Source organism: Mesoplodon densirostris, chromosome 1 (assembly GCF_025265405.1).
Source record: "Mesoplodon densirostris isolate mMesDen1 chromosome 1, mMesDen1 primary haplotype, whole genome shotgun sequence".
In the NCBI taxonomy this organism is placed as follows: domain Eukaryota; kingdom Metazoa; phylum Chordata; class Mammalia; order Artiodactyla; family Ziphiidae; genus Mesoplodon; species Mesoplodon densirostris.
In genome coordinates, this window is record NC_082661.1 from 78,924,752 (window position 1) to 79,068,930 (window position 144,179).

At 38.7% G+C, this 144,179-nt stretch overlaps 2 protein-coding genes across 2 annotated transcripts; one reads left to right on the plus strand and one right to left on the minus strand.

Annotated features, from left to right (window-relative positions):
• Nucleotides 1–72,296: 72,296 nt before the first annotated feature.
• On the minus strand, nt 72,297–72,747 carry LOC132483329 (small integral membrane protein 7-like). Its single transcript, XM_060088621.1, has one exon. It carries the CDS (start codon nt 72,745–72,747, stop codon nt 72,499–72,501), a length of 249 nt encoding a protein of 82 aa, XP_059944604.1. The 3' UTR covers nt 72,297–72,498.
• A 10,013-nt stretch (nt 72,748–82,760) lies between these two features.
• FAM241A (family with sequence similarity 241 member A) lies at nt 82,761–119,631 on the plus strand. The gene is made up of 2 exons (XM_060088631.1): nt 82,761–83,098; nt 118,510–119,631. Exons 1-2 carry the CDS (start codon nt 82,934–82,936, stop codon nt 118,753–118,755), a joined length of 411 nt encoding a protein of 136 aa, XP_059944614.1. The 5' UTR covers nt 82,761–82,933; the 3' UTR covers nt 118,756–119,631.
• The last annotated feature ends 24,548 nt before the right edge of the window (nt 119,632–144,179 follow it).

The window sequence follows — 144,179 nt, forward strand, 5'->3', positions numbered from 1 at the left end:
AGAATTAAAGAACAAACAAACGGAGTTGCACAATACAATAACTGAAATGAAAACTACACTAGAAGGAATCAATAGAAGAATAACTGAGGCAGAAGAACGGATAAGTGACCTGGAAGACAGAATGGTGGAATTCACTGCTGCAGAACAGAATAGAGAGAAAAGAATGAAAAGAAATGAAGATAGCATAAGAGACCTCTGGGACAACATTAAATGCAACGACATTCACATTATAGAGGTCCCAGAAGAAGAAGAGAGAGAGAAAGGACTGACAAAATATTTGAAGAGATTATAGTCGAAAACTTCCCTAAGATGGGAAAGGAAATAGCTACCCAAGTGCAGGAAGTGCAGAGTCCCATAAAGAATAAACCCAAGGAGAAACACGTCAAGACACACAGTAATCAAACTGGCAAAAATTAAAGACAAAGAAAAATTATTGAAAGAAGCAAGGGAAAAATGACAAATAACATACAAGGGAACTCCCATAAAGTTAACAGCTGATTTCTCAGCAGAAGCTCTACAAGCCAGAAGGGAGTGGCATGATATACTTAAAATGATGAAAGGGATGAACCTACAACCAAGATTACTCTACCCTGCAAGGATCTCATTCAGATTTGATGGAGAAATCAAAAGCTTTACAGACAAGCAAAAGCTAAGAGAATTCAGCACCACCAAACCAGCTCTACAACAAATGCTAAAGAAACTTCTCTAAGTGGGAAACACAAGAGAAGAAAAGGACCTACAAAAACAAACTCAAACCAATTAAGAAAATGGTCATAGGAACATACATATCAATAATTACCTTAAACATGAATGGATTAAATGCTCCAACCAAAAGACACAGGCTTGGGCTTCCCTGGTGGCGCGGTGGTTGGGAGTCCGCCTGCTGATGCGGGGGATGCAGGTTCGTGCCCCAGTCCGGGAGGATCCCACGTGCCACGGAGTGGCTGGACCCGTGGGCCATGGCCGCTGGGCCTGCGTGTCCAGGGCCTGTGCTCCTCAACGGGAGAGGCCGCAACGGGAGGGGCCACAGCAGTGAGAGGCCCGCGTACCGCAAAAAAAAAAAAGACACAGGCTTGCTGAATGGATGCAAAAACAAGACCCATCTATGTGCTGTCTACAAGAGACCCACTTCAGACCTAGGAACACATACAGACTGAAAGTGAGGGGATGGAAAAAGATATTACATGCAAGTGGAAATCGAAAGAAAGCTGGAGTAGCAATACTCATATCAGCTAAAATGGACTTTAAGATAAAGAATCTTACAAGAGACAAGGAAGAACACTACATAATGATGAGGGGATCAATCCAAGAAGAAGATATAACAATTATAAATATAATGCACCCAACATAGGAGCACCTCAATACATAAGGCAGCTGCTAACAGCTATAAATGAGGAAATCAAAAGTAATACAGTAATAGTGGGGGACTTTAACACCTCACTTACACCAATGGACAGATCATCCAAAATGAAAATAAATAAGGAAACTGAAGCTTTAAATGACACAATAGACCAGGTAGATTGAATTGATATTTATAGGATGTTCCATCCAAAAACAAAAGATTACACTTTCTTCTCAAGTGTGCACGGAACAGTCTCCAGGATAGATCACATCCTGGGTCACATATCAAGCCTCAGTAAATTTAAGAAAATTGAAATCATATCAAGCATCTTTTCTGACCACAACACTATGAGATTAGAAATGAATTACAGGGAAAACAAAAGTAAAAAACACAAACACATGGAGACTAAACAATACATTACTAAATAACCAAGAGATCACTGAAGAAATCAAAGAGGAAATCAAAAAATACCTAGAGACAAGTGACAATGAAAACACAATGATCCATTACCTATGGGACACAGCAAAAGCAGTTCTAAGAGGGAAGTTTATACCTATACAATCCTATCTCAAGAAATAAGAAAAATCTCAAATAAAAAATCTAACCTTACACCTAAAGGAACTAGAGAAAGAAGAACAAACAAAACCCAAAGTTATCAGAAGGAAAGAAATCATAGAGAACAGAGCAGAAATAAATGAAATAGAAACAAAGAAAACAATAGCAAAGATCAATAAAACTAAAAGCTGGTTCTTTGAGAAGATAAACAAAATTGATAAACCATTAGCCAGACTTATCAAGAAAAAGAGGGAGAGGACTCAAATCAATAAAATTTGAAATGAAAAAGCAGAAGTTACAACAGACACCGCAGAAATACAAAGCTTCCTAAGAGAATACTACAAGCAACTCTATGCCAATAAAATGGACAACCTGGAAGAAATGGACAAATTCTTAGAAAGGATTAACCCTCCAAGACTGAACCAGGAAGAAATAGAAAATATGAGCACACCAATCACAAGTAATGAAACTGAAACTGTGATTAAAAATATTTCAACAAACAAAAGTCCAGGACCAGATGGCTTCACAGGTGAATTCTATCAAACATTTAGAGAAGAGTTAACACCCATCTTTCTCAAACTCTTCCAAACAACTGCAGAGGAAGGAACACTCCCAAACCCATTCTATGAGGCCACCATCACCCTGATACCAAAATCAGACAAAGATATTACAAAAAAAGAAAATTACACACCAATATCACTGATGAATATAGATGCAAAAATCCTCAAGAAAATACTAGCAAACAGAATCCAACAACACATTAAAAGGATCATACACCATGATCAAGTGGGATTTATCCCAGGGATGCAAGGATTCTTCAATATATGTAAACCAATCAATGTGATAAACCATATTAACAAATTGAAAAATAAAAACCATATGATCATCTCAATAGATGCAGAAAAAGCTTTTGACAAAATTCAACACTCATTTATGATAAAAACTCTCCAGAAAGTGGGCATAGAGGGAAACTACCTCAACATAATAAAGGCCATATATGACAAACCCACAGCAAACATCATTCTCAATGGTGAAAAACTGAAAGCATTTCCTCTAAGATCAGGAACAAGACAAGGATGTCCACTCTCACCCCTATTATTCAACATAGTTTTGGAAGTCCTAGCCACAGCAGAGAAGAAAAAGAAATTAAAGGAATACAAATTGGAAAAGAAGAAGTAAAACTGTCACTGCTTGCAGATGATATGATACTATATATAGAGAATCCTAAAGATGCCACCAGAAAACTACTAGAGCTAATCAATGAATTTGGTAAAGTTGCAGGATACAAAATTAATGCACAGAAATCTCTTGCATTCCTATACACTAATGATGAAAAATATGAAAGAGAAATTAAGGAAACACTTCCATTTACCATTGCAACAAAAATAAATAAATACCTAGGAAAAAACCTACCTAGGGAGACAAAAGACCTGTATGCAGAAAACTATAAGACACTGATGAAAGAAGTTAAAGATGATACCAACAGATGGAGAGATCATGTTCTTGGATTGGAAGAATCAATATTGTGAAAATGACGCTACTACACAAAGCAATCTAAAGATTCAATGTAGTCCCTATCAAATTATCAATGGCATTTTTTATGGAACTAGAAAAGAAAATCTTAAAATTTGTATGAAGACACAAAAGACCCCGAATATCCAAAGCAATCTTGATGGAAAAAACGGAGCTGGAGGAATCAGACTCCCTGACTTCAGTCTATACTACAAAGCTACAGTAATCAAGATGATATGGTGCTGGCACAAAAACAGAAACATAGATCAATGGAACAAGATAGAAAGCCCAGATATAAACCCACACACCTATGGTCAACAAATCTATGACAAAGGAGGCAAAGATATACAATGGAGAAAAGATAGTCTCTTCAGTAAGTGGTGCTGGGAAAACTGGACAGCTACATGTAAAAGAATGAAATTAGAACACTCCCTAACACCATACACAAAAATAAACTCAAAATGGATTCGAGACCTAAATGTAAGACCAGACTCTATAAAACTCTTAGAGGAAAATATAGGAAGAACACTCTTTGACATAAATCACAGCAAGATCTTTTTTGATCCACCTCTTAGGGTAATGGAAATAAAAACAAAAATAAACAAATGGCACCTAATGAAACTTCAAAGCTTTTGCACAGCAAAGGAAACCATAAACAAGACGAAAAGACAACTCTCAGAATGGGAGAAACTATTTGCAAATGAATCACCTGACAAAGGATTAATCTCCAAAGTATATAAACCACTCATGCTGCTCAATATTAAAAAACAAACAATCCAATCCAAAAATGCACAGAAGTCCTAAATAGACATTTCTGCAAAGAAGACATACAGATGGCCAAGAAGCACATGAAAAGCTGCTTAACATCACTAATTATTAGAGAAATGCAAATCAAAACTACAATGAGGTATCACCTCACACCAGTTAGAATGGGCATCATCAAAACATCTACAAACAACAAATGCTGGAGAGGGTGTGGAGAAAAGGGATCCCTCTTGCACTGTTGGTGGGAATGTAAATTGATACAGCCACTATGGAGAACAGTATGGAGGTTCCTTAAAAAACTAAAAATAGGGCTTCCCTGGTGGCGCAGTGGTTGAGAATCTGCTTGCCAATGCAGGGGACACGTGTTCGAGCCCTGGTCTGGGAAAATCCCACATGCCGTGGAGGAACTAAGCCCGTGCACTACAACTACTGAGCCTGCAGGTCTGGAGCCTGTGCTCAGCAACAAGAGAAGGCCGCGACAGTGAGAGGTCCGTGCACCATGATGAAGAGTGGCCCCCGCCCACCGCAACTAGAGAAAGCCCTTGCACAGAAACGAAGACCCAACACAGCCAAAAATAAATAAATAAATTCATTTTTAAAAAATAAATAAAAATAGAATTACCATATGATCCATAAATCCCACTACTGGGCATATTCCCAGAGAAAATCATAATGCAAAAAGACACATGCACCCCAATGTTCGTTGCAGCACTCTTTACAATAGCCAGGTCATGGGAGCAACCTAATTGCCCATCGACAGACGAATGCATAAAGAAGATGTGGTACATACATACAATGGAATATTACTCCGCCATAAAAAGGAACGAAATTGGGTCATTTGTTGAGACGTGGATGGATCTAGAGACTGTCATACAGCGTGAAGTAAGTCAGAAAGAGAAAAACAAATATCGTATATTAATACATGTATGTAGAACCTAGAAAAATGGTACAGATGAACCGGTTTGCAGGGCAGAAGTTGAGACAGATGTAGAGAACAAATGTATGGACACCAAGGGGGGAAAGCTGTGGGGGGTGGGGGTGGGTTGTGATGAATTGGGCAAGTGGGATTGATGTGTATACACTGATGTGTATAAAATTGATGACTAATAAGAACCTGCTGTATCAAAAAATAAATAAAATTAAATTAAAAAAAAATTTTTTTAAAGTAAAGGCAACCCAAATACCCCTCAAAGGATGAATGGGTAAACAAAATGTGATGCATCTATACAACGGAATATTGTTCAGCCATAAAAAGGAATGAAGTGCTGATCCATGCTACAACATCGATGAACCTCAAAAACATTACGCTAAGTGAAAGAAGCCAGACTATAAGGGCCAAGTATTATATGATTCCACTCATATGAATTATCCAGAATAGGCAAATCCCTAGAGACCAAAAGCTAATTGGTGGTTGCCAGAAGCTGAGGGGGAGCAGGGGGAAGAAAGAATGACTGCTTAATGGGTACAGGGTTTCCTTTTGGGATAATAAAAATGTTTTGGAACTAGAGATGGGTGGTGGTTGCACAACATGTGAATGTACTAAATTCTACTTAATTGTAAAAAAGAATTAAAAAAATAAAAATAAATAAAAATAAAAGGGAGAAAGCATGTGTAGAGAGAAAAAAAGGATTGGCTTGGGAATTGGGAAACCAATTCTCTGCCTCTGTCTCCCTATTCACTGTGAGAAATAAATGTGAATTTCTTGAAGTTTATTTCTTCCACTGAAATCATCTAATTTTCAAATTATTGTCCACTAAAGCAATTAATGGGCTATTCCTAGAAGGAAACTTTGAAAAAAGTTTTATATATCTACACATATTTTGAAGTTCCTTTCACTTATCAAGCACCTATGAAACAAATGTTAATTTGACCTATTGACTTGTTGACTTGTTTTAAAATAAGATACTATGTAATAGATCATACATCCATGGCGATCTTCATTCCTGAATATAACTACTTTAATATGCTACAGAAAAAGTTTTCTTTAGCAGCCCAACTTCAAGTACACATTGAAACTAGGGACTTCAATACCATTTAATTCCTCTGATGAAAAGATGATGAATGTGGTGTAAAAATATGATAATAGAGTGTCCATTTCTAGTTGGAAATTTTAACAATCTATTAATAATTAATTTTCCATGGATTTTTCTTTTTCCTAGAAGATATGGTTTCATTTTTTTTCCCCAAGTAAGTTTCAAAATGTGTCTTTTTCAATACTTTTATATTCTTATAATGCATCTTCCAACAAACTGTGTCTGCCTTGGATTTGTCTAAAATAAAGGATAAAAAATTAAAAACTAACACTTAAAAAAATTTTATTATGAGTTTACCAAAATGAAACTCCCATCAAAGAAAACTGTATCCCTCTCCCTCTCTTATTATGTTTTTCTTTTGTGAATATTAAGTAATAGACTGGCTGGTACTCCAATAGTTCTACCACAGAATAAATTTAAGTTAAATTTCTGAGGTAGGTTTCATCTGGTACTCCTATTTCTAGAGACACCACCATGTGAAAACATGTTCTAAACTAATAATGTAAGCCTGAAGGAAAACACTTGGCTGAACATATATAGCTGGTCTTTAGACAAAGAGTTCAATTGTGCTTTATGAAAGTAATGCCACTAAGCAAAAAAGACAGAGCCCTTTTTAAAGTCCTCATAAGTAACTGTGTTAAGTCTCATATCCAGAGGACTGATATTTACTGAGATTTCCAAATGACATTTAGCAACAATGCTGACTATAAGAAAAGAGACATACCTCAGCAAAATATTTAGGTTGTAAACGTTTAGGGAATTAAAGAGCTTATAAGTGGTCATTAACACAAAGGGATGCATAACTAAAGAAATAGAAAATGAAGCAGGAACTGTTAATGTTTTTCATAGTCAGCATATAAACCAAAGAATGTGGTTTGTAATTATCATGTATGCATAGATTTGTCTTTAAAGACACTGTGGTAAAGCCAAAGTCAAAGTAAGCTCAGCATGCTGGAACAAACACTTCTGTACACCACTAACCTACTAACAAAGGTATCAACTTCAATTTGCCTTGAAACTCTTAGCCTGTGCCAAACGAGAGTCATCTTTGAAGATTAAAACTAGGCAGCATTCACCAGTCCAGCTGATGCTCAAAACTAATATTGAGCATGGTGGTTCCTCAAAATATTAAACATAGAATTATCATATGGTTCAGTAATTCTACTTCTGGAATTGGGTTTATACCCAAAAGAACTGAAAACAAGGACTCAAACAGATATCTGTACACCAAAGTTCATGGCAGCATAATTCACAGCAACCAAAAGGTAGAAAGAACCCAAATGTCCATTAAATGGATAAACAGAAAAACGTGGTATACACATACAATGGAATATCATTCAGCCTTAAAGGGGAAGGAAATTCTGACACATGCTACAACATGGATGAAACTTGAAGACATTATGCTAAGTGAAATAAATAAGAAGCCAGTCACAAAAGGACAGATACTGCATGATTTCATTTTTATGAGGTACCTAGAGCAGGCAAATTCATAGAAACAGAAAGTGGAATGGTAGATGCTAGGGACTGGGAGAAAGGAATGGGAGTTGTTGTTTAATGGGTACAGAGCTTCAGTTTGGGAAGATGAAAAAGTTCTGAAGATGGACAGTGGTGATGGATGCCAACGATATGAGTGTACTGAATGTGACTGAATAGTACACTTAAAATTTATTAAAACGGTAAATTTTATGTTATGGATATTTTACTATTGTTTTAATCTTATATAAGAAATAGCCATATGAAATTTAGAAAAATACTGATAAGCAAAAAGTTCTCATAATTTTACAAGCCTCATGTAACTACTGTTAACTGTTATTGTAGGAGGAAAAAACCCTAAAACCAATGATTATGCTAAACTGACACACCTATTCACATCCCTCAAGGAAAAACAAAAAGTGGAATAGTTTAAGCAAAACCAAGTTTAAAGGGATCTTAAAACTCATCTTTTACTATGGAAAAAAAGAAATAAAAAAAGAGTTCCAGAGGGGTTAAGGAACCTCCTCCAACTTCATAAAACTCAAAATATATCTTGACTCTTATCTAGTACTCATTAACAAAATATCTATTTTATAAATATTTTATCCTACCTGGGAAAAAGCCAACTGAGTCCTAAACAAATTAAGTCTATCCACGTAGCCAATGTGTTTCACATTTAAAGCCTTGCTGAATAGATATAAATAGTCCAAGGCTGTAGCACTTTAATAATTAGCAGATAGAAAGGAGGTGGAAAGGACCATTTAGATGACAGCAGATCTTCTATTAGGTATACAAGTACCAGAAATGATGTAAATTTGAGTCAAACATTATTGTTACTGCTTTGTGTTTTCATCTCTTTTTTTCCCATATATATAGATTACTCATTGTCATACGGTTTCTTGAAAGCCTGAAAGTTAATCTTTAATGTGGAAAGGAAAATTGGTTAACACACTGAGAGCTTGTGCTGTGGCTCTTAATACTTCACGTGCTCTCACTGTAATAAGAGGGAAAGAATCCACTTGATCTGGAATATGGCCCCTGGAAATTCAACTTGACTTGAGTTTTAAACAAATATACATATACACATTTTTCTTTTTTTTTTTTTTGCAGTACGCGGGCCTCTCACTGTTGTGGCCTCTCCCGTTGCAGAGCACAGGCTCCGGATGCGCAGGCTCAGCGGCCATGGCTCACGGGCCCAGCCACTCCGCAGCATGTGGGATCCTCCCGGACCGGGGCACGAACCCGTGTCCACTGCATCGGTAGGCTGACTCTCAACCACTGCGCCACCAGGGAAGCCCCCTACATATACACACTTTATGTGCACTGTTCAAAACTGAGGTTTATCAAGAGTTATGTCTATTAACCACATGCTAAAAAGAAGAATTGGTAGGTCTTTAAAGTACACATATCTGCATTTATCACACAAACTTGATCCAACTTATTTTTGTCTGTGTGGATTCTTTCATTCACACTTCATATCCCAGAGAAAGGCTAAGTAATTTGTTACTTAAAAGCAAAACAAAACAAAACAAAACAAAAAATCTTGATGACACTTCTTGGTTAGGTCCCAACATTATTAAGGTATGAGACGACAACGTAGTAACTGATTCAGGAAGGGAATGTGTTCTCTTCTCAGTGACCCTTGGCCTCATTTGTGAGCATATTTCCTTCTCCCCTGAATGCTTATCATTCCCATGACCCGAGAGGAGAAATGATTCATCTCCTCAAAGATGAACTTTCCAGGGTGTTTATTATTTGGGATTTGGCTGACTCACACATACAGCAGAATTTTTTATTACTTTTCCTTTGATTTCTATTTTATGTGAAGGTTCCCGAGCATGGCCTTTTTCACCTCCCATGACTTGTACATGCATTTCCTTAGGAAGAAATGCCCTTCCTCAAACACTACTCTCCTGGTGAGCACCTTCAAGTCCAGCTTAGTAAGGAACCTCCTCTGGGAAGCTTTTCAGGCACCTCCCTCCTATCTCTCATTGGATCGATCACACACAGCCCTGTGTTATAGGGGTGTCCTGACACAGACGTCTATTGTTCCATTTATTCCACTACATTGCAATGTTCTTACACTCATAAAAGAAGAAATATGGGCTAATTTTTGTCTCTGTATTATCTGCACCTAAAACAGTGTGAAGTACTCAGAGATTCCAATTAATTTTTGTTAAATGTTGATTATTTGAACTCTAAAAAGTGGTCTATTACTTTACCAGAGAAGCTGAGATTTAAATCTAGGTGTGTGTCCAAAGCCAGTATTTCCTCTCCAGCATGCTATCTGTGTATCTGTTCACTAAACCCCATTTCTTCTGCCTTCTGACCACACAGCTAGATTTCATTTCCCAGCCTTATATAAGTAGAAGTGACATATGCCCCTTCAGGGTCTGGCCCCTCAAAATAAGTTCCTGCCAATCTTCTACCACTATTTCACCTCTTGTTTGCTGGCTAGATTCAGTAGATCCAACAGAGGAATCTAAGACCCTAGAAAATGGCAGAGCCACCCGATAGAGAAAGCCTAGCATCCCAAGTCACCATGTGAAGACCAGGAATACCCAAGTAGAACTATTATGTGAGCAACAAATAATTTCATATGGCTGTAAGCTCCTAAAATTTTTGAGGCTTTTTTCAGCAGTTTGACTATCCTGATTAATACACTTCCAGAATTGTAATTTTCATACCTTTTTTGTTTTCATTTTTAAAAGCTATATGTACACTGTGGAAATTTAAAGATATAAAAAGAATAAAGAAGAAAAATAGTTCTCATCACTCAGAGATAAACCCTGTTTTATTTTTCTTATATATCTTCCCAATCTTCTTTCGGGGAGTGGGGGAGTGGGGCAGCGGGAAGTATAGATATAATAAAGAGAACAAAAGATGTTATTTAAAAGATGGAAGCAGAGGTTTTCTTGAAGAGAACTTTTCATTTTGTTCCTTAATGGATTCTTTTATTGTGAAGTGATGGGCCCCAGGGCATAGTATGGAAAGCAGAAAAATGATTAAATTAGATCGCTTTGCATAATAAGTAAAAGGATTTTGAGATTCCCTGGGCCATGCAGGAGCTTAAGAGAAGAGTGAAGGAGCCAAGAGGAGGAGAAAGGAAAGGAGGCTGGTGAGGAAGAGAAAGGTTCCATCAGGACAGGAGAAGGCTAGGACCTGGACCTGGGAGAGCAATACCAATGAGAACTTCCCAGAGCTGGGAATTTCTGAAACACATTTAAGAATAAGAGTGTCTATTATTTGGTCCTAACATTGTTGCCATGGTGTGTCCTGCTGGCCCATGATGCAAACCCCTTGCCATTTATACCCCTGAGTGTTTAATAAAGTCTCATCTCTATGAATGTTTATATGAGTTGTGTTTTAAGAAAAAAAATCAAGGGAAATGGCAAGAAGTGAGATGTAATAGAAATTACAATCTCAGAGGGGGCAGGATGTCAGAGAAAAAGATGACGTGGAAAAACTTGGCACTGGGGATTTCCCTGGTGGTGCAGTGGTTAAGAATCCACCTGCCAATGCAGGGGACATGGGTTTGAGCCCTGGTCCGGGAAGATCCCACATGCCAGAACAACTAAGCCCGTGCACCACAACTACTGAGCCTGTGGTCTAGAGCCTGCAAACCACAACTACTGAGCCCTCGTGCCACAACTACTGAAGCCCTCAGGCCTAAAGCCCATGCTCTGCAACGAGAGAAGCCACCTCAATGAGAAGCCCATGCACCACAACAAAGACTAGCCCCAGCTCGCCACAACTAGAGAAAGCCTGCGCACAGCAACAAAGACCCAAAGCAGCCAAAAATAATTAATTAATTAATTAGGTAGCTAAAAAAAAAACTTGAGACTGCTTGATCAAATAACATGTCATGTACATTTGCCCAATCTTTAACGTCTCTGAAAATATGCTTTTTCATGGCCACCTGCCATTCCAGTGTATGAACGCACCATCACTTACTTAAACTTTCCCTATTTGGTGCATTTAGATCATTTCCAGTTTTCCACTGTTAAACATACTTCCTCACGAAACACACACATGTATAAAATCTGGGTCCAGATTTTCTGGTTTAGCCAAGGTTTTGTTTGTTGTAATGAACAAAAAATCACTCAGATCTACTTAAGTAGAGAAGTGCAACTTAATATAAGGATCCAGCATTACTGCACAAAACCCACAAGCTCATGTATTCAGTCTCATGAGGAACCAGTATAGGAGGTGCTGTAAAATCACCAGAAATTGCCATCTCATTGCTTCTTTCAGAGGATACCCATTTTCTCTACCTCTACACATGTGTATGAGAGGATCTACAATTGATGTTCATATTAAATAATGTATAAAAGATACACAGTAGGTTCTAATAGCAATCTCCAATTCCTTCTAAGAAACTTCTAGATGTCATATAACTAATGTGACTAGGCAACTTTCCTTACCTGTCCTGTATCCTATACTTATGTCTCTTTTTCTTATGTGTATTCTTATTCCATGTGTTTGCAATGGGAGTCCTGTTTCTCACTTCAGGCCCAAGAGGCCCTGAAGTCTTATTCATTCACTGTTTATCAGCTCCAGAAATGGCTACCTAATACTTCCAACCCATCTGTCTCTCTCACTTGAGGGCTCTGTCCCTGTGGAATGACTGCTACATTCTCTCTGCAGAAGGAGCCCCCTTCAGTATGAGTGGTGGGGCAGTGACAGTAGTCTGTGTCTCCTCCATAACCTCAGTCAACTTCTGCTGTCTTTGTGTCCACATTGGCATCTAATGTCTGGCAGGCTCTTGACTTCATCCCTGTTCACTACTATGGTTTTCCATTTGTGGTCCATGGGGGTGTTTACCTTGTTTTTGAGTTGGCAAGGTCCTCACAGATATCTCCTTATAAAGATTATCTATCATTGCTCTTTGAAGCAGAGAGGATGTGTTCTTAGCCTGGAAGTCCTCTTTGCTTAATTCTTCTCATCCTTGTATGTATTGACTTTCTCTCCTCAAGCATTATGACATGGGGTCTTCCCCCAGTGTCCAGAGAAAGAAGGCATGGGCTGGGAAGATACCACAAAAGATGTCTATACACATCCTTAGGATAAATTCTTAGAAGTGGGATTTTTGTTTGAAAGGTATGACACTTATAGCTTTTGATATGTATTGTAAAATCACCCTTTAGAATGGTTAAATCAAGTTATGTTTCTACTAGCAGTATGAGAGAGCAGCCAGCCCTAGGCATTCTCAGGAACTGTAATTGAAATTGACATTTATTCAACATTACTTCTGATGAGGTCAAAATCATGCATTACCTTTCCCTTTCATCAGGGTCATACTTCAGGGAAAGCCACACTGAGATAATAGTTTGGCACTTCCTGGATGGGGATCACAGGGTTCTCTTCCTGTCACTTTGCATCTTTGGACTACCTTCACATTCTTGCATAAACGCAACTGGGCATATGGGATGTATAATATTGTGATTCATAATAAGAAATATGTATTTGATCTTTGTTTCTGTTTCTGGCACAGAACTCCTAAAACTCTTGGAATTTCCTAAATGATAAAAGTCATAAAAGTGTTTTGATATTCACAACAAACCCCTTTTAACCACACCTGAATTTATGTTAATGAGGTGACTTTTGGAAAGCACCTAAGGATGGGGCCCCGTTGTCAGGAGAACCAACCATGTGATCAGAGGGTTGGAACTTTCAGCCCCACCCCCTGACCTTCAAGGGGAGAAGGGCTGGAGGTTAAATCAACTGCCAACACCAATGACTTCATCAATCGTGCCTGTGTAATGAAGACTCCAGAAAAACACAGTAGGACTGGGTTCAGAGAGATTCTGGGTTGGTATGCATGTAGAGATTTGGGGAGAATGGCAAATCCAGAGAGCATGGAAGTTCCACGCCCCTTCCCACATACCTTGCCCTATACATCTCTTCTATCTGGCTATCCCTGAGTTATGTCCTATGATAATAAACTTGTAATATAGTAGTAAAAGGTTTCTCTGAGTTCTGTGAGCCACTCTAGCCTATTAATAGAACTCAAGGAGTGTGTCATGGGAACTTCAGATCTATAGCCAGTCAATCAGAAGCACAGGTGAAAACTTGAACTTGCGATTGGCATCTGAAGTGGAAGCAGTGGGCAGTCTTGTGAGACTGAGCCCTTAACCTGTGGGATTGGTTGCTATCTCCAGGTAGATGGTGTCAGAGTTGAATTAATTACTTGGTGGTGTTGGAAAAAACATATACCAAAGAATGCATAGTTATTATTACATAGAATCTGTGGACTAAGCATTAGTAGTTTAGTACAAATTTTACCAGAATATATGATGCTAGATCCAGGTCACATAACATTCTAAAGGCATATAGGCATATGCTTATAAATTTTTATTATTCATAATTTCTAGACTAAGCTTTCTAAAGGCTATGTTTACAACTATCCAAAGCAATTATGCTGGAATTTTAGGAGATTTTATTGAGTATAAGACACTGCCTCTGGCATTTCCTCCAACCTGGCTGGGTCTCTTCCTGGAGGGCATGGCCAAACAACCCCACATTTGACCCTAAGGAACTGGGAAGTTAGGCTCACTAAGCATACCCAGCTGATAACTCCTGTTTTGTTTGGTTTTGGTTTTGGTTTGTTGTTTTGTTTTGTTTTTCTGAGCATGTGTTCTTTGCATTTTTCTCAATAAATCATAATTTTATACGACTTAGGGTCAAAGGGCTCACTTCCACCGAGCCCCCATGGGACCACCATAGTGCTTTTACACACATTGTCTCACCAAATCCTCATAATAACACTTGAATAGATATTATTATTCTTCCCATTTCACAAATGAGAAAACTCAGGGTGCTTATCTTATAAAAACAACCAACATAAATTATGTAGTGGAAGTTTGTTGTTTCTGCCTTCAGGCTCAGTTTCCCCGTTTATGGTATTAGCATCCGGATTTTGTTTTGCAGCAAGTTCTTGTCAGTCCGTGGAATGCAAGTGGTGTAGACTCCACATTACCTTTGGGGGTGTCCACGTGACTCAGACAGGCCACTCCACTATCTTCTGGATGCAGAGAAGGGTTCAGGAATGGACACCATTAGGAAGGAGTAACTTCTTCCTCACTCTTGATAGTTCCCTTGTGTCTTAAGGACATTTAAATATTGTAACCAGACCTCTTTTCCCCCTTTCCTCACTCCACCCAAGGAGAGGTGAAGAGACTTACCTGATTGTTCCAGTTGGGAAGAGAACACTGGATATGTTTATCTCCACAACTCCAGGTATTGTCTTAAGAGCCAGGTCTGTGAAAACAAGGGGTCTGCTTTGCCTCCCAAGGGACAGGCTGAGCCCTTACAGGGGGAAAAAAGGCTGCAAGAAAGGCTTGGGCCAATTTACTATTGTCATGGCCTGGTGGTTAATCTGCAATAGTCTCAGGTTCAGTTGTTAAACCCATTTTGCTCTCACACTAAGATAAACTTCTATTGCTGAAATGATTTTTTCACCAGCAGTAAGGGTGGTGTTTTGTTTCTCTGTCTTATTGAACCAAACAGGTTCAATCAGAGCTAGTCCCCAAGCTTTTCTAGGGATGATGGGGAGGAGAGGAGGGAGGCATGCTCTTTTCCCCTGGACTTGGATGGGGGGGGGGGGATGTGAGCCTATATGGCTACCAGAGGAACGCAGAGTTAAGTCAAGTGTAGAAGCCAGGTCCTGCTGACATTGGGTGACTTCTTGAAACCAGTTATTTCCGAAGACAACTCTATAATTTAGACTTCTAGATTAATGACTCAATAAATTCCCTTTTTTTGCTTAAGTTGATATGAGTTGGATTTTCAGTCACTTCCAACAGAAAGAGTCCATATACAGGAATTAGCAAAAATATGTTAAGTAAGAAGACATAGATAAATGCTACTGGAGTTTGGAGAAGGAAGTTCAGGCTGAGATGAACTTCCTAGAGAAGCTCTTAGTTCGGATCACAAAGACACAGTCATTGATCACTACCATATGTTAAGATAGAAAATGAATAAAGTCTCTATCCTCGAGTTATTTACTGTTATTTAGTGGGGGAAGATGATCATTTCCATGTGAGGTGGCAGGTGTGACAGCAGAGACCTACTCACACTGTGCTATGAGACATAAAAAGAGAGCATCTTCCAGGGGGCTGGAGTGGGGACTTGTCAGAGGCTGACATCTGAACTGTTTCCTGAAAGGTGAATAAGGCTTACCCGTGAGAAGATGGCAGGATAGGGCTTTCCAGACAAAGGGAAATAAAGTTGCTTAGACAGAGAAGTATAAAATAACATGATGTTAGAGGAGGGAAGTGTGCTGACCTAGGCTTCTTGAACATTGAAGGATGCAGAGGAAGAGGGAAGCATGTGGTCACATATCTGGAGTGCGTATGATTCATACAGGGAAGAGTGGAGACACACTGGAAAGGTAGGTTTTCAGCAGACTTTAAGAAGGGCAATGGAACTTGACCCTATAATAAGTGATGCAATAAAACTGAAGTAGGGCTTTTAGCAGGGAATCACACGATAAAAGCAATGTTTTAGAAAAATAATGTGGCAACATTCTACAGCACGGACTGGATGCTGAAATACCAGTTAGAAGATGTTTGTCCAGTTGAGAGATGAGTGCCATTGAGAAGAACTGAACCATAGTGGTAGAAATGAAATGGAAGTGCACGGAAGAAGGAAGCTAACTATCAGTATTTGCTCCAATCTTATAAAATTGGCTTAAAAGTCAGTATTATGAAGAAATTTTTCATCTCTGTTTGTATGAGGATTATGTATGAGTATATTTTTCTCTATATAGTTTGTAGATTCTCAAAGGAAGTGACTAGGGTTCTTTGTGATTCTGTTGACACATAGTAGGCATTTAACCAATATCATAGACTAAGTGAATTGTCAAATTGAGTTTTGCTGGTTTTATTATTTTTTTATCTTCTTCAAATATATGCCTGTGTTTAATTGACAAGTTTATATTATTTGCATTGTTATTGGAAAATGAGTTCAATTGGGCACTGGTCCAGGAGAGAGAATACACAGTGATTCCTCTATTGTTTACTAAAGAACCATGCGAAGATATTTAATCCCATTTACCTGCTAAAGTCTCCCAAGGTGAAAAATGAGAATGTTGTTTTACAAAACATCTGGACTTTAGGTTAAAAAGGCTAGGGAGGGATAAAAAAAAAAAAGAAAAAGAAAAAACAGTCCTTGCCCTCAAGAAATGCACAAGAGGGAAATAAAGACAGGAATAACTATTATCAGACATATCTTAAGCCCATGGAATTTTAAGGTTTTTGGAAAAGACCTATAGTTTAATAAATCAATAAGGTGCTGAGGGCTTCGCTGGTGGTGCAGTGGTTAAGAAACCACCTGCCAATGCAGGGGACATAGGTTTGATCTCTGGCCTGGGAGGATCCTACATGCTGCGGAGCAGCTGGGCCGGTGCCGCAGCTGCTGAGCCTGTGCTCTAGAGCCCATGCTCTGACACAAGAGAAGCCACGACAATGAGAAGCCCACGCACCACAATGAAGAGTAGCCCCCGCTTGGCTTGCCTCAGCTAGAGAAAGTCCATGCACAACAACAAAGACCCAACACAGCCAAAAATAAAAACAAATAAATTAATTAATTTAAAATAAAATATGCTGCTCACAAGCATATCTTCTTTTATCTCACTTTTTTTTTTTATCAGGAGGCCTGATTAAAAGCAAATCAATATGGGGGGATAAAAAGGGAAGCACCTGTACCACCACCATTAACTGCAACACTGATCACTGAAGCCAAACCCTTGGCCTTGCTGCCAATAAAGCTCTGAGTGCTCCTGACCTCCTGGCATATGTCTTGTCAATTAATGCAGTTCATGGAAGGATTGCCACTTCAGCTGATGTCTTGAGTTTCTGCAGCTGAAAGAGCAGTGGTTCTCAAACTTTAATGGATAGAAGATACTCAGCTGTACTATTTGTTTTACTGGTTGCAGACTGTACCCCCAGAGATTCTGAGTCAATAAATCTGGGGTAGGAATCTTTCATTGATCACACACCCTAGATGATTCTGAGGCAGGAGGAGCTCCATGTACCTTGTTTTAAAAATAACTTGCTAGGGCTTCCCTGGTGGTGCAGTGGTTGAGAATCTGCCTGCCAGTGCAGGGGACATGGGTTCAAACCCTGATCTGGGAAGATCCCACATGCCGTGGAGCAACTAGGCCCATGAGCCACAACTACTGAGCCTGTGCATCTGGAGCCTGTACTCCGCAACAAGAGAGGCCGTGATAGTGAGAGGCCCGCGCACCGCGATAAGGAGTGGCCCCCGCTCACCGCAACTAGAGAAAGCCCTCACACAGAAACGAAGACCCAACACAGCCAAAAATAAATAAATAAATTTATTTTAAAAATAAAAATAACTTGCTATCTTACTATGTTGTAAATATCTGGATTCAGGCTGTGAATCTGACAATGTGATATGGGCTCTAACTGGGGAATAGTGGCACAGATGAGAGACTAATTTTGCTCAGTGAAAAGGAAAGGCAAGAGGAGAGTAAGGGAGACTCCCAAATATTTGACCTGGTATTTAAAAGATGAGAAGAAATTTTACAGCTAGGAAGGGGCAAGAAGAGAAGGAATGAGGAGGAGGAAAGTGCATACAGAATGACAAGTAGATATAGCAAAATACGAGACTATCCTGTGGGCTTGTGGTTCCCAAATACAACAGCTGCACCAGAAATCTCCTAAGATATTTACCAAAATGCAGATTCCCAGAGCCTCCAACAGACTGACTCAATCGAATCTCTTAGGCAAAGACCTGGGTATCTGGACTTGTAACAAAGGTCCCCAGACATTCCGATAAGCAGACAGTATGGGAACTATTGGTAGACCAAGAACTGGTCCAACCTGAGACTCTAGGTCCTTAAGAGGATATAGCATCTGAGAGTTAATGTCAGGAAATATCCAGCCAGGGGATAAAAATATAGCCAAGAAGAAATTCCAAAGCCAGTAATAAGTCAGTCAGAAATTTTCCACAGAGAAAGGGATAGATTACAAAGATGGGAGTTAGGTAAATGAGCTGAACTTCAAAAAACAGAAGATGTAGACAAAGAAGGCAGTTTCTAGAAATAAAGACAAAGTGAGACTGAAAATCACCCTATGAGAGATCAGGCAGAGGCAGACTTCCTGAACTCTACAAGGTACTGTGCAAGGAGATGGCTTAAAAGCATCCTTAATGTAACTGAGCACTTTCACCTGGAGTTGAAAAGACATCCAGTTCAATTAGCAGCTGAAAAGACAAATCTAAGGAAAAATCAAGATTTTCAGAGATTAGAGATTACGGAGTTCAGAGATTATGGTTCAGTAGAAACCTGACTTTTAAGAGACAGAGTGAAGAGACACTGAATCATCAAGGAGATAAAAGGGTAGTGTGAGCTGTCTCTCTTCATTTTATAAATTACCAGAGCCACACAGGATTCAACTCATAGTTCCCCTTAATCTATGCATATAGAACTGTTCTTTAAACTACCAGTAGGTGGCACTGTGGTCTTGGTTTAAAAAAAGCATATTGCCAATGATAGTAAATTTAGTACCCTGTTTTAAAAAAAAGAACAAGAAAAACTTGTGTTAAGGAAAGACTAAAACCAAATTAAAATACCAGATCAATATCTGAAGGCTTATGTATTGTCCTTACTCAGGATTCTACACACTACGCTAGTTTTAATTTATGACCAATAAATTGCATAATTTAGCCAGAAATGGAACAGATCATCAAATCGACAAACATAAAAATCTGAAGAATGTCAAATATGGTTGTACGTTAAGAGATGTTTATTTGCAGTAAAGCAGCTAGCAAATTTCCGTGTGTATTCTGATTTTTGTGAGCTTTAGGTTCTATTGCCTTCATGGGCTCTTTCCTCCAGAAAACATATATAAATTATAAAATATTTTATGATTGCTTTGATATAAAGACACATATACTCCAGGCTAGGTTAATCATTAAATGTTTTCTTTTTTTTTTTACTGAACTTAAAACAGAGTTAAAATATTTTGGGGGGCCCCTAACCATGCCATGGGCCCTATACACTGTGTCTACTATGTCCAATGGGTAAGTCCACCCTGGCTCCTTTAAGTTATCCTAAGAAATGAAACCTAGAGAATAAAACTAGGAGAGAATGAGGTTGAGCATGAACATAGCCTAAGTTGTCCACAGCAAAAGTGAAATTTCTTTGAGGCTTTGTGCATTAGCTTAAAGTTATATTCAAATATTGCAAGAAGTATGTTTAAAGTTACTTCCCATCAGGGAAAACTAAGGAAAACAAAACTTCTTACCTGAGTCACTGGTCAGTGGATAAGATGCAACTGCAATGAGTTGATTCTTCTCTGAGAGTTGTTACTCAGGAATTCCCTGCTGAGGGAAGCAGAATTAAGTGTACACACAAGACATTGATCAAGGGCAGTTGCAACAGGAAAGTAGAACCAATTTATGAGAAAGAATATTTTCATTTTGAGAGTTCTAGGTTTCTATTTTGCCAAGGGGGGAAGAATGAAAGCAGAAGAGAGCTTTTGTTATTTTTCTCAGGATCTAATTCTGAAAAAGAAAGTATATGAATTTGAGAGTCTACAGTTTTAAGTAAGGGCCTACACAGTATAATAATAGCAACTTTAAATAGAATCCAGGGAATTCCCTGGTGGTCCAGTGGTTAGGACTCGGCGCTCTCACTGCCGAGGGCCCAGGTTCAATCCCTGGTCGGAGAACTAAGATCCCACAAGCCGCACGCAGTGCAGAATGAATAAATAAATAAAATTCAAAATCCAAGAGTCAGAGACCCCGAGAATAGGAGGGGCTGATAACAGAGATTCTTGGGGAAGCAAAGAGAGCCATTCTAGGGCATTCTGAGAGACAATAAAATAAGGTGAAGCAGTGTTGGGTGTCTGGAGCCAGGGGTCCCAATCAGGGATCAAGGGTCAGGAGTGTGGAGCAACTCTTCTAGGGGAGTGATACCTTTGAACACCATCCTTGAGGTGGAGATTACTTCAATTGAACCTATCTCTCAGGATATTTTGCTAGACTTTGGGTACAAGTATTTGATGGATAATGTTTTAGTTTTTCATTTGTGCTTAATATTTTACATGTTAAAATAATAATTCATCAAAAACTTTCTGTATTGTCAAACAAAAAAGTCCTTCATTCAGTTTGGAATGATATGATTTGCTTCATCTGAACTGTAATTTTCTTTCAATGTTCACACTTCACAAAGATTATGGGGGACACACTTATATAATTAATCCTCACCATGACCATTTTCAAATATTTAGAGCTACCAAAAAAGAAAAATCTTAAGAATGGAAATAGTGGATTTCTGGATTTCCTGTTGTAATAAGAAGTTAGAGTCAAATTGGGATGTACTCAAATTCCAAAACAAATACTCAATTATTTATACTCAACTTAAAGACTGTGGCACTGAAGCACTTATGTAGGCAAAGACTTCCCAGAACCTGCGGCATTAATGATTCAGAGAAGAAAAAAAAAAAAAAAAACCTTAAAGAAGTATGGTCTTTTATTCAGGAGTAATTCTCAGGGGATTTGAGTCCAATGCAAGGTCTCAAAGAGAAGATGGTGAAAGAGTAGCCCGCTGTACTCTCTATTTTTCTCAAAGAGCATGAAGCATTCCCCCCCTCCCAAGCTTTATCCCATGAGAGGTGGAGAAGGAGGGAAATAATAGTCAGTCTACCAGTTCCTGCTCTTTCAGACGCGTGAGGAACAAGGAGACCTAATGACTTTAGCAGCAGTCCTCCAGTTCCAATACACAAGTCTGATGATTGGATTTGGGGAGATTGGAGTGGCTGCAGGGTTCTTAGGGAGTACTTTGCACATGAAGAACAAGCAATATAGATTGTTTATGCCAAGCATTCCTGACCTGCGGCAGTTCTACTCTCACCTCCATAAGTCTAATGTAGGTCACATAGCATTAAACATTCATCTACAATTCTATCCATTAAGCTTGCACTACATCCATCAGAGAGTGAATTCTCTGATGACCAGCCATTAAGCGAGGCAGTACAGGGTTTAGGATCAAACCACCTGGGTTCAGATCTTGTCTCTGTTACTTATTAGTTGTACAGCCTTAGGTAAGTGGCTTAGCTTCCTTAAGGCTCCAGTTTATATCTATAAAATGGAGATGACAATAATAATACCTACATCAGAAATATCTAATAAGAATTAAATGTAATAATCCATATCAAAGTTCTTAGCTCATAGCACCTGGCAAGAATAAGAGCTCAAAGTTGGATATTAGCCATACTGCTTGTTATTCCAGGAAACAGCACTTCAGGACACGTCTGTTATAGATGGCTGAGGCCATCTGTATATTACACAGAAAGAGCAGGGACAAAGGAGAGTTCCCCCATGCCTCTGCCAAAAGCAACTTGAAAGTTCAACATTCAGTGGCAGTGAACAAGATGTAAAGGTCAACAGCCATTTCCTCTGGAACCTGGCTAGTAATCTGACATCTGGGAATTGGCTCAATTTGTGGGTAGAAATAAACAAATTTTCTTCCCTGTGACCTTACAAACCAAACTTCATTCTAACCCTCATTTCTTCCTAATCCCACTTCCCCAAAATTTATAAAATAATTTCCTCACATAAGCCCATGTGGTACTTTTTGGGTATATCCTAAATTGCAAGGTTATGAATCATTGTGTGAATGCTAAGTATTTCTATTCCATTATAGGATTTAATAACAATGATAAAGAAATTCTCTATATTAAAAAGAAAATTAACCTCTTGATTTCAAATTCTGGCCTTTTATTCCTTTCACAGACCACTTCTTATTCCACAGCATGTTACTATACTATTATTTATAAAGCATTCTTAGTCAATATTTATTTGATTCAAAATCATTTTAAAGGCTAGAGCTGTTCCCCCCTAACTTCAGTTCTACATGTTTTCCACCATACACGATTTGTTTCAAACAAAATAGAAAGATCCCTATCCCCACAATCCCTTTGCTTTTTCTTTTTTACGACAGGTCATTTCATAAGTGTCCTTTAAGGCCTTTCAGAGATGTAGAATCAAGGAGCATAAGAAATGAAGTCTGTTTCACAGGTAGTATCCAGCTCTATTCATTGAGGCTACTTGAAGAATTTTTTTAAATCCCTTGCCTCAAGCCTGTGCTTCTATCCTTTAATTTATGCTGCACACCACCTAAATTGAAGTTGCCCAAATATCCATTTTCTAAATTATTCCTTCTCTCTCACTATTAGTAGCCTGGTCACAGAAATACTGTGAAAGTTTTAGCATAATCAAGCAAGCACTTTGATCTATTCCTATTTCAAAAAAAAATATTCATTGAATACTTTCTGTTTCAAGCGTTCTGCTAGGTGTTGCTTATATAGTGATGAATAAAACAATTATAGTCTCACCTTCATGAGGCTTATCATTTAGTTGTGAAATCAGACATGAGTCAAATAAACACAAAAATAAATACATAATTACAAATCATAGTGAGCCAGAAAGAAAGAAAGAAAGAAAAGACAGAGGGAACATATGTGATTATAACAATGGGGCACCCAATTTACACTGAGGGAGTCAGAGAAGATCTCTCTAAAAACAGAATATGTTATTTGAAAGCTAAAGGATTCACAGAGGTTAGCTAGGAGAAGATTTGGGGTGGGGGGTGCTGTCTTCTAAGCAGAACACATGCAAAGGCCCTAGGACAACAAAGAACTTGCCACGTTAAGAAACTGAGGAAGTCTAACATGGTGGAGCTTAGTGAGCAATGGGAAAAATCCTATAATATGGACTTGACCTCATATACCTCTTCTGAAATCAATTTTTTTTCTTTAATCCGGAATGTCTATTCAAAAAACCATATTGCTAGATAACTTACAGTGTGGTTTCAAATTTCAAATTCTCATCAAAATTATATTACAAATAAACCTGTACTCAAACCTGCCAACTTCCACACTCCCATTCACCACTCCCCTAAGGTCTGTCCCTGCTAAATGATGCTTACATTTTTAAAATTATTTATCGAATGATCTAAAATTAGTGGAGTAGAAACATGAAACAATTTTTGTTTTACTCCTTTTCACCATGCACTATAAAATCTCTCTTTCCTATATTTTAACATCTTAAGCAGATTTCATAGGTTGGTGGTCACATCCAGCTGTTAATGTCTAACCTTACCTAATCCAAAATTTAAAGCGTCAATCTCAGTCCAATTCTGTGTTGGTTCCTTTCCCTCCTGGCACCTGCCATATTTGGCCTGAGTGATTAGGGAAGGAGAAGGATAGTTCTGATCACTCATTCATCCTATCCCACGCCTGGGTTCTTTCTTCTTCCAGTGTATTGGTGAGAGCTAGGGCTTCAAAGATTGCCACGGGCTAGATCCTGAAGAATCTTCTATGTCAAACTAAAGAACTTGACCTTTATTTTTAAGGAGATACAGAAAACATTAAAGGGGAATTATACAAATAGATTTTCACTTTAGAATGACCCCTTCACCACACTGTAAAGAGTAGATTAGAGGAGACAAGCAAGGATTTGGATTACAAAGAGAACACGGGCCTCTTGAAATCTCTCCCAAAGCTCCCTTCATATGTTTCTTCTCACAAACTTGTCTCAAAATGCCATGTGACCTCCACTGACTTTGAAATACTCCTGAAAAATCCTTCCTCTAAACTTGGGCAAGTCTGACCAATCATTTTTAGGACCTATTAAACACCACTATGAGGAAAAGGGCATTCTGCTTTATTAATCTTGGCTGAAGGGTAGCAAGATATTCAAATAGGACTCTTTTGTCTTGGAGTTTCACCAGTGGCCCTGAAGCCTAAGCACAACGTCCAAATTAAGGAGCAAGACCTACGAAGCAATACATCCTAAGAACTGTGAAACTGAGTCTACCAACATTGCTTAATCTCCCACCTCCATTTCTGTAAATATTGAAACTGAAAAAGTCTATAAAGGAAGGGCCTTTGGAAATTGTTCTGGGTGCTATGGAGGGGAGGAGATAGGGAAGCGGAGGAAAATGTACTTTCCTTCACCTTAATCCAGGTGACAGGAGCTTCTCTGAACCTCTCAGAAAACTTGGCCTACAGCCTCCGAAGATTGGGAGACCAGAAACTGGACTCTGCCTCTGCTGCAGGAAGTCCAAAGATGCAAGGCTGTAACTATTATGAGTCTGTAAATAGCAGAGAGAGCTGCTTTAGCAATATTTACAGTTCCAATGACAGTAGGCAAAGGAGTTTGTCTCCTGGGACCCAGATATGGATCCAGAGTCAGAAGGGCAGCCTGTTGTGTGAGAGGTGAGCTTGGAGAAGCCAAAGACCCCCAGTAGGGAGACATATTGCTGGAAGCTTATGGCTAAAGGGGCATTCAAAAAGAGCCAGATATGAGAACATTACTTGTTTAAAGGGAACTGCAATCACAGGTCCTTTAGCAGGAGGATCCCAGGAAAAAAGCACCCCAAGAGAATAAGAGCCAACAACTGTCTAGCTGTCATCTTTGACACACGTCTTATCGATGCCCCCTGCCCCTAACCCTGGGTATCTTTGTGACTCTCTTTTAACCAGCTGAATGTGGCAGAAATGACATTGCAGGACTTTTGAGCCTAGGTTAGAGAAGGCAATGCAGCTCCCACTTTATTGCCAGATACAACTATATCAGTCAAGTAAAACTTTTCTTACCTCTTATCTTTCTTCTCCAGAGAAGTGGGAAACCATACCTAGGAGTGGAAGATGAAGTAGAATTATGAAGTTATAAAGAGGTAGTGCATGCTTCCCCTGTTCCTGGTCAGGCCTAAGCTGGGGGACAGGAGAACCCTAAATTAGATAAGAATCCTAAATTTTGATACTATACTTGACAACAATTTTTATTTGCTAAAATGAGAGTTTCTTGTGATTGAAGGAACTAGAAAGCTCTTCTACCTGCCAAATATTTCATCCAGGGTAGGAAAGAGTAAGTCCAAAAGCACATTTGAATAAAAATAATTCACACACTACTGAGTCCAGTTTATTTGATAAAATGTGTACATGATTTATATGTTTTAAAGCAGATGTAAAACAAGAGCTATGGAGTCAACAGAGAGCTGGAATTACATAGAAAGCAAAGGCCATAGGGTGACTATATCAAGGCCAGCTAAAATCCCTGGCCTGCTCAGGGTTAGGACTTTTTATGACATAAATAAATTAGCTAGTGTAATTGTTTGGACAAGTTATAAAAACAGAAGAAAGCAAAACTGGGTTATACTTGCTCTTCTTTATTTTATACTTTTCTGTTAAAACTTTTTGGTGTTTTTTTTTGGAGGGGGGGTAGGTAATTCCTGGAAGCCCAGTGGATGTTGAGTAATATGGGATTAATTTTAAAAGCATAAATTATTCTATGTTGTGGGAAGACACACATGACCAGTAGATGAAGTGGCATTTCTGCATGCAATCTGTTTTCTATTTCTTTCCAAAAGCAAGACAAAAAACTTGTTTTTCCCTTATGCGGTCTTTTATAATATGTCCTATAATTTAAATTTCCTTTAAAGAGATATGTGTTCTTTTTTTCTTTTAATGATCAGAAATTTTCATGTCAAGAAAGATATAGTGCCTATATCCCCTCCTCAAAATCTGAGTGGGCGTGTGACCCATTTTTAACCAATAGAATGTGGCAGAAGTGACATTGCATGACTCCCAAGACTAGGTCAGAAAAGGCAATACAGCTCCCACTTTGTTTGCTGAGATAATGACTTTGGGACCCCTGATGCTACAGAAAGGGGATTACCCTGAGACTGCCATTTTGAGGAAGCCAAGGCAACAAGGAGAGTTCAAGTGGAGGTGGTCCACTTGACACCCCTGTTGATGTCACAATTGACAAATAATATCAACGACCAGGGAACTGAGAGAAGACACTCAAGTGACTCCAGCCCCCACCCCTTGAGCCATCTCTAGCCACCAGGTCTTCTCAACCGAGGCCCCAAAGTATGAGTAGAGACAAGCCATTGAACTATGCCTCATCCAGATTTCTGAACCTCAGGATCTGTAAGCATAATAAAATGTTTATTTTAAGCTGTTAATTTGGGAGTAATATGTTACACAGCAGTAGTAAGTACAACAATAGAAATTTTGCAAAATATTGACTGACATGGTCAATTTCTAGAATTCACAAGCTCCACCAGTTGCTTTATCCTATAGTTCCAACTTACCCTTATACATCTGTCATGCATTGAGTTCTGTCCCCCAAAATTTCATATGAAGTCCCAGCCCCAGTACATCAGAATGTGACCTTATTTGGAGAGAAGGTACAGAGGTAATAAAGTTAAAATGAGATTATTAGAGTGGCCCTAAACCAATATGACTGATGTCTTTATTAAAAAAAAAAAAAAAGTGGCGACAGACACACATACAGGGAGAAAGACATGGGAACATAAACATAGCCATCTACAAGCCAAGGAGATAATACTGGAGCAGATCCTTCAAGAGCTTTGAAGACCCACAGATGCTGTAGAGCAATTACTAAATCAGAGAACATATTAGACTCACTGTCCTCAAGGATATCTTCTGATTTTATGATTTAATAACATATTAGACACCTGAGATTCTGCTTATATTCTCTCGTGAACTGAGTAATAAATGAAGTACAAAAGGGGCACACAAAAATTCTGATGATAGTAAATTTTAGTAAGGCTTCACAAAAGAGGAAAACTGCAGAAATAGAAATGAGAACATTCTGAACAATAAGCAAGCTAGTTATTATCATAGCATCTCATTTACCTTCCCTTTGGATAAGCTAGGTTTTTAATCCTACCACCAATGCTCATGAGAACACTTTTACAAAAGCAGGTTTATGGAATTAGATCTAATTGCTTGATTCTTTTTATTGATGTTGAAATCAGAAAGCTCAGGGGAAGATTTCTTTCACATGGTTAGCCCCGTGGCATTTTCATACAAACCTATCTATAGATCAATCTCTAAAATATGGTTCCTTTTAGTAAAACATATTTGAATAAAGCTTTTACCTTTGAACAAAAAATGAAAAGGCTGAAAGGAAGTTATTGTGTGCCTAACCCAATGCACAACTAGGTTGTGAATGGTTCTAAGCTGTCCAGATTCCTGCATTTCTTAATAATGCTGCTGAGCAAGAGAACTTGTCTACAGATAGAGAATTCCTAAGATGCTGTGTGCCTACGTTCAAACTCCTATTCTGCTCATAAAGCTAAATGAGCTTCAACTGTGACATTTGCTATAAAATAGCAAATACAGAATATCATACCCTCAGGATATCATTATTTCTGTCATGATGCCATCTTTGCTCTGGAGATAGGGGCATTTTCCAATTCACAAGCTCTTCACTCCTTGAAAATACTCCAGAAAAGAGCAGGGTAGGGCTCAGGGGAAAGAGTTGCCTAAGGAGAGTGAAGGGGCCTTGTACTTTTGTATGATTTCTCAAAAAAGTGTCTTCATTCCTTAGCCCAAAATAAATTTAAATTTAACGTCAAAGATTTAAACAAAACAAAACAGAAACCACAAAATATCCAGGAAAAAAAAATGAGGGATTCTTTTTTAATCTTGAAATATGACCTTTATAAACATGACCCCAAACACAAAACCCATAAAAGTAAACTAAGTTTAACATCATAAATTTCTAAACTCTCTGAATGACAATAAATAATCAAACAAAACAAAACCACTGGCAACAGTTTCTATATGAATAGAAACTATATAAGCAAACCAAAAAATGCTTAATTTCATTCATAATTTTTAAAATGGAACTCAAAGTGAGGAAATTGCATATTTTACCTATCAGATTAGTATTCATTTTAAAAGTAAAAGCCAGTGTTGTCATGAGTGGAAGCAAATAGGCCTTTTCATACACTGTTAATGAAGCAGTAAATTGTTGCAAAAATTTAAAGGGCAATTTGGCAATATCTATCTCTGATGCTTTTCATCAGTTTTGGAAAATATTGGCCATTATCTATTTGAATATTGCTTCTGTCCTATTATCAATCTTCTTTTAATACTCCTATTATGTATATGCTACCCAAAATAATCTTGAAGAACAGAGCTGAACAACTTACACAACCACAGATAAAAAACTATTATAAAACTATGGTAATTAAGACGGTGATAATAATGCAAGTATAGACAAACCAACTATGGTAGGCAGAATTCTAAAGATACCAACTTCAAGATCACTATTCACTGTTATTTAATCAAACCTAATCAAAATACTGCTGTGAAGGAACTTTGCAATATTATTATGGTTACTAACCACCTGACTTTAAAATGGAGAGATTATCCTGGATTCTCTAGGTGGGCCCAATGTAATCACATGAACCCACAAAAGCAAAAAAGGAAGGCAGAAGAGCCAGTCAGAGATGCAGCAGAAGGGGTAGTAGGAGAGATTCTAAGTGTGAGAGGAACTTGACTTGCTGTTTCTGGAGGGCCACACAGAAAGCATGAGAAGTAATGCACAGCCTTGAGAAGCAAAAACTAAACCCCAGCTGACAGCCAACAAGGAATTGGGGAACTCAGTCCTTCAACCACAAGGAATTTAATTCCACCAACAACCTGAATGAACTAAGAAGCAAATTCACCTCCAGAGCTTCCAGATAAGAGGCCAGCCCTGCCAACACCTTGATTTCAGCCTTGTTAGACTCTAAACAGAGGAGCCAGAAGAGCCGCACTGTACCTAGGCTTCTGACTCACAAAGCTGTGAAACTTAAAATAGGTGCTGTTTTGAGCCACTAAATTCATGGTAATTTTCAATGACAGTGTAATGTATTCTCAACATGGAATACTATATAAAAAATGAGAATGAATGATCTACTACTATATCTAATGATACAGATGAATCTCAAGAGCAATGAGTGAAAGAAGCCAAATACAAAAACAGCGTATAATGTATAATTCTCTTAAGAAAAATATAAAAGCTGATAAAACTAATGTATGATGTTTAGAAGGACAATAGTCACCTGTGGGAGGATGGTGAGGGTTTGGTTAGTGACTTTGGAACACAAGGAGAGCTTCTGCAATACCAGTAATATTCTGTGTCTTGATCTGGGTTTCATGACATGGAAGTGTTCAGTTTGTGAAAATTCATCGAGTTTTACAATTACAATATGATCACTTTTCTGTATGTTTATCATACATCCATAAAATATTTAAACAATAATGCAAGCCAATGTTTGCAGTCCAATTGGACATTCTCAGTAACTTTACGTCATAAAAATATTTTTATATATGCAAAAAAGTGTTAGAGTCATGAGTAATTTATATTTTTTAAATTAAAATTGTTTAAAATTAAAATATACAAAAATAGGCACTGTACTTTTTCTTAATAGTCTTTTTACATAATGCATCACGTTTGTTTTTGTACTCTTATCTCATTTCTTTTATAAACTGTAGTGTACTAACTAAAACATTAGTCACACCTTTAGAGCACTCAAGCTAGGTTCATCATCATGGTTTTATAAAGATATGAGAAAACTGGGGATGATTTAAGTAATGAATCATAATTTTTTCTTGAAAACCTGCCAAATGTTTTAGATCTTGGTTCCTATCTTCCCTTTCAGGTTGTAGTCCCTAATATCTACAAATAATCTATAATTGCTTTTTATTTGCTTTAGTTCTAGCTTTTTATATTCCTTTCCCACACTCCATCTGATTGACTATACTTGTTACATCTTCAATCTCCCTGATACAATTCACACCACTGGGCTGGACTGCTTTCTGCATCAATGCCTCTGGATGTCTTCTATCTGATTGCAGGCCAGACTTTCCCACAACATACCCTGAAGGATCGTCATTCACTCAATATTTTCCTCATCCCCATATGCAAGTCCTGACCCTTCTCTATCTTCTAGGTTCTGCCCTTTCATGAGATAAGATTCATCTGAAAGAAGACTTTTGATAAATGAGCGCACTATAAAATGAGAGCCCAGATCAAGATACAGAATATTACCAGCATGTCTGATAGGACAGTTCACTAAAAGTTTGGATGAGAATCTATTAAAATCATTTATTCATTTAATCAGTATTTATAGTACATTTACAGTTCCAGACAGGCTTCCAGGTGCTGGTACTACCCTAGAAAATCATGAGGCTCAATTTTTGGTCCTAGCTCTGCCACTTTCTAGCTATTTGATCTTAAATGCATTATTTAATGTTTCTGAGCCTTAATTTCTTTACATCTAAAAATGTGTTAAAACATTTCTAATATTTCATAACTATCTAAGGAAAATCAGATAAGCCTTGCTTAGAAAATACCATTTGGTTTGGGGGTGGGGAGAGTCATGGGGCAGACTTCCAGTTAAGCAGAGTTAATTGACCATGTTTTTTAAAAAAATTTATTCTCTTTTCATAAACCCCACAAAAAAAAAAAGAAGAAGAATTAAAAGGAGAAAAACTATGAGAAAAAAAAAAAAGAATGGACAACAGCAGACAAAATATTTTAACAAATTTAGTGGAAAAGAAGATGGAGAAGGGATAAGTAACTTAGCATTGTGACCTAAGTGTCTGCAGAGAGGTATACCAGTAAACCAGTCAGTTTGTAGGCTAGAGGCTCAGGGCTAAGACAGCCGAATTCGCATAGAAAAGGGTGGGGGTGGGGTATTGGGAGTGGGGGGAGAGGGGTGTCAAGCTGAAGCCAGAGCCCAGCTGAAGGTCTGTATGTTTGTACATTAAACAGTTGGCAGTCTAGATCTCCTTCCCACCTCACCCATCAAGGACTAGAAATGGACTCAGAGAAGCACTGGACTCTCATGAAACCAGAGAACAGTGGAAGGCTGAAAACAGAGGAGAGGATTAAGAGAAAATCTGAATACCAGAAGCAGAGACTTTTTTCTATCTTACTCTCTACACTACTTTTTTCCACCCTATTTTCAACAGCAGCTGGACATGCAAGCCAACTCCCTCACATTTACCCCTCCTCCCCAGTTCATGCTGCATTTAAATATATTCAAAACGTTGTTGCCGAGCATGTGACAGAGATGTAATATTTGGAAAAATTAGCAAGGAAATCTGGCAAATGAAAAGATGAGAGAATTATTAACTGCGGGGAAAAGTATTATATGAGAAAGAGGAGTGATGTCATATACAATGTGGCTTACATTTGCACAGTCATAATAATGTAAACACTGAGTTGATTTAATCCAAATTTATTGTGTTACTACATCGAGGAATGTAGTAGAAGGGAAGGAGAGTGGTGGGACTTGGGAGTGTGCTAGGTATGATCATTTGATCTTCAACATACATTCTCACCCTTTCAATGTACCCCCTTAATCACAGAGGTTAGGAAGATAAAAATGACCACATTTCCCAATTGGTCTTGACGCTACAGTTCTGCATATAATTTAAGCTCTGTCATAAGATGCACTTGCTTAAGATTTGGAAGGCAGAAGTAAGGCAAAGGCCATTTCCTTGTAGCTGTGGTTACTGGTAAACAAGGTTGGACAGATAAGAATGTTTGCAGTGGGCAGACTTCACATTCCAATGTCTATTCAGGACTTAATGGGTGTGCCATGCACTCTGCAAGGTACACCATTGAACCCAACAGTCCTGTGAGGGCTTTGCCTCCACTCACTCAGTTGTAGCCTGCCCACCCGCCTAACAATCTGGTAATCACCTAATTTCCTGCTCTGAATCCCTAGCCCAAACCAAACACTGAGAAAACTGAAGTCCTAAATGACAAATTGAGAAATAGCAGTATGAGCACATTATTGAGAAATCTAGAATTTCTTTTTTTTTCTTTTTTTAAATTTATTTACTTATTTGTTTTTGGCTGCGTTGGGTCTTCATTGCTGTGCGTGGGCTTTCTCTAGTTGCAGCGAACGGGAGCTACTCTTCATTGGGGTGTGTGGGCTTCTCATTGCGGTGACTTCTCTTGTTGCGGAGCACAGTCTCTAGGCACCCGGGCTTCAGTAGCTGTGGCTCATGGGCTCTAGAGCGCAGGCTCAGTAGTTGTGGCACATGGGCTTAGTTGTTCCGAGGCATGTGGGATCTTCCTGTACCAGGGCTTGAGCCCATGTCCCCTGAGTTGGCAGGCAGATTCTTAACCACTGCACCACCACGGAAGTCCTGAGAAATCTAGAATTTCTTACCAGGGAAATCAGTTAGCTGAGTGAGAGTGAGTAGAGTAGCATTGGAGAGCAGACCTGGGGATACACAGAAGTGAATATAATTTATAAATTATACTGCAGGTATCCTAAAAGCATAAACTATGTCTGGCTTCATTCACCTAATATTGTTGCAAGGTTAAAGGTAATACTGAAACAGGAGGCAAGGAGGCAGGGCACAACCTTTGAAAGAATGACATAGCCGGAGGACATGACATAAACTGATTAGAGCCAAATGGATCCAAGATGGCAGACAAGTCAACTTCCACTAGACCCTGAGCCTCAGTATACACTCACTGTAACACATCATCAACTAAATGACACACCCACAGTGCCATGACAGTTCCAAGGCCAACCATAAGGATCAAAAAGTGGGCAGTAGGGCTTCCCTGGTGGCGCAGTGGTTGAGAGTCCGCCTGCCGATGCAGGGGACACAGGTTCATGCCCCGGTCCGGGAAGATCCCACATGCCATGAAGCGGCTGGGCCTGTGAGCCATAGCTGCTGAGCCTGCACGTCCGGAGCCTGTGCTTCGCAACGGGAGAGGCCACAACAGTGAGAGACCCGCATACCGCAAAATAAATAAATAAATAAATATTTAAAAAGTGGGCAGTAGCCCAATTCCTTGAAATCCCCACCCCTTCCTGAAATAGCTGGAATACTCCTCCCACTCATTAGCCTATGAAATTACCCACCCCTATAAAAACTGACAACCCCATAACCTGGTGCCTTTCTCACCTTCTGAGATGGCCCACACTCTGTCAGTGCAGTGTGTTTCTCTCTAAATAAATCCACTTCTTACCTACCACTTTATCTCTCACTGAATTATTTCTGAAATGTGACATCAAGAACCTGAGCTTCATTAAATCCTGAAACCAGGCGTGTGATCTCAGTTGGAAGACTGTGGGTTTTGGCCGGGTTCCAGTCCCAGCACATGGGTTCAAGTCCCAATCTGAGGTGCATGGTTTCAATATTACTATAGGGCAGTTTTAAACACCTACACAGATGTCAATTCTCTTCTCTAAAAATTTTTCTTGTGTCAGGTTTATAGTATTCATACAGACAAAGGAGGAGGTACATCCAAGTATTTCACAATATATATGTCTCACCATACATCTCTTCATTGTCCTCTGAGCACAAAAGAAATAGTATGTGTTAATACAAACAAAATGTTTTGATGCTTTCTTTTTAACCCATTAACAAGGAGCTTTACTCTCTCCCAAATCTCTAAAGAATTTTCAGGAAGCTTAAGGTCCTATGATCATTTCTGGTTCTGCATCTACTGAATTACCACTTTGCATTTGCTAACTCTTCAGCCCAAATGGGTTCACACAAGGAACTCAGTTTCTGTTTTTGCTTTCTCTGTCTCATCCCTTCAACCACCCAAAACAAACATTTATGTACACACTTTCACACATGCTTTTGAGAAGAGCTGATTTTGTCAAGTTCTGGGGAATATAGAGGAAATTTACTCTGGAGAAATATAAACATCTGAAAAATAAAGTTTTAAATTCTTGTTCCTAAAAAGCCCTGTGATCATTTCTACAACTGCCTCCTGCTTTTAGCTCTTCTCTTCCTGGTACCAACCCACATAGGAAAAAAACAAGTCATATTTTCTTATGTGGAAAAACTGAAGTCACTCCAACTCTCTATTTCAAACTCATCTCAGGGCCTCCCATTACACAGCCCAGGAGTCAGTAGAAACTTAGAAATTGCCGCTGTCCATTCAGCCACAGCACATTTTCAGAACAGAGCCAAAGCTTTTCCCTATTTTTGTCCCAAGGTAAGGTGTAGAAGGTTTTTAATTCAAATGGCGCAAAGGATGACTTTCTGATTATCAGAACAATAAAATAACAAGAGGAATGCCAAAAGGAAATCATAATGTGCCATACTTGAAAATACTATAAAAAAGATAAATAGTAATCTCTCCTTGATGGTTTATGTCAGGTTTTGACAGTCTTTTTGCCATTGGGTAGTAAATCTTCATTCACTGCCTCCTTCAGGAGCCCACAGAATAAGATTAGGTAATGAAAGCCCAAGTTATCCTTGAAAATAAATCCCTTCCTCTGTGTCTGTGTGTGAGTGTTTTTATTTAATAATGTCTTCATATCGTTAACATTTTTTCTGCTTTGGCAAACATGTCATAGGCACTATCTCTCAGTTTTCTTATTTTGATTTCTGCATAAGTAGTCATTGGATTATAATGTAACTCAAAAATATTTTCGTTCAGGAAGCCAGTTTCTGAAACTGCAAAGTGGTAAATATTTTATTCTTTAGACAAGTACACTTATTGAATGTTTCTAGACCCACTTTCCTCATTAAAGATGGAAAGAATCTGAAGACTGAAAGGTTAAATACCTTGAATACTTATTTATTACTTTCATTTATTAATGAGAAATATATAAGTGAACTTGTGATTTTCAGGCTTTTTAAAATACCCTGAGTCATAATTAACATATTCTAAAATTTGCTCATTGTAAGTATACAATGATTATTAGTAAATTTATAGACCTGTACAACCACCATCAAAATCTAATTTAAAAACATTTCCATCACCCCCCAAAATTCCCTGGTGCCTATTTGCAGTCACTCCCATTCCTACTCTCAGGCCCAGGCAATAACTGATTTATTTTTTGTCTCTGTAGATTTATCATTTCTTAAGATTTCTTATAAATAAAAGGATGCAATATGTAGTCTTCTGTGTTTGGCTTCTTTCACTTAACATAGTGTTTTAAGGTTCACCCGTATTGTGGCATGTATCAGTAACTATTCCCATTTATTACTGATTGTACAGGTAGATATACCACGTTTTGCTTATCCATTCATCACTTGATGGACTTCTGGGTTGTTTCCACTTTTTTGGCTAATATAAATAACGCTGCCATGAACAGTCATGTGCAAATTTTTGTGTGAACACATTTCCAGTTCTCTAACAGCTGGGTCATATGGTAATTCTATGTTTAACTTTTTGAAGAACCACCAAACTGTTTCCAAAGTAGCTGCACTATTTTTGCATTCCTACCAGCAATACATAAGAACTCCAATTTTTACACATCCTCACAAAAACTTGATATTGTTAATCTTTTTTATTATAGCTATTTTAGTGGGTAAGTAGTAATATCTCATTGTGGTCTTATGTTGCATCTTCCTAATGACTAATAATGTTGAGCATCTCTTCATGAGCTTATTAGACATTTATATATCTTCTTTGTGAAATGTCTAGTCATATCTTTCCCCCATTTTTAAATTGGGTGATTTGTCTTCTGGTTACTGAGTAGTTATGTGTTCTTTCTATAGTCCAGGTGCAAATACTTTACCAGATATATTATTTGCAAATATGTTCCCCCAATCTGTGGCTTGTCTTTTTAAGACTTTCAGGTTTTGAAATGGGGGAAAAAATGTAATGGACTCAATATTATGTAAGAAAGATACTTAATCTCCTAATAATTTTATTCTTTTAAATCCTCAAATGCAAATTTTAGAGCTTCTGGGTAATAATGCAGAACAAATTTGCTAACTGGAATTAAAGTTTACCCTCTAGAGGATGAACTGTAACATAAGAAAAACCTTTTATAATATGTTTTGATATAAGACTAGTAGTATACTAGCTGCAACTGGCTAACTGTCTTGTGGAGGGTAGGGGCAGGGGGGATTGGGGGGCGATGGGGGGGAGGGGGGCTGGGTGGGCAGAGGGAGATCCTAAGTTGTATCATTGCCAATATCCATGGTGTAAATACTTCCCCTTGGACCTTTCAAGGTACTAATGGTTTAACAACCAGCTCACAAATTCCTGAATATTCAGCTATTGACTCTAGAGAGCCAGAAAGAGCTAGCTCTAGCACACTACTGAAAATCCATGATTAGACTGACAATAAGAAGTCCTGAAGAGAAACCCCTTTAAAATTTAAAACAAACAAACAAACAAAACTGCTGCTTTGAAGGAATTTACATATTACCAATAAAGAAGTCACTGATCCTTTACATAAGAATGAAAGGAAGATGAGTTTTTAAAAATCCAGGTCTACAGATTATAAAAAAATATTTTAAAAAGTTCTACAAAGGATGAGAATGAATATAGAAATATCCCCTAAAGCAGAAAATGGAGAACATTTTATAACAATGGTATCACTCCATTAATCAGGCAAACTGACTGGAGCAAACTATGGTAGCTATGGGGAATTCATTCCATACGGTTTGGGTAGTGCTGACCTTTCCCATCTTTCTACAACTGCAAACACACAACCCTGGCCCTCCAATCAGAATAGTTCACCCCCTTATCCTCTGAGATTGGTTCAGAAAAGGCAAATGAACCAATCCAGAGACCTACCTAGAACTTCCACTGGAAGGAGGTGTACAAGTATGCCCTGCTTTTGGAAGGTTTGCTTTATGCCACTTCACTTTTACTAAAGACCTACATTAGCACCTGTTTTTACTAACGAAAAGAAATCCAAAGAGGACTTCTGCTTTTACGAAAAAGGGCAAAAAGTGAAAATAGCATTCAGGGTTTGTTTTGCAGCAAGCTGTTACAAAGGCAGTTGTGCACTCTGAGCAGTGACAGTGGCACTGCCAAGCTCCTTCCCTAGGAACTACATTCAGTATCTCATCTAGCCGCCAAAGCTTTGAACTGTGTATGTGAGCATCTGTGCCTTATGGAGATTTATTTTGTGCATTCACTAGCAAGAGGTGTCCTAAAATAATTGCTTCTTTGCTTTACACCACTTCAGCTCACGAAATGTTTCATAGGAATGCTCTACTGTTGGATAGCAAGGGAAACCTGTATTCTTTTAGCTGAGGTCACTAGGCAGGAGGACAATGAAGCCTGGAGTTGTAGTTTCTCAAATGGTGAACCATTCTTCTCCCACTATTTAGTCATCGGATTTGAAAGGGAATTTTTAAAAAATCAATTATCCCATCCCTCTTTCTACAGTGCAAAGCATTCCCCCTAGCTACTGGTCTAGAAGTGATCCAGTCAAGGCAAAGGTCAGAACTTTCAGTCAGTGGTTAAGGAAGTTAAATGCTCTCTTTTCCAGAAAGTGACCCAGTGGCCTCTAGCAGTCATGAGAAAAGTCAAGCTGAGGATAAACCAAACACAGGGAGGATGGCAAAGCCTAGAGAATTTCAGAGAAAGATCCAGAATCCTGATGAAGCCTTTCTTGAAGAAGTTGTGTGGACAAATCTTTTTTGTTTTAGTTTTAGTTTTTCAGCCAGTTTATATTCAATTTTCTATTACTTGCAACAAAAGTAACTTATCTGGTTGAACATCTTTCTGTCCTGGTTTGTTTTGTTTTGTTTTGTTTTTTAACTTTTCTGTATTATTTGACTCTGCCAGTCACTTTTTGGAATTTTGTCCTCCTGGGGCTTCAATCCTTCACTCATCTTCTGCTCTTTAAAGGCAATCAGCATATCCCTGGAAAGAAGCATGGAAAGACATGTACAGCACAGCACATTGCTATTGATCCAGGGTCATCTCTCTTTTTTCACCAGCAACCTCATTTCACACAGATATATGTGACCCAGTTTTGGACTGTATCCTCACTCTAACATTTACTGACCTAAAACAAATAAAGTGCCAGTTATTTCTCCAGCAAAAATGAGTTTATTCAGGGTCAACAAAGAATTGCATGAGCAATCACGGTGAGCTACATTTGAGTACCCTACCCCCACCCCTCAGCAAAAAGGAAAGGAAAACTATTTTAGAGGGGGGGAAGGGAAGTTGGGAGGTCTATAGTACACAAAGAGTCTATTGGAGGAATTGAGAGTTCAAAGTATAGTGGCTTTTTATTAGCTAAGTCGTGACAATCTCTCATTGGTTGAGCTCTCGCCAGGCAAGAAGAGGAAGTCTTTCTTCTTCCTGTTGGTCTCCACTATCACCCTAGGGTTTGAGCGCTCCCCCTTCTGGACTCCCAACACTATTTTAACTGAAGTTTCAGTTTATTAATTTTTACTTGCCCCCCTTTTGATCAAGATCTCTCTCTCTCTCTCTCTCTCTCTCTCTCTCTCTCTCTGAAAGCATTGCTCATTGAGAGTTAGGTTTTCCAGTTTTTAGCAGTTTTTTGTCCCTTGATGCCAGGAAGGACCTTTTCTGGGTGTAGTGTCCCATGTCAGAGGAAAAGTGCATAGACTGGAAACCTCTTGAGGTTACATGTGAGTAACAATGAGGGATAGGAGGGAGAATTCTCAGGTACTTTTTTTCTAAAGTTTATATGGGATCAAGATCATAGACATTGGAGATCATCTGAAACATTATGTCATCATCAATGGTTTGGCAGACAAACTTCCAACAGGCCTGGTCTGGACAGCTTGGAAAAGCTGTATCATCAGATGCCATCTGCTTTAATTCCAGAAAATCTTTACTTTCAGGTCACCAGATGATGTGCAAGTCCAGTCAGCATTCAGCGTTTTCTTTAGGCGTGTCACATGAATCCAAGAATCTGTTTCCTGGAGTTTGACAACACAAGGATTGGTTTATCAGTATCTGATAGGGGTCTTTCCAGTGAGACTGAAGAGTCCTTCTGAAGGTATCTTTTCCAATAGACAAAATCTCCAGGTTGCAAAGTGTGATGCTTAAGGTCTTCCTCTCCTGAGAGCACACCATGATAAGATTGCTCTACCAAAACATGGTTATTTTTAATAGAAGCACTTAGGCCTTTGCATTATTAAAGTATCTCTCTTTTTACCTGTTGGGGGGTTAAAAGAGGCAGGAGCCAAGAGACCGTGGGGCATCCTGTGACTGTCTCAAAGGGTAAGAATTTATAAGTTCCAAAAGGGGTGAGTCTAAGATTTAAAAGGACCAATGGCCATGCTTTTGGCTGTGGTGTTTAGAGGGCATCTACAAATTTTGCCACTTGAGTTTTAATAATGCTGTTAGTGTATTCAACTAAACCAGAGGATTGAGGGTGGCAAGCACAGTGAAAGTGTTGTAAAACCAGCCAAACAGTACAGATTTGACAAAGTACCTGACCAGTAAAATGGGTTCCTAGATCATTAAATTCAAGAGGAGTTCCCCAGGTAGGGATAATCTTTTCCAAAAGGATTTTAGCCACAGAAGAGGTAGTAGCCTGTCTGCAAAGGAAGGCTTCAGTCCAGTGTGAAAACATACAGACATGACTAAAATATATTTATATCCATGAGATAGATACAGTTGTATGAAATCCATCTGCCAGATCTTGAATGTTCCATTAGACAGTTTGAAATTACGGGAGCAGTACAAACATGCTTCCCTGAGTTGTACTTCAGACAAATGGGATAATTGAGGTAGGCAGTTTTTGCAGCCTTGTTAATGGTTCCCAACCAATATTGATTTATGAATGCTATCATTCTGTCAGTAGACCAATGGTTTAATGCATGTACAATGGTTAGGAGTGGGAATGACAGAGTCTCTGATAGGACTGGGTTGTTATTTTGTCCAAACCAGAGCTTTCTCTCTCTCTTTTGTTTTAACTTCATATCCCCTTTTAATTGCCACCCATTTTTTCTGCTTGCTTTTTTTTTTAAAGAGGCATTCAAAAATTTTTTTAATTGAGATATAGTTGATGTACAATATTGTATAAATTTCAAGTGTACAACATAGTGATTCACAATTTTAAAAGGTTATGTTCCATTTATAGTTATTATAAAATATTGGCTATATTCCCTGTGTTGTACAATATAGCCTTGTAGCTTATTTATTTTATACACAGTAGTATGTACCTCCTAATCTCCCATCCCTGTCTTGCCATTCCCCCTTTCCTTCTCCCCACTGGTAATGACTAGTTTATTCTCTCTGTGAGTCTGTTTCTTTTTTGTTATATTCAACAGTTAGTTTTATTTTTTAGATTCCACATATAAGTGATATCATACAGTATTTGTCTTTCTCTGACTTATTTCACTTAGCACAATACCCTCCAAGTCCATCCATGTTGTTGCAAATGGCAAAATTTCATTCTTTTTTATGTCTGTGTAGTATTCCATTTTGTGTGTGTGTGTGTGTGTGTACAGAGAGAGAGAGAGAGAGATGTGTGTGTGTGTGTGTGTGTGTGTGTGTATACCACACCTTTATCCATGCATCTGTTGATGGACACTTAACGTTGCTTCTATATCTTGACAATTGTAAATAATGCTGCTGAACATCAGGGTGCATGCATCTTTTCAAATTAGTGTTTTCTTTGTGTGTGTGTGTGTGTGTGTGTGTGTGTGTGTGAGAGAGAGAGAGAGAGAGAGAGAGAGAGAGAGAGAGAGAGTATGTGATAAATACCCAGGAGTGGAATTGCTGGGTCATGTGGTAGTTCTACTTCTAGTTTTTTAAGAAACCTCCATACTGTTTTCCATAGTGGCTATACCAATTTACATTCCCACCAACAGTGTACAAGGGTTCCCTTTTCTCCACATCCTCACCAATATTTGTTATTTGTGCTCTTTTTGATGATAGTCATTCTGACATCTGTGAGGTGATACCTTATTGTGGTTTTAATTTGCATTTCTCTGATGATTAACAATGTTGAGCATCTTTTCATGTAGCTGTTGGCCATCTGTATGTCTTCTTTGGAACTATGTTGACAAACTTCAATATTCATTTATGATAAAAACTCTCCAGAAAGTGGGCATAGAGGGAACATACCTCAACATAATAAATGCCATATAATAAACACACAACTAACATCATAATCAACAGTGAAAAGCTGAAAGCATTTCCTCTAGGATTAGGAAAAAGACAAGGATGCCCACTCTCATCACTTTTTTTCAACACAGTATTGGAGGTCCTAGCTATCAGACAAGAAAAAGAAATAAAAGGAATCCAAATTGGAAAGGAAGAAGCAAAACTGTCAACTGTTTGCAGATGACATGATATTATACATAGATAATCCTAAAGATGCCACCAAAAAACTATTAGAGCTAATCAATGAATTTGGTAAAGTTACAGGATAAAAAATTAACATACAGAAATCTGTCACATTTCTATACACTAACAATGAACTATCAGAGTGAAAATTAAGGAAATAATCTCATTTACAATTATATCAAAAAGAATAAAATACCTAGGAATAAACCTAACTAAGGAGGTAAAAGACCTGTACTCAGAAAACTATAAGACACTGATGAAAGAAATTGAAGATGATATAAGCAGATGGGAAGATGTACTGTGTTCAGGGATTGGAAGAATTAATGTTGTTAAAATGACCATACTACCCAAGATGATCTACAGATTCAATGCAATCCCTATCAAAACACCAATGGCATTTTTCACAGAACTGGAACAAATAATTTTTAAATTTGTATGGAAACACAAAAGACCCCAAATAGCCAAAACAATCTTGATAAAGAAGAACAGAGCTGGAGCAATCACACTCCTTGACTTCATACTATACTACAAAGCTACACATCAAAATAGTATGGTACTGGCACAAAAAGAGACAAAGATCAATGGAACAGAATAGAGAGGCCAGAAATAAACCCACACACTTATGGTAAATTAATCTATGACAAAGGGTGGCAAAAATACTCAGTGGCGAAAAGACAGTGAGACTTATCTCTTCAATAAGTGGTGCTGGGAAAATTGAACAGCTGCATGTAAAAGAATGAAATTAGAACATTCTCTGATGCCATATACAAAAATAAAATCAAAATGGATCAAAGACCTAAATGCAAGACTGGAAACCATAAAATTCCTAGAGGAAAACATAGGCAGAACACTCTTTGCCATAAATCATGGCAATATTTTTGGATCTGTCTCCTAAAGCTAAGGAAATAAAAGCAAAAATAAACAAATGGGACCTAATTAACCTTAAAGGCTTTGGCACAGCAAAGAAAATCATCAACAAAATGAAAAGAAAACCTACTGAATGGGAGAAAATATTTGCAAATGATATGATCAATGAGGGGTTAATATCCAAAATATATAAACAGTTCATACAACTCAACATCAAAGAAACCCCAAACAACCCAGTTTTAAAATGGGCAGAAGACCAGAGCTTTATCGCTTTTATCAAACAATTGTTGAATTTCCAATCTTATTTTTCCCTTTCTGAGGCCAATTGTTGGGTTTCTCTAGCCAGTTTTTCTAAGTTATTTTTTGGGGAAATACGCCTTTGGACCACAGCAGAAGTTTGGCTACTGTTGGTTCCTTTATAGGCAGCATAACTTGTGGAAATGTCAGCAAGGTGATTTCCCTTAGCTTCCAGAGAGTCAAGTTTAGAATGCCTCAGAATATTAATAACAGTTAAAGTATTGCATCCAATAATTCCTGAACATAGGGGCCATTTAAAATTTTATTTCCACTGGAAGTAAGGAAGCCACATTGCTTCCACAACATTCCAAAACCATAAAATATTCCAGAAGCATACCTATTATCAGTATAAATATTGGTAATTTTGCCCTTGGCTAAAGTACAAGCCTGTGTAAGAGTGTATAATTTAGCCTGTTAAGCCACAGTAACCACAGGTAAAGATGCTGTCTCTACAATATTGAAAGAAGTTGCAATAGCATACCCAGCACAATATTTAAATGAGAACCATCAGTGAACCATGAGAAATCAGCATTACCCAGAAGAATTTCTTACAGAGCATCACAAGGAGTCAAGAGGTCATCAGTCAGTGTTAAGCAGTCATGAGGGACTTCATCACACAGAGAAGAGTATCAGGGTTAGGGTGACGACAATGTAAAGAGTTATGTGAAGAGCAGTTAACAAAAGGACTTCATAGGAGTCAGCTGGCTAAGAACTGTTGAATGTGATGAGAATTCAGGAGGGCTTCTACTGCATGAGGTACAAAAACAAAGGGATCCCATAATGATTTTCCCCATGGCCTTAACCAAAAGGGCAGTGGCAGTAATAGCTCTAAGGCAAGGGGGTTATCCCCGTGCCACAGGGTCAGTTGCTGGCCATAATATCCTATAGGTCAATGGTAGTCCCTGTGTTTTTGAGTGAGTACCCCAAGGGTGTTCCCTTCATTATCATTACAAAGAGGAAAAAGGGAATCTGATCATTGGGATGCCAAAGGATAGGTGGGTTCATCAAACTTTGCTTTAAGGTCGTAAAGGCCATGTCATCCAGTTCTTCCCATAAAATTGGGTTGCTGTTCTTAGTAAAACAGAGGTTTGGCCATAAGAGATTAAGATTTGGCCAATAGATTGGCCAATCTTACGGCCATAAGATTTGGCCTATTTCAGCAATAACTAAGTAGCCCAAGAAAACCTTGCAGTTGGCACTTAATTTGGGGTTTTGGGAAACTTAGGACACCGTGAAGTTTATCTCAGTTTAGGTGTAGCCCTTGTTCTGATATCAGATGTCCTAAATGTCAATCAAACCCAGGTTTGGGCAAATGGCAATTTTTCCTTGGTGAACTTATGTCCCTTTAAGACTAAAAGCTTTAGCAAATGGATGTTGTCTTCTTGTGAGGAGGCTTGAGAAGAAGAGCAAAGAAGAAAATCAGCCATAGGGCTTCCCTGGTGGCGCAGTGGTTGAGAGTCCGCCTGCCGATGCAGGGGACACGGGTTTGTGCCCCAGTCCAGGAAACTCCCACATGCCGCGGAGTGGCTGGGCCTGTGAGCCATGGCCGCTGAGCCTGCGCGTCCGGAGCCTGTGCCCCGCAACGGGAGAGGCCACAACAGCGAGAGGCCCGCGTACCGCAAAAAAAAAAAAAAAAAAAAAAAAAAAATCAGCCACATATTTCAACAAAGTAGAAACTCTAGGGAACTTTATATCATCCAGGTAAGCCTTCAGGATTACTGAGAAATAAAGACTCAGTAAAACCCTGAGGCATTACTGTCCAGGTGAATTTTTTTTTTCCCAAGTGAGCACAAAGAGGTATTGGTTAACTTTATCAACTGGAATAGTAAAGAATGCACTGCATAAGTCAGTTACAGTTAAGAATTTGCTGGGACTTCCCTGGTGGCACAGTGGTTAAGAATTCGCCTGCTAATGCAGGGGACAGGGGTTCTATCCCTGGTGGGGGAAAATCCCACATGCTGTGGAGCAACTAAGCCCGTGCGCCACAACTACTGAGCCCATGTGCCACAACTACTGAAGTCTGTGCGCCTAGAGCCCGTGCTCCACAACAAGAGAAGCCACCACAATGAGAAGCCCGCGCACCGCACTGAAGAGTAGCCCCCGCTCACCGCAACTGGAGAAAGCCTGCACACAGCAACAAAGACCCAATGCAGCCAAAATAAACAAATAAAATTTTAAAAGCCAATGCTGTCCCAAGAATTTGCTTTTGGTGGAAGTGGGTGTTAGTAAGAGTGTGAGGGTTAGAAACAGCAGGGTGTGAAGGCAAACCTCCACCCTTTGCCCTTAGGTTTTCTGAGCAGTAAAACAGAAGTATTACAGGGACTAGTACAAGGGATAATGAGGCCTTGAGCTTTGCAATTTTCTATTATGGGCTTTATATCTCCAAAGGCTTCTTTACTTATAGGATATTGATTATTTCTGGGGAGAGGTTCTGAGGGATCTATTTGAATCTTGATGGGAGGTGCGCTGTGAATTTTGCCAGGATCATTTGGAGATTTTGCCCATGAGGAGGGTGATAGGTGATTCAATAGGGGCAAATTGATCAGTGTTTCCAAAATCAGCTATAGTACTGTAAGAGATGGAATGGATAAAAGATATCAAAGTGTCATTTAATTCCCTTGGTTGGTTGATTTGACGACTATTGTCAAATCCTAGAATTATTTCCTCCTTTTGGGAGAAAGAAATTCTGCATGATACTTTTCTAAGAAGTCTTGGCATCATAAATGAATGGGGTGGTAGAACTAAGGAGAAAGGGGTGTGTATTTCTCAAAGGGCCTTAATAAAAGGGAATAGGCTCAGAGACAGGAATCTTTTGAGGTTCATTAGAGATCTCCCACTATTTGAACTGTTTTAGTACTCTGAGGCAGGGACTCTTTATAGTAGTGGGATGGAGCACCAAGAGTGTGGCTACAGTGTCAGTTAGGACTGGAAGAGATTCATCCCCAGTCCGGAGACATGTTCTTGCAAGCCAGTTAAGAGGGAGGACTGGGAAGGGCCCCGACAGGTCTTCAAGGCTCTGTCATTGAGAATTGGTAGGGTGTTGAAAAGACTGGTTCAAGGGCTGAAGGCGCTTGAAGTACTTACATTTATAGCAATCTCTTTTCCAATGTCCTGGCTCTTTGTAACTAGGAGAAACTAGGAGGACTTTGTTTTTGTTTAGGGGCCTTCATTTGCTGGAGTTGAAGAATTTTAGCGGTCTTCTTTTAGGGGACTCATCTAGGTTGTGAGAGAGCTTGTTAGCCAGATTAACTAAATCTGGAGTGGACATAGTTTTCCATTGCACTCTGGTCCTTTTTTACTAGGAGGGAAAGGCCCTGGTTGAGCCCATTAATGAACAGAGATAAAAGCTATCCAGGTGGAATGAAGGAAGGAAGACCAGAATTCTCTTTAAAAATAATTTGAAGTCTATTGTAATAATTATGAACAGTTTCATCAGATTTTTGTGTGCAAGCCTGAATTTTGCTCCAGTCGACAGGCTTTGGAGAAGTCTAGGAATTGCCCAGTGAAGTTGCCTACTGATTGCATAAGCCTGATCACATAGTAAGTTAACAGGCTGGTCTTCTGGTTATAATTCTAGAGGCCTTCCAAAGTTTTTCCAATTAGCAGTTTTCATGCAATGCTGGGCCTGGCCTTCATTAACAATATATGAACTAGCTGATATAAGTCAGAGAAACCAGGTTGAAGAGTTTGAATGACTATATTAAATTCCTCAGCAAATCTGTGAGGATCTTCAATTACTTCGAGAAAATCTTTGACTGTGGCTTGCAGTTCAGCTTTAGCCCAGGGCATATAAGAAATTAAGGGTTTAACACCTCTAGATCCTCAGAAGGCTTAATTTTAAAGGATAGGTTCTGATAGGTTGAAAGGAAAAAAGGTGACGGGGAGAGTTTCAGAGAAAAGGGGAGGTTTGACAAGGGAATTAGTATGGGAGAACTGAGGGTAGAGAGGAGATGTATGTGGCATAGAATAGAAGGAGGAAGATGGCACCAGAGTTAGGGCCTGAGCACGAAGTACCAAGGGAGAGGAAGAAGATGGCGCTGGAGGCAGAGCCTGAGAAAAGCAGCAAGGGAAGAGGAGCATGAGGCTGCAGAAGCCATCTTACCTTTCTTTAACCGTTTGTTTGCCTCAGTTAATCTTAAAATCTTATTTTGCAGAGAAGTAATTTTAGGCTCCTGATAACACTTGGAAGCCTCAAAAACCAATCAAAATAAGCATTCTATTCAGTTTTGGAAGTTTTAGAGCTATAGTGTCAAATTTGGTTTTAAGAAAAGTAAGTTTGGGGGTTTCAAAAGTTCCCCATGATAGCCAACCATGTTCTAAATTGCTTTTGGTTAAGTAAGTCCTAACCATTTAGTTAGAAATGCACATGAGGGAGGGTCGTGGTTTTTAAACATAAAATTGGCCAGGGTCCATGTAGGGGAGGGCACCCTCAAAATATTTAGATAATTGGGATCTCGTTATTCAGAAGTTTTTCTCTAAAGAATAATTTTCAAACAGTCTAAACAGATCAAACAGTTTAAATAGTCTGCAGGCCTAATACAAGCCAGTCCTAAGGAACAGTCTGGTCCCAAAAAAGCCAGGCTAAAGGCTGCACAGCACAGTTCATATGAAATAGCCTAATTCCAAGGGAGTCAGGCCAAAAGCTTAACAAGCACAGTTCCAATAAAACAGCCCCTACTGCAAAGAGAATTGGGCTGAAGGCTGAAATGGCACAGTTCCAGTGAAATAGCCCATGTTCCAAAAAGAATAGGCCAAAGGCTAGCCAGTTCCAGGAGGAACAGCTCCTGTTTCAAAAGGAATCAGGCTGAAGGCTAACAAAGTTTTGAAACAGGAGGGAAGGGGGCAGGGCACAACCTTTGAAAGAATGACATAGCCCAAGGACATGACATAAACTGATTAGAACCAAATGGATCCAAGATGGCAGACAAGTCGACTTCCACTAGACCTTGAGCCCAGTATACATTCACTGTAACACATCATCAACTAAATGACACACCCACAGGCTCCATGACAGTTCCAAGGCCAATCATAAGGATCAAAAAGTGGGCAGTGGCCCAATTCCTGGAAATCCCCACCTCTTCCTGAAATGGCTGGAATATTCTTCCCACTCATTAGCCTATGAAATTACCCACCCCTATAAAAACTGACAACCCCATATCCTGGTGCCTTTCTCACCTTCTGAGATGGCCCACACTCTGTATGTAGAGTGTGTTTCTCCCAAGGCTGCTCTCGCCTTCTGAGATGGCCCACACTCTGTCAGTGCAGTGTGTTTCTCTCTAAATAAACCCACTTCTTACCTATCACTTTATCTCTCACTGAATTATTTCTACAATGAGACACCAAGAACCTGAGCTTCATTAAATTCTGAAACCAGGTGTGTGATCTCAGTTGGAAGACCATAGGTTTTGGCTGGGTTCGAGTCGCAGCCACATGGATTCAAGTCTGTCAGGGTTTAGCCTGGGTTAGAGTCCCAGCACGTGGGTTCAAGCTCTAGTCTGAGGTGCACAGTTTCAGCTTCAGTTGGAACCACCTGTTGCCAAAGTGCCAAATGAGTACCTGTATACAGAATAAGGCATTAATCAGAAAGGGTGAAGCCTTAAAATAGATTCCAAATAAAACCTGGAGAGTTTCAAAACACAAAAAAGCAGAGGCTGGAAACCAGTCTTACTCTCAAACCCCAGGGTCTTCAAGAAAAGCAGCAACAGAAATGTACTCAATGTAAGTACCATACCTGTTTGCTTACCAGCCTTGAAGTTATGAAGGGTCTTCTCTGGATCCCCATATGGGCCACCAAAGTGTTGACCTAAAACAAATAGACTACCAGGTATTTCTCCAGCAAAAATGGGTTTAATTGGGATCAACAAGGAATTGAAATTTGGGGTCTATAACCATGGTGAGCCACATGCAAGTCTCCCCCACTGCAACAAAGAGAGGAGAACTCTTTTAAAGAGGAGAAAAAGAAGTTGGGGGGTCTATAGTAAAAAAAGACTCCATTGAGGAATTGAGAGTTCAAAGTATAGGGGCTTTTCAGTGGCTGAGCTGTGAGAGTTTCTCATTGGCTGAGCTCTTGCCAGGCAAGAATAGGAAGTCATTTTCCTTCCTGCTGAACTCCGCTATCGAGTGTGAGAGCTTCCCCTTCTGGTCTCCTGACTCTATTTTAACTGAAGTTTCTGTTTATTAATTTTTACACCTTGCACACCATTGGAACATGTCCTAATTACCCACTGACTCCCTACAGAGATCTCTTGTCCCTCGTGTAAGAAACATCCTGCCTTGGAGCCCAGCCCAGGTTCCTGCGACTTGTCCAAGCTGAGCTCATAGGATACACCTGTCAAGAGAGGGAATCAGATATGTGTCAGCTCTTTCTACTGGTTCGCTTCCTGCTTTTTTGACAACTCCAATTCTTTTCAATAGCTCTACTAGCCATGCCTACTCCCTAAGCATCAGCATTTCCTCAGGTTCAAGTGCCACATAGTATTCCCAATACATATTGTTAAATAAAACTAAATCGGGCCTCCCTGGTGGCGCAGTGGTTGAGAGTCCGCCTGCCGATGCAGGGGACACGGGTTCGTGCCCCGATCCCGGAGGATCCCACATGCCGCGGAGCGGCTGGGCCCGCGAGCCATGGCCGCGGAGCCTGTGTGTCCGGAGCCTGTGCTCCGCAACGGGAGAGGCCACAGCAGTGAGAGGCCCGCGTACAGCAAAAAAAAAAAAAAAAAAAAAAAAAAAAAAAAAAACTAAATCCACAGAAACTACGTAATCTGTCCATATCCATTATGACAAAATTGGGCTTGGTATTCAACTTTCTAAAGCCCAAGAGAGTGGTTTACTTTCTACAGCATATAGGGCAGTCTCGTAATTGCCTTCATGGGACAAACTCCATGAAGCACTTTATATTTGATTCTGGAGGTGACATTTTAAGCAGCATATTGATATATAAGTCATTCTAAGAGGGAAGGATCCAAAAGGCATTATCAAGTACAGAAAGTAAAGGGACTAAGAACGTTTTCTCTTGGGAAAATAATTCTTAGGAGAGAGTAGACAGTGGTCTCAAATATCTAAACATCTGGGCTGTATAAAGTAAACCAGATTTATTTCATGCTCCTCAGGAGGAAGATAAGGAACAATGAGCAAAAGATACAATTAGGGCTTCCCTGGTGGCGCAGTGGTTGAGAATCTGCCTGCTAATGCAGGGGACCCGGGTTCGAGCCCTGGTCTGGGAGGATCCCACGTGCTGCAGAGCAACTAGGCCCGTGAGCCACAACTACTGAGCCTGCACGTCTGGAGCCTGTGCTCTGCAACAAGAGAGGCCATGATAGTGAGAGGCCCGCGCACCGCAATGAAGAGTGGCCCCCGCTTGCCACAACTAGAGAAAGCCCTCACACAGAAACGAAGACCCAACACAGCAAAAATAAATAAATAAAAATTAATATTAAAAAAAGAGATACAATTAATTCAATCTGGGTTAAATGCATAATATGAGAAATTTCCAATAATTAGAACTGTCCCAAAATGTTGTTACCTTGTGTGGTAGTAAGCACCCATCAGTAAAAAATTTCAAGCCGAAGTTAGATGACACTTTATTAGGGATGTTGGAGACACAAGCCTGATTTGAATTGATCAAATGGCTCTTAAGATTCCAGATCCTTTTTAAATTCTAGAATGTGTCTCAAGTGAAATGTAATCAGTAAAATTTTAATTGGTGCTTCTCAAACTTCAGTATGTAAAAGAATCACCTAGAGAGCTGGTTAAAACATATATTTGGGGCCCAATCCCCCAGAGATTCTGATTCAAGGTGGGGCCCAAGAATTTGTTTTTCTAATAAGCTCCCAAATGATGCCAATTCTGTAGGTGCAGAGACCATGCTTTGAATAGCTCAGCAAATCATAATTATTTATTAGATATTTGTGAAGAGATGAAGGAAAATTAAAAGGCTTTGGCAAGCAAAAAGGGAAATGAAAAGTAATGTATACTTGACATTCATATAGGAAATAAAACAGTGTGATGACTACTTCAAAGGAAAGGATCCTTCCAAAACATAGGCCACATCTACCCAACAGTATAAAAATATTTGGAGAGGGAATTAATTGGTACATGTGGCTGTGGATGTTCATTTCTAAACATTCTAAACACTCCACCAAAGTCTTTTAAACATTTGGTTACATAATTCTAATGAGATGATACCATTTAAAAACCTCCTGGTAGGGCGGGTGTGGGGGGGGAGAAGGGGGGTACCCACTCAGGCCCAGGTATCTCTTCTGCACATCTCTAACACCTTCATTAGCAATTCCACCCAGACCAGCAATAAAACCTGGGGAACTTGTCAGTTAGGAGTAAAGGGCAGCTGTTTGAGACAAACAGTACAATTCAGTTTGTAGATGTTTTTAACCCTTGAAATGGAGATATGAGATGACCACCTTAAAAATACAAGCTCCCTAATGGCAAATTCAAAGGAAATCCTTATCCATCCTTCAAAATTCATCTCAAATTGCACTCCCTCATTAAATCTTTCCTGATCCCATCAACAGACTGTGAGCTACAAATCCTTATTTCACATTCAGATCTCTTAAGATACTACATACTTTATTCTGACTTGCAAACAGTATTTGTTGTATTAGTGTAGGCCAGATCACACAGTGGGTTAAACAGAGAATGCATATATAAAGAATGATCAAATTCTGATAAACGAGTGCATAGGAACAAGTGTAAGGAAACTTCGTGGTACTCTAGGGCTGAGGGACAGTAGCCAGGGAAGAACAAAGTTGGAAGGGGTTCTCCTCCCCAGGGTTCAGACCTCATTAAAGAAGGTACAGTTCAGGCCACTAGATATCAGAAAAGTTCACTGGTTTGTTTTAGCCAGAGCTGATTGGGGTCACTGGGAGAGCAGGAGGCATCCCTCCACAGTGCGGGCTGAGGATAGTTAACCAGCAAAGAGAAGTGGGTGTGCACACGGGATGGGAGCCCTGGGAGCAGGAAGGCCACAGGGCCTGGAAGAGGAAGTAATGGCTCTGTGAAACCTTCCAGGCTCCCAGCAATCCACACGTGGTACTGCACAGGGACTGAGGGCCCTGATGTGGGCAGGAAACCTGTGAAAAACCAAAGATGGGAGTGCTGTGGGAAGCTTATTGCCAGGCTAGGCTGAGGCTACAAGGTCACCTAGTGACCACACATTAAATTCAAAACCTTTGTACTTCAAAGGACATCATCAAAGAAGTAAAAGACAGCCCACAAAATGGGAGAAAATATTTACAAATCATATATCCGATGAAGCACTTGTATCCAGAATATATAAAGAACTTTTACAAATCAACAATTAAAAAATAATGACCCAATATTAAAAATAGGCAAAAAAGGAACCGACATTTTTCCAAAGAACATATGCAAATGGCCAATAAGCACACAAAAAGAAGCTCAATGTCATTAGTCATTATGAAATGTGTATCAAAACCACAGTGATCTATTTACCTCACACCTACTAGGAAGGCTATAATCAAAAAGAGACTAATAAATGTTGGGGAAGATATGGAGAAATTAGAACTCTCATGCATTGCTGGTGGGGATGCAAAATGGTGCTGTCACTTTGGAAGATCTGATAATTTCTCAAAATGTAAAACATAGAGTTACCATATGATCATCAATTTCACTCCTAGGCATATACAACAAGAAAATTGAAGACATATATCCATAACAAAAACCTACACATAAATATTTTTGCATTCACAATAACCAAAAAATGGAAACAACTCAAATATCTATTAAATGATGAATGGCTAAACAAAATATACTATATCCCTGCAATGGAATACTAACACTACCATTAAAAGAGAAGAAGTATTGATACATGCTACCACATGAATAAACCTTGAAAACTATTCTTAGTGAATAAACCACACACAAAAGGGTACGTATGATTCCATTTACATCAAATGTTCAGAATAGGAAAATGCCTAGAGATAAAGAGTAGGTTAGTGATTGTCAGGGGCTGTGGGAGGGGGAAGAGAATGGGAAATAACTGCTAATGGATACAGGGCTCTGTCAGGAAGTGATGAAAGCATTCTGGAATTAGATAATAGTGATGTAAGCACAATATAGGGCACAGACTAAAAACCATTGGATTGTACACTTCAGGGTGAACTTTGTGGTACGTAAATTATATCTCATTATAGCTGTTATTTATTTTGAGAACTAAGATTTTGATATTTGTCTCCATTTTCTTCTTTCCTTTCCAAGTACAGAGTTACATCCAAGGAACATGTACTAAACAATTAAAATGTCTTTCTTTTCTTGGAACAACTAAGATATATAGAGAATTGGAATGTAATAATCAGTGACTTCAATTTTCATATATTCTTATAAAATGTTTATTGTTACTGGTTGCCATGAATCCTGAAAGCTCATGAAAATAAGTGAGATAGTGGAGAGGCTATGGGGCTGAATACCCAATGGAAGAGAAGACGAGCAAGCCACCTAGTCTCTCCCTGGGCCTCCAATTTCTCAACTGTGAAATAAGAAATTTGGGCGAGATAACCTCCAGTATCTGCATGCTGTTAACATTTGCCCTAGAAAATTAGCTTTAGAATCACATTTTCAAAGATGTTTAATATTTATGAATTAAATAAATAGTAATAAGGATTATTTCCTGACACCCCCAAAAATACTTATTATATATGGGTAGAAGTATCTATTATGCTTTTCTTTTTCTCCTGATGGAAACTGTGTCTCTTTGTTACTAAGCTAAAATATATAATTCTAACCCTCTATGTGTGTGTGTGTGTTTGTGCGTATTATTATGCTTGAATGTTTAAGTATGCTTTGAAGGAATCTTTACCCACTTAACAACTTAGGCCTTCTAATTCTATACATACGTGTGCATACTTTGCACAGATTCTATTTTCTTCTGTGTAAAATTAAAATTCAGACAGCTAAAAAAATCATGAGCCATTTCTGCCAGCCCTCTCCTGGGACTCTGTTCCCAAGTTAGGCAGTTATTTAAAATTGAGCAATTGTACTGCTTTTTTTCTAATAGCTATCATTTCAAAAACTGAAAGCACTTTTTAAAAAAACAGAGAATAAAGCAAACCTTCTTCAACTGGTCAGTGTGTTCCCTTGAACACAGCAGATACTCTTCTATCCATCTATATTTGGATTTAAGTATATATTTAGACTCTTTATCCTAGGGAGCTGAGTGCTTGCACTCTAAAAGCATGTTCTCTTCTGTTCTTGGTCATCTTAAAAAATATCATTATTTTTTCCTTTCCCATTTCAAGAAAAATTACGGGGGCTAATAAAAAAGAAAAAATTTGGGCTTCCCTGGTGGCGCAGTGTTTCAGAGTCCACCTGCCGATGCAGGGGACACGGGTTCATGCCCCGGTCCGGGAAGATCCCACACGCCTCAGAGCGGCTGGGCCTGTGAGCCATGCCTGCTGAGCCTGTGCGTCCGGAGCCTGTTCTCCACAACGGGAGAGGCCACAACAGTGAGAGGTCCACGTACCGCAAAAAAAAAAAAAAAAAAAAAAAATTGATTAAGAACAGGAAAAGAGGATAAGCAGCAAGAAAAAAAATCACAGCTAATCAAGTTCCTTGAATCTGTTATGTCCACCATCTGCTCTCCACAAGAGATCATTGCCTGCTCGTGAAGCCCTTCATGATCACTAAAGTCACAATTAACCCTGCCTTTCCTCTGTGGACCCTCAGCATGTTCCTTGAGACTCCATTTGATGCTTATTTGATTCTGCTGTATATTATGTGAGTTAGTTAAATGTTTGTCTTCTCCATCAAAATTATTTTTCCTTGAGTGTTGTGTCAGAATAGTCCTGAGTCACACTGAATAAAAAACTAGCCATTTCCCAATTTAAAGCTCTCTAAATTCTCCTAAAATGGGGAGGGATGTCTAAATGATACTTATATTCCTTGAACAGCTCTTTGTACAATGATTTCATAAAGTGTGTTCTCAATACAGTTCATTGAATTAAATTCACTTGTGAGATCATTCTGTTAAGCCTTATCAAATGGCCATTTCCTCAGGTTAAAAACTGGCAAGAATTCCATTTCCTGGCCCAAATGAATTTCATTTCATTTCAACAGTGGGCCCAAACCCACTGTTTGATGTTATCTTCCTCCTTCCCTGTAAACGAGCTCCCCCATCAGGTACCTCACCTTCAAGTGATTTTTGTCAACATTTCATATGGCTCGATTTAATAATTTTCACTAAAGAGTTTTAAAGTTATAGAAGTATTTTAGTTATAAAAGCACTATTTGAAATTAATTTCCTCTTGTCTCTCACAAATTTGGTATTTAAAAAGTGAAGTAGGGTAACAACAGCCAGTAAGAATGGAACATAAGGTGGAGCAATGTTTGTTAGTCTTTTGAGCTGTTGTAGAGACTTTGAGACTCTGACAGAAAATATGGACACACTTCCCAGAAAAATGTACACACACACACACACACACACACACCATTTTGCATATAATTCCAGCTATTAATAGATCTTTCCATCCCTGTCAAGCTATCATTTAATAACTTCTCTTCTAGAGGACTACACTCAGAAGATGAAGAAAGTATTGAGTAATTGTCTAGTAATTTCAACCATTTCCCAATTTTAGATCAAGAAAAAAATAGTTTATTCTGGGATCTACCCAGTCCACAAATTACCAGATGGTTACTACTTTTTGCCTGCATAAACACAACTAAACTGGAAGAGCATATGATATATTATCCAAACTGAGACACTTTTGAGGGTGAAAGGGGCACTAATAATTACACCAAGACAATAGAACCTTGGTCTATAAAAAGAAAATGTCATCATTAAATATTTGTAGAGTTTATTTTAAAAATGTATCAGACCTCTATTATCCAGGTGACCATCCTATTTCTCCTCTTTCCAAGAGGGGCTAATGTCTACCACCATAAAAGACAACGTTCAGGGCCTCCCTGGTGGCGCAGTGGTTGGGAGTCCGCCTGCCGATGCAGGGGACGCGGGTTCGTGCCCCGATCCCGGAGGATCCCACGTGCCGCGGAGCGGCTGGGCCCGCGAGCCATGGCCGCGGGGCCTGTGTGTCCGGAGCCTGTGCTCCGCAACGGGAGAGGCCACAGCAGTGAGAGGCCCGCGTACAGCAAAAAAAAAAAAAAAAAAAAAAAAAAAAAGACAACGTTCAAATTTATGGTTTTTTCTTCCTTTTATATTTTAACTAGAGTAAGTCAGTTAAATTCTATAGGACTCAGCCTCCTCACTAGTAAATTAATAGGCAGAAGAGATGATCTCTTAAGTATGGCTCTACCATCCTATAAATCCAATTTTAAAATAAGGCTTTTATCTGAAATGTTTCTAAATAAGAAGATTTTTAAGCCTTCTTCTTAGAAAAAAAAAGCATTTACAATCACAGTATATTTGTTAAAGGCAAATAAACTTGACTGAAAGTAGCTAATACCTTACAAACTTACAATCTACCATATAAATAATCATCTGTAATTTTTAAGTGTAAATTGTTAAAATGTCTTGTTATTGATTACCATATTAACTAACATTTACAGAGTATTTACTATGTGCTAAGCACTATGCTAAGTACATCATATATTTTCCCACATAATTATCACAATGAGGTAGGTACCACTCTAGAGACAAGGAAAATAGAAACTTGACTGAGGTTACATTGCTAGTGAATGACAGAATCAAAATTAAAACTCAGTCTGTCTACAGAGCCTCAGCTCTTCACTGATGCACTAAAGCTAATGAATTCACCAAGTAATGTCCAGCGTTGAACTTAGCTGTCATTCTACTTGTAGCCCTGACACATATAAAAATGCCATATTTCCTAACTTCATAACTGATATCTCTTGCACAATTACTTAATTGCTTATTATTACAATAAGTCATAATAGTCATGCTTTTGGTTTAGATGGGGGGAAGTATATTCAATATTTGTTAGTACATTTTAAAAATATCAGGTCTATTGAGACCAATTATCTAAGGAATAGTTCATAATGGACTATGTCCTTGAATACAAAATAGCTACAGTTGTGAGGTATATTATTCCACCTGAAAGAATTTTTTAAATGACAACCCAAAAACTATACTCTGTATTTTTACATGTGGTATTTAAAACCGACTTCTACAGTCGGAGTCAAGATGGCGGAGTGGGAGGATGTGGAGTTCGTGTCTCCCCACAACTAGGGCACCTACCAGATGCTGGTGGGGGAACTCGACACCCCAGGGGACAGGAGGAACCCCCGAGCAACTGGGCAGGATGTGGCGAGGAGTGAGGGGAATGAGGGGGGAGGAGGGGGGAAGAGGGGGGAGGAGAAGTGGAGGCCGGATGGGACCAGCACCCCTGAGGGGTGGCTGGGGGATGGGAGAAGTTCCCACACATGGAGGGGCCCTCGGGGGTTCAGAGGATGCGGGGGGGAACGCAGCTAATGTTTCCCCTGCCCAATCCGGCCCCGGGAAGCCTGCTGGGCTGCCGGGCCAGGTCCTCCCCGCTCCAAGGTCCCCTCTGGCTGCATTGGTCCTAGGGGCATAGGAGGGAGGGAGGAGGGGGGAAGAGGAGGAAAGGTAGATGGGGGTGGGGAACCCTCTGGGACGGGAGGATCAGAGGAAGCGCAGCTATTTTCCCCTGCCCACTTGGGCCCTGGGGAGCCTGATGGGCTTCCAGGCCTGGTCCCCTGCCTTCCAGGGCCCCCTCTGGCTACATGGGTCCTAGGGGTATAGGAGGGGGGGAGAAGAAAAGGAGAGGAGAGTGGGGAGGGATCCTCTGGAATCAGAGGATGAGGGAGGGGGGGAATGTGCCTGGCATTTCCGCCACCCACTGGGGCCCAGGGAGGCTGCTGGGGTCCTGGGCCTGGTCCTCCACTCTCCGAGGCCATGCTGAACCTAAGCCCCACACCCCCAGGGCCTTTTCTGGCTGCATGGGTCCTAAGCCTAGACTCCTCCTGCCACCTATACCCTGCCCCTGCCTAAGCCCCATCCCCCACAGCCAAGGCCTTTTCTGGCTTTTCTTTTTTTTTCCTCTTTTTTGCTATTGTGGTTCTGTTTTACCTTCCAGTTGTTGTTTCATCTATATTTTTATTTTTTCTAACATATCTGTTAGTTTTCTAATCTTATTTTATTTCTTACTCTTTGTTATTGTTCTGCTCCCTTTATTTTATTTTATTTTATTTTTTTGGCGGTATGTAGGCCTCTCACTGTTGTGGCCTCTCCCGTTGCGGAGCACAGGCTCCGGATGCGCAGGCTCAGTGGCCATGGCTCACGGGCATAGCCACTCTGCGGCATGTGGGATCTTCCCGGACCGGGGCACGAACCAGTGTCCCGTGCATTGGCAGGCGGACTCTCAACCACTGCGCCACCAGGGAAGCCCTCTGCTCCCTTTTTTACTTTTTTTTTTTTTTTTTTTTGCAGCCAAGCTTGGCTTGCAATATCTTGGTTCATGAGCTGGAGGTCAGGCCTGAGCTCCTGTGGTGGGAGCTCCAGGTCCAAACCACTGGACTAACAGAGAATCTCAGACCCTAGGGAATGTTCATCAGAGTGAGGACTCCCGGAGGTCCTCATCTCAGCACCAAGACGTGGCTCTACCCAACAGCCTACAAACTCCAGTGCTGGAAGCCTCAGGCCAAACAACCAGTAATACAGGAACACAATCCCACCCATCAAAAAAAAAAAAAAATGATGGGGCTTCCCTGGTGGCGCAGTGGTTGAGAGTCTGCCTGCCGATGCAGGGGACATGGGTTTGTGCCCCGGTCTGGGAAGATCCCACATGCCGCAGAGCGGCTAGGCCCGTGAGCCTTGGCCACTGAGCCTGCACATCTGGAGTCTGTGCTCCGCAACGGAAGAGGCCACAACAGTGAGAGGCCCACGTACCACAAAAAAAAAAAAAAAAAAAAAAAAAAAAAAAAAAAAATGAGATGACAAAACAATATGTTACAGATAAAGGACAAAGGTAAAAACCTATGAGACCAAATAAATAAAGAGGAAATAGGCAACCTACCTGAAAAAGAATTCAGAGTAATGATAATCAAGATGATCCAGAATCTCAGAAATAGAATGGAGGCACAGATTGAGAAAATACAAGAAATGTTTAAAAAAGACCTAGCAAAACTAAAGAACAAACAAACAGAGATGTACAATACAATAATTGACATGAAAAATACACTACAAGGAATCAATAACAGAATACCAGAGGCAGAAGCGCCAGTAAGTGAGCTGGAAGACAGAAAAGTGGAAATAACTGCCGAGGAGCAGAATAAAGAAAAAAGAATGAAAAGAATTTAAGACAATCTCAGAGACTTCTCAGACAACAATAAATGCACCAACATTCGAATTACAGGGGTCCCAGAAAAAGAAGAGAAAAAGAAGGGCCTGAGAAAATATTTGAAGGATTATAGTTGAAAATTCCCCTAACATGGGAAAGGAAAGAGCCACCCAAGTCCAGGAAGCACAGAGAGTCCCATACAGGATGAACCTTAGGAGAAACACACCAAGACACATATTAATCAAACTAAAAAAAAAATTAAAGACAAAGAAAAAATATTAAAAGCAGCAAGGGAAAAGCAAAAAATAACATATAAAGGAATCCCCATAAGCTTATCAGCAGATTTTTCAGCAGAAACTTTGCAGGCCAGAAGAGAGTGACAGGATATACTTAAAGTGATGAAAGACAAAAAACCTACAACCAAGATTAATCTACCCAGCCAGGATCTCATTCATATTCAACAGAGAAATCAAAAGCTTTACAGACAAGCAAAAGCTAAGAGAATTCAGCACCACCAAACCAGTTTTACAGCAAATGCTAAAGGAATTTCTCTACATGGGAAACACAAGAGGAGGAAAAGACTCACAAAAAAACCCAATTAAGAAAATGGTGGGCCTCCCTGGTGGCGCAGTGGTTGAGAGTCTGCCTGCCAATGCAGGGGACGTGGGTTCGTGCCCTGGTCTGGGAGGATCCCACGTGCCGCGGAGCGGCTGGGCCCGTGGGCCATGGCCGCTGGGCTTGTGCGTCCGGAGCCTGTGCTCCGCAACGGGAGAGGCCACAGCAGTGTGAGGCCCGCGTACAGCGCAAAAAAAAAAAAAAAAGAAAAAAGAAAATGGTAAGAGGAACATACATATCAATAATTGCCTTAAATGTAAATGAATTAAATGCCCCAAACAAAAGACACAAACTGGCTGAATGGATACAAAAACAAGACCCATATATATGCTGTCTACAAGAGACCCACTTCAGACCTAGGGACACATACAGACTGAAAGTGAGGGGATGGAAAAAAGATATTCCATGCAAATGAAAATCAAAAGAAACCTGGAGTAGCAATATTCATATCAGATAAAATAGTCTTTAAAATAAAGATTGTTACAAGAGACAAGAAAGGACACTACATAATGATGAAGGGATCAAAGACCCAACACAGCCAAAAATAAATAAATAAAATTTTTTTAAATGGTTAAAAACATTCTGGATTTGGTGTCGGGGTGAGGGTAATGCTGGCTTCATAGACTGAGCTGAAGAATTCTTTCCTCTACTTTTCTGGAATAATTTGGATGAAACTGGTATCATTTCATCCTTAAACATCTGGTCGAATTCCCCAGTGAAGACTTCTGGATCTGGAGTCTTGCTTTTTCTGGTTTTTGTTTGTTTATTTGTTTTTTGTTGTGTGTGTGTGGGGGGAGAGTGTTTAACTATAAGTTCAATTTCTTTACTAGAGTTAGGGCTATGCTATTCCATTATCGTTATTCTTGAGTAAGCCTTCGTGGTTTGACTTTTTAAAAGTTTGTCCATTTCATTTAAGTTTTCATATAGTTGACATACAGTTGTTCACAATATTTCCTTATTATCCTTTTAATATCAATAAAAAAACTGTAGTGATGTCAAAAAAAAATGATGAAGGGATCAATACAAGAAGAAGATATAACAATTATAAATATGTATGCACCCAACATAGGAGTACCTCAATACATAAGGCAAATGCTAACAACCATAAAAGGGGAAATTGACAGTAACACAATAATAGTAGGGGACTTTAACACCCCACTTACACCAATGGACATATCATCCAAAGTGAAAATAAATAAGGAAACAGAAGCTTTAAATGACACAATAGACCAGGTAGACTGAATTGATATTTATAGAACATTCCACCTGAAAGTGGCAGAATACACTTTCTTCTCAAGTGCACACAGATAATTCTCCAGGGTAGATCACATCTTGGGTCACAAATCAGGCCTCAGAAAATTTAAGAAAAATGAAATTGCATCAGGTATCTTTTCCACCCACAACGTTATAAGATTAGAAATCAATTACAGGAAAAAAAACTGTAAAAAACACAAATTCACTGAGGTTAAACAGTGTGCTACTAAATAACCAAGATATCACTGAAGAAATTAAAGAAGAAATTAAAAAATACTTAGAAACAAATGACAATGAAAACATGATGACCCAAAACCTATGGGATGTAGCAAAAGCAGCTCTAAGAGGGAAGTTTATAGTGATTCAATCTCACCTCAAGAAACAAGAAAAATCTCAAATAAACAATCTAACCTTGCACCTAAAGCAACTAGAGAAAGAAGAACAAAGAAAATCCAAAGTCAGTAGAAGGAAAGAAATCATAAAAATCAGAGCAGAAATAAATGAAATAGAAACAAACAATCAAAAAACAATAGCAAAGATCAATAAAACTAAAAGTTGGTTCTTTGAGAAGATAAACAAAATTGATAAATCTTTAGCCAGACTCATCACGATAAAAAGGGAGAGGAATGAAAACGGAGATAGCACAACTGACACCACAGAAATACAAAGGATTGTAAGAGACTACTACAAAAAACTATATGCCAATAAAATGGACAACCTCGAAGAAATGGGCAAATTTTTGGAAAGGTACAATTTTCCAAGACTGAACCAGGAAGAATTCGAAAATATAAACAGACCAAGCACAAGTACTGAAATTGAAACTGTGATTTAAAAACTTCCAACAGGGGCTTCCCTGGTGGCGCAATAATTAAGAATCCACCTACCAATGCAGGGGACATGGGTTCGAGCCCTGGTCCAGGAAGATCCCACATGCCACAGAGCAACTAAGCCTGTGCGCCACAACTACCGAGCCCACGTGCCACAACTGCTGAAGCCCATGTGCCTAGAGCCCGTGCTCTGCAACAAGAGAAGCCACCACAATGAGAAGCCTGCACACCGGAACGAAGAGTAGCCTCCACTCGCCACAACTAGAGAAAGCCCGCGCACAGCAACGAAGACCCAATGCAGCCAAAAATAAATAAACAAAATAAATAAATGTATTAAAAAAATAAAAACTTCCAACAAACTGAAGTACAGGACCAGATGGCTTCACAGGCGAATTCTATCAAACATCTGGACAAGAGCTAACACCTATCCTTCTCAAACTCTTTGAAAAATTGCAGAGGGAGGAACACCCGCAAATCTGTTCTATGAGGCCACCACCACCCTGATACCAAAACCATACCAAAACCAAAACAATTATGGTTTCTAACCATAATTGTCCTCCTCTCCTTACATGAGTCAGCCAGTGTAGGTCTAGAACAAGGCAGAACGAAGATGTTTTTTCAGAATAGGAATCTTTGAAGACCCTAGAGATATTCCATTAAATTGTTTTGACATCTTCTCAACTCCAAAACACTTATTCTTAGTTGTGTAAATGTTTTATAGTCCCTATTAGATTTTAAGCACCTGACAACACGGAGGATCTCTTAAGTATGTGTTGCTAGCTAGCAAAACAACAAGAAAAATAATATCAGAAGATGTTAGGTTGGCCTATATTCTTGGTGACCCGAAAGCTATAAACTTCAGGGGGTATTTTACAAAAAACTTAAGAGTTTCATGCCTTTCATGCAGAATGTAACTTAAGTCCATGTAAATCATAACACAAACAAAAATTATAACCAGTTCATTCCCTCCCCCACAACTAGGGTGAGAGTAGTATAAATTTTCATTGGGAGATCATTAGATTTGCACCCAATTACATAATTAAAACTAAAAATAATAAACATGTGCATTAAATGTATCTAATGGAACACCAAAGCTGGAGATAAACAGTCTTGTAAAATACACGAAAATATAGGTCCAGAACCAAGGGCAATCTTTAACACAGGCCTGAAATCTTACTAAATCAAAGGCAAAACTTGAAGGCTATTTTAGCACTACTGCCCAGAAACTTAAAACCAGCTGGGCACAGAGAAAGCAGAGTGAGGTTTCTTCAAAACCACCTACACAGTGGCTGTCTTCCTGTGGAGACAAGCTTCCAGCTCAAGCACGAGGAGCACATGCATATGGAAAACTGTGAAGTCAGCCAAATTCCCACCCACACCAGTTCCTCTCCTCAGCAGCACCCTGACAACTCACAGAAACCAAATGGCTCAATGTGATGGCGAGATGAAAGCAGGACCCACTTCTCTTGTAAACAGAAATGTTTAGGTACATTGCAGACACTTAACCAGCCCACAGAGCAGATGAATGAAGTATCAAGAGTTTTAAAAAGCAAAAGCTATAAAAAGATACATTTCATTAGAAGTGGAGACTTTAAACATGAAGGAACGGTATTTACCTAATTATAAATGGAAAAAGTAGAAAAATATTAAGTGATCACATAAAGAAAACTAATATGAGAAATAAAATCCATTTCAAAGAAGTTAGAAAAGGAAAAAAAAAACTTTGAGTAATGTTACCAAAATTAAAACCTTGTCTCTCCAGAATCACTAGTGAATGAATTATGGTGAGCAGAGATTTCTCGAGAGCTGGACGTTTATCCTTCATCTAACACATTTGGGAGAAGTTTAACTATCCTGAATGCAAATCTTTCTCAATCTATTATTATATCATCTATTACTTTGACTTCTTAAATTGTTTATTCTTAAAGGCTCATGATAAGAAACATTGTGCAATGATTAACAAACTCCAGCCTGAGATCAGGTTCCAGGTTGACTCATAAGAATCACCTGAGAAAACCTCATAAAAATATGGAGAAGATATTCTGATTTACTAGGGCAGGAGTGAAGCCCAGAAATCTGTGCTTTTAAAAATCTTCCCAGGTGATTCTGGTTCACAGCCAGTTTCACAAGCCGAGAGTATAAGAGGAAGAACACTTGCCTGATGGTTAATATTCAGGTAGCTTTATTTCCAAGAACTCTGCATGCATTCAACCACAATGATTGGACAACTGATATGTCCTAAAATTGAGCACCTAATATGATTTTCGGTATACAAAGATGGATAAAACAAGGTCTGTCAAAGAGTTCACATTCAAACAGGGTAGCCAAATACGTAATTATAGTATAAGTCAGTCCAATAATAGGATATAATGAAAATCCATCACTGGACAGGGAAGACCTCCTCTACCTTAACCTGGGCTTCCTGGAGGGGATGGCATATGAAGTGACTCCTAAAGGTTGAGATATTAGCCAAGTGAATTTGGAGAGAGAGTGAGGAGGGAGAGGGGGACAATGTGCCAAACCCACCCCCCATTATACATATAGTATAAGGAGTGGTAGAAAGCAGGGAAGGTCTGGATAGGAGTTCGAAGTTCATCTTGCAGGCAATGGGAAGCTGTTGCAATAAAGTCAGTGAATGTTACCATCAGATTTGCATTTCAGCCAGATGTCTCTGGCTGGATAAGTGGTATATAGATTTAAGAAGGATCAGAAATGGAAGGAGAAAGATGAGTTAGGAATCCATGGAAGAATTCCAGGCAAGAGATATTAAAGGTCTGATATAAGGCAGTGAAAACTGAAATGGAAAAGGGAATATAAATTTGAGGAAAATGGAGGCAAAAAGACAAGGTGATTGCCTAGGTGGAGATGCAGGTGGGAAGACTGGTAAAGGTGAGGGAAAGAGTAAAAAGGAGTCAAGTATGAGCCCCTCACCCCCACTAGACTGAGGCAAGTAACTTACCCTTTCTAAATGTCATTAATAAAATGTGGAGCCTAGACAAGCTTTAAGAGAACTTCTAATTCTAAAAGTCTATGAATCATTTTACAGCACTGATTATTGCATTATTCAGTGATGTCCTCAAAGCCTCTAAAAGTTGACCTTAACACTAAGTGGCTCCTGGACATTTTAAGTTCACATACCTGCTTTCTAGAATATTGCTAATTTACTTCTTGATGCTAACTTATCAGCTGTAATGGTAGTGGCTGACAGCATGCCTGCATATAGCAGTTCTTCCCTCTTCTAAATTTGCTATTTCAGATGTATACTGTTAAGGAAGTTAGGTAACTAAGTAATCTCCCTCTCTTCTGAACTACAAAGCACTTAGTTTGTAATTCCTTATGACACTTTCCTCATTCTACACTGCTTTATTCTTAGTTGTGTAAATGCTTTATAGGGCTTATTAAGGTTTAACCACCTGAGAATAAGAAGTCTCAATATTCTTTGTGCCCCTTCACATAAATCATTCCATACACAACCACCTTGCATACAGAATTTAAACAACATATAGGTGTCTTTTTGCACCAAGATTGTTAGAATGTGAATAGACTGTGAATAAACAGACTCTGAGTAAGGACCCAAGCAGCACTTTTTTCTGAGTAGAGGAACTATAATGCTCAGGAGTCTTTCAGAAGGTCTTTTGTTTGGTTCTTTATTCTCAACTGTGTTCTCAACAGATAAGGTTATTAAGAGGCAGAAATAGAAAACAACAAGACATGATTAAAGCAAGAAAAACTGAAGACATTCAAGTACAACTTGAGAAAAGAGGTAACTATCAAAGAAAATAAATACAGGCAGCCCGTACTTTTGCATATAATAGATTTCTGAAGAGCTATATGAGACTAAACTGTGTACATTCTCAGAAAACAAATACCGTATGCTAACACATATATATGGAATCTAAAAAAAAAAAAATGGTTCTGAAGAACCTAGGGGCAGGACAAGAATAAAGACGCAGATGTAGAGAACGGACTTCAGGACACAGGGAGGGGGAAGGGTAAGCTGGGAAGAAGTGAGAGAGTAGCATGGATTTACATATACTACCAAATATAAAATAGATAGCCAGTGGGAAGCAGCCGTATAGCACCGGGAGATCAGCTCCATGCTTTGTGACCACCTAGAGGGGTGGAATAAGGAGGCTGGGAGGGAGACGCAAGAGGGAGAGGATATGGGGATATATGTATATGGATAGCTGAGTCACTTTGTTATACAGCAGAAACTAACACAACATTGTAAAGCAATTATACTCCAATAAAGATGTTAAAATAAAACAAAACTGTACATTCTCAGAAGGCTAAAGACTATAAAAAATGTAGGTACATCTGATTGGTGCAGTTTGAAAATATATGTCATGCAATTTGAAAATACATGTCTAGCAATTTGTATCAACACTTTATTTTTACCTTCCCTGATAAATGAATCTCACAGATAAACTGAACACGCTAAAGCTAGTGTAATGTTAATGCCAAAATTGTGCCATTAGGGACATGCCAGATGATTTTTACCTTTGCCCAATTGCAACTAAGTTTATGAGGCCTATACCTCTTACGTTTCAACAGAACTTTTATTTTTCTAGAACACTGCCTCATATCTATAAAAATGTTATGTCAAGATTCACTGTTGTTCAGAAAAAGGTGACAATGGGGCCCAAACTGAGCTATTGGTCCACTTCCTCTAATGGCTCAGAATAATCATTCTCAGCTGCTGAATATAACAGTACCCATTTTATTTATGAGTGTCAATTAATGATGTGGAAATTACAAGTTGGACAAAGTCTCAGAAATTATGACTAAAGGACTATCTACAATTTTAATATTTAGGAAGACAGAATCATAGAATTTTGATTTTGTTTTTTAGTTTTTAATAAATACTGTGTCTAATGGGTTGCAGAAGTAGAAAGGAGCTGGTTAGTATACACAGAAGGCCTAAAATTTGCATCTCCAGGGTCTTCCATATCTCTATTCCCTACCTGAATTCTGTCCTACATGAACTCTGAAAAAGGGTTTAGTAATCAGGGACTTACTGCTCCCTCTCTATTCTGATTAAAGTTTGGCAAACATCTTTTTGCTCTTAGTTTACTTACTATAAGATGGGAATTTTCCAAAGATATTTTTAATAGGAAACTAAACAGAGCAGGAGGCTCCAAAATAAGCATAGAAACAGAATAACCCTTACAGGATAAGGACTTTCAACCCAAACCTAATAAAAATTTAGATACAGCTGAATCAGCTCAAACATTGATTAGGTACCTCCTACATACCTAGCAGTTTGTAAAGCACAAAGGATAACAGTGGATTTTCCTTCTGGAAACTTATATTCCAGTTGGAGAGACAAACATAGGAATTACTATCAATATAATGTGGTAAATGCTAGGATAGACATATGCATATTTTACTGGTTTGCTAACAGCCTTGACGGAATACTTCATTTAAATCTGCTAATTTTTCTCTCTCCTCAGTCTTTTTTTTTTTTAGTGAATTACCATTTTATACCCATCATATTGGCAAAACAATTTTTTTTATACAGCAGGTTCTTATTAGTCATCAATTTTATACACATCAGTGTATACATGTCAATCCCAATTGCCCAATTCATCCCCCACCACCACCACCACCCCACCGCTTTCCCCCATTGGTGCCCATACGTTTGTTCTCCACATCTGTGTCTCAATTTCTGCCCTGCAAACCGGTTCACCTGTACCATTTTTCTAGGTTCCACATATATGTGTTAATATACAATATTTGTTTTTCTCTTTCTGACTTACTTCACTCTGTATGACAGTCTCTAGATCCATCCACGTCTCAACAAATGACTCAATTTCGTTCCTTTTTATGGCTGAGTAACATTCCATGGTATATATGTATCACATCTTCTTTATCCATTCATCTGTCAATGGACATTTAGGTTGCTTCCATGACCTGGCTATTGTAAATAGTGTTGCAATGAACATTTGGGTGCATGTGTCTTTCTGAATTATGGTTTTCTCTGGGTATATGCCCAGTATTGCTGGATCATATGGCAATTTTATTTTTAGTTTTTTAAGGAACCTCCATACTGTTCTCCATAGTGGCTGTATCATGTACATTCCCACGAACAGTGCAAGAGGGTTCCCTTTTCTCCACACCCTCTCCGGCATTTGTTGTTTGTAGATATTCTGATGATGCCCATTCTAACTGGTGTGAGGTGATACCTCATTGTTTTGATTCGCATTTCTCTAATAATTAGTGATGTTGAGCAGCTTTTCATGTGCTTCTTGGCCATCTGTATGTCTTCTTTGGAGAAATGTCTATTAGGTCTTCTGCCCATTTTTGGTTTGGGTTGTTTGTTTTTTTTAATATTGAGCTGCATGAGCTGTTTTTATATTTTGGAGATTAATCTTTGTCTGTTGATTCATTTCCAAATATTTTCTCCCATTCTGAGAGTTGTCTTTTCATCTTGTTTATGGTTTCCTTTGCTATGCAAAAGCTTTTAAGTTTCATTAGGTCCCATTTTTTATTTCTGTTTTTATTTCCATTACTCTATGAGGTGGATCAAAAAAGATCTTGCTGTGATTTATGTCAAAGAGTGTTCTTCCTATTCTTTCCTCTAAGAGTTTTATAGTGTCCAGTCTTACATTTAGGTCTCTAATCTATTTTGAGTTTATTTTTGTGTGTGGTGTTAGGAAGTGTTCTAATTTCATTCTTTTACATGTAGCTGTCCAGTTTCCTCAGCACCACTTACTGAAGAGACTGTCTTTTCTCCATTGTATATCTTTGTCTACTTTGTCATAGATCAGTTGACCATAGGTGCGTGGGTTTATCTCTGGGCTTTCTATCCTGTTCCATTGATCTATCTTTCTGTTTTTGTGCCAGTACCATACTGTCTTGATTACTGTAGCTTTGTAGTATAGTCTGAAGACAGGGAGTCTGGTTCCTCCAGATCCGTTTTTCTCCCTCAAGACTGCTTTGGCTATTCGGGGTCTTTTGTGTCTCCATACAAATTTTAAGATTTTCTGTTCTAGTTCCATAAAAAATGCCACTGGCAATTTTATAGGGATTGCACTGAATCTGTAGATTGCTTTGGATGGTATAGTCATTTTCACAATATTGATTCTTCCAATCCAAGAACATGGTATATCTCTCCATCTGTTGGTATCATCTTTAATTTCTTTCATCAGTGTCTTATAGTTTTCTGCATACAGGTCGTTTGTCTCCCTAGGTAGGTTTATTCCTAGGTATTTTATTCTTTTTGTTGTAATGGTAAATGGGAGTGTTTCCTTAATTTAACTTTCAGATTTTTCATCATTAGTGTATAGGAATGCAAGAGATTTATGTGCATTAATTTTGTATCCTGCAACTTTACCAAATTCATTGATTAGCTCTAGTAGTTTTCTGGTGGCATCTTTAGGATTCTCTATGTATAGTATCATGTCATCTGCAAACAGTGACAGTTTTACATTTTCTTTTCCAATTTGTATTCCTTTTATTTCTTTTTCTTCTCTGATTGCCATGGCTAGGACTTCCAAAACTATGTTGCATAATAGTGCTAAGAGTGGACATCCTTGTCTTTTTCCTGATCTTAGAGGAAACGCTTTCAGTTTTTCACCATTGAGAATGATGTTTGCTGTGGGTTTGTCGTATATGACTTTATTATGTTGAGGTAGGTTCCCTCTATGCCCACTTTCTGGAGAGTTTTTATCATAAATGAGTGTTGAATTTTGTCAAAAGCTTTTTCTTCATCTATTGAGATGATCATATGGTTTTTCCTCTTCGACTTGTTTATATGGTGTATCACATTGATTGATTTGCATATACTGAAGAATCCTTGCATCCCTGGGATAAATATCACTGGATTATAGTGTATGATCCTTTTAATGTGTTGTTGGATTCTGTTTGCTAGTATTTTGTTGAGGATTTTTACATCTATGCTCATCAGTGATATTGGTCTCTCATTTTCTTTTTTTGTAGTATCTTTGTCTGGTTTTGGTATCAGGGTCATGGTGGCCTCACAGAATGAGTGTGGCAGTGTTCCTTCCTCTGCAATTTTTGGAAGAGTTTGAGAAGGATGGGTGTTAACTCTTCTCTAAATGTCTTATAGAATTAACCTTTGAAGCCATCAAATCCTGGGCTTTTGTTTGCTGGAAGATTTTTAATCATAGTCTCAATTTCAGTGCTTGTGATTGGTGTGTTTATATTTTCTATTTCTTCCTGGTTCAGTCTTGGAAGGTTGTGCTTTTCTAAGGATTTGTCCATTTCTTTGAGGTTGTCCATTTTATTGGCATAGAGTTGCTTGTAGTAGTCTCTTAGGATGCTTTGTATTTCTGCAGTGTCTGTTGTAACTTCTCCTTTTTCATTTCTAATTTTATTGATTTGAGTCCTCTCCCTCTTTTTCTTGATGAGTCTGGCTAATGGTTTATCAATTTTGTTTATCTTCTCAAAGAACCAGCTTTTAGTTTTATTGATCTTTGCTACTGTTTTCTTTGTTTCTATTTCATTTATTTCTGCTCTGATCTTTATGATTTCTTTCTTTCTGCTAACTTTGGGTTTTGTTTATTCTTCTTTGTCTAGTTCCTTTAGGTGTAAGGTTAGATTTTTTATTTGAGATTTTTCTTGTTTCTTGAGGTAGGCTTGTAGAGCTATAAACGTCCCTCTTAGAACTGCTTTTCCTGCATCCCATAGGTTTTGGATTGTCGTGTTTTCACTGGCATTTGTCTCTAGGTATTTTTTGATTTCTTCAGTGATCTCTTGGTTATTTAGTAACGTATTGTTTAGCCTCCATGTGTTTCTGTTTTTTACGTTTTTTTCCCTGTAATTCATTTCTAATCTCATAGCATTGTGGCCAGAAAAGATGCTTGATATGATTTCAATTCTCTTAAATTTACTGAGGCTTGATTTGTAACCCAAGATGTGATCTATCCTGGAGAACGTTCGGTGTGCACTTGAGAAGAAAGTGTAATCTGCTGGTTTTGGATGGAATGTCCCATAAATATCAATTCAATCTATCAGGTCTATTGTGTCATTTAAAGCTTGTGTTTCCTTATTAATTTTCTGTTTGGATGATCTGTCCATTGGCGTAAGTGAGGTGGTAAAGTCCCCCACTATTATTTTGTTACTGTCGATTTCCTCTTTTATAGCTGTTAGCAGTTGCCTTATGTATTGAGGTGCTCCTATGTTGGGTGCATTATATTTATAATTGTTATATCTTCTTCTTGGATTGCTCCCTTGATCATTATGCAGCGTCCTTCCTTGTCTCTTGTAACATTCTTTATTTTAAAGTCTATTTTATCTGATATGAGTATTGCTACTCCAGCTTTCTTTTGATTTCCATTTGCATGGAATATCTTTTTCCATCCCCTCACTTTCAGTCTGAATGTGTCCCTAGGTCTGAAGTGGGTCTCTTGTAGATGGCATATAGATGGGTCTTGTTTTTGTATCCATTCAGCAAGTCTGTGTCTTTTGGCTGGAGCATTTAATCCATTCACGTTTAAGGTAATTATTGATACGTATGTTCCTATGACCATTTTCTTAATTGTTTTGGGTTTGTTTTTGTAGGTCCTTTTCTTCTCTTGTGTTTCCCACTTAGAGAAGTTCCATTAGCATTTGTTGTAGGGCTGGTTTGGTGGTGCTGAATTCTCAGCTTTTGCTTGTCTCTAAAGCTTTTGATTTCTCCATAGAATCTGAATGAGATCCTTGCTGGTAGAGTGATCTTGGTTGTAAGTTCTTCCCCTTCATCACTTTAAGTATATCATGCCACTCCCTTCTGGCTTGTAGAGCTTCTGCTGAGAAATCAGCTGTTAACCTTATGGGAGTTCCCTTGTATGTTTTTTTTTTTTTTTTCTTTTTTAGAAATGAGCTTTATTTTCAATGCTCTTTAGTTCTAAGAGCCTGCATATTTATTTTTTCCTCCCACCAGGTTACCTGCAAGTTAGGATTTCAAAAACCACAACAAACAAATCAAACACCTGTAGGATCCGGGCACTGACCACCCAAGTGTCATGTTGGCGATTAAACCAGGCCTCCCTTTCAAAGAAACTTCTATGCAAAATGCTATATTTCCTCCAGCAAGGCTTGTTTTTCAACCTTGAAATCATCCACTTGAAAAGCAGACCCCCAAAACCAAGCTGTCAGAACTGGGTCCCAATATCACCACATAAATCACTCTCATTCTACAAACTATACAATTAATGGTCCCAAAAGTTACTTTAATAGAGGGCTTCAAGGCAAGGCAAAGTTTCTCATAAAACCTCCATCCACCCTGCCAACTGCTCTGCACCTCTCTTCTACAGGAACCCATGACACTTCACCCTTCAAGTCCAGGGGACAACCTCAGCAGCATGGAGTGGCCAAGCAGAGCCCATTGGGATGGGGAAGGAATTTGGACACAGACCCAACAACAATGAATTTGTTCATTCCTCACAAATGCAGTCCAATAAGAGGCTGCATCAAACTTAAAGCCAACCTTCCTGTTTCAGATCCCTGGATACAAAAGATATTTAAAAATCTGTATAATTTGAACCAAAAAAGGATAGTTATTAAAAGTAAACCAAGAAATACCCAGAAATGGGTTTCCAGTGAAAGTTTGGTAGAAGAGGGATTCTGATCTGATTAAACAATCTAGACACCACAGCCCCTCACATAAACACTCTTCAAACTCTTTTAAGCAGACAGCATTTCAAGGCAGAGATCAAAGTGAAAATATCTTTGAAAAGAAAACAGTGATGTGGCTGGGAAACTGTGTTCATCTTGGCGAACATTTTTTCCACCCACCACAAGCTTGGACTTTCTGGGAAGGTCACTGGTTTTCTGGTCAGCAACATTCTTGAAGTCATCAGGAATGAAGGAAGAGACACTCTGAGAAGGTGTGTTTCCAGTTCTGTACCTGGAGCTCAGGAGCCAAAGAGCACAATCATGCAGAACATCATGAAGACATTCCACAGGGCGATGAAGATTCGAAAATATCTGAGGCTCAGCAAGAACTCCCGGATGTTGTCACCTGTGCTGGGCTCCCTCGACTCCTCCCCAAAGCCTTGCATGTCCTTCTTTTTCAGCTTAAAGTTGAGCACCACCCCAGCGTTCATCAACAGCATCCCAAACAGCAGGATGTCCCCGATCATTGTTACTGCCGGAGCATCCATCAGAACAGGAAGCCCCTTGTATGTTATTTGTCATTTTTCCCTTGCTGCTTTCACTAATTTTTCTTTGTCTTTAATTTTTGGCAGTTTGATTTCTATGTGTCTCGGCGTGTTTCTCCTTGGGTTTATCCTTTATAGGACTCTCTGTGCTTCCTGGACTTGCATAGCTATTTCCTTTCCCATGTTAGGGAATTTTTCGACTATAATCTCTTCAAATATTTTCTCGGGTCCTTTCTCTCTCTCTTCTCCTTCTGCAACCCCTATAATGCGAATGTTGTTGTGTTTAATGTTGTCCTAGATGTCTCTTAGGCTGTCTTCATTTCTTTTCATTCTTTTTTCTTTATTCTGTTCCACAGCAGTGAATTCCACCATTCTGTCTTCCAGGTCACTTATCCGTTCTTCTGCCTCAGTTATTCTGCTATTGATTCCTTCTAGTGTAGTTTTCATTTCAGTTATTGTAGTGTTCATCTCTGTTTGTTTGTTCTTTAATTCTTCTAGGTCTTTGTTAAACATTTCTTGCATCTTCTCGATCTTTGCCTCCATTCTTTGTCCAGGGTCTTGGATCATCTTCACTATCATTATTCTGAATTCTTTTTCTGGAAGGCTGCCTATCTCCACTTCATTTAGTTGTTTTTCTGGGGTTTTATCTTGTTCGTTCATCTGGTACATAGCCCTCTGCTTTTTCATCTTATCTTCCTGTGAATGTGGTTTTTGTTCCACAGGCTGCAGGATTGTAGTTCTTCTTGCTTCTGCTGTCTGCCCTCTGGTGGATGAGGCTATCTAAGAGGATTGAGCACGTTTTCTGATGGGAGGGACTGGTGGTGGGTGTTGCTCTGGTGGGCAGAGCTCAGTAAAACTTTAATCTGCTTGTCTGCTGATGGGTGGGGCTGGGTTCCCTCCCTGTTGGTTGTTTGGCCTGAAGCAACCCAAAACTGGAGCTTAGTTGGGCTCTTTGGTTGGGCTAATGGCAGACTCTGGGAGGGCTCACGCCAAGGAGTACTTCCTAGAACTTCTGCTGCCAGTGTCCTTGTCCTCACAGTGAGCCACAGCCACCCCCCACCTCTGCAGGAGACCCTCCAACACTAGCAGGTAGGTCTGGTTCAGTCTCCCCTGGGGTCACTGCTCCTTCCCCTGGGTCCCGATGCACACACTACTTTGTGTGTGCGCTCTAAGAATGGAGTCTCTGTTTCCCCCAGTTCTGTCAGAGTCCTGCAATCTTTTCCCACTAGGCTTCAAAGTCTGATTCTCTAGGAATTCCTCCTCCCATTGCCGGAACCCCAGGTTGGAAAGCCTGACCTGGGGCTCAGAATCTTCACTCCAGTGGGTGGACTTCTGTGGTATAAGCGTTCTCCAGTCTGTGAGTCACCCACCCACCAGTTATGGGATTTGATTTTACTGTGATTGAGCCCCTCTTACCATCTCATTGTGGCTTCTCCTTTGTCTTTGGATGTGGGGTATCTTTTTTGGTGAGTTCCAGTGTCTTCCTGTCAATGATTGTTCAGCAGTTAGTTGTGATTCTGGTGTTCTCACAAGAGGGAGTGAGAGCACGTCCTTCTACTCCACCATCTTGGTTCTCCTCCAGGCTCAGGGTCTTATAATGTGGGCCTCCAATTACTCAAGTCCTTACTCTGGGTTGACCTCCATCCCTGACAGAGCCGACTGCCTTTGGAGACACAGCGCGGGTCCTCGCTTGGTGTCCAAACACTGATGCTGCCCCCACACCCACAGGGAGGACGGGGTGGGAGGGCAGATGCTGCTTCTCAGAATGGGTTTCGTCCTAATAATTAGGGACTGTGGCACCAAGGTGGCACTGCACCAGGAAAGTCAAGGATGCAGTAGGATGTAATCTCTGCAGATGCCCTGCAAGCTCTGGTTAAGAGTGCAAACACTCCTCTGGGTGCGAGAGGAAAAGGGACAGGCTCTGGCTGCCAGCAGCCTGGCCAGAGGGAAGCTTCCAGCTCATAGGAAGGGGCAGAAAATCTCCTCAGTCTTAAATGTATTTACTAGCCAGTTGTCGAGTTCACTTCCCTTTCCTGAAACTTGCCTCCTTTGTCTTTCAGACCTAGATTGGAGAGGCAAATACATGGCACTTGTGCCAGTGCTCATATCTCCTGCACCATGGCAATTATTCTTTCCCCCAAAGTTCCAAGCTATCTTATACAGTGTACCAGGCAGCCATGAAGAGTAATTGGCACATGAGATAAAACCCATCTGCTACCCTTATCTAGTTTTACTTCCACTAGTACCTTGCTGGCAGATGCTATTTGAAATTTTCAGCATGGGTTCTAATTTCTTGCCCAGCCAAAAACATATATTCTTTAATTTCTGTTTCAGCTCTTTGCATTCCCTTTTGAGCCAACCACAAATTTATTTCCCATGTGAGGAAACTCAAGGTCCAATGTCATTAGCAGAGCACAGATAACTATGGTTTCCCACAAGCAATGAAAAATCACACACATCTCATGTGAGCTCTACTCACATAATAATACTAATTAATGTATTTAATATTAATACTAATTAATTAATTAATACTAATTAATAGGTGCCAATAATACCCATATTTCACAAATATGAGAACTGAAGATTAGAGAGAGCCAGGATCGAAATTCAGGAAAAGTCAAGACTCTGAATTGTTAGTCCCTACCCTATACCAGCTCTACTTTTCCAGATCCTTCTAAATGGTTCCAGGAATCCTCTTAGAAGTCCTTAGTTTTCTTAATACATACTGTTTTAGGGCTTCCCTGGTGGCGCAGTGGTTGAGAGTCCGCCTGCCGATGCAGGGGACACGGGTTCGTGCCCCGGTCCAGGAAGATCCCACATGCCGTGGAGCGGCTGGGCCCGAGAGCCATGGCCGCTGAGCCTGTGCGTCCGGAGCCTGCGCGTCCGGAGCCTATGCTCCGCAACGGGAGAGGCCACAACAGTGAGAGGCCCGCGTACCACAAAAAAAAAAAAAAAACATACTGTTTTAAAGACACATTAAGAATAATAGATTTATTTAGGAAAACACACACAGGAAAGCAAATACAGAAAAATATCAACAACAGGCCAATCTGGGTAAAAGTTCTGCTGGTGTTCATTGTACTATTCCTGCAATTTTTCTGAAGGTTTGAAATTTTTCAAAATGAAAAGTTAGAGACAAGAGAGTAATAGACCTAATTTTCACTGAGTAAAGGGAGTTATTTCATGACAAAGTCTTAAAATTATTGATGTCTTAGAATCATATTAGGACAATTTATAATTGTTATAAATAAACAATTTATAATTGTTTATAAATGTTCATTAAAACATTTTAAAAGATTGAGGGGTAGGGAATAGGGAAAATAATTTAAATATGAGTGATTAAAAAAAGATGCAGCATAAGAAAATTCCATCTATCCTTTTGCTTTTGAGAGTTAACCTCTCCGAGAAGAACAACTTGACCAACTGGAATAAAAGTAAATGACAGCAGCCAAGACACTCAGGTTAGATCTAGAGGCAAAGTCATACAGAAATCATAGAAGTTTAAAGCAGGAGGAGGTTTTTCAAATTGTCCAGTTAAACTTGTTCATTTTACCGATGATGAAATTCAGTACCAGAGACTTTAAATGAACTGCCCACATTTCTGCAGTCTGATAGTAGCAGAACTACTTCATTTCCTCTGTACCCTAGTTTAGAGCTTGTATCATCCTAACTTCTTTAGTAAGTGATAAAAAGCCAACCCAAGATGACGTATGAGAAAAAAAAGAGGGGGAGTGGCATTATGGTGATATATTTATTGGCTAACATATCAGAAAAAGGCATACAAGGGTAGCTCAACTTTTGGAGTAGTTAAAAAGCTGTCTTTAAGAAGCTCATCACGGGCTTCCCTGGTGGCGCAGTGGTTGAGAGTCCGCCTGCCGATGCAGGGGACACGGATTCATGCCCCGGTCCGGGAAGACCCCACATGCCGCGGAGCGGCTGGGCCCGTGAGCCATGGCCGCTGAGCCTGCGTGTCCGGAGCCTGTGCTTTGCAACAGCAGAGGCCACAGCAGTGAAAGGCCCATGTACCGCAAAAAAAAAAAGAAAAAAAAAAAGCTCATCTCTCAGCCATTCATTCTGCTGGACAGACTTCATTCTCAGGCCCTTATAAGATAGTTCTCCTGTAGTTCCAAGCTCATATCACCACACACCAATCCTGTAGACAAGACTTTGCTTTTTCTACAGTACAAACAAAAATCCCAGAATTGAGTTTCACTGGCCCTGACGGTCCTGATTTGGGCCATGTGCACATCCTCAAATCAGTCACTATAGCCATGGGAGGTAGGAAGGGTGAAATGCATTTGATTTACTTAGTAAAGGTCATATTCTCCACTCCTGGATCCAGGAATAGAGTCATCTTCACTGAAATCACAGACAGAGTGGGAGAGAGTTGAATCAATTAAAAAAAGCTGGGGTACTGTTAACATAGAAGTAGGTACAGATAATAAATGGCAAAATCTACAAATTCTACATCTATCCATAAATAACAGCTGAAAGAATAAAGGCTAAGAGAAGACAAAAACTGCCTTTTAAAAAACATTCAGGGCCTCCCTGGTGGCGCAGTGGTTGAGAGTCCGCCTGCCGATGCAGGGGATACGGGTTCGTGCCCCGGTCTGGGAGGATCCCATATGCCGCGGAGCGGCTGGGCCCGTGAGCCATGGCCGCTGGGCCTGCGCATCCGGAGCCTGTGCTCCGCAACGGGAGAGGCCACAACAGTGAGAGGCCCGCATACCGCAAAAAGAAAAAAAAAAAAAAAAAAAAAAAAAACATTCAAAAGACTGTCTTGAGGGGAAAAAAAGAAAAGATTAATCAGTTCTCTTGTACTTCAGGAAAGAATTAGGACCAATAGGCAGAGGAGACAAGGATACAGATTCAACTCAGTAGATGTAAAGAATTTTCTAACAACTAGAGATATCCAGTAATTGAACAGGTGGCATCATGAAGTAATGAGTTTCCCATAGTTGGAAGCCTTCAAACAGAAGGAGGGTGACAGTCTGTCAGGAATGTTATAGAAGGGATCCCTATACTGGTGGGAGGTTGTTCTAAAATACCTCTTAGATTCCTTCCAACTTAAGATTCTAAATTATTGAGAACAGCATGAATAAAAGATCCAAACCCATTCAACAACTAAATTATTCAACAAAAGGTAACAGAACTTTCAGCTATGAAGTTGAGGCAACCAGACTTTGCATGCCAGCCATCCAATTTTACAAAGAAAACAAAAACAGATCTTTAAAAATGATTATTTTTAAATTACAACATTAAAATTAATTTTACTAGGAAATACACAACCCAGAAAACATTGTAAAAATTTCTCTTCCAAATTTGATCTATATGTTCACATAATTTCACTTTTGTCAGACTTATTCCCTAAGTTGAACAGAATTAAGTTCCGTATTACACTTTTTATCTTCCCAGCTCCTGAGATACAGGCTAAGTGGCTCTGCTACTGTCAGCCTGTGTTGGAATTCCATAGTTTACTCAGACATGTCCCTACTGGAGAGCATTTAGGCTTCTTTCAACTTTTCACTATAGTTTTGCCTTGAACACCAAACAGTTTTGTTTTGTTTTTTTAACCTCTTTTGAATTTTTTTCTAGGTCTGCAGTTAGTGGCCAAAGAGTATGAATATTTTTATGGTTCTGAATATATACCGCCAAAAGAATGCCATCAGTTTGCAGTGCTACTAGCAGTAATTGAGTTTAACCATTTCCCTAAGGCTTGTCCACATTAGGTTTTATTCAACGCTTTAAAAATTGCTAACATATTAAGTAGTACTTTATAATTGTTTACTTTTCCATTTTTTTCTCTACTAGCGAGTTTGAATAGCCTTCTCAACTCTTTTTTTTTTTTTTTTTTTTAGTGAAAACACAACTCTTAATCTACATTCCTACTGTAAGGAGAGAACTCAGTAGTACATGTGGATGCAAAGAAGTCACACCAGAAAAAGAGAATAAAACAGTTAAGGTAAACAGATTAGGCCCAAGATGAAGTCACTCATGCTAAACACCACATCGACAAACCAAAACTTAACTAAATTTCGAGCCTCAGAGAAGAGAAGGCCTAGGTCAACTGATCAGCCCTTGCCTGCGCAGCACAAGTTACCTCACCAGGCCCCAAGATTTCCTTTGCTCCATATAAGGGGATAACCCAGCATTAACCAATCAGCAAATGCCCAGTATAACTTTCCTGTTCCTGCTCTCTTTGGTCTATAAAACCCTGCTAAGTTGTACACTTCTTTGGAGTTCCTTTCTATCTGCTAGATTGGATGCTGCCTGATTCATGAATGGCTGAATAAAACCAATAAGATCTTTAAAAGTTATTCAGTTGAATTTTGTTCTTTAACAAAAGAGAGAATAGAAATTAATTCCAAGAAGAAGGGTAAATTTTTCCTTCTCCCAATCAGAATGGATGCTCTGGGATGGCTAGAGAACATTGAGAAAGCACTGGTTCACCATGTTTCTGATATAGCTTCCTTAAAATAAAGGAATGATAAAGGAAGTGAGTGTTCTCCAATAAGTTCCTTTTCCTTTAAATTCACATGTTGTCCAGAAACCATAGTTTTTCCTGGGATTTTAGTTAAGATTTCAAACATCTCAAAAATTATTCCCCATACCAAAGGCTCTGCTAAACAGGAAAGAAACAGAAAATGAGAGGCAAAAATTAAAGCACAGGAAGCATATAATAACATCATAGTATGTCAAAAATTAAACTGAAAAATGAAGTTTGGCCCATTTTCTAAAATAACTGCATTTGTTTCTAATACTATATTACTAAATGAGTACAGATCACTCTGATTTGTTCATTTTTCTCTCTGGAAAGATGTACACATAAGAGTGGAAGAACATTAAAAATAAGATATTAAAGGTGTGAAAGTGAGAGAGTTCCCACAGCAACTGCACAAGCAAGACACCTTTGCACTACACAGGCCACTCCTGAGAAATGAGTCTGTTTTTTGACACTTATTAATTCCTGGGAAAACACAAGGTAAATACACTAATAAAATCACAACTAAACTGCATACAATTTGAGACCAACATGTTATAGTTGCCTAGGTAATAACAATCTTATATTTCCCATGGGAAACAGGCAGTAATAGCTTTATATATTTATTATTCATAGTATGCAACAGAGGGAAAACAGTCCTCCCCTCTCATAAGACACACTTGAAAGTATGTTATCTGTGATGTAACCTGAATAATGTCTTTTGTATAAAATGCTACTACTGGGTTTTTTAAAAAGAGGTGATTCTCTAAATCTTCAGGAAAGACTAAAGTCTCTATAAACAAATGAATAACAGTTCAAAGAGGAAACCCAAGCACTAAATAAAAGATAGATACTAAGAAAATGAAGAGGTTCTGACATCAGTCCTAGGCAGGAATCAGAGGATTCTGGCCACCTTTTGGTGAAAGTTCTTGGCTTTTGCCAGGAAAAGCAGAATAGAAATCGAAAGAAAATTAAATGGAAGCTACATGAGAGGAGGGACCTAGACCTGGGCCTAACGCCTAGAGGTGTTCAATAAATATCTGCTAAATAACTGAATGAATACACTTCTCAAAGAATCGAGAAGCCTGACTTCCCAAAAGGCCAGACAGTATGTTCTAAAGCACTTAAGTAAGACTTGTCTCCTAAGTTGAACAAAGCTAAATTCTGTATTATTCTTTTTTTCCTGGCCAGATATATATATTCTATGCCTTCTGAGTCCTCAAGTATAGAAGGAGTTTCTGTTCACTCTGTAACCTGATTGAAGAGTGCATAGCCACTCGATTTACCAAGTTAACAGCTACAAGCCAAAAGAGGGTGAACTTCAAAATGTGCCTTAAGCTCCACAGAGTTGGCAGTAAAAAGCTGATATTCTCTGTGCCACATACATAATCCTAAAGTTTTGTTTTAAATATATATATATAAGGTCATTTTTTATAAGAAACACTACTAAGAGCCAAAGCAAAATTTCAAGAATGAAAATGTCTTTAGAGGAAAGCAATGAGGTCCAACAGGGAATGCTTTTGGGTTCCCATGGTGATATTTGTTTCTGATTTTATATATATATATATATATAATATTAAATACTTTCCTCTGGGGTTTTAAAGGCTTTTAAGAAAGGAAATAAACCAAATTCATTTTCTTTCTAATTTGTGATAGCCAAAGGCATATTTTCTAGCTTCTACAGTCCTGATTACCAAAACCAGGAAACAGGTCTTTAAAATGTCTTTACATTCCCGCCTATTTTAATTCCCTCTGGGCCTAGAGACATTTTTAATAGAACATCTCAAATAACTCAGTCTTCTCCATACCTAGGCATATTTACTTTCCATTGAAAGATAGCCTGATATTTTATCTATACAATAGTCTATTACCTTCTCAAAATACAGATAAGAGATATACAAAATTTGATACCTTATTTAAGTGACCTCAACTTCCCTTTAACAAAATGGGTAGGGTAGTCTGATGTGTGTTTTTCAACACCACTAAGCAGTTAACTCAGTTCTGGCACTACCTATCTGGAGATAAGTTCACATATCCTACAGGCCAAGGACTCAGTTCCGCAAGACTGCCCCTCCCCCCCCACCTCCCCCTTGCTCCAATTCCACCCACCACACACAAGTCAGCTGCCAATTGCAACTCCGGGCTGTTACCTGTGCTTCTACCAGCCACCTATACATTGAAGGTTCCCACGATCCCCTCTTTGGGTTCCACTAATTTGCTTAGAGCTGCTCACAGAACTCAGAGAAACGTTTACTTACTTTTAGGAGTTTATTATAAAGTATATTACAAAGAATACAGGGGCACAGTCAGATGAAAAGGTACATAGGGCGAGGTATGCGGGAAGGGGCGCAGAGCTTCCATGCCCTTTCTAAGCTGCCACTCTCCCCCCATCTCCAGGTGTTCACCAACCCGGAAGTTCTTTAAACCCCTATCCTTTGGGTTTCTATGGAGTCTTCATTACAAAGGCATGATCGACTAAACTACTGACCATTGGTGATCAATTCAACCTCCAGCCCCGCTCCCCTCCCAGGAGATCAGAGGGGGGACTGAAAGTTCCAATCTTCTAATCACAAGGCTGGTTCTTCTGACAACCAGGCCCCACCCTTAGGTTACCTAGGGGCTATCAAAAAGTTGCCTTATTAACATAACAAAAGCATCGTTATCCCTTTCACCACTTAGGAAACTCCAAGGTTTTAGGAGCTCTGCGCCAGGAATGGGGACAAAGGATATATATATATATATCTTTTTCATGCTACCTGTGGTATCGCAATTTATAATAAGAAATATATATTTCTTATTATAAATTGCGATACCACAGGTAGCATGAAAAAGAATTATAAACTAGATGTCTCCCTTACCACACTGAGTGACATATTCCTACCCATTTATAGAAATATACGCAAAGGCAGATACACCACCAAGTGCTCCCAAGGCTCCAACAGCCAACACACACCAGGGAAGCACTCAACAGAGAGAGACCTTCAGACCTTCAGAGAGACACAGAGAGGAGGCAAAAGGAACAAAATAGACGGAGAATGTGTATTACTTGTAAAGGATGGACAGCTACTCAGGACAGGCAGCCAGCATCACACCCAGGCACACTGCCAGTGCCAGGCAAGCACAGAGGGGCCCCGCTGGAGTGTGGAGCTCTATGTCGGCGTGTGGTTCCCTCTCTCACACACCTACCAACACACGCTCTCCTCTCTCCCTCACAAACGCATACACCGCGTCTTTCACAGTCTCTCTCAACACAGTGCCTATCAGGCTCTCACACACACAGTCTCGTGCACATACAATCTCTTATACACAATCTCTCACAGTCTTTACGTACGTAGTCTCTCATAAACACACACTCTCTCTCTCACAATCTCTCTCACACACAGTCTATAAAGTACAGTCTCACACACACTCATAGTTTCTCACAAACGCGCGCGCGCGCGCGCCCCCGTTGGCCCCGCCTCTGTCCTGGCCCCACCCTTCCCCGGGTGGGCTCCGCCCCGGCGGCCGAGGGCGGGGCGAGCCGGTGACAGGAGGGGCCGGGCCCGGCTGGTACTTGCGGCGCCCAGGCCGCCGGAGCGCGCTCCGTAGGCTCCTGTCAGCGGCGAGCGCGGCCGATCCCGGGGCGGCCCTCGGGCGGCGATCGCTGCCTCCGGTTTCGCGGCTTGGCCCCTCTGGCGGCCGTCCCGGGCGACGGGAGTTGGCGGCGGGATGTGCTCGGCCGGGGAGCTGCTTGGAGGCGGCGGCGGCGGCGGCGCCGGAGAGCGCGACGAGGACGGGGACGCGCTGGCGGAGCGGGCGGCGGCGGGGACCGAGCCGGAGCCCGGGGCGAGCCCGCGGCGGCGCGACCGGCAGCCGCAGGAGGAGCAAGAGCAGGTGAGCCAGGAGGGGCGGCGCGGTCCGGCCGGTTTCCCTAACCCCACGCAGCGGCGGAGGGAAGTGGCCCGGAGGGCGGGCGGCGCCCGGGCTGTGCTCGGCGTGGGGCGCTGGTCGCCGCGGGGCGCTGGTCGCCGCGGCGTTCTGGGAAGCGGCCCCGGAGGGAGGTTGGACGGAGCCCTCGGGGCCGGGCCACGGGGTCGCGCGTGTGCGCTGCCAAGTGCCGGCCCGGAGTCGCGTGCCTGGCGGGGTCAGCGCCGCCCTTACCCACCCGTCGGGCAGAGGCTTCTCAGGCCGGAGCCCGGGGGTCTGTGGAAGTGCCCTCCATAACGGTCACTTGTCTAAAAGCCTTACATGTAAACATTCTTCAGCTTCGAGTTCATACCCCGGTGCTGTGTTTTAGGGGCCAGTGGCTCCCCTCCCGACTTCCATCTTGTCATTTCTGAACTCACACCTAGCGCCTCTTGTAAGGTGTGGGTGTATTTCTCTAGACATGCAATCAGTATCTGAAGACGTGTAGGAGCGAGTATTACAATAGGTGTCTTGACAGGGACTCTCCGAGAGCAAGTTTTTCACATGAACCCAAAGGGGATCTAAACTTCATTTAAAAACTGAAAAAGCTGAGTAATAATTCAGTAAAAAAAAATAATGCCTAAGGCAGAAAGAAAAAAAAACTGAAAAAGCAAGAAAATTGCTTTCAGTTGGTACCAAAGGGGAAAAAAGTATGAGTCCAGCCATAATAAGGGAAAAGAGAAGTTGGGTAGTTTTTGAAACTCTCAGAATTTGCTTTCACTAAGTTAAGTATGTGATAATAGGCATTATAATACATCATTTATCTTCAAGATTAGGCAAGAAGTTTAATAAAAGAAATTGAATTATATGTGGGATGAATTTTCACCAGCAAATACAGTAATTAGACCTTCAAAAATACCCAAGATAAACTAGCCTTCAGAATCACATTAAAGACCAAGAATTAAAATGATTATTTGCCTTTATTACAGTGTATACTGTTGAGATCAGTTGATACCTGTCCCCTCTCTGCATCTGTTCTTTTTGTCACATTTCACAAACTCCAGCATCATCAGTAAATGCATTAATAGATAAAGTATAAGTTCTAGTGTCTCAGCATTGTTTAGAAAACAGAAATAATTGTGTGGCACGCACAAAATATGCCTTAGCATTAGGTTTGCTCACCATGTGGAAGTGTAATTTTTCATTCTTTTGACAATGTAAGAGATGGTGACTGAAGCAAATAATTGGTAGCTAGGAGATCTTCCTGACTGCTTTCCTTGTAGTTTTCCCCCATTAACTGTACCGTGACTCAGTAGCTAAAGGACTGTTTCCTCTTACTTTAGTTGTTCAACTGGAAAAGTGAAGAAAACAGCAAGAGGAACTCCCTGGTGGGGAGCGGGGGGCGGATGTATTTGAGCTGAAGGTCCCAAAGTAATTTTCAGGTGGTTTTAAGGGAGCATGTAAAATACTTAATTTAAGCTTCTGTGGATTTTTCATCATTAGTAGCTCTGGTCTTAACAAAATTACTTATGGTACAACGACAAGGGATGAAACGAAAAAAGAATGAAACATATAGCCTAGAAAACAGATATACTTTGCATACCTGCTTCTTTCATTGCATGTCATGTAAATTTATTTTCCTATACTCCTTTGAAAATGTTATCATTTATTTTTATCACATGATTTATTTATGTACTCTAAGTCCACATACACAATACTTGAAAATTACACCTGAGATATGCATTTCCTCCTATATCAGCACCAAAGAAGAACTTCTTATAAAGAAGTCAAAAATAAACAAAAAATTGATACAACCCAACTCATTGGTGTAAAAAGCAAGCTTTTGTGATAAGTCATTTCTTGGTAATAAATGTAGCTTTTTTTTCAAGTCCTGAAAATGAAATTTAAAATGTGTATGCACTGCTTTGCAATGATGGTAGAGATATAAAGATATTTGAGGGAGAGGTAAATGAAATTAACAACTATAAAGCATAGTCTAAGGATTTGTCTTATTTTGTTTTTCTTTAGGCAGATGGTGTGTGTTTGTTTTGTTGTTTTAAGGACACATGGACTCCAAATTACAAACGGAGTATTTTTGAAAACTTCGTTTGTAAACTTGTTGTTTAGAACTTAAAGTGAACTTTTCCATAGAAACAATGATATAAACAGAAACAGAACCAAAACTAATTAGCTGGAAATGAGACAGAGGTCATCTCCCTGCTGTCCTTTCCGCTTAGCACACTCACTTAATGTTCTAGAGTCTGAGTAGCGTCGTGGATGTTAAGAGAGAGTTGGTAGTAGTGGCAGTGGCAGCAGTAATAGCAGAGGCTCCTTTATATCTGGATCAGGGTTTCAGGCGGTGTGCTCTTGAATGCAACAGCTCCAGAAGGCACCTGACTTTTGCTCCTCCAGCTCTTTCAAAGATTTTTGTCAGCCCCTAATTTGCTGTATTAAATCCCTTTCTATTTCTAGTTCCTTCACAGTTTGCCCTTACCTGATCATTTGATGAAGGAGCTTTCTTCCTTTGGCCATTCCCCAGCCTAAAGGCTCCTCTACATACATCCTTACATTCACTGATTTTTCTTTCTATTCCTGTCTGAAAGACTCATGCCCTTCCATCTACCTGGAAGCCTCTTGCATCAGCTTTGACTTTACAAAACATATCTTTGGCTCATTGTTATTATGATACCAGATCAAAATGGTATTTATTTCATGTAATACCAAAATACTGGTATTTATATAGGTGTTTTCTTAATAACTAAGATATTATAAGCATCATTTTTTTTTTTTTTTTTACTATTTATCCTTAAGTACTACTCCATCTGAGAGAAAACTAAGGTTCCTCTGTCTTTCTGGCCTAAGTCTTTCCAGGTACATGATTGACAAGGCAGCCTCTATCCTAGGAAAGGAGGACTTGAAAGACTGGACCAGGTTCCCTAGATGAAGGAACTGTCAAGTCTGAAGGAGGAGTTTGGCCTCTAAGAAAGATAAGCCAGGGAGAGAGGCAAAACGCCCAAGGAACTGAAGGGACAGGGCACAGCTGTCCTACATGTGTGTTGGTAATTGTGTGCATGAGAGATGATCCAAGTATGTTCATGACTGTGAATGCCAGGTCCCTTTAGGTAAGAGAGCCTCTGCCCTGCTGCATACCTGGAAGGTTAAATACCTCCAGTCCTTTTATTACATTTATGTATGCATGTGGCATTTTACAACCTGAATAACCTAAGATGGCCCTGCCTTAGGTGGGATAGAAGGGTCCCATATTGGATTGACTTTAGAATCATTATTTTTAGCTTTAAGGCCTTTCTTTATGATTATAAAAGTAATGTGTACTTCAGAAAATGTAGAACTATAAAACAATCTAAAGAAGAAAACAAAAGCATTTGATATCTCACTGAGTAATATTGTGCTATAAAATATGAAACATTTGATGTTACTACACTCATATATCTCTCTGTATGTGTGTATATGCATATATACACACATATTTTTTAACATGTTTTAATGTAATATTTGGATTTGGTATCTTGTTTTTATCTACTTAGCATGTTGTGTCATTTTCCCATGTTATCAAAAATTCTTTGTAAAAATTATTTTTAGGGATGCCTAATAATCACTCCCCTAATACTACATATTTAAGTTACTTCAAACTTTCTTTTATAGATAATGCTGTAATGAAAATCTTTGCTTATAAAGTTCTACCTTTTTCTCACAGTTCCACCTTGGAATAAATTCCTAGAACTGGAAGAACTAGGTCAATAAGTCAAACTCTTTGAATCCTCTTGAAACATCCTAAAAAACTGCATTCAGAAAAGGTTGCACCATTGTACTCTTCTGGCATTAGTATGTAAGAGTGCCAATTGGAAACCATCCATTCCAGCAACAAACAGTATAATTTATAGATTAATCTTTGCCAACTTAATAGGCAAAAATTATCTTATTGTCGTAAGATACTGCTGGAGAGGTTTACTAAACCATTCATATATTTATTGAGCATTTGTATTTCTTTTTAATTGTGTTCTGTGACCATTTTTTCTTTTGGCATTATTATGAGATATTAAACTCATATTTCACATTGATTATAATTATTTTCCCTGCTTGCTGTTTACTTTATAATTTTGTTTATGATGTTTTTGACTTAGAAATGCTTTAAATTTTTGTTAGCCAAAGGAATTTTTTGTTAATTTCATACACACACATCTCACACCCTCATACATGCACACACACACACTCCATACATACATACATATATCTATTATACTTGTTTAGAACATTCTTTCTAATCCTACACTTAAAGTATCCACCAATATTTTCTTATGTGTGTGTTTATAGTTTTATTTTTTTTTACTCTGTATATTTAATCTCTTTAGAATGACTTTATGTATTGTGTGAGGTATGGAGCTGATCTTTTTTGTTTTTCCTAATCATTGAATAATCCACTTTCTCCCTGGCTTTGCAATCCTTTATAGCAGTTATAAATACTGAAGTCTATATTAAGCTTTTACATTTCTGTTGGCATTGTGAAAGGGATTTCTTTTTCCACATCATGTTTTTGCTGCTGGTTTCTAGCTATTGGTTTTTATTTAGTTAGTTTTAAACTAGCTACCTTTCTGAATTCTTTTGTTAATTCTAATACTTATATATACTAGTATCTATTAGACTTGATTCTTTTGCATCTTCTAGGTATATAATCGTCCACTCTCTAGATAAGGTTGATTTTGCTTCCTTTCAGATGGTAATGCTTCATTTCTATTTCTTGCCTTTTGCAATGCTGGAACTTTCAGATAAATGCTGGCTTATAGATATCTAAGTAAATAAATGAAAGAACCTGTATAACGGCATTTATCAAAGAATGTTGCATGAGATCATCTGTAAAAAAAAAAAAAATGGTACCAGAGGGAAGCCTATACCTCTTTTCTGATCTATCATCAAAGATATGATTAGCAGTACATATTCTAGATCCAGAATACCTAGGTTTGAATCCTAACTCTGCCACTTACTAACTGTAACTTTGGGCAAGTTAATTAACCTCTTTGGCCTTCAGTTTCTTCATCTGTATAAAGGGAATAATAGTTGTATCAACCCCATAGAACTGTTATATGTATGTTTGTAATATATGTAAAGTGTTAGAACAGTACTTAGCATATAATAAGCGTGTAAGGGTTAGCTTTTGGACCTAATTTTCAACTAGAACCTAAGTGAAAAGATATCTGAGAAATGTTATTTTTAAGTTTTCCAGACTCTGCAGTTAGAAAGCCACCCTAGGAGGAAGGTGGAATAGAACAGTGCTCCTCAGTTTTAATGTGTAGACAAATTATCTCTTGTTAAATTCAGGTTGTGATTTTGTTGTTCTGGGGTGAGGCCCAAGATTTTGCATCTCTAACAAGCTCCTAAAGTGATGCTGATGCTATGCCCATGGACCACACTTTGAGTGGCAAGGGAATAATAAGAAAACCAATCCACAGTATTCAACAAACTTGCCCTTCGACATAGTATCAGTAACAGATATATATACATAAGGAAGTTATTTTACTATTTCCCTAGAAAGGTATATTAGAACTCTTGGTAAAGTGTAAGAAGCCAACAAGCCTTGCTTCTCCAGGCCAAGTGATTTGCCCTAGGGCTTACAATTAACTAGTACTAGAGCATACCAGAACCCAGGTCTCCAAACTCCAAAGCCGGCTTTGTTTCTGTTTCAGAAATGCAAAGAGCCCTCACCTATGATGCGAGAACAGTCTGATAAATCTGCTGCTCCCCCTTAGATTGTGTAGCTCAAAAATAGATATCTAATTATACCCACTTCCTTTCACATCTTTTAAAAGCAGTTTGCAAGCAATACTATAGTAAGTGCTTTGAGTTTAGACAAAATCAGCCCTAAACTTGAATCTAATTTTTTTCCAATGGGCATCTAGTCACTAACTCAGGGAATAATTTTGTATATGGTAGATATCTTTTGTCCATTTTTTATCATTATTTCAAGAATGGAACTTCTAAATCAGTGGTTCTTAACTGGGGGCAGTTTTGCTCACGGGGGACATTTGGCAATGTCTGGAGACATTTTTGAATGTTAAGACTAAGGGAGTACAGTACCATTGGCATCTAATAGGAAGAGTCCAGGGTTACTGCTAAACATCCTGTAATGTGCAGAACAGTCACCTACAGCAAAGCATTGCCTGACCCAAAATGTCACTAGTGCTGACGCTGAGAAACTCTGCTCAAAATGTATTAGGATTGTAGTGGTTTGAGTTGTCAAGAATAATTACTCTGTTGATAGATATTCCAATGGATAGGTAATAATTGTTTATTTTTTTGACACCTACATTCCAAACAGGTAGTCTCCCTACAGATCTTTTCTTGCATCCCTTCTTCCAGCAACTCCTTATATGCAACTTTCTCTATTTTGCTTTCCCTCTTTGTTGGAGAACAGAGGGAACAAAAAGTGCCCACCAAACTGAGAAGTTATCTTGAGACTGAAAAACAAGGCAGGCAGCTCCATATAATCAATGGATCAGTATATTACAGGGTAACTTGCTCACAGGGTGGGATCAGGCAGATGATCTGTAAGCATTTGCAGCTGCAATCCACACTGCCAAGGGGCCACTGAGACCATTTTATAGTTAACATAGGGTATAGGGGTATGTGCTTGGAAACAGGAAATGCATTCCTAAGTCAATATTTATGAATGGGTAACTAGTCTTGTGGACCAGCAGTCCCCAACCGTTTTGGCACCAGGGACCCGTTTCGAGGAGGATGGTTTTTCCACGGAGGTTGGGGTATGGTTCAGGCGGTAATGCCAGCGATGGGGAGGGATGGGGAGCGATGGGGGGTGATGGAGAGGGATGGGGAGCGATGGGGAGCTATGGGGAGGGATGGGGAGCGAGGGGGAGGGATGGGGAGCGAGAGGGAGGGATGGGGAGAGATGGGGAGCGATGGGGAGCGATGAGGAGGGATGCGGAGCAATGGGGAGCAATGGGGAGGGATAGGGAGCAATGGGGAGGGATAGGGAGCGATGGGGAGCGATGGGGAGGGATGGGGTGCGATGGGGAGGAATGGGGAGCGATAGGGAGTGATGGGGAGGGATGGGGAGTGATGGGGAGCGATGGGGAGCGATGGGGGGGATGGGGAGCGATGAGGAGGGATGGGGAGGGATGGGGAGCAATGGGGAGGGATGGGGAGCCATGGGGAGCCATGGGGAGGGATGGGGACGATGGGGAGGGATGGGGAGCGATGGGGAGGGATGGGGAGGAATGGGGAGTGATAGGGAGGGATGGGGAGCCATGGGGAGGGATGGGGGCGATGGGGAGGGATGAGGGATGGGGGCGATGGGGAGGGATGGGGAGGGATGGGGAGCGATGGGGAGGGATGGGGAGGGATGGGGAGCGATGAGGAGGGATGGGGGGCGATGGGGAGGGATGGGGAGCGATGGGGAGCGATGGGGAGCGATGGGGAGGGATGGGGAGCGATGGGGAGGGATGGGGAGTGATGCGGAGAGATGGGAGGGATGGGGAGCGATGGGGAAGGATGGGGAGCGATGGGAGCGATGGGGAGGGATGGGGAGGGATGGGGAGGGATGGGGAGGGATTGGGACAGATGCGGAGCCATGGGGAGCCATGGGGAGTGGCAGATGAAGCTTCACTCGCTCACCCATGGCTCAATTTCTGCTCTGCGGCCTGGTTCCTAACAGGCCTCGGACCGGGAGTTGGGAACCCCTGTTGTGGACACAGGGAATAAGTCAGCAAAAGTTTTCATCACTGTTTGAGGATTGCAGAGCAAAGAGGCCAACCTGGTCCCAATGATTATTAAACAATATCTATTAGCTACAAAGCCCTTGAGAACAGAGATGTGATTTACCTCACAGTACTGTCCTGGGTGGGATCAGCGGAAGAAGAGGAACTGTATGGGCCCAGGATGGCATCAGTTATGCTAACAGCCATATACTCTCATATTCTTTTTCTGCCCCTCTGTCCTACTACCCATCATTTTTTCATCTCTCCCTACTGTGTCTCATTCTCCCATTGTCTGTTATTCTTCCCCACCTCCCATCTCAGCCACTATCTCTTTTTTTCTATACATCTTCTCCACCCCACTGCCTCCTCCTTCTGTAGAAGCTGAGCATTATGGAGCAATGAAAAAGGTTTTGGGTAATGACAGTTCTAAGTTTGAGCCTTGTCATCCTAATAATCCCTCAGAGACTCAGTTTCCTCATTGTAATGGGTATAATGCTATCCTCTTAAAGTTCTTATGAGGATTCAGTAACATTTTGTGTATGAAATACCTAGCATATAGTAGGTCCTCAGTGAATATTAGCTCCCTATTTTATTTATTTATTTTTTTTTTTTTGCGGTATGCGGGCCTCTCACTGTTGTGGCCTCTCCCGTTGCGGAGCACAGGCTCCGGACACGCAGGCTCAGCAGCCATGGCTCACGGGCCCAGCCGCTCCGCGGCATGTGGGATCTTCCCGGACCGGGGCACGAACCCGTGTCCCCTGTATTGGCTGGCGGACTCTAAACCACTGTGCCACCAGGGAAGCCCCTAGCTCCCTATTTTGCCCTGATCTTCTCTCCCATATTTTTTTTCTGGTTCCCTTTTTCTTCTTCTTCTTAACTAACCACATCATAGAACTGTATTTTTAGTACATGTAATTTTCAGATTTATAGAATAAATATTTATTGAACAAAATATTAAGATTTCCTAATCTAAAAATCAGATGTTTCATATTTCTTTAAAAAAATTAACCCACCAACCTAAATTATTAATATGTTGCTTTCTGTATAGATCACCAGTTGATTTTTTTTTTCTGTTGTGCATCACTGACCCTTGATGAGAAAAATACCCACCCTCCTCTGTACAAGTTATTCTCAATTTACTATTCAAGAGAAGTGGTAAAGCAAGTTTAAAGGGTAAAACTTAAAGTAGTACCATGACATTAACCTTGCCCTAAGAGACCTAAGTAGAAACTGTATCTTTCCCAGGCCTTCTTTAAGCCCCAGCCACACTAGCTTTGGCTCCCATCGTTGTCTTCTCTGGAGTCATAGTCTTATCTTGCAGTAACAGCCACGTATCTTCAAAAAAACCTTAAGAGTCTCCACTAGTCATGTTCTGGTTCATTAAGTGTGTGCTGTGTTTGTGTGCATGTGCGTGTGTGTAAGGCAATTAATAAGATAATCAAAGAGTAGTTTCATCCGATCAGAGAAACTGAATTTCTAATTAACTTAATGCAGAAGTTACTTTCTATCTGCTGATCTAATTTTTCCCGTATCCAGGGTTTTGGGTTTTTTTTTTTTCCATTTAACATCATTGTCAGCTGTGCCTTATCTTGGCTAAGGAAGAGGAAATGGTTGGCTTTATTTGTTGTTGCTGTTTTCTTATAGCAACAACTTGATCTTATCAGATTTCTGATCAAAGAGAAAGCATGGTGCAAATATTTTGAACTTCACGGGAGATGAAGGATAAACTAATTATTAATACTTAATATCTAAACAATATCTATTAATACTTAATATCTAATATCTCTTAATACTTAATACTTAAAATTTTTTTTAAAACAGTGTTACGAAAATTAAATTTCCATTTGTGGTTTTTACTATATTCCATTTGATAAATTTTTTCTAACATCTGTGAAATTTTTTTATTCCCTCTTCCAATTAATCCAATTAATTTGTCTTTTATCCTCTTGATCAAAATTTTACTGGGATGTATGCAGACCATCTAAAGAGGCAGGGAATTTAAGTTTGATTTCCCATGGCTGGCAAATTTTATCAGTTTGATTGAATCCAGAATTCCTTATTCCATGGTTTTCAGAGGTAATAAAATATAACAGAAGCTATTGTCACTGTCACAAATTGAGAATTGAGAAGGAAAGTCATTTTTAAGGAAAAATGTTTGGTTTTGGCTACTTTAAATAAACAAGCGATTCCACCTGTGGTAGCAGGCAGCATACAAGGTACTCAGTAATGTCACCAGAAACTTCATTTCTTTAAAAAAAAAAAAAAAGTAGATTTTAGAGAAAGTACAAAATGTAGAAATTTTTAATTTGCAGCTTGAATTAATCATATTCTTCACTTCATGGCCTATTATTATCTATCATTAGTTCATGCACATCATTAAATTTTAATTAATTTATTTTTTCATTGCAGAACCATTCTCTTCTACAATAGGCAACTCTTTTAATATTTTTGGTAGGTATGCCTGAATGGTGGTTTCATTTGTCTACGTTTGTAACTATGATTTAAAATATTGAATTCTATTGGTTAAAATGAAAATGAATACAAATTTTAGTATTTCTCCATTTATAATCATTTCAAAGACTTATTCAAGAACTAGCTGATATTCTCATTGATTTGTATCCATCCCCCCAAAAGTTTTTTTCCTTTATTCGTTATATGTAGGTTAGTGGAAGATATGTGTAAATAAATGTTATAACTTTGCATTTAATTAAAAAATGACAAACAAGTTATAAATACAATACCTAGTACAATTTTATATTTAACATATTATTTTTGTACATTTTGTAGGAAATAAAAACTGCAACTACATTTAGTATCCAATGAGGAAGAAAACATGTCCAGCCTCACTAGAAATAAAAGAAATTCAAATTAAAACTATTAGGAATAATATTTCACCTATCAAGTTGATAACGATTAAAAAGATGAATGGTGTGGGTTTAAAGAAACAGTGTATGAAATAAGAATACACTAAAGTTAGAAGTAAAATTGATTCAGTCTTTCTGGAGGGAAATCTGGTTTCAAACCTCATGGGTAGAGACTGCTGTTGCCCCTCACTCTAAAGGTGTAAAAACTGCAGCACAGGGATGTTAAGTAACATATTGAAAAGTATCACAGCTAGTAAGTTGCTGAGTTAAGATTCAAACCCATGCTTGAAGGCTGAGTTCTTAACAACCAAGCTAGTGTTGGTCCATGAAATCAATTTAGTGGATTGTGAACCCGATAGGATAGGACAGAAATTGTTAGAATGCATCACACATGGTATGAATGTCATTTCGTGGAAATTTATATGTTCTGGGTCAAGAAACAAAATATCTTCTTGTGGACCACAATCAAGATCACTGCACTAGCCCAGGCAGCTCAATTCTGTCTCAAGGCCTCTGCCTAGACTCTTTTCCCCAAATCTTCCATTGGCAGATCTTCATATCATCGGCTTAACTATAACCTTTCTGAGATCTCAGCTCAGCTCTAATATATAGAAAGAACCTCCAGTCTACGCCCTCTTCCTCTATTCCATTACTCTTTTATTTTCCTCATAGCTCTCACACTATTTGAAAGTATTTTATTTATTTGTTTGTTAACATGTTTATTCTCTGCCACTTCCCACTCTCTACTTCACAGGCTCATACTAAAACATCATCTCTATGAGAGCAGAGATTGCATAAGGCAAATGCTTCAGACATTTATTTTGGCATCTCTGAGGTAGTACAGAGTCTATAAAAATTTCAATCTAAAATGACACTGCTGGTAAAAACTCAATTGATGTTTTTGCTGAAGCGATGTGGTTTCCCAGGGGAAACTTTCATAACAAAATTTAGTTTTGAAGAGAGAGAGGACTTTGTGTGTAACAGGAACATACTCTATTGTCAGAATCAACAGAAAAGAAACAAGTGGTATTAGTTTGTGCATTGAGCTAAAGGTCCCTGTAAAACATTTGTAAGAATTTAGGCAAGGATTGTGTTCCTTGATGTGATGTGTTTAAAAACAACCACAATATCAAGAAAGTGAAAGGCTGACAAACAGAATCTTGGAATACTAACTGGCATTAATTTATGTAATTGGTAAAAACTTGCAATTTTGTTTTTAATTTTTCTTGAACTAAACATAGAAAAGACAGTGAATGAAACCCAAAGCTAACATAGATTTAAATTCAGATCAGCCATTTCAATAGTGGCAAAATGTTAAAGGATAATTTTCAAAAAGAGGTAAAATTATAGTGCTCATTAAATATAAAATGAACACATGTTAAGGAGTTTTTTAACTCGTCATTAAAGAGGGAACCAGGCAAATGTTACAACTGCTTCAAAGGAGAAATCAGTCAGAAATGTATGTGGAGAAAAGGTATGTTGAAATGAATTTACAAATGGCCACGAGACTGCCTTTTTCCATAGGCAGGGAGGAAAGACAGTTGAACCTCTACTGGAACAGAATTTGTTTGCTTGTCTATAGATATGAATTATTTTGCATTGCTAATGGTTATCTGTAATTTACAGACTTGTAAAATATCTCAAAAGCCATAAAGACCAAACAGTAGTATTATAAACAATGCAGCTTTCCATGGAGACACCCATAATATTTTTTTGCTTATTCTTAATTTTCTTATAGTAATAAAGAAAAAAAGTAATTTCTAAAATTTACTACACAGAGTAGATTAATTTGTGGATAGTGAGGGTACTGGATCTCTCCCTTTACAATGTCTCATGCTGCTAGAAAAGATTAATTCTATTCTAGTCTTCTTCCATGGTAGTACTGTATACATACATTCAATGTACATGTGGAAATGTATGATTTGTATGCATGTGAAAAGCAAGGATTGATTTATATTTGAATTTCTTTCTGTTGAGTTATAACTAAAATTAACCTGATAGTCAGATAACTACTAAAAACAAATTTTGACAAGAACAAGATGGCTGCTCCAAGGATTCTATATCCATGTCTAGTTTTTATTCAGCACACAAATCCCAATTGCTTGTTCCTAGCATCCTAGCATACCTTCTCCACATGTTGAATGGTTATTGGTTTCACAGACAACTTTGTCTACTAAGGAGTTTCATGGGAGTGTAGAAGCACATTTGGTTTAAGCTTTTAAATTTAAAGGAGGGCAAGAATGAAGTGATTTCTTCATAGACAATTAACCAGTTAGTTATAACCATTTTTGATATCAATAAAAATACTTAGTGTAAAACACTTGAGAATAAATATATGAAGAAAAAATTAAATACTAAACTTCTTTCTTTATTATTCAGTATGTAAAGTTTATTTAACAGTAATATCATAAAAATGGTATAATGATTGTGCCATTTCTGGATGATAGTATTTTCCCTTCGGAGTTTAAATGACTAAGTAGTTTAAATGACTAAGTATTTGGAAATCAGTCTTTGAGTACCCTATGTTAGGCTACTAACTTAAGACTTCAGTTGTGCTAACAACCCGGCCATATACTAAAGATATTTTCCTTATCCATTTGTGTCATATGGAACATCAATTGCTTTAACAACTGATAACAGTAATTGTATTATGGATGGTTTCTGTATTTATTATTTGTATTCATTATTTATTATTATTTATCAGTATGATTTGTTATTTGTTCCTTATTTTCTTGGTAGCTTTTAATTCATTCACTCAAAACATTTATTGAGCTCCTACTATTTCCTGGGCAGTGCTGTAGGCACCAGGACACAAAGAAACAAACAGAAACAGGCCAAATCTCTCCTCTCATTCATCTTGCATTGTAGTAGGGAGAGACTATGAATAAATAAACAAGTACATCAGTGGGTTATAAATGCTATGGAAAAAAATAATAAAGTAGAGAAGGTGGATAGGGAGTATGTGTATGGGATAGGGGTGCTATTTTAAATAAGATGATCATGTAAGTGCTCACTAAGGTAAATATGAGCAGAGTCTTAAGGAAGTGAGAATTACTGGTTTGCCCCCTCCTTTTGCTTTGACTCCATGGCGGGTAGAGCCAAATTTGAGGCTCAGTCTTAGAAATCATGGTAACATATCTTTCCCCAGTCTAGACTCTCAATTCTTTCTCATCCATCCCCGCTTCCAGTTTTCTATATTTTATTACTATTTTAATTATGGACTTAAGAAAATTAACTAAAGACTTCATCTTTTAAAAAGTATATTTCTGGGCTTCCCTGGTGGCGCAGTGGTTGAGAGTCCGCCTGCCGACGCAGGGGACACGGGTTCATGCCCTGGTCCGGGAAGATCCCACATGCCGTGAAGCGGCTAGGCCTGTGAGCCATGGCCGCTGAGCCTGCGCATCCAGAGCCTGTGCTCTGCAACAGGAGAGGCCACAACAGTGAGAGGCCCGCGTACTGCAAAAAAAAAAAAAAAAAAAAAAAAAAAGTATATTTCTTGGGCTTCCCTGGTGGCGCTGTGGTTGAGAGTCCGCCTGCCGATGCAGGGGACACGGGTTTGTGCCCTGGTCCGGGAGGATCCCACATGCCACGGAGCGGCTGGGCCCGTGAGCCATGGCCGCTGAGCCTACGCATCCGGAGCCTGTGCTCCACAACGGGAGAGGCCACAACAATGAGAGGCCCACGTACGGCAAAAAAAAAAAAAAAAAAAAAAAAAAAAAGTATATTTCTTAAGGAGTATTATATAATCACAACTTATAATGAATTTGTTTAAATATTTTGCTTTCTTCTTAATACCTGGTTTAGTTCCTTTGTACTAAGGGATATAGAGGTTTGCAGTGCAGTTTATTGGAAAGAGCTCAGAATTTATAGTCAGAAGACTCCTGTGCTCAAATTCTGGCTGGTTGTCTGATTCTGGGGAAGTCACTTGACCTCTAGAGTCTAAAAATACCCACCTTACGGTATTTTTGTGAGGAGCAAATGCTTGGAGTATGTGTGTTTAATAAGTTTATTGAACAAATGACTAGTAAGCAAATAAAATGGGGAGAGGATTCCATTTTAAAAATGGTGGGGGGAGGGCTTCCCTGGTGGCACAGTGTTTAAGAATCCACCTGCCATTGCAGGGGACACAGGTTCGAGCCCTGGCCTGGTAAGATCCCACATGCCACAGAGTAATGAAGCCCATGCACCACAACTACTGAGCCTGCACTCTAGAGCCCGCAAGCCACAACCACTGAGGCCTGCAAGCCACAACTACTGAAGCCCGCACGCATAGAGCCGGTGTTCCGCAACAAGAGAAGCCACCGCAATGAGAAGCCTGCGCACCACAACGAAGAGTAGCCCCTGCTTGCCGCAACCAGAGAAAGCCCGCGCACAGCAACGAAGACCCAATGCAGCCAAAAATAAAAATAAAAAAAATAAATAAATGTATTTTTTAAAAAATGGTGGGGAGAGAATCAAAACTACAGGAATTTTTTTCCTGAAGAAATTAAAAATATTTCACTAATAATTTTCTCTTGGCCAAGGTGTGATTTAAAAAGTGAGAGTCTTCAGCATATAAACCATCTAAGAATTAATAAAATCACTAAAGTACATGAAAGCTCCATGAAGAGAGACTGTAGATTAAGAAGAAAAGAAGGCCTATAAGTAAGTCCCTGAGAAGTTCCAAGACAGACTCAGAGGGAGATGAGCCCACAAAAGTCAACCAAGCAAGACAAAGGAGGTAAAGACATCTAGAATGACTAGCAGGCTCTTGCTTGTACTTCTGGGTTATGCCATTCACTGAGGTAAGGGACGCGTGGAGGAAGACCAATTTTAAGGCAGATCATTATGAGTTTGATACAGGGCATGTTGAGTTTGAGGTCCTCTAAGACATCTGGGAAATGTTGAATATGCAATCGAGCATACAAGTCTAGAAATCTGAAAAGTTGCCTGAGCTGAGAAAGATCAGAAGGAAACTATGAATCTTTTATAAAAGTATGGGTCATTTTAATTGTTAGGGGATTTGAATATGGTGATTTGAGTACATATCTTTCCTTATATATTAAGCAGCTTAATGGCAAGGAGTATAGGTTATTTGCTTTCTGTACCTCACAGCACTTGCCTTGTTCATGGTAGGCATCCTATTATTATTTATTGAATTGAACTAAATTGCCTAAAGGATTTATTTTGCAAGCCAGACTATTCTGTGAGTCAAGGGCTGTGATTATCAGAGTTGGAGTTTAGTAATCAAAGATTAGTGATACTCAGGGAGGACATGACACACACTAAGAACCAGAGTGTGGTTTCCTGAAAGTAAGCAGCTGTCAGTCTGGCAAATCAGTCAGGTCTGTGCAGGCTTGCCACAAGTAGGGCACAACACATCTTGCATAAAATGCAGGTGTAAAACATGCTGAGAGGAGAGAATCATAACTTCAGAACATGACTACAGACTTCATTACAGTTGGCAGAAAACTTGTCATTTTCACTATATCACTATTCACCCAAAATTTAAATAACTAATATATTCCATTATAAAATATGGTGGCTTTATATAGATATACTGTTTTTCAAAGAATTTCTTCCATAAGAACTTTTATAAATCCACATACTTTTATTTACAAAACTAGATTCCTACAGATTCTTTAATGTCATAAATAATGAGAAGCAATTAAAATTTTTCCCCACTTAGTCCGAATGATTGATTGATAACTCAACAGGCATTTCATTTCATAAGAATTGCACTGCAGTGGTTATTTCAGAACACAAAGAAAAATATCAGCCAAGTCACTGGATTGGACAAAAAATGCAGTATATAAAACAAGAAGCTATTATTGTACAGAACACAATAAACAACTCCCAAACATTGTTATGTGAGTGGCATTTTCATAGCTTTCTTAAAAATTGTCCCACTCATAAGTACTGTTAAATTTTCTTTGAGACAAAATCCCATTATGGATCTTAGTAAGAAATTAATGATAAAAAGCTAACTTTAAAGGCAACTTAATTCTAACAAGGATGGATCATATTTCTGCCTAGTTGTATTAGACATACCAGCCATATTTATCTTTAACTCTTCAAATATAATATGGAAAAGATATTTAATAGCATAAGCAAGCAGAATTTTCAAACTTTCATAAAGCTAAATACTTCCTTTGCAAACTTAAAATTCCTATGATAAAATTTAATTTTAAAAGAGGGCATTCACAAAGTCACAAATGTTGATGATTCTTTCAATAGATATGGTCAAGCAACTGCAACAGCAGTGACAAACCCAGTGATTTTAAGAATCAGTCCTCACCTACTTAATGCCTCAGATTCTGACCAGTTTCTTTGATTTTGTAATATCTTTGCCTTTCTTGGTTTTGTCTTAAAAGGAAGTGTGACTTGTCTAATGCACAAATGTTCCAGTTTCGATCAGGATCTCTGTTTTGCTTCTTTTGCTTTAGGAATGAAAGTATGTTACAGTATAAAATCCACTTTTGTACTTAAATGTATGGATGCGAGAATTTGGGATTATGAATCTTGGTTAACCTTAAAAACAAACAGCAACACCTCTAAGAAGGGATGATAGAGTGGGAAAGATTTGGAACAATAAATATTTGGAATTGGACGGATAGTTACCGAGAGGTGACTCTCTCCACTTAAGCATATAGAAGTAGTACCAAGAACACTGAGACAACATGATTTTATAACGAGGCATCTGAGCACAATTTTTACCAACAACAACACTTAGCAGCCTAGAAGAAGCAGCAGGGAAATTGGAGGCTCCTGAAAGTCAGAAAGTACAGAAGAATATGTGGCTATGAATTCGTGGTTGAAATGGTAGACTGTGGGTTCTAAACTGCAAGGAGAAAATAAAGGGCTAAATCTATAACAAATCCAGAGGCTTTAAACTTTTATAACTACTTCTTTCTTAATATCTATTTTCACATATTTGTTTATCACTATATGATACTGTCTTTTGATGTTTTGCAAATGTGAGACTCCTGCCCTTTTAGAAGAAAGCAACAAGATCTTTTTCAAAACAGGTCTTTCTTTTGAGAGGTCCAGTGGAATGGTGAGGTGGATTGAGAGAAACAAAATTACAGTATTTTGGAGGGGAAGACTTTCAGTCTAAAATCCCTCTGAAACTGACTCCCAGCTTGTTTCTATTGTTGTACTTCATCCTTCATTTTTGTGTCTCCATAATTATATTCAATCAAAAATTACGTTATTTATAAAGGCAGCCTTTCTATGATCATTGGAGCACATTCTACTATGTTAGAAGTTCATTGTTCATACTATGAAGGCAAGAAAATTTCAAAGGGAAAGAAAAGTTTATTTTATGTCCAAATAAAATATATGTTTCTCTCTTAACTGGATGTAGTTAGAAAAATGAAACCAAAAATCTGCTTCAATAGTGTTCTATGTGCTTAGTCTTTATGCCAGTTTATGTTGCTTTTCTTCTGGGGAGAAGTGGTGGAATTAAGAATTCGATGTTGGTTTGGTTTTTAGTTTTAAAGAAAGAAAAATTTTTAATCCGGTCAAACTGTATCGCAATTAAGATCAGTTGCTATATTGTACAGTGAGTCAAATGTAACCATCACAAAACCATTTTTAAATGACATTATTTTTACTGAATATAAATTAATCAAGACAAGTGTAACTGTTTGAACTGCTGTTAGAAACTGATATATTAAAATAAATAAAAGGAGGGACTTCCCTGGTGGCACAGTGGTTAGGACTCCGTGCTCCCAATGCAGGGGCCCCGGGTTCAATCCCTGGCCAGGGAACTAGATTCCACGCGCATGCCGCAACTAAGGAGCCTGCCTGCTGCAACTAAGACCCGGCGCAACCAAATAAATAAATAAATAAATATTTTTTTAAATAAATAAATAAAATAAATAGAATGTGAGTGATTACAGAGTGATTTTATATTTATAAGAAAGCATATAGTATAGGGTTTTAGAACATGGGTTTTAGGGCAGAATGCCTGAATATGTGTCTTCACTCCACCAGTTATTAGGTGATCTTGACTAAATTACATAATCCTTCTTCTTCAGTTTTCTTTATGTTTTGAAGGTCAAAGTACTTAAGACACTATCCAACACATAATGGATATTCAATAAGTATTAGGGCTTTTAAAATTAATAAATATATTGTGAAATTCATTAAAAACTTCATTTTAACATTATTTATTGTATTTAAGGCTTATATATCAGAGCATCTCCACAAAGAGCCAGCCTTTGCAATGGAGAGGAATAAAAAGCAAAAAATGAGTCTTTGCAGGTAACTAAATGCTGAAGTAAAGATGGTTTTTGTTTTTGTTTTTGTTTTTGAAATAAAGATGTTTTAACCACAGAATCAATTTGCAGTACATTAGTGCTATAAACCACTATTCTGTTATATAATAAGACAAAAGCAGTTAAACATGCCATATCATTTTTTAAAACATCATCTAAATATTTGAAAGCATTGCATTAACTTTTTTTGCCAGCTCTCCTGATTTAATTTTTTGACTATACTGACCCTTTTTGAACTAAATGCCAAGCATTTTGCAACTCTTAAACACATCATATTTTTGCCTTAAAATATACTTATTTTTTTTATAAATGTTAACCTTTTTATTAAATTGTTAGCTTCTTGAAGTTAAGGATATAGTCTTATTTATCTACCACATTTTAGGTATCAGGAAAATTTTGTAGAATTGAATTGGTTCTATAAAGCAGAAGTGTTTTTACAGTAAAATAATCTTAAATGTTTTACTGAATATATATGATAGCTTAAGATAGTTTTATTTGTTCTTATATGTATTAGTATATTTATTTCTTTGTTTATTATTTTCTTTCTGGGCTGCCAGAGATTTAATATGGGGAGTTAGGAAAGAGGAGATGATTTTAATGCTCACAGAACATTCTTGATTTACTTCTGACATTTCTGCAACTCTTAAGAAACTTTTCCAGAGAGTTATAAATACTGATAAAAAGTATTTTACTATGCTAAAAATTATTTTAAAATACAGACTTGGGGGCCTCCCTGATGGCGCAAGTGGTTGAGAGTCCGCCTGCCGATGCAGGGGATACGAGTTCGTGCCCCGGTCTGGGAGGATCCCATATGCCGCGGAGCGGCTGGGCCCGTGAGCCATGGCCGCTGAGCCTGCGCGTCCGGAGCCTGCGCGTCCGGAGCCTGTGCTCCGCGACGGGGGAGGCCACAACAGTGAGAGGCCCGCATACCGCAAAAAAAAAAAAAAAAAAAAAAAATACAGACTTGGGTGTAAAATTTAATATATTAGATGCAACTAAAGGGAAAATCAGGACTATTCTGAGACTAGAATTTCCAGTTAACTTTCCTTAGACTTAATTTTTAAAAAATGAGTTAATTACCAGCCGAAGTTCAACTTTTGAAGTTCCATTTAATCATATGGTTCTTCTACTAACCCTTTTTTTAAAAAAAGTCTTTAAATATTTACTTATATTTAAAGCTTAAATGAATAAAAAACAATGGGTTTCTTTTCCTCCTTTCTCATTTCCTTTCATACCAACCATTAAAGAGGCAGTTTTCCTTCTTTGCTTAGCAGAGTCTAGCAAATATGTTAGCTGGCCACAACTACTGAAGCCTGCATGCCTAGAGCCTGTGCTCCACAACAAGAGTAGCCCCCGCTCGCCGCAACTAGAGAAAAGCCCACGCACAGCAACGAAGACCCAATGCAGCCAAAAAAACCCTCAAATTTCACCTTGTTTAAAAATAAAATAGAGACTCTTCAAAGTGCTTAAGGTCCTATGGATGATTCCAGAAAACTAGCTGAGTACTACCCAGGATCCCCTGGTTCATCCTTACAGGAATTATCCTTCAGTTCACCATCAGAAGTAATTAATGTCCAGAAACAACATGGCAGGACTTCCAGAACAATGAATTAAGGAACTCAGTAGATTTTATCCCAGCAAAACAACAATTTAACTGGTGAAAATTATTTAAAAATAAAATATCATTTAAACTCTTTGGGAATCACCCTAAGAGCATACAGCAAATGAAGGAACATTCATTAAAGAAAATTTACAAAATCTAGGTAAGAACAGTGAGTATTTGTGGCATTTGAGCCACAACCTAACCCATTACCTCCCCATCACAGTGCTGTGTTATAGAAGCTGCAACCCCAGCATGTGTAGCCAAGAAGCTGAAGTTCCCCTCTCCCCCTAACTCCCAGTCTAGGGCTACAGTTTCACCTGCAAGGGCAGGCCTTCTCATCCCTTTCCTCCCTTCCCCCTCAGCTCCATGTTACAGGAAGTCTATTCCAGGCAGGCGTGGCTGAAAGGACCAAGTCTCCCTCCCCCCAAGCAACCCCCACCCTAGGCACAACAAGCTGAGAACACTGAGGCTGAATTACCCGTCCCAACTCACTATAGGGTAGAGATTCCACACCAAGAGAGGCAAGCCATGACCAAGAGCTGCTTCCCACCCCCAGGACCTCCTTATAGAGCCAGAATGTCACTCTAGGAAAATAGGGTCCCTGCGCCCAACTCCAGTGCAGTGGTGCAGGTGTTCTGCCCAGGAGAAAAGGCAGACCATAAAAGTAAAGAGCTCTTTGGATCTGCCTGAGAAGACTAACTTCAACTGGAAGAAGGAATGGAGAACTCCATGCCTAAAGGTGTTGTTGAAAACAGTACAGATCTTGATGAAGAGCAATTAAGAGGAGGCTGGTAGCTCCATAATACATCAAAACAACAGAGCAGCCAGAGGTTTTAAAGAAAGAACCAGGGAAAGAGTCGGCCATGAAGAACCTTCTTGGGATCATAGTCACCTGTGAGGATCAGGAAGGCAAGTGTGCATGTGTTAGGCTGCACCCACTCAGGAGCAATTGTAGCAGGATGTGGGGCAGACTTGAAAGCATTCCCTAAGCTGCACACAGACCCATCAACACAGGGAAGAAGCCTTACAAAGAACAAGGGGCTTAAATACAACCTGTGACCAAACACTGATTGAACAATACACTACTCTGGCCCAGGGATAACTCCTAGGAAGCAAGGCTCCAAAATATCACAATCACCTGTGACAGTCGGAAAATTGTATACATGCCCAAGGCTATATCCTCTCAGGGGTAGTAAGAGTAGGACCCTCCAAGCTACTAGTCCCTTGCTGAATGTGGGGCAAAGAAGTAAAATCTCTGAACTATGATAGCAGTTTCCAAGCTACAGATACAGCCAATGGTAAAGAATGAAAATAACTGTCTAAGGGACCGTAAGCACAACCTCTAACCAAGAAATGGCTATACTAGCCCAGGGACAACCCCTAGGTAATGAGACTAAAGATGAAAATAAGGGGGGAAAGTGTGAGTAGAAACATCAGAGGATGCACACTGCAAAGGAATAGACTTTGCAGAATTAGTTCAGCCAAGTCACTAAACAAATAATCATGCGAATAACAACCACCACCATCTCCAGAGAGGTGGTAGGGGATCAGTATATAGTGTTGCAAAAATATATCTAAATTGTCCAGTTATTGACAAAAAAAATTATGAAACATGGAAAGAAACAGGAAAGTATGATCCATAAGTAGGGAAAAAAATCAGACAATAGAAAATGTCTTTGATGGGGCCCAGTGATATACTTAGCAGACAAAGACTTCAAAACAGCTATTATAAATATATTCAAAAAACTAAAGGAAACATGCTTAAAGAGTTAAAGTATGATGACAGTGTCTCATCAAATAGAGAATATTAATTAAGAGAAATTGTTTTTCTTTTGAATTAAATGGAAATTCTGGAGTTGAAAGTACAGTAACCCAAATGAAAATTGAGTGGACAGAAGATAAAAATCAGTGAACTTGTAGATAGAGCAATATAAACTATGCAATCTGAAGAACAGAGAGAAAAAAGAATGGAAGAAAATGAACAGAGCCTCAGAGAACTGTAGGACATGATTAGACACATCAGCACACAAATAATGGGACTATGAGGAGAGGAGAGAAAGGGACAGAAGAAATATTCTGAGATATATATGGCTGAAAATGTTTCAAACTTAATGAAAAGCATTAAGCTACACATACAAGAAATTCGATGAAATCCAAGGAGGATAAACAGAGTGATCCACATCTAGACACATTATGGTCAAAATGTTGAAAGAGAAAGAGAAAATCTTGAAAGCAGCAAAGGAAAAACAACTCATCACATAAAAGAAAACCCCAGTAAGATCAATAGTTGATTTCTCATCAGAGACTTGGAGGACAGAAGCAATTGGACAACACATTCAAAGTGCTGAAAGTAAAAACCTGTCCACAGTCTTATATTCAGCAAAATTATCTTTCAAAAATAAAGGTAAAACACATTCCCAGATAAAAACAGAATTTTTTGCCAGCACACCTGTCTTACAAGAATGATCAAAGGAAATTATAAGGATGAAAGCATCTGATATCAGACAGTACTTTGAATCCACACAAAAAAACAAAGAGCACTGGTAAAGGCAATGATGTAGATAATAACAAAAGATAGTATAATCGCACCATCTTCTCTTGACTGATTTAAAAGCAGTGGCATAAAACAATATGTATATATAATTGTATTGTTGAGCCTATAACATACTGAAATATATTTGACAATATCAGCACAAAATACAAAGGTGGAAACAAAGTTGTATTGGAGTAAGGAAATGACACCAAATAGTGACTCACATCCACAGGAAGGACTAAAAAGAACCAGAAAGGAAGGTGTTGAGAAGACAGATTGTATACCAGCCAACAAACAAGAAAGATGAGAAAACTATAAATGCTTGAGATTTTAGGATTTAAAATCAACAGAACCCACTGATAATTTGGATATAGGAAATTAGGGAAAAGAAGGTTTTGCAGATCATTCCTGAGTTTCTTACTTGCAGAAATTAAGGATGGATTTTATTCCTGAGAATCTGTTCATTGAATGAAGACCAGTTTTGAGGAGGAAAATCATGGGTTTGGCCTTGGGTGTGTTGAATATTGAAGTATATTCAAGATATCCAAGTGTAAATGTCGAGAAGGCAGTTGAATATATGAGTCGAGAGTGCAGAAGAAAGGTCTGAGCTGGCTATAATACTTAAATAACTGATTTACTGGTGGTAATTGAAACTGTAAAGTTTGGATGAGCTTATTTGGGAAGAGAATATGGAAAGAAAAGAGATAAGGGCTGGGGACTTCCCTGGTGGTACAGTGGTTAGGAATCCGCCTGCCAATGCAGGGGACATGGGTTCAAGCCCTGGTCTGGGAAGATCCCACATGCCATAGAGCAACTAAGCCTGTGCACCACAACTACTGCTCCTGCGCTCTGGAGCCCGCGAGCCACAGCTACGGAAGCCCGTGCTCCTTCCTAGAGCCCATGCTCTGCAGCAAGAGAAGCTTCTGCAATGAGAAGCCCATGCACCGCAAGGAAGAGTAGCCCCCACTTGACGCAACTAGAGAAAGCCCATGCGCAGCAACGAAGACCCAACACAGCCAAAAAGCAATAAGTAAATAAACAAATAAATTTATTTAAAAAAAAGAGAGAGAGAGATAAGGGCTTAAGACCAGAGGTTGAGGATCAATATTTAATAGCTAGGTTGAGGATGGTGAACCCACAATGCAGACTGAGAAAGGCATAGCCAGAGGGATGAAAATAGAATGAGTAGAACCAGGAGAAAGTAATACCATATAATTCAAAAGAAAAGAAAAAAATGGTTATTAATTCTGCTTAGGGTTTGAATAAAATTAGAACTGAAAAACTCTAATTTTTTTTTCTTTTTTCTTGGCCCCGCTGCATGGCTTGTGGGATCCTAGTTCCCCGACCAGGGATTGAACGTGGGCCCTTGGCAGTGAGAGCGCGGAGTCCTAACCACTGGACCGCCAGGGAGTGCTCCTCCCCACCGCCACCAAAAGAAACCCTCTAATTTACTGATATGGTAGTTTACTGGTAACCTTTTCAAGAACTGTTTTGGTGGTGTAATAGGAACAGAGGCCACACTGGAGTAAGTTGAGGTCTGACTGGAAGATTGTGGGGAGCAATTCTCCATGGATCTCTTGCATTGAGCACTTTTGTTTAGGACTGTTTTTCAAGGATGTTTGTTAAATGAACAGACTTGGAAGATAGGAATATTGTCTCCTTTTGGAGCAGAGGGCAGATTTCCTGATACCCAGTGTAATAAAAATGATGTCTCCCTCTGGGACAAACATCAGGCAGATTTGCTTACAGCCCATTGTAAAAGATGAGAGTTCCCTAAGCTCAGAGTTCTTCAGCTGAGACATAAGCCCATTGTATGCAGCATCAACTTGTGCCACTCTGTCACCCTGTGGGACTTAGGAGGTAAAGGGAACCAACATCAACATGAAACTCAGGCTGCTTCCTGTGGCATGAGGAATAAAGTCCTTTGTCTCTGACCGAGGAGGCTTGTGTCTCCTGCCAGTATCCATGAAACCAAGACAGGCTAACTTGTTAACTTGCAACTAGGATAAAACATCAGTCCCTTCACAGTTCCTGACAAAGATGAAAATATGGAAACAAGCAGAGTGAATTGTTTCAAACAGTTTGGTTATGAAGGAGAAGAAAAGGCAAGGCAGAGCTAGTGGCATTAAGGGGGAAAAATCTAAGCATGTATAAATACTGATGAGAAGCAGCCAACTGAAAGGGGAAGACTGAATATATATGAGACAGAGGGATAATGGAAAAGGGTTAGTATAAGGTAGGAAAGGATGCGAGCCTAAGCATAGGTAAGAGAAATTGGACATAGAAAGAGGAATACTTCCTTATTTCTTTATTTGTAACAAAAGAGAATGAAGAGAAGTTGGATGTAAACTTTGGTAGTTGATACATTTAGTATCACAAAGTTAAGGAAACTCTTCTGACTTCTTCCCTTTTTCCTGAGAAATAGGAGGTCAGGTAATTTGCTGGAGGAGAGGGATAAAGAGAGGAGTAGAAGGCAGTTCAAGATTTTTAAAAGAAGAGATTTGAAACAGCCCTGTGTAGAGAGCAAAAAAAAAACCCAAAACAAAAAGAGTAGAGCAGAGAAATTAAGTAGGAATGTACTTGAAGATCTGTTTGGGGTTGTCATAAATTCTTGGCACCCTATGGTGTGACTTTTCTCTAGCACCACAGGTACTCAGGTGCAGACATAGAAAATAGTTGTTACTCTAAGATTAGGGTTTCCCCTATGAGACAAAGGAGTTTTATTAAAGTTTTTTAAACTTTGCATCATAGAAATCAAGCTGAATGTGAAAAGTGAAGAAGAGGGCTAGTGGATTGAGAGAAGTTAGAGACGGGACTACAATCCCAGTGAAGTTGAAAAACAGTGGGAGTACAGGTATTCCCTGCTTTCGAAAATTTGCTTTCTGCCACTTCACTTTTATGAAAGACCTACATTAGTTTGTACCTGTTTTCGATAAGCAAAAGAAATCCAAAGAGGATTTTTGCTTTTAAGAAAAAAAGATGTAAAGCGAAAATAGCATTCAGCATTTGTTTTGTAGCAAGTTAGAGAGGAAGCACACATCCCAAGTAGCTAGAGTGACAACATCAAGCTCCTTCCCCAGGAACTACACTCCGCATCTCAGCATCAGGACACCATAGTTTTGAACTGTGTCTGTGAGCATCTGTGCTTTTTCTCAGTTTATTTTGTGTATCCATTAGCAAGACGTGCCCTAAGATAATTGCTTCTTTGCTTTACACCATTTTGGTTTACAAAAGCTTTTATAGGAACACTTTACTTTTGGATAGCAGGGGAAACCTACAGTTGAGTAAACAAGTTGAAAGGAGAAGAGGTTGCAGCAAGAAGATTTAGGAGTTGTTCATTCATTCATTTCTTCATTCATTTAATAAACCTCAGTTCACAGACTACTATGTGCTATCCAAAAATACTTTTGCTCAGTATGCATCTTGATATGTATACCAAAATAAATTTACCTTCCCAGTTATGATTTCCATGGGCTTGGGTTATTGAGGCTGGCTCCTCTTGGTAGCTAGGGAAGGTTAACCTAAAGTGGCAAGGAGAAATCAGCATCTTAGTCTCTACTCTGTATTCATGTTATCTGAATACAATAACCATTTATCCATGTATTCTTCTGTAGTTTTTAAACACTTTTAGAAAGTTATATCTAAAAACTTCTACTTGCATAACCCCCATTATTATTTTTTAATATTATTAATACATTCTTCATGTTAATTATTGCTAATCATGTTAATTAAGACCAAATTAATGAGGAAGTTCTTGAGCACTACAGTTAAAAACACAAGCTTCGAAATTAACTAATACTTATTATAATAAATAATAATTAGATGGCATAATGAATGTAAAGTGCTTAACACAATATCTAGCAGTAGAAAACATTCAGTTAATGGTAGCTATTACTACTTTTTTTTTTTTTTTTTTTGGCTGCACGGCATGTGGGAACTTAGTTCCCCAACCAGGGATCGAACCCATGCCCTCTGCACTGGGAGCATGGAGTCATACCCACTGGACCACCAGGGAAGTCCCAAACCCTACTTCCGCCTCCAAGTTTCAGGCCCTTTTTTTTTGTCTGAGCTACGCAGCATGTGGGACCTTAGTTCCCCGATCAGGGATTGACCCCACATGCCCTGCATTGCAAGTGTGGAGTCTTAACCACTGGCCCGCCAGGGAAGTCCCTAATGGTAGCTATTACTACTTTTTAGCAAGCATCATCATCATCATCATCATCATCATCATCATCATCATCATCATCTGTAGTCCGAACTCTTAGTTCCAAGCAACAAAAATTCAACTTTTACTATGTTTTGCAAAATAGGAATTTACTGGCTCATGTTATTAAAAAAAAAAAAAACCCAAAAAACAGGTAGATGCCCTAACCGGATTCATGTATTCAAACAACATCAACTATGTAATTTCTTGGCTTTACTTTATATTAACTTCATTCATAGCAAGCTTTCTCCTCATTGTAATATTGGGTTGGCCGAAAAGTTTGGTTAATGAATATGTTGTTCAATAAAGTTCTTGGTGAAAATGAAAAATGTGTCTTTTATTTTTACTTAAAACCCAATGAACATTTTGGCCAACCCAATAAGATGCCCTCCATTTTGCCAGCTAACCAATATCGGTGGGGGGAAAAATGTCACTTTTTCAATAGTTGCAGCAAAAGTCTCAGGTAGAGCTTTCACTGGCCTGTCTTGGGTCACATGCTCATTCTTTAACTAATCATATGCCCAAGGAAATGAAATGTTCTGATTGTTCAGGCCTGGAACTGGGGAACGGGCACACATTCAACCAAAACACATGGACCACGAGTGGGCGGGGGAGGGTTTTCCCAAAGTTAAATCAAGGTGATACCTGCAGAAGAAAGTAGCATAAAAATCAGACAGGCAAAAACAGCAGACTTCCAATACTGCACTCAGGAAAACAGCTGAAAGTGAATCTTAAACTGTCACCCACTCGGTGAAAACCTGTTTATAGAATGTAGCTTGTACTCTTCTTAAAGTAAATAAGCAGGCTCTGCCATACTAATGTGCACAGATTGTTCCATAGGTAAGGATGTGCCATAGAAAACATCCCACCTCAACTTCTATATAATGAAATTGTCGTAACACTTGAAGAAAAATACAACTGAATTTAATTATCACAAGAAAGGCGATCATAAGGTATTAATTATCTCAGGCAGCATGTTACAATAGAAAGAGAATAGAAGTAAAAATCACAAGACATAAATTCTACCAAAACTGTAGTAATAATATTAGTTACCATATATTGAATGATTGTTGTATCTATTCTAAAAGCTTTTTATCTGCTTCCTCATTTTATTATCACAACTCTATGAAGTAGATATTAATACGCTCCTTTTATACCTGGGGAAACTGAGGGTCAGCGGTTAAGTTAATTTGCCCCGTATAAGTGACAGAGAAAGATTTGAATCTGTCCACCTTGCTTCCAAAGCCTGTGTTTTTTGTTAATAAGCTGTGTGACTTAACCTCTTATTTCTTGTTTCTGAAGTAAGAGGCTTTGTTTAAATTATCTTTAAGGATCCTTTGCTCTTAATAATCCTATGATTATTTAAGGGTTCACCTTTAATTTCTTTTTTTTAATAAATTTATTTATTTTTGGCTGTGTTGAGTCTTCGTTGCTGCATGCGGGCTTTCTCTAGTTGCAGTGAGCGGGGGCTACTCTTCATTTCGGTGCGCTGGCTTCTCATTGCAGTGGCTTCTCTTGTTGCAGAGCACAGGCTCTAGGCACGCAGGCTTCAGTGGTTGTGGCACAAGGGCTCAGTAGTTGTGGCTCGCGGGCCCTAGAGCTCAGGCTCAGTAGTTGTGGCACATGGGCTTAGTTGCTCTGAGGCCTGTGGGATCTTCCTGGACTAGGGATGGAACCCGTGTCCCCTGTCTTGGCAGGCGGATTCTTAACCACTGCGCCACCAGGGAAGTCCCCACCTTTAATTTCTCATCACTAATTTTGCATATTTTTAAAGAAGGATTTTCAGTCAATTATAACACCCCTATGTCATTAATCATGGACAAAAATAATATCACTATTTTGGTGAGAACACTTTTTAATGTGCATGTCATAGTCAGTACTATCATATGATCATGAAGGAAACTGTACATTTGACAAATATTCTTCCATTGGGACCTCACATACAAAGAAAAAAATTTGGCAAAGACACAAAGTGACTAATGTTAGAACAGGGGGGAAATGCCATCTGCATTTTTGCATTGGTGTATTTTATGTGTGAAGTGTTTGTGTGTGTGTGTTTGGTTGGTTGGTTGGATTTTTGCCTAATTTCAGCTCGGCCAAGCCTATATCCTCATTCTTGCTTGGAGTCTTTTTTTTTTTTTTCTCACATTTGAATCTGAATTCTAGTCAATACTGAAAGGGCTATGAAAAATTTGCTAAACTGCTGCAAATAGCTTTACCTTGCTTAAATTTTTATATAAGATGAAAATTAAAATTTGAGCAAGTTTTGTGCTTGATAAACTCACCTTCAAGTGTAAAGTGAAAAAAGATGTAATGCAAAAAAGATACTGATGTTGATTTCACTATGTTAAGTGTACTTTTTCTATGAAAAATGAAAATGTGCTTACATAGCTTGTCTTTTTTCAGAGATCAATATTTCTCTCTGCAGCATTAGACAGCTGTTAGCTATTAATAATATAATAATAACTGGAGGGAGTATAACATAGGGATTAATGGTGTTGTCTCTGGAGTAAGAATGTCTGAGTTCATATCATAGCTCCTTCAGTTACTAAGTATAAGTCAATGGCCAGACATTTAACTCCCCTGAAAGTTAGTTTCCTTATCTGCAGATGGGGAAAATAATAGTGCCTCCCTCATAGCCCGTTGGAAAGACTAAACAAGAGAATGCATGCACAACACAGATCCTGCCATATAGTAAGCACTGAGTGTTAGCTGTTCTACTATACCATTAACAATAGTACCACCACTACTATTACTCTGAAAATTACACACATCTGAGAGTGAGTCAAGGACTCAAGAACTCATCCGTTCATATTAGCCTCTGCTCTTAAAATACAGTGGTTTAGGAATTGAACTGAGCATGTGAATTTTAGCTAACAGCTCCCATATCTTATAATCTAAATCTAGAACTTATTTATAAATATTTGAACAAATTCACAACTGTACTCATGGGAAAATAAAATAATTTATGTTACATGTAAAGTTTGTTTTTATTTTTCGAGTTTTTTTTTACCTGATATGTTATTATAGAATATTTCTATTGTTTATTCAACAAATATTTATTGTGAGCCTACAATGGGCCAGGCACAAGGCACTATACTAAGTACTCATGTTAGTACTATAAGATACGGTTCTTGCCTTTAATGACTTGATCTTTCCTATCAAAGATAGTGAGAAATAGATATATAAAGAAATAATTTTAAAATTAAATATTGTGGTGCACAGAATAATGGTTTCTCCCCATCCCCCCCAAAGATGTCCACATCTTAATCCTTAGTACCTATGAATATGATACCTTACATGGCAAAAGAGATTTTTGTAGATGTGGTCAAATTTAAGGACTTTGAGATGGGGAAATGATCCTGGATTATCTAACTGGACTAGACCTAATCACATGGGTTCTTAAAAGCAGAGAACCTTCCCCTGCTGTGGTCAGAGGGAAAAGTTAACTACAGAAGGATGGTCTGAGAGCTGCAACATTGCTGGCTTTGAAGACAGAGGAAGGGGACCAGGAGCCAAGCAATATGGACATCCTCTAGCAGCTAGAAAAGGTAGAGGAATAGATTCTCTCCTAGAGCCTTCAGAAAGAAACACAATCCTGCTGACATAACTTCTAACCTGCAGAACTGTAAAGCGATACATTTGTGTTGTTTTAAGCCACTAAATTTGTAGTAATTTTGTATGGCACCAATAGAAAATTAATACAAATACAGTAAATTCTCTCTACTTAAGGTCTATATGTGGAGAAATAGAAGAAGGATCACTTTCCAAAGTTGTATCAGAAGAGCTAGGAAGAATTTTCCCAGAAAAGCCACAAAAGTCATCATTCCAAAGTAGATCACATGGCCTTTCCAAAAGCCAGCTTCTAGTAAAGGGAAGGGGATTACTCTTAGACCCATCACCTCGGAAGCTGTAGATGGGATTTTCCTCACAAAAAGAATGCAGACTGGGGCTTCCCTGGTGGCACAGTGGTTGAGAGTCCGCCTGCCGATGCAGGGGACACGGGTTCGTGCCCCGGTCCGGGAGGATCCCGCATGCCGCGGAGCGGCTGGGCCCGTAAGCCATGGCCGCTGGGCCTGCGCGTCCGGAGCCTGTGCTCCACAACGGGAGAGGCCACAACAGTGAGAGGCCCGCATAAGGAGAAAAAAAAAAAAAAATGCAGACTGGATTAAGTTTCTAATAGGAAAGAGGAAAGAGTGGATGGATGCTTATTAATATCCACAACAAAAAAAGACTGTTAATTCCAGAAAATTGATACATTGCTTTGAGATTACTATAATAAATAATACTTTGGAAAAATAAGACCATCTTTTGTTTGGCAAAAAGTGGAGCAGGTAGAAAACCTATCAAGATATTGCTTTAATGCTTGCCAGACACATGATAAATTCTCTCCATCTATTCAACAAATATTTACTGATACAGAAAATACTGTAATGAGATTAACTGTAATGCCAGTGATTTAAGAATGCTGCCTATTTTCTTTTCCATGTTTTTAAGTGTCTTTCCTCTAGGATTATTCAAACCCCCATCCAGTTCATTGCTGGATATCTTTGATGTTTCCACAGAACTTCATTTGTGAACATATGCCGCTTTTAGGCATTCTTCTAGTGACTTTACTTTTTTCCTCTCCTTTAGATTGCCCAGATTAAGAAGTGCTTTGGTAAAGTGGCAAATTTTTAGTAATTATTTATTCTGGTTGATAGGTATTTAAGGATTGTACTATTTTCTCTAATTTTGCGTGTTTGAAATTTTTCATATTAAAAAAAGAAGCGGCAGGCTGCCACAGCACGCCTAGGCCAGTCCTTACTGGGCCTTCTACTTCCCTTCTCAGTCCTCCCAGCTACTCCCAGGATCTGAGATGATATGATTAACTGCTGCCTCCCCACCTGGCCTCTAGGAGTTAACTAAGCATTGCAACACCTACTTCTTCCCCTGAAAAACCCACAAGCAGTTTGTAAAAGAATTCAAAGAAATCTTCAGAAAGAACCATTTCAGATTAGGGTACTTGCTTTGTACTAAAACCACAAAAATACTGAAAAAGTCTTAAAAAGCTTCAGTAACAACAGAAAACCCCAAAGTACAATAAGTGCATAGATTAAAAGAAATTCGAGGTGGTAAAAACGAAAAAAAAACTTTAATAAAAAAATGAAAAAAAGAGGCCAAAAATGATACCAGCAATGCTAGACACTGGAGTAGAAGAGAGAGTTGAGGGACCAGAAGAATTACAAACTAAATCAAGAACTGTTCAAGTTCTATCCTAATGAAAAGAAAGCCTTAATCTCAGGAAAGAACAAAATTTTTGTTTTTCTTTTTTAATATAGTATATTATCATGGAACACATAGAAAAGTATGAGAAGCTGAGAAACATAAAATTGATTACAGCACATCAGTGAAGGAAAAGATAATTTAGAAGTTAAAATACAAAAAATAAGGAAGGGTTAACAAATAAATTATAATTCAAGAGGGTATTATCAGTATCAAAAGGGGTTCATATAAATCCCATTTTATGGATTAGAAAACTGAAGCTCAGGAAAATGAAGTAACTTGGTCAAGGTCATTCAGTTGAAGTGTAGGGAGGCTAGATGTGAACTCTCCAGATATCTCTACAACATTTGGTTTTTCTCTTTTTTTGGTAGAAATGGAAATCCAAAAGTAATTTATTAAATTGTATGTACTTGTTAACTCAAAAATAATTCTGGCTTAAACTTAAAATATAGACTTAACAGTGATGCCTCTTTGAGTCTCATTTTTCCACAACACCAATGACACTCTGTGTGCTACACGAATTACTGTTATATGGGAAAACACCACCTTAAAATCATATTGAAAATCATTTTTTCTGACTATTGCAAATAAAATTAGATTTTTTCACTCTCTTTCCTTAAACTGTATATGTAGAACAGAAAATAAGGCATTTTTTAAATGAAAAAATATTTGTAGGGCTTCCCTGGTGGCGCAGTGGTTGAGAGTCCGCCTGCCAATGCAGGGGACACGGGTTCGTGCCCCGGTCCGGGAGGATCCCGCATGCCGCGGAGCGGCTGGGCCCGTAAGCCATGGCCGCTGGGCCTGCGCGTCCGGAGCCTGTGCTTCGCAACGGGAGAGGCCACAACAGTGAGAGGCCTGCGTAACGCAAAAAAAAAAAAAAAAAAAAAAAATTAGTTATTTACATATTGATTACTGAAATGATTAAGCTTTGGTTTCTACTAAAGGAATCTAAGTTTGATTCATGTGTTTGAAGAGTGCCTCAAGTTAAGCTAATTAACTTTTTTTGGCATAGACAGCAAAATTGATGGCATTTAATACTTACCTGTTATTATGTGAAACCCTATACCCAAAGTCTTCTTTTTACACATAAGTAATTTTCTACCTTGCACCTACTATGAGCAAGTATATGTTCAACAAATAATTACTGATTTGAATCATCACTCCTATAAGAAATTAGTTTTAATAAATTATAATTACAACTATGTCATCTACATGACAGTTTTTCTTTTGTGACTGCATTAGGGGCTAGTGAAGAGAGGGAAACTATACCAATTATTTTAACAAAGATAATCTAATATAAAGAATTGTTAAGTAGGCATTGAAGAATAGAAAAGGCAAAAACATTAAGGCAGTGATATTCAAAAGATGGTAAAAAGACAGCATCATAAGCATCCCCTGGAAACTTGCTAGAAGTACAAATTCTCAGACTCCAAGCCCCACTCATGGCTTACTAAATCAGAAACCCTGGCAGTGGGCCAGCAATCCATGCTTTAAAAGCCCTCCAAGGGATCGTAACTTATGCTAAATTTTAAAAACCACTGCATAAAGTAGGCTAGAGGGCCACAGATAGTAACAGCAGGAAGCAGCGACCACTCCTGGGCCTGAGAGAGTAAAGAAGAGAGGTAGAATACTAAAACTGAGAAGACTGGGGAAGGCCCCATCCCACGCATCTGAAACTCAGACCTCCAAGAACCGATCACTGCTCACCTGGTGCTGGTGTTTCTGAGCTCAAAGGAGAGACACCATAGGCCTTGGGAACCAGATATCTGAGGAAAAGGAACCCATGAGTTTGATCTGGTGTCTCAAGAAGGCACATTGAGATTGATTCTGCAAGTGTTGGGAAGCCACTAAATTTAGATCAGTGGCTGCTACGGGAAGGACCTACTACTGCCAGAGTGAACTATCACTAGAGACTGACAGGATCAAGAAACCCATGAGAGGCAAACAAGGAAAGAGCAAATCCCTTCCTCCTCCAGCTGTGCAATGTCTCTCAAGTTCCTCTATTGGCATAGCCTAACAGGGAGACAGATTGTTTCCAGAATTCCAAAGGGTGGGGTTGAAGCTGAGAGATAGTAGCTTAATTAACTGACATAAAGACCATAATTGTAATAAGACTGAGAGGTAATAGAAATAGTACTTAATTTTTGGTATCTATAATTGGGTACAGATGGACATTTTCTAGGCGACTGATATCTACGTAGACTTTTGGGCTTATTTTACAAAATGATTCCTATTTGGAGACTATATGTTTCTCCTGATGAGATTAATAAGAAACATTTAGGTCATCTATAGAATTTGGACAGGAAACTATGCAAGGACCTACACTGAAGTGTTCTTAGCTCCCCAGCTAAAACTGAAAGATCACAGCCGTAATAGCTAAGGATGGCTCAATAGTAGCAGCAAGCCCTGCTCCAGTCAGCTGAGGCTGGGTTCCTTAAAGTCTTAGTGTCAAAGGAATGGACTAAAAAAGAGGCCTATTTACCAGGACAGAGCAATCAGAGCCTGCCTCGAAACAGGAGATTGGTAGGAAAAGGTTGTTCTGAAATCACGGTCATTGATAAGAGAAATACAAACATGATTTTTCATTTAAGAAGTTGTCTTTGGGCAATTCCAGGCAACTAGAAAATGAATGGAAATGAATCAGCTACTTCCTTCATCTTGTAAATCAGTGTTCTAGCAGTTGAGTGTCCAGTCAATGCTGAGTCCACACAAATCAATAAATCAGTGCTTTTCATATTCTTGAAAGGTGAGCACAGACACAGTTGTTTTTTATGACAATCAAAAGGAACATTCCCAAGTGTTATTGAATGATTATCAGAAGTATGCCCAGTACATACTTTGGAAGATAAAGAAGAACTATGAGATAGTCATTATTCTTAAAGACCTTCACCTATTTCTCATTTTATGTTTATGTTTTGTTTTGTCTTGTTCTGTTTTTTAAGGATATTGAAGAATCACAAAACCCCACTGGCGAGCCTGTTGGAGATGACTACAAAAAGATGGGAACACTTTTTGGTGAACTGAACAAAAGCCTCATTGACATGGGCTTCACAAGGATGTATTTTGGAGAACAAACTGTAGAACCAGTAATAGTCATTTTCTTTTGGCTTATGCTGTGGTTCCTTGGCCTACCAGCCCTTGGACTAGTTGCTATTCTTTGCCTTGTCATTATTTATGTGCAACAGTAAAATATGGCCGAATGAACTACTGACATTTGGCAGCCATATATGTAATAAGTGAAGTTATGTATTTCACCACATAAAGGCTGAAAATTTTGCCTTGTTTCAAATTGTGTGCTGTTTTGTAATTAAATTTATAAGTTGATGTTGTTATAAAATTAAACTCAACTCGATGATAACAGGGTTGAATATATATTTTGTAGCTTATTCATAACTCTTGTTTAACTACTGTGATCTGTGCCCACTTTTAAACACTCCTATTCCAATGCCAAATCTTGAATAACACCAAAAAGTGAGCAGGGAATGTTCCCCTGTTCACTCTTCTAAATGTTCTAAAACATTTTAGAAGAAAAAGGATGAAACAAGGAGCTAAAAATAAGTTGTAATTGGAGAACTGCTCCCCACCTACCCCCACCAAATAAACCCATATTATCTGGGAAATAATTTGAATTTCCATTGTCCCTGCTTAGCCCAATCCAATGTAAATGATAACTTCTATATACTACCTTAAAATCTTGATGAAAATCAGTAAAGCTAGCACATTTTCTAAAGATTGAAAAGAAATATATTTATTATTGATGGGGAAACTTCCCAAGTTAAATGTAACTTTTTTATAATGTAATACTTGGGCTTAGAATCACTTCAGTATGTCATTTGAAGTTTTAGACAGTTTTGGTGCTAATTACTTTTTGTGAATTTTTAAAGTCTCATAAGCCAGGTTCATAGTTGGCTGTACCCCATGGTAATGAATATTTTCTTGTATCTAACCAGTTGTGTATTTTTTTCCTAGAGAGACATTTTCAGTGTATTTTTTTCAGAAATTTATATTTTATAGTTCTTTTATAGCAATTATTCTAAGATTTAAAAAATCTATTTCCTATCTTGACATGGATATTTTTCCCCCAAAATTGATTTGTATTATGGCTGAAATTCTTTACTATTTCTTTTTTTTTTTAAATCATCTCATTTTCTTTGATATCTGTATTAGAAAGTACAGTATTACAGTATAAAACCAAATGCTTAAATTTGGAACTCAGCAGCCAATTGTATAATATTCCTCTAAGACTAAAGCCAAGACAGTAATTGGCCAGGCATGTTATTAATGTGTCTTAATTCAGCACTTTGGGGTTTTATATTGAAATAAGCATTTCTTTCAATATACTTAGAAAATGAAAATGGCTTACTGATATTTTGGATTTTGTTAGAGAATCTAAAATCTTTACACTTTCATCTGAAAGACTTTCTATGTAGACAAAGGATAGGTAGTTAAGATAATTATCTAGAAATTTAAGTTAAATAGAGGAAAAATGGAACAATGGAGCATTTTTATCTTTGGCAGGGCAATAACTAAAGTGTGTAATGTGTTTACTATTCTACTTTATAAAGTTTTTATCCAATCCTAGTTTTAAAATTTATTCTGTAAGTTCTCAGTGTCTTCCATTCCGAAGCAGAAAAATGATGAAAATGTTCAATTTAGATTTCTAAAATTAGATCATCCTGAACCAACAATACCAGTCAGAGGGCACTAAAAAGTATTGTGCATTTGTATAAATACAGAACTTTTAAAGTTTGACTTAAAAAAATGACTTTGTACTATATTATTGTGTTTTTATTGGATTTGTAATATTTTTATAGAATATTTTATAGAACCTGGCATAAGTGCAAGTTATTTGAAAAGGTGTCTTTATTTGTGTCCAGTAGAATTGAGAGGTTTTTAATAGAAGTCATGAGATTTTGTATATCTGCATTCAATATTAAAAAGTGTATTCTTTTCTAATACTACTAAGAATTTTAATTTCCTTTTGGAATATAAAAAGATATGTATGCATAATAAAAGCTCTGGTGCCACCAGTGCCTAATATTGAAAATATTTTAAAAGTAAGTTTTAATTGTAATTATTTAGTATACTGTCAAATACTATGCATCTGCACACTGCTGTTAATAGAGTATATATTAAATTCTATAAAGAAATGAGATAGTTTGCTGCCATTCTTTTTGCATATATTATTAGAGCAGTATACCATCAAATTATTTGCTTTTATAAGGAAAAAACAAATTTTGCTCATTTGATGGAAATAAAATATTTTCTCTTATGAAATATAATAGAATGCAAATTATACTGATATCTTGAAATGAAAAGAAACTGGTCATTTCTTTGCTTCATGATATAAGGCAGGGGTCCCCAACCCATGGGCCACAGACCGGTACAGTTGGGGGCCTGTTAGGAACAGCAGGAGGCGAGCAGCGGGCGAGTGAGTGAAGCTTCGTCTGCCGACGCACTACTGCCTGAACCATCGCTCACATTACCGCCTGAACCATTGCCGCCTGCCTCACCCTGTCCATGGAAGAAACGGCTTCCACAAAACCGGTCTCTGGTGCCAAAAAGAGACCACTGGTATAAGGAATTTGTTCAAAAATGGTTCTCAGGGACTTCCCTGGTGGTCCAGTGGTTAAGACTCCGTGCTTCCACTGCAGGGGGCCCAGTTTCGATCCCACATGCCGCGCAGTGCGGCCAAAAAAACGTGGGGGGGAGGAGAAAAAATGATTCTCAATCATTTCAATCTCAGATACGAGCCAGTTTAGAAACTAGTACTGCTATGAATAAAGAGATAGAAGTTACAAGGCTGCATTACTAGATTATTAGTGTATATATCACTCATACCACCAGCCCTCAATTCAAAGGGAAACGGTCAAGACCTACAAGTAAACTGACTATAGTTGAATAAATTAATTTCATTAAGGGAAAAACTCAGTTTTGTAGAATTCAGTTGTCTCATATGTTAAGCTGTCATATACAAGGCATTCTTCCATTCCTAGGCACCAGTCAGATCATTCTTGGTCCAGTAGGGTGCTGGAGCCAGCTTTCACTGGCTTGCAAGAGCCAACTGCATACATTTTATCCCTACTCTCCCTTTAGTGACATCAAGTTGGTAGCACGTTATTGAGTATGGGGGCAGTATTTACACTATAAAAACTGGCAAACACAACAAATCAGGGCTCTTTTTTCCTGGCAAGCCAGTTGTTAAACATATACCAGCGCATCACTGATTAGCCATTCTAGAGGCCACATTTCCATTTCTACTCCTTACAAATATAAAGGAAGCATATTAAGGGAAATCCCCATGGACCCATCCAAAACTGTATTTGAATATTTTTCATGTGGGAACTATGGACCATGGTTGTCTTCTGACCAACATATATCTCTGTTTAATCACGTTTTGATCAGAGAAAATCTCTCCGGGCTATCACTAATCTGCAAATCCATTAAAGACTATCCAGATGATCAGGAAATAAGAAATAGTTACAGAACTGATAGAGGGCAAATTACAGCATAAGTAAAGGTCTGTTGTAAAGTATTAACCTCAAAATAATCTAAGCTAGGTACTGAGCAATAAAGGACTGTTTGTTTGGTTTGTGATTATTTTGAGTTATTTTACAAAAGTTTATTGATTTCACTTTATTTTAAATGTTTTCATTGCAAATTAATGGCTTTACAAGGTCAAAGAAGAGAAAAAAATCAAATAAGACTTCCATACCTATTAGGACTTCTAGTACTGGACTTGACCAAGGAGAATATAAACTAATGTACAAATTATGGCTTCAGGATTATTGCTGGACTTATCGTATTTTGTAAGTTCTACTTCTCTGCCCAACCCTTAATTTTTGGTGTTTTGACTGTTCTCTCATCACTCTACACCTTGCCCTGGGCAATATCACCACTCCCATGGCTTCAGTTACCATTTCATACTAACAGCTCTCCCGTCTACATCTCCAGTTCAGAGAGTTCCATACAGAATATAAGATTCATACATTCAGTTGCTTGCCCAACATTTGTACTTGCTTATCCCTTAGTACCCCAAATTTAATATGTCCAAAAAGGAACTCAACATCCTTCTCCCAAACTTTTTCTTCTTCCTATGTTTCCAGTCTCAGCAAATGACAAAATCCCCTCCTACACTGCCCACATTGTAACCAGTCACCAAGCTCTGCTCTTTTACTTCCTAAAAATGTCTTTAACCTTTCCACTTCTCTCCATTCCCAGTATCACTTAGTCCATACCACCATCCATAGATTGCTATCTCAGAATCCTCATTGGTCTCCTGCCTTCGTTTTTCCACTTTATAATCAGAATAATCTTTCTAAAATGTGACTCTAATCTCCTTGGCCTAAATCTCTTCAATGGCTTCCTGTTACCATTATGATAAAATCCTTACTCCTTAATATGTTTTACAAGGTCCTTCATGAACTGGTTCTTACAGATCTCACCTCTCTATACTTCCACTTTCTCTTTCCAAGATTCACTATACTAATTTTGTTTTCAGTTGAGTGATGTGTTTCTCCCTTCCATGACTCTGTGCATACTTTATCTTCTTTCTTTAACTCCTCCCTACCAAACTGACCAACATATCCACAACTGTAAGGCCACAATTTAGACATTGTGTCCCCAGGGAAAACTTCTCTGACTCTTTTAAATCCAGTTTTGGTACTTCACATGCTTTCAGAGAACCCTGTATTTCCCCTATCAGCATTTATCATGTTATTGATATATTGTAAAAGCTTATGGTCAGCTTCTTCCATTAAACAATAGGCTTCACACTGCAGAAAACGTCTCTCGTGTTCATAACTGCACTGCCTAACAATGCCTGGCATACAGTATGTGCTCAAAATCTTTGTCAAATGAATAAATCAGCTTCATTTATTCATGCTCTCCCCAGAGTGCATTAACAGAAGATCTAGAGTTGGTTGTACATTAGAGTTTTTTGACTACAAAAATGTACTTATTGTGCATAGAGTGATTGATGTATATGTTATTATTTAAAAAGTTTATTCGCTTCTGATGGAAGAATATTGCTGTTATTTGCATACATATACAGTATTGCTACTATATGCTTGCCTTTTTTAGGAGAAAATGTATTTTCAGTGCTGTGCTTGGTGGAATCACTGTTTCTCCAAAATGCATAGGGTCACTCATGTTACCTGAATTTCATATTTTTCCAGTATTTTTCAATAGACCTTTATTTACTAAACTTTAATTTTCTAAAAATCTCAGAATTGTGGGCAGGAATTCTCAAGTATGTAAGCTTGGTATTTTGGGCTCCAGAATAAATACTTTGTTATTCTTTCGAATAAAGAATACTCTTTCACAACCCTGCATTCTGAGTCTCCCTTCTGACTCCTTATATTGTGTTCTACTTGTCAGTTAATTGCTGCCACATCAAGTTTGGAAATTGTCACCCGAGAGTGAAAACAGCTTGTTTATTTTCCTCATCCATATTGCTGGAGCAGAAAGCCAAGGCCTGATATATGTATGGCTTCCCAGGCAATAGAGTAGTGGGAAAATCTAGATCAATAACAACCAAATTGTATTTCTTCTTTCTGTTGACTACTGTGTAAATTAGAATTATTGAATGAGCTTAGCAGGAGCCTGCTAAGATTCAGAACTTGGTCATTCGTACGCTTATTAAATTTGAATTGTTACCTTTTCAGCAGCTAAAGTTTTGTTTTTTGTTTTTTGTTTTTTTTTGAGGAGGGGAGCCGAGTTCAAAGGTGGGACCATAGCATAGTTTTAACAGGTACCATCTTGGACTTTTTTTTTGGTGGAATTTTTGAATTTTATATATATATTTTTTATACAGCAGGTTCTTATTAGTCATCCATTTTATAAACATCAGCAGCTAAAGTTTTATCATTTAACCTTTGATCAAGTTAATCAGTTGGAAATTTCTTTGCTAGTTTTCCAAAGCACCATAGAATATAGTGACTTTTACCACAAGACCACGGACCTTTTTTGTTATGGGTTTAACCCCTGTATTACGAGAGGCTAGCTTATGGTATATTTTTTAATGTGAGATTTTTTTAAAGGGAAGAATGAAAATTCTATATACAATATACTTATTTATACCATAGTTGCTTTAAGACAAAATCTTAAGAATTATTTTTGTGGGGCTAGGGGAGTGGGATATGTAAAAACTCAATATTTGAGAATATGTGCCATCTACTGAATGCCTTTCTCAGGTCTCTCATGATAGCTTGTTATATATTTTCCTGGTTTTACATATGTAATATAAAAAATATTCCTGTCTATTATTTAATGTATTTTCAGCTTTTTAAAAGGCATAAGAGTATATGTGTAAATGTAACATACAAATAAAGATCAAGAAGAAACAATTACACTCCTTAGATGTTGGTTTGGAAAGATTAACCTACATAAATTAATCTTGCACAAAACCATAATGATGATTTTTCATATAAGGTGAAACATTGTTTAATTGTTGGATCAGTGGCCTTCAAAGGTTTTAGTTTGTTTTGCTTTAAGTGAAATCTTACATAAATATCCAATATATATAAATGATAAAAGCAGAGCTGCTATAATTGATTTTGCTGTAGGTCCCAGTTCCCTGGGAGGCAGATTCCGGGAAGATATTAGCATGCGAGAAATTTATTAGGGAGTGCTCTGGGATCAACACCTGTGAAGGAAGTAAAAGAAGCAGAATTGGGCAATTCAATACAGTCACAGCAAGGCCTCAGTGACTCTACCGGGTGCTCCCAAACAGGGATGGCCCTTAGGGATGGACCTATAGTTGGGACAAGGGAGCCCTCTTCAGCCAAAAGTAACCGCCAGAGAGGACTGACAGCTGGGGACTGTCATCTAGCAGCATTCCAGCAGCCATCAGAGAACCTTTGGTTCTGAAGGAAGGGTCTGAGCAGCACAACACAGCATCCACGTAGACTCTATTCTTTTCTCACCTCGTCTTCCACGATCCCTGAGCGGCTTCGAAAAACCTCACTCTTCAGAGTACAGTATGAAGATGACTAATTTAAGTAATAAACTCATTGGTCAAGGTAGGTTTAAAAGTTTAAAAATGGGTACAGCCTTTATTCTGTCATGTTGCCTGCTTCTATTATGAGATTCAGGTCTCCAATTATGATAAAGTTTTAGTTGACTAAACACTATGCCCAGAGTTCAAAAAAGGCTTGAAGTTATTACAAACAGATGGGCAAATGATTGACAGAAAGGCCCATTACTTAAAATCAGGAGTAGGAAATCTATGCAATTTTGTATATGTAAACTGCTTATGCCAAAATTTATGCTAATAAGTCCCTCAGATAGTGCCTACAAGACATCAGGACAAAACATCAGGGTGTGTCTTGGCAGCTGGGTAGGTTCAAGCCTAGATGTAGGTAAGTGTTTTATGCTTTCTGGCCCCTTTCCCAAGTTCCAAAGCAGTTTTAATCCTCAAACTTTTGGAGCATGTTTAAAATAAAATTTTCAATGGCAGAGCAGAACTCATTTGTAAAGCAACCATATTCCCCTTGCCCCCAACACACTACTGCAACTGATTTATGACTTGGAGATTTGGCCCTAATCATGGCTTTTCTATTTATTTTTAGCACAAAAGTCTCAGCAGCTGAATTTGGTAATTCAGTAGGCACTTGAACTTTCTCCAGTCTTGGCCCAGAATATTTTGGGGGCCACTAAGAGTAATTTTACTTACTATTTTTATCCCTGGAATTTTAGGAGTGAGTAAGATCAAGCAAGACAGTGGCCCCAAGCCAGTTATATACTAAAACTATAGCATTGTTTAGGCATGATTTCCCCCTTTGGTTGTAGAAAAATTTTAGAAAAACGTACAGACTTTCAGATAAAAAGATCTCTTTATGTTAGACATGAATTTAAGACTTGGTTCTGCATTTACTAACTGTATAATTTGTATAAGTCACACCCACATCTCTTTAAACTCTAAGATTCTCACCCGTAAAATGGGGTAATTTTATATAAGGCTGAATAAATTATCGCATATCTTATCATAGTGCCTTACACATAGCCAGCTTTCAATAAATGATAGTCATTAAATATAAACATTCACACCTAAGAGAGGACATTCTTCATTATCCATGGATACATTCAGAGCCATAAAAGATGAGTATTTTATTGTTGCCAACAGATAGATAAATACAAGGGAATTCTATTACAATGCTATGGTTCACAATTCTTCATGATTGAAACTTCTGTGAATTGTCTTATTAATTTCAACTATTAGTGCTTCATGAATCAAAATGGTCATAAAAATAAGGAATCAAAAAAAAGAAATAAGGACTCAAGAGCCTAAAGACTTGAATAGAAATGAAATATGCTCTGTGCAACCACACCTTCCTTAACGAGATGTTGTTTTCTTTAAACACCTGCTCACCACAATACCATGCACTTTCTACTGCTCCTTTGCCTTAGTAAACTTAGGCGCAGAATCACACTCACCAATGCATACACAATTCTGCTGTGGATTTGCACAGTTTACAAAATGAAATCAATTCTGAAAATACTTTTCTAAGTTTTACTCCATTGCATAGGCCAAGAATACTATGTTATGTTTATAGAAGCGCAAATGGTATCTTGCTTTGATTCCAAAGTGAAATTTCAGACTAATCTGTTGGTTTATATGTTATATTACCTTTTCAATGTGCACTAGAAATGTTATCACCAAGATATATATAATTGAACACTAGTACTCTCACATAAAAAATCCGGTACATACATGGATACATTCTGTACACAGGTAGATAGTATAAGCCAGTAAAGATTATTAATATATAGTGTTTAAAAGAGTTTTATTAATTTGTTCATGAAGTCTTATCTTTTTAGTCTGTAAAAACATGCTAAAAGCATATTATGATCTTAATTTCTATTGTACTAAATCTTCAATTACATTGTTCCACCCTGGGTTTCTCTTTCATACTTCCTTTTCTTTTACGTATTCTCCCTACCTGAAAAGTGAAAGTTCCTCAATTCAGATGTTTATGGATATGAATGTTTTATAATAAACTATGGCATATCTTTAGTGCCATCTCCTAGTGCATTTCAAAACTGGTTCTCCCACATTTTCCTTAACTGTCAGTTTATGCTTTCAGATATTTTTATAAGATGCTCAGATAGAGCTAATGTTGGCAAAATAGAGCTCTCCTCAGGCATTTCTTCCTTTTTCAACTTGTAAGAAACATTTCTTAAGAGCTCCATGCCTAGCTATCTAATCACCACAATCTCCTTCCTCTGTAATGGAAAGATACTGTGCTTTTCCTTCCCCTGCCATATCACTGACACTCAAGTCGACGACACAGGCTTTTTTCCACCAGCCTGACTTGCAAAAGACCTAGGCTAACAAAGAAGACATTATTTTTGTAATGCAGAAAGGTTTAGACACAAAAAGGCCTGAACTTCCATGCCTGTTTTAAATTGCAGGTGCTTTACTGATATCATTTACTAGTGCTAGGTGATGCTGCTTCATCTCTGCCAAAGCAAGTAAGACAAACTGCTGTGAAAACTACCTCTTTACTAGGTGAGTCACTTCTCTCCATCAATGCCTAGCAGAAGTGGTCACATCAGGAAAAAATGATCCTAGTGAATCCTCAAAGTATTTCTAAACTCCGTACTTCATCTCTTCATTGCCATCTAGTCAAAGAGCAAGGTTGTTGCCCCACATTCCCGACTCTTCTATTTCCTCTAATGTTGACCGAGCTTCCAGTTCTATGCAGGGCTTTGTGCCTCATAGAACCGTGTTTTTCAATACAATCTAATCTTCAGAGGAGGCCTAGAGAATGGACAATAATTTTTTTTCATAGATTTGGCACATATAGTCATAGCAAGCCTGAAAGGAAACTTGCTGCGAGACACCATCTGTTGCCAACTTTTTTCTTTATGGAACAAGGAACATCAGTATGAACTCATGTTTAGCCTAATATAGATACAGATAAATAAAGATAGAAATAAGTATAGATATGAGTATATACAATGGCTTAGTACTGAAAGAGTTCAGGACATGCCACCCTAAAATATACCACTTTGGTACATTGATTATTTTGAGCCGAAAACACTTGAAAAGCAGCAAATGCAGAGGAGGCTTTCTCTGAACTCCCCTTATCTGCCTAAAGACAGATCCTCTAAAAGGAACTCAGTCATAAATCCTCTTGACATGAGTTTCATCAACCAGGGAACGTTGACACCTATCACAGGGGAGGAGATTAGTGGACACCACAGCCAGATACACTTTGTCACAAACCATCATACCTCCCATCTCCCATTCTTCTAAGAGCCCATTCAACTTTCCTAAAAATCATTTTCTAAATTGCCTACATCCCCACTCCCCTTCCCCTATTAAGATGGTACATAAGTTCTCAAATCTCACTGATTGGCAGGGTGAGGGTTAATTCGTTCTTTTTCCTGTGATGCTCCTATGCATGAAATATTAAAAATTTAATGAATCTGTATATCTTGTCTCCTATTAATCTGCCTGTTGTCAGTTTATTTCAAAGACACAGCTATCCAATCCAGGAGGATAGAGGGGAAGTCTTTGCTCCCCTGCAGCATACACTCATATATTTCCAAACTGAGAGCACCTAGAAGTAAAAACACCCCAGTGGTAATCAGTACACCAGCACCCAGACCTTTGTTTCTAATACCATTCTCTAATAAAAGGAACCCAGGCTTCCTGAAGAAATGGCCGATTCTAGACTGGGCAGGGAATATACAAGATGAGCCTGGTATATCTTACAGTGCCAGAAAGTAAGGGCTAAAATCAGTCAGTCTCTCTCTTTCTCTCTCTGTCTGTCTCTCTGTCTCTGTCTCTGTGTGTGTGTCTCTCTCTCTGTTTCTCTCTGTCTCTTTCTGTCTCTGTCTCTCTCTCTCTCTCAAACACACACACACACAGAAGGGGTATAAGAGACAACTGAAAGAGTTCCCAGTGACCAAAGCTGGAACAATTTGAACAAGAAAATATATGAAGTAGTACTGTATTGTAACACAAAGTACAATATAAATACCCATGAGTTCATCCTGATATAAATAAATTAATGTGGGAGAACAGACAAATCTCCTGTACAGAAGAATTCAGAATAATTAATATAGATACTGCCCCCTCAAGAAGGTGGAGCATAACTCCTCACCCCTTAAGTATGGGCTTTTACTTTCCAAAGATTACTGTATGAAAGGGAGAAGGGGAAGTAACTTTATAGTCGAGAAGCCTGACTGACTACCTCAGCCATGTTATCAAGCTCAGTATCATCAGTGGTAAGTCATGTTAACAGCACGTACCCTTGATGGGATATGATAAGAATGTTACTTTACATCTGTGATCTTCCTCTCAAGAAACCATATCTCCATGCTAACCATGGGGAAAACATCTGACAAATCCAGATTGAGTATCATTCTGCAAAATATCTGACTGGTACTCCTCAAAACTGTCAAGGTCAGCAAGAACAAGGAAATTCTGAGTTACTGTTCCAGACAAGTGGAGGCTAAGGAGACATGACTGTTGAATGTAACGTGGTATCCTGGAAAGGATTCTGGAACAGAAAAAGGACATTAAGTAAAACTAAGGAATTCTGAATAATATATGGACTTCAGTTAATAATAATGTATCAATATTGGTTCATCAGTTGTGACAAATGTACAATACTATAAGTATAAATGTAAATGTAAGATGTTAATAGGAGAAACTGGATGCTTGGATAGATAGGAACCCTATGTACAATCTTTGCAACTTTTCCACAAATCTAAAACTATTCTAGAATTAAAAGTTTATTTTTAAAAAAGTAATTTAATGAATTCCACCTAAACCCTTAGTCATGTCAGTAACTGTGTATTATCCCCTTTACTGTAAATGTAATTTGTGTTATCAGACAACATGAGTTTCTGTTGATTTCTTTTCATCCTCTTTATAGATTATTTTATAACAGCAATATGAAGTTCACGTTAATTCACTCTTCTTTGAAAAATCATTGACCTGGGGCTTCCCTGGTGGCGCAGTGGTTGAGAGTCCGCCTGCCGATGCAGGGGACACGGGTTCGTGCCCCGGTCCGGGAAGATCCCACATACCACGCAGCAGCTGGGCCCGTGAGCCATGGCCGCTGAGCCTGCGCGTCCAGAGCCTGTGCTCCGCAATGGGGGAGGCCACAACAGTGAGAGGCCCGCGTACCGCAAAAAAAAGAAAAAAAAAAAGAAAAATCATTGACCTGTAACTTTCATGTGAGCATTTGATTAATGCTTAATAAATTTCCAGGAGAAGGGAAAACAATAGGAATCTAAATGTCCTGATACAAAGCAATTAGCTCATACCCAAGAGAGCCTTTGGGTTTGACGTATACTCCTATACTTGTAGATGTTCCTTCTGGGTGTGGGGTGTGCCTCCAGAATGCCCTGGAAGTGGATACACTGTGAATGCAACAGAGAGTCTGCTGGCTCAGAGGTCCTGACGAGCCTCACCACTGTTGAGTGTTCTGACCTGCTCAGGACACACCAAACTGGAACGCCGTCTCCTTCCCCCACCAACACCAAAAGAAAAGTCTTAATCTCAGAGCCTACCCAGAAGAGAGTTCCTAGGCTGTAAATATCTTAAAAAGTCTTTCCAGGGCAGCCTCCAAGGTTCATATCGATATGCCCCTGTGGCCTTAAGGACCCTGGAGAGGAAGCATGCAAGGATGGGTCCTGCAGCCTGGCCAATTACCACAGACGCAGGCTTTCAACCTACCCCAGCACCAGGCTGCTCTCGCGGCCCCAGGCCCCCAGCCCTCTCCAGCACCAAGCTACACTCTGCAGACCTAGACTCCAGATTAGCTCTCTCCAATAGGAATTGCTCCTTTCCCTCCTTGGAGACACTAACCTTAGTTCCTTCCCCTAATGTTAGAAATTATAGTTTTTGGGGGGTTTTTGTTGTTGTTGTTGTTTTGCGGTACGCGGGCCTCTCACCGCGGGCCTCTCCCGTTGCGGAGCACAGGCTCCGGAGGCGCAGGCTCAGCGGCCCTGGCTCACGGGCCCAGCCGCTCCGCGGCATGTGGGATCTTCCCGGACCAGGGCACGAACCCATGTCCCCTGCATCTGCAGGTGGACTCTCAACCACTGCGCCACCAGGGAAGCCCAGAAATTATAGTTTTAGCTGCTCTCCTATGCACTTCTAGAAACAAGAACCACTGCTTTCCTTGCTTGGACTGGAGATGCTTAACTCCTACATCTGGGTTTAGGTGAGCCTGGAATCACTCATATACAGAGAGCTGCATAAATCAGAATAGAGCATGGACTCTAGAACAAAACAGACCTGGGTCTAATCTCAGCTTCCCTACCTCCTAATTTCTGATCTCTCAATTTTCTCATCTGTACCTTGTTGAGATGTTCTGATAGCTAGGGATAATGAGTCTGGCTTCTTATAAGTACCCAACAGCACAGTTATTATTTTCTCAGTCCTTGACTTACTTGCTTAGGTCTCTATTAACAGAATTTGACTAGATGTTATGTTTGCTAGCTCCTTACAGCTCAGTAGGACCCAGTCTTGATTCCCTATCTACCAGTCCTGAACTGAGTCTGTCAGGGAGAGAGATTAAGGGCAAATCCTTCCACTTCAGAGTCACAGGCAGACAGAAACCCACTGGGCAGTATTATTGAGCTACATGCTACTGAAGTAACAAAGGTAGGCAAAGAAATTATGATGAACTGGAATTTGTCTTCAGTGTTTGTCTGCCAGCCCCTTTCTTTAATTTCGTCATTTGTTTCGCTTTGCCATTAGTCATCCTGTCTCTCCCCTGGGATCTTTCTTTTTCATTCTATCAATTTTTTGGAACTAAAATCATGGCCTTACAAGTTGAGAGGGACACTGAATACTAAGTCCATCTGTGTCATTTTAGAAGTGAGAAAACTATGGCTCAGATTAGTAATTTGCCCAAGTGAAGCCAGCTTCTTTGTTCCAGACCTGGGATAACCACCCAGGTCTCAAGGCTTCTGGTCACATGCTCATTCCATGCCTTCCTGCTATCTTCATATTACAACTGAAGTAAAATCACCAAAGAAAAAAGTCTACAATTCAACGGTATGCTTTGGGAGTTCATTTAATTTTTTTATTTCTTAATATACATAATAAAGATCAAGGATACATTAAGTATGTGTCTTTATGCATTTTAATTAAGAGGATATTTTGTTAATAAGACAGACAACCAATATGAAAGTTTTTAAATTGCAGTGGGTATGTAAATAATGTGGGAGTTTCTTAAGTCCAGAAAGTGAATATCTAGTAATTCACTCAAAAAATTACATTTTCTCCGACACCATCACAGATGATCAGATATTACAGAACTAAACTACAGGTAAGGGAAATGGTACCATGAGAAAATTAATTTTATGTCTAAAATCCCTCCTCTTATGAAAGGAAGGATGAAATAGTCAATGGTGGAAGGAAGGAAGAAAAAAAGAAAGAGTAGTAGAAAATGCTTATTTCAGAAAAGGTTTAACTCTGCTTCAGGAAGATTTCACAGCAAAGTATCAGCAACAAATTCCAGAAAGCCAAATTTATTATCAATTCAAAACCAGAAACATTCCCAGCTTCTCTGTATATTTGTAAGATACATGATACTGAGAGTGAAATAGTTAAACCTTATGCTCCTAGGAAGTATTAATAGTATTTCATAGTCAGGATAAAGATGCCCACGCTTCTGCCCAATGGAGAAATCCACTACTGGCTAAGGCTCAATCAAGAAATTACTTTTTCTGACAAAAGGAGCAGAATTTAAAATGCCTTCCCCAGTCCCTATAGAGGTATAAATTAGAGCACTCAGAGAAAGTTTAAGGGAACTATGAAAGGTAAAACTTTTTTGTGTGTAACTACTAGAGATATTTTACAGAGCATATTGTAGAAGTATACTTTCTTGGGAATACCATTTATAAAAACTCAATACTTCAAGTGAATATGGAACATACACAAAGAGACTGGTAATTCTGCAAAATAATAGGCAAAGAATAGGATCAACAGAAGTGGAACAAACAAAAAGAAAAAGAAGCCACATTAGACCAGAAAAGGGACCCATTGTCTTAAACCATCCATGATTTATAATTCTCACCGATAAATACTATAAAGAGGACTTTAAAACACGTGTGTATGTGTGTGTATGTGTGTCTGTATGTGTAACATCTCTGGAAGATTATACCAGACACTGGTAATAGACGTTGCTTCTGAGTAGGGAAACTGGGGCACAGGGGAGAGAGAGACTTAACATTTCACTGTGTTCCATGTGAATGTATTAACTAGTTTTTTAAAAAGTAAATAATCTTAAATGCATATATATAATATCCAAAAGGATTCATACCAGCATGTTAATAGTGGTTATCTCTGAAAAATAGAGACTGATTGTTTTTCTCTTTTGTATTTTATAGTTGTCAAATTTTCTACAATGTGTGTATTAATCTTACAATCACAAAAATATGTACCACTAAATGTCTTTAAAAATATAGAATAGGGGCTTCCCTGGTGGCGCGGTGGTTGAGAGTCCGCCTGCCGATGCAGGGGACACGGGTTCGTGCCCCTGTCTGGGAAGATCCCACGTGCCGCGGAGCGGCTGGGCCCGCGAGCCATGGCCACTGAGCCTGCGCGTCCGGAGCCTGTGCTCCGCAACGGGAGAGGCCACAACAGTGAGAGGCCCGCGTACCGCAAAAAAAAAAAAAAAAAAAAAAAATATATATATATATATATATATAGAATAGTGAGTAACCAATGAATCAAAATAAATAAAATTAATAATATCAACATTCTTACTGTATAGTATTAGCAGTTGTTGCATATAATTTCACTTAAGTCAACAGTATAGAAAACTAAATACAGTTGTCATTAAACAGTATTCACTTTCAACAAACTTCTTTTTTCTTCATTAATTTCACATCTTAAGGAACTCAACAGGTACAGATACCTGAACCAAGTGGTGCCTACCCTGGTACATTTGGGTACCTACCCTGGACATTTGGGTACCTAGGAAGTACAAAACTGGATAAGCAACACTCCTAACATGCTCTACCATGGCTAACTTCCACATACCACGTGCTCAAGGCTGGCCCTAGAGAAGCAGATGCAGCTGATATAAGAGTAATATAAAAATTATAATTTCATACATAAAATATCTTTAAAACTTTTATACCTATATCTATTAATGTCTTGGATAAATAGGTGACATGAGAAAGTTTTTTAAATTTTTCATTATATTTCACCAAAGAAAATATACAAATGGCCAATAAGTACCTGAAATGATACTCAACAGCATTAGTCATTAGGAAATAAAAATGAAAATCACAAAATACTAGTACACACCCACAAGGACGGCTATAATCAGTAACAGATAATAACACCTGTGCAAGGATGTGGAGAAACTGGAACACTCATAGATTGCTGATGGGAATTTTAAATTGTGTAGCTGCTTTGGAAAACAGTTTGGTAGTTCCTCAAAAATTTAAACATAGAATTTCCATATGACCCAGGAGTTCCACTTCTACATATATGCCTAAGAGAAATAAAAACACACATCCACACAAAAACCTGTACCCGAATGTTCAAAGCAGTATTATTCATAATAACCAAAAAGTGGAAACAACATAAATGCCCATCAACTGATGAATAACTAAACAAAATGTTGTATATCCACCCATACAATGGAATGTCATTCAGCCATAAAAAAGAATGAAGTACTAGCACATGTTACAACATGGATGAACCTTGAAAACATTGTACTTAAATGAAAGAAGCCAAGAACAGAAGACCATATGTTGTATGATAACATAGATATGAGATGTTCAAAGATAGAAAATAGATTAGTGGTTGCCAGGGGCTGAGAGGAAGCGAAAATGAGGAGTGACTGCTAACGGATACAGAGTTCCTTTTGGGGGTGATGAAAGTGTTCTGGAATTAGATAGCGGTGATGATTGCACTGTATTGTGAATGTGCTAGAAACTACTGAATTGTACATTTTAAAGGGGTGAATTTTATGGTATGTGAATTATATCTCAATGATTTTTTAAAATTTCATTATGAGCTGCATGCCCAAGGTCAGGGTATCAACCTGGTCAAGTTTATTGACCCACGGGCATAAGGATCATGTGGGCTGATTCTTTGGGAGACAATGGTGTTGTTGTTACTTATTAAATAGAATATTAAAACTAATGCAATACAGATCATATTTAAAATCTCCTCAGGGATATGCTAGTTCTTAAATTTTATTTTGGAACTTATTACCAAAAGAAAAGTAATATGACACACAAACAAGAGCAAATATGCTTTTTCACAGACTTTCATTATAATAGCATAGGGGTTCTGGTTATTTTTAGAGTTCTTATCACCAATGACAGTGAAAATTGATAACAATGTGGCCTCAAATATTAATTTGACTCATAAAGCAAGTGTTTGGCAGTGTACACGAATATGGCCATAGCCTGACTTCTAATATTCATCAATACATCTTGTATATTTTACACACATAAATTTCTATGTATTATTGATATATTTAAATGAAAACATCTAAATTCTCTTGGTTTTTCTCCTGAATTATTTGGTTAATATTTTGTTAATATAATATTGTAAGAGGACAATAAAATTAATGAATAACAGTTCTCCACTCCTCATTTCCCTCTTCCTCCCCTACACACATGAATTACTCACAGTTTTATTTAAAAGTGTTAGTGCCAATTAAAATGTTTTTACTGGGGCCTCCCTGGTGGCGCAGTGGTTAAGAGTCCGCCTGCCGATGCAGGGGATACGGGTTCGTGCCCCGGTCTGGGAGGATCCCATATGCCGCGGAGCGGCTGGGCCCGTGAGCCATGGCCGCTGGGCCTGCGCATCCAAAGCCTGTGCTCCGCAACGGGAGAGGCCACAACAGTGAGAGGCCCACATACCGCAAAAAGAAAAAAAAAAAAAAATGTTTTTACTTAGCATTTCATTAGGAAATTTTTTATGCCAATAAAGTTGATTTTTTTTTTTTTTTTTTTTTTTGCGGTATGCGGGCCTCTCACTGTTGTGGCCTCCCCCGTTGCGGAGCACAGGCTCCGGACGCGCAGGCTCCGGACGCGCAGGCTCAGCGGCCATGGCTCACGGGCCCAGCCGCTCCGCGGCATATGGGATCCTCCCAGACCGGGGCACGAACCCGTATCCCCTGCATCGGCAGGCGGACTCTCAACCACTTGCGCCACCAGTGAGGCCCAATAAAGTTGATTTTACCTTATAATACTGAATTAGTTATCTACTGCTACATAACAAATTACCCCAAATCATAGTGATTAAAAACAAAAACATTGGGCTTCCCTTGTGGCACAGTGGTTAAGAATCTGCCTGCCAACGCAGGGGACATGGGTTCGAGCCCTGGTCCAGGAAGATCCCACATGCCATGGAGCAACTAAGCCCGTGTGCCACAACTACTGAGCCCGCGCACCTAAAGCCCGTGCTCTGCAACAAGAGAAGCCACCACAATGAGAAGCCCGCGCACCGCAATGAAGAGTAGCCCACGCTCGCCACAACTAGAGAAAGCCCGCGTGCAGCAACGAAGACCCAACGCAGCCAAAAAAAAAATAAAAAAAAAAAAATTTTTAATTAAAAAAAGAAATTTATTGTCTCACTGTTTTCGTGTGTCTGGAGTTTCAGAGCTGGGTGGTCTGGCTCAGGAGTTCTCATGAGTTTGCTGGAGCTTCAGCTGAAGGCTTGACTGGGACTACAGGATCCATTTCTACACCAGTTCTGCTACATGGCTGTTGGCAGGAGGCCTCAGTTCCTCACTGTACATAGAACTGTTTGGTATATTCCCCCAAAGCCAGTGACCCAAGAGAGAAAGCATGGAGGGAGCCATGCTTCTTATGATATAGTTTTAGAAGTCACAACCATCATAATATCCACTGTATTTTATCATTAGAAGTGCATCTCTAAGTCCAGCTCACTCTTAGAAATTAGGTTCCACTTTTAGAAGAGAAGATGGTAAAGAACTTGTAGACATATTTTTAAATCTCCACAAATCCCTTTGAAATCAATCAATAAGCATGAATGTATAGTTAATGCATTATAAATAAATCTCATGTTGTATTAATTTGGCTCCAAATTTCACTTGACTAATTTTACTTCTTTTTTTAATTAATTAATTTATTTTTTCAGTAGATTTGAAAGGTTTCTTTATTTCAAATCAAGAGATCTAATAAGAGAATCACTGTCAACAGGCATTCTGTGCATCTTATCACATGCAAATTTTATAGACTAATATTGCTGACCATAATCACTTTATGGAAATGTTTCGCTAATAGAAATAAAGACTAAATATATTTAACTATGTCATAGAATATATTTCACAGTAGGCTTAAAATCTGTTTTTTGTTTTTTGTTTTTTTCACACACACACACACTGTATTTTATTTTTACAAGAGATAAATAAACTGACACCAAGCATTGTAAATGGATGACCACAACAAAAGCAACAATGATTGCAATTACCAAACATGAAACACACTCATACTATGTCACAATGTTGACATTCAGTCCAGTAATCCTCCACTGTAACAGCTCCTTTACTTTGCAGTGGAAATTGATTTGTATATTTTTTGCCACTGAGTCCTTGTGGGATTTTTTTTTATTCAAACAGAAAGTCACAAAAATTATAATCATCCTAATCAGTTCACTCAGTCCCATGTAATTAATTTTTTTTCATCTTGATCTTTTGTTAGCACTTTTATGAATTCATCAGTTTTCCATTAGAGTTCTGAAAATGCTTATTCATTCAATTCAGCAGTATAGTCAGTTACCAGAAACCTGTACTTGTCAGAGTCTTTTCCATGAATTCCTTGAGGATGAAACACTTTTACGGGAACATTTTTGCAAAAGCATCAGAGTACACCCAGGACTGTCTGTAAATGACAAAAGACTTTAAAATGACCACGGTTAAAGATTTGATGAAAATTCATAATAATGCAACTGACAAGGAAATTTAGTTATTTCTGAGATATACATTTTAATGTAAAGGAAGTTCTATATTAGGATTCTAATACTTTTGTTTGAAATCTTTTTTCTCTATTTCATATATCACTTTTCTGTAAACAAATAAAAGTCAAGATTTAACAATAAAAGCAATGTGACAGAGACTATTAATTCTCATAAAATATACATGTGCTTCTGTATATGTCATAGCCTTCCCTACAGTTAGATTGGGGCCATACATCAAGTTCTAGCCAATAAATTGTAAACAGAAGTGATGAATGTCATATTCAAGCCAAGACAGTTAAAAGCTGAGTTGCCTTTTCAAGCCCTCTATTCTCTCCCAAAGCAACTTTGAATAGTGCATGTTCCAGTTCTATAAGAAGACATCTCAATCATTATTGAACTATGTTGTGAATGAAAAGTAAACATTTATTTTGTTAGGCCACTAAAGTGTGAGGATTAATTTGTTAGCTAGCATAGCATAATAGAGCATAAAGTGACTAATTCATACTGCTAATACTTTAGTTAAATATTTAAAGGTACAATTTTTTATGTCCTAAACAAATGTTTTTATCCTTATTAGAAATTAAGATATTTCCTTTCAAGAACAAATAAAAGCAACTGACACTAGAATATTTAAATCCAGTCAATGGAGCATCATACTGTATCCCAGTTAATTACTACCTAATGGGTAGAATCAAAGAAAAATAGTCTCGAGAACAAAGAAGCTATGAGGAAAAATTAATCGTGGCAACTTAATCTCAGAAAAACCCAGAGATTAAGAGAAATAGTAAAAGACGTTCATGACTTTATGTGAAATTCACTCTAAACTGATATTTCTTAAAGCTAAATCCAAGGCTTAAAAAATAATTCATGGAAGAAACAAGAAAAAGAAACAGCTAAATTTGCACATTCCTAATCTTTGGAGGCTAAAATCTGAGATAAATAATGTTTTACACATGGCAAGACATAGGGTTATGTACATAATAACTAATCGAAAATTAAATTCCTAAATCCAATCATTATTGTTTAGAAATCTTATCACATGTGTCTTTTGGTGTGGAAGATAGTTGAATAAGGGAGGTGAAGAGGATGATGTTGACAAAAGAACAAATGAAAAAATGGGAATTAAAAAAACTAACAAAGGAAAATCAGGAAAGACTGGTAAATCATTGGAAGGAAGAGGGAGCTAGATTATTTTATTTTATTTTATTTACAGTAGGTCCTTGTTGATTATCTATTTTAAATATTGCAGTGTGTACATGTCAATCCCAAAGTCCCACCCTATTATTTTAAATAAAGAAAAAATGAGTACTGATGATGAATTCAATCCCATTCAAAAAGAAAAAAGGCCCAGTGAACTGCTATTTTATTTTTTGCCTGCAGGTGGCAGCTCTAGTTAATATTAACAGAGATATTCCCAAGTATTTCTGTACTATCCTCACGTAGGTAATCCTGAGAATTAAACCTAGCCTCTCACTTTAAAAAGAAAAAAAAAAAAGAAGCCAATAGGAATTTTTCAAAATTTTTCATGGTTTTTGTCACTGCTAAATAGCATATTTTTATTACAATTTCAATTGCTTGCTGTAGTACATACAGAAATATGGTTGATTTTTGTATTTTGACCTTATATCCTGAAATTCTGCTAAATTCACTTATTGACATTAGTATTTTTTTGTAGATGCATTGGGATTTTTAATCTACAGGTTCATGTCATCTTTGAATAAAGACAAGGAATGCCTAGGGCCAATATGCATATATATTATTTCTCTCTCTCTCTCTCTCTCTCTCTCTCTCTCTCTCTCTCTCTCTCTCTCTCCTCCCTCTTTGTCTATTTCACTGTCTAGGACTTCCAGTTTAATAGAAATGGTGAAAGGCAACATCCTTGCCTGGTTCTTCATCTTAGCAAAAAAGTATTCATTCACTCTTTCACCATTAAGTGTGATTATAGCTGTAGGTATTTTATAGAGTTCCTTTATCAAGTTGAGAAAGTTCCCTTCTTTTCCTAGTTTGCTGAAAATTTTTACAATGCATGGGTGTTAAATTGGTGAAATACTTTTGTTGTTGTTGTTTTTGTTGGAGTAATGGCTTAAGTATTTATTTTCTGCTTTTAACTTTATTTTTTAACTTTTTTTCACACACACACACTGTATATTACTTTTAAAAGAGATAAATAAACTGACACCAAGCATTGTAAATGGATGACCACAACAAAAGCAATAATGATTGCAATTACCAAACATGAAACACACTCATACTATGTCATAATATTGACATTCAGTCCAGTAATCCTCCACTGTAACAGCTCCTTTACTTTGCAGTGAAAATTGATTTGTATATTTTTTGCCTCTCAGTCCTTGTGGGATTTTTTTTTATTTATTCAAACAGAAAGTCACAAAAATTATAATCATCCTAATCAGTTCACTCAGTCCCATGTAATTAATTTTTTGTCTTGATCTTTTGTTAACACTTTTATGAATTCATCAGTTTTCCATTAGAGTTCTGAAAATGCTTATTCATTCAGTTCAGCAGTATAGTCAGTTACCAGAAACCTGCACTTGTCAGATTCTTTTCCATGAATTACTTGAAGATGAAACCCTTTTATAGGAACATTTTTGCAAAAGCATCAGAGTACACCCAGAACTGTCTATAAATGACAAAAGACTTAAAAATGACCACGGTTAAAGATTTGATGAAAATTCATAATAATGCAACTGACAAGGAAATTTAGCTATTTCTGAGATATACATTTTAAAGTAATAACTAGAGGGCCTCCCTGGTGGCGCAGTGGTTGACAGTCCGCCTGCCGATGCAGGGGATACGGGTTCGTGCCCCGGTCTGGGAGGATCCCATATGCCGCGAAGCGGCTGGGCCCGTGAGCCATGGCCGCTGGGCCTGCGCATCCGGAGCCTGTGCTCCGCAACGGGTGAAGCCACAACAGTGAGAGGCCCGCGTACCGAAAAAAAATAAAATAAAATAAAATAAAAATAAATAAAGTAATAACTAGAATTATGACTTATAACATTATACCAGAACTTATAAGATTTTTAGAAATTTCATGTAATTTCTGAAACATTTATATTAACATAATTCTATACAAATAACCCAAAGAAAGTTTAGTATTAGTTGTTTTTTTTTGTTTGTTTGTTTTATACTGCAGGTTCTTATTAGTCATCAATTTTATACACATCAGTGTATACATGTCAATCCCAATCGCCCAATTTAGCACACCACCATCCCCACCCCACCACAGTTTTCCACCCTTGGTGTCCATATGTTTGCTCTCTACATGTGTGTCTCAACTTCTGCCCTGAAAACCGGTTCATCTGTACCATTTTTCTAGGTTCCACATACATGCATTAATATGCGATATTTCTTTTCCTCTTTCTGACTTGCTTCACTCTGTATGACAGTCTCTAGATCCATCCATGTCTCAACAAATGACTCAATTTCGTTCCTTTTTATGGCTGAGTAATATTCCATGGTATATATGTACCACATTTTCTTTATCCATTCATCTGTCAATGGGCATTTAGGTTGCTTCCATGACCTGGCTATTGTAAATAGTGCTGCAATGAACATTGGGGTGCATGTGTCTTTTTGAATTGTAGTTTTCTCTGGGTATATGCCTGGTAGTGGGATTGCTGGATCATATGGTAATTCTATTTTTAGATTTTTAAGGAACCTCCATACTGCTCTCCACAGTGGCTGTATCAATTTACATTCCCACCAACAGTGCAAGACGATTCCCTTTTCTCCACACCCTCTCCAGCATTCGTTGTTTGTAGATTTTCTGATGATGCCCATTCTAACTGGTGTGAGGTGATACCTCATTGTAGTTTTGATTTGCATTTCTCTAATAATTAGTGATGTTGAGCAGCTTTTCATGTGCTTCTTGGCCATCTGTATGTCTTCTTTAGAGAAATGTCTATTTAGATCTTCTGCCCATTTTTGGATTGGTTCTTTGCTCTTTTAATATTGAGCTGCATGAGCTGTTTATATATTTTGGAGATTAATCCTTTGTCCGTTGATTCATTTGCAAATATTTTCTCCCATTCTGAGGGTTGTCTTTTCGTCTTGTTTATAGTTTCTTTTGCTATGCAAAAGCTTTGAACTTTCATTAGGTGCCATTTGTTTATTTTTGTTTTTATTTCCATTACCCTAGGAGGTGGATCAAAAAAGATCTTGCTGTGATTTATGTCAAAGAGAGTTCTTCCTATGTTTTCCTTTAAGAGTTTTATAGTGTCCAGTCTTACATTTAGGTCTCAAATCCATTTGCAGTTTCTTTTTGTGTATGGTGTTAGGGAGTGTTCTAATTTCATTCTTTTACATGTAGCTGTCCAGTTTTCCCAGCACCACTTACTGAAGAGACTATCTTTTCTCCATTGTATATCTTTGCCTCCTTTGTCATAGATTTGTTGACCATAGGTGCATGGGTTTATATCTGGGCTTTCTATCTTGTTCCATTGATCTGTGTTTCTGTTTTTGTGCCAGTATCATATTGTCTTGATTACTGTAGCTTTGTAGTATAGTCTGAAGTCAGGGAGTCTGATTCCTCCAGATCCATTTTTTTCCCTCAAGACTGCTTTGGCTATTCAGGGTTTTTGTGTCTCCATACAAATTTTAAGATGATTTGTTCTAGTTCCATAAAAAAATGCCATTGGTAATTTGATACGGATTACACTGAATCTGTAGATTGCTCTGGGTAGTATAGTCATTTTCACAATGTTGATTCTTCCAATCCAAGAACATGGTATATCTCTCCACCTGTTGGTATCATCTTTAATTTCTTTCATCAGTGCCTTACAGTTTTCCGCATACAGGTCTTTTGTCTCCCTAGGTAGGTTTATTCCTAGGTATTTTATTCTTTTTGTTGCAGTGATAAATGGGAGTGTTTCCTTAATTTCTCTTTCAGATTTTTCATCATTAGTGTATAGGAATGCAAGAGATTTCTGTGCATTAATTTTGTATCCTGCTACTTTACCAAATTCATTGATTAGCTCTAGTCATTTTCTGGTGGCATTTTTAGGATTCTCTATGTATAGTGTCATGTCATTTGCAAACAGTGACAGTTTTACGTTTTCTTTTCCAATTTGTATTCCTTTCATTTCTTTTTCTTCTCTGATTGCCATGGCTAGGACTTCCAAAACTATGTTGAATAATAGGGGTGACAGTGGACATCCTTGTCTTGTTCCTGATCTTAGAGGAAATGCTTTCAGTTTTTCACCATTGAGAATAATGTTTGTTGTGGGTTTGTCATATATGGTCTTTATTACCTTGAGGTAGGTTCCCTCTATGCCCACTTTCTGGAGAGTTTTTATCATAAATTGGTGTTGAATTTTGTCAAAACCTTTTTCTGCAACTATTGAGATGTTCATATGGTTTTTATTCTTCAATTTGTTAATACGGTGTATCACATTGATTGACTGATTTATATTGAAGAATCCTTGCATCCCTGGGATAAATCCCACTTGATCGTGGTGTATGATCCTTTTAATGTGTTGTTGGATTCTGTTTGCTAGTATTTTCTTGAGGATTTTTGCATCTATATTCATCAGTGATATTGGTCTGTCATTTTCTTTTTTTTGTAGTATCTTTGTCTGGTTTTGGTATCAGGGTGATGGTGGCCTCATAGAATGAGTTTGGGAGTGTTCCTTCCTCTGAATTTTTTTGGATGAGTTTGAGAAGGTTGGG

What these genes read in the sequence shown, in the direction of transcription:
- LOC132483329 (XM_060088621.1), bottom strand. Translation starts at nt 72,747, where the DNA reads ATGGATGCTCCGGCAGTAACAATGATCGGGGACATCCTGCTGTTTGGG.
- FAM241A (XM_060088631.1), top strand. Translation starts at nt 82,934, where the DNA reads ATGTGCTCGGCCGGGGAGCTGCTTGGAGGCGGCGGCGGCGGCGGCGCC. An exon ending in CGCAGGAGGAGCAAGAGCAG is followed by an intron (nt 83,099 to 118,509) that starts GTGAGCCAGGAG and finishes CTGTTTTTTAAG; the next exon opens with GATATTGAAGAATCACAAAA.